A 144179-nucleotide genomic window follows, 5' to 3' on the forward strand; every position below is an offset into this window, starting at 1 on the left:
TATGTACATGTTTGCTCACTAAGTCTCGTCTAATAAATTGTAATACATTGCCATGATTGCATGCTACAATGCAATCCGCTTCAATAGGCATGCGTTAGAGAGTGCATTTTATTATCGTGTTTCGATAAAAATTCGATTATAAAACGGGCTGGAAATGCTCTCTTAAAAAAAAGAAGTTTTATGACATTTAATAAAGTGAGAGTTTACATATTAACCTACGCATAGAAAAACCCCTTAATAAACTAATTATTGTTTTAAGTATAGCTTTATTGAGTATTCGAAAGATCGAGTATTCTGCTATTCCTATGTGCGGGATTCGTTTTTTAAGAAAAAAAATATTATGAAATAAAAAAACCCGAAACCATGCCAACCTTACCATGTACCTAGTTTAACAGCTTTGTAAAAAACCAACGCAATACACGATTTAAGACAATGCTGCAATATCTAGCTATTTACTTCTTTGCCGCAGTGGTAAGTACCTATAGCCCATAGGCAAAGCCAAAAAGGTTGGAATCGTTCGAATACCTGTCTCGCACAACGCTAGTCAAACCTATTTAAAGCAGATCAATGAACTTCGTTTATCTATTGATTATCGGAACATCTGTACATCTTGATTAATATTACCTTTGTATTGCTGTTTGTAAGTTATTTACGACTAGACCTTTAAAACAAGTTTAAAGCTGACACCCTTAATTAAATACAACACGGGCCATTATGAAAGCTATGTTTAGGAAAATGTCGGTTCTCTCGGACGAAACCGCAGGCAGAAGTCAGTAGGTATGTACCAACATAACAAAATGTCAGGATGAACTATTTAGAGTCGCTAATGACTGTAAAAACGACAACTTGAAGACTTTACTTTATTGAAACTATTGAAAGGTTACTTTCAAATAGTTATCCTACTACTATTATAAAGGCGAAAGTTTGTAAGTATGGATGTATGGATGTTTGTTACTCTTTCACGTAAAAACTACTGAATGGATTTGAATGAAACTTTACCACAATATAGCTTATACATCAGAATAACACATAGGCTACAATTTTTGAAGTTTCTAATGTGAGGTCGTAAAAAAACTCATTTTTTGCGCTTACATTGCTAGACTAGACGGGACGAACCTGAAGTCCACGCGAACGAAGTCGACGAGCCTTTATACTTAACTAGCTTTTGTCCGCAAAGCTAGTTAAGTATAAAGGCTCGTTACTACACTAAAGAAGCAAAATTAAAAAAAAAGGTTTAAATATTTTTGTCAGTCACGCGATTCTCTGCCCTTTAATTAAGTTACTGCGATTCTAATATTCCATCTAACTCAATACAACAATATTATAAATTCAAGGTTACAAAACATGTATTATTTGATTAGACACGCAAAATACGTCTCAGAATAATGCGCAAATGTTCTTTCGTCACACGTTTGTGACATATGACGAAATCAATCACAAATCTGATTCCAGACTGAACGGCTGTGTCATCAGAATTCTGATTATGCAATTTTAGTGTCTATTTCCATGCTGTCACATTTGATATTCGTGTAACAGCCATGTTTGTTCCTGTTTCGTAAAACACATCCATATCTTCTTATCAAAGTTCGTTGATATTTAACATAGCTTAGTGATAAACTAGTTAATAAGGGACACTGCAAGTTAAATTTTTACATTCGTAAATATACAACTACCAAAAACTACTACTATTATACAACACACACTATTAACAACTACTATAAAAAATATACACTTACCAAATAAAGATTTTTAGTTCGATGTTTAAATCTTTGGCAATTAGAGCGCGGGCTAAAGCGCGGGAAACCACTTACTCCTTTTAGACTGGCATGTAATATAGCGCAAAGCGTTATTTAGACGAAACGAGAATTAACGTACAAGTTGGTATTCATTGCGGGGTCCTAAACTAGGGTATCCTAACAGAGTGGACGCCGACGGCAATGTACAACAATATAAAACGTTTGTCGGACTGTCTAAATAAGCTTTTAACCTGACCGAAATTCGGGACGACCGCGACGGATCCACAAAGATTATGTTACACTAGATAGTACAAGTGTACACAAGAACAGGTGGCACTCTCTTATCGTACAACGGGTACTACACTGAATGGGTACATATTTATGAATATTCGTGTGTATCTTTAAAAAAAAATACATCTATTAAAAGCGTCAGCGGTATTTCCTATGAAAATATAGTTTTATTCTATAATCTGTGACCATATTACGATAACAGGAAGAATGAAAAACCAGTCTGGACCTGGTTTTGAAATTCCCTATGAGTATAAAATAAAATACTTAACTGAAACCGCTTTTAAAATTACAATGATCCGTGTTTTACCCGCTTCGCTGACGCAGCAACAGATTAGCTTAGACATCGGTCAATCGATACGTTATAGTTTTAAGTTACATGCATCACATTATCAGTAGCAGAGTGACGAAATTATAACCAATGTGCACTCAGTATTGAGGACTAGCGCGCCGCGTTCGCGCGTCTTTTACGCGAGTATAATCTGTTTCTTGAGTTAAAAAAAAAGTTATTTTTAAAATGGCGTGTCCAATGAGGTTAGTTTGGTTTTTGTTTTTTTTTTCTTGTCGTTTGTGTTTGTGTCAAGTTTTTTTTTTTTAATTTGGAGGAGGTTTAGCATTTTTATTTTAAATCAGAAGATAATTAAACGTTTAGTTCCAGTACCGTTAAATGTTATTATTAAACTGTTATCTGAAATGACTTTTAAAAAATTGATTTACTAAATAGCTTCCGATCTTGAAGGTCGCTAAAAGTTATCTCTGAAGGTTCGCAGTTCAAAGCTTTGTGGATCGGATGTAACCAAAACAGGAACTACCCCATTTTGATTGCAATTTAAAATTATTTTTACAATACATTAAAATACACATGGTTGACATAATTATCGACAAATTATTATAATTTATCGTACGCGACATTAAGAAAGTAAATTCAATCATCTTGACTTTAACGAAGTCGGTGCTTAACTTGCTTGCTGCAGGCTAGTATCAATGAGTTAGTTATAAAACAATTTATTTTTTCCAATATTGTGTGACATAAATTGCTAAATATATTATGTTGTAAATATTACACAGTATTTTGGTGTTCGGCACATGTATTATGAACCCATCATAGTTCTAGTTATACGCATGAATATTACATTTCTGTATATGAATTAAACATCAAAAGGCTTTATTTTCGCATAAAATTTATTCAAGAAATAAATAGATTTAATCTTAGATGACTAGATGTTTCTTTTCCAGTCTGTGAGTTCTACAATTAAAATTTGAATTTCAAAATACGATCTGCCGTTAAAAAGTGGCCCGATTGTTAACCATAGGGTTGCGTTTTTTTCATTGAATTGAAGGGAAAGGGTAACCTGCCCTTTTAGTTTAAAGGTTACATAAAATTGTTGTTTAATGATAATGAATACAAAAGCTTGCTACCGCTGCGGGTTAAGCAAAAAATAATTAGTACATACTATAAGTTAATAACGCATTACTTAACTCAGTAAATGAGTAATGGTTATTGCTGTTAAATAGATAGGCAAAACAAATTAAATCGCAATCAGTTGAGCCATAAAATAAGAGAAAATTATCACGTAAGCTTTGGAAATAATTATGAGAGATAGGTAATTATTTCTTTCGTAATTAAGAACCAAAACGGGACCAAAGAGTTTCACTAAAAAAGATGTTTACGCGAAAAATACTTTATAGCTTACCCCTAGTTCCATGATATTAACGTTTGCTGATTATAAAACCGATTCGTTCCATCACATTTAATACGCATTCTTGTATATTTCTTTATTCACATTTCGGATATCGAACCATACTTTACCGCTTCATCAAATAAATAAAAAACTTTACAAAAAAAAATTGAGGACAAGTCTTGACCAGATGATATTATAATATGGCAAGCATGTTCAAGAATTGAGTGATTACTTTTACAATACTTGCGAAAGTAGCTTGCGCCTTATCTCCAGCAAAGAAAAAATAGACATGATCTGATAGTTCATATTTTGAGCATTCTCAATAATGACTGACGTTACTACACTGTTCTACAGCACACCAAAGGCCTCTTTTCCATATTTAAATTTTTCGGTCCGTGTGCCTACCTCAACTTTTTTTACTTTTAAGAAGTTTTTTATTGCTTCGTTCATTTCAAGTTTGCCATTTAACTTGAAATTATTGAAGCAATAAATAATCTAATAAAACATTTTAGTATTACGATAGCACAGTAGAGTTAATATACTACTGTGACGATAGGCACATAATAAAGGCATAATTTTCAAATAACGACAAGCACCAATATTATTATGCAAAATTAATTATTGATTAAAAAATAATATTAAAAACGTGACTAATCAGGTTCTTGGCACTAATTAATTATTAAGCTATTTATATTCATAAAATTAATATCAATATTTATATAATGTTTTTCAAAATACCGTGTTTCTTTTCGATATCATATATATAATAATCCATAATTAATATGATGCTAAATATTTATAAGCAGTCCTGTTGCCTATGTAACTTGGTCATTAGGTTATTAAGGCGAAACTTATCTTTTTGAACCAGCATAACTTGGCCCCTGCCCTAAATACTACACAGTAAAATTGTTAGCAATTTGAGGCCCTAATCTTGCTTGAGGTGTCTTTGAAGGTTTCTAAAAAAAGTGTTTAATATCGCTCGTCGCCAGCGCCCAATTCAGCTATTTGATTAAATTTCAACTCAATAATTAGAAATATATTGACCGTGAATGTTCAGTCGCTTACTGAATTTCCAATTAATTTGTTGGAAAAATGTTTAGGAGAATACGAATAGTGTAATTTTAATCCTATTTCCATTAATTCATCGGCCATTGTTAATAGCGGGATTGGGGCCCTTGCTCATATAGACTCGTTAAATGGTTATAGTTGTGGAATTTCACGGGATAGCACAAAACAAGACGTTGAGATCTCGCTTCTAAAACCGCAAAAACACTACTTTATTACGTGCAGCATGTGCAATATTTGTTTAATGCATTATTAATTTGTCCCATTAAATGTCATGTTCATCATTTTCATAGCCACATCCTTCACCCTACGAAATTAAATGCACTACGGGCTAAAACCATCGATGTCTGTCTTTGGTTGGTGCCATTGATATAGTAAAATAACATATTGATCAATGGTTGGTACCAAAGAATTGTCGAGAATATTCTATCAAAATTATTTGAGTGGTCTCGTTAAAGAAACAGGCCGAGATACTTTCGTAATTATCTAATCATAACATTATTGAATCATTGAATATGTCATAAAAAAGCATTAAAAACATGGGTTTGATTTAATATTATAATTCGATTTCTGGAGTTACAGCATCGCCTTTTAAAATTAGAATGCTGATATTGAGAAAGCAAGATGGCAAACTTCAGCACGTTAAAGCTTTGGATTGCTTCCACAATTGCATTTCTTACTGGACCACTGTATACCGGTTTCGAAAATAACATCCATACATCAAACCGAGACAAGTTCGACTTGTTATAATTTTTGGTAATCACTAAACAAGTTATTCTCGTTCACTGACCACGCTAATTATTGTCAAACACTCGTGCTTGACGCTGTAATGGACGAAATTTCAAAATATTACGAAATGTTTTTAGATGTGGTCAGTGCACTAGAAAGCAGGCTGTAAGTTGAGTTGTTATTATAGATGTTTGGGCTAATAGAAATAGACACAAAAAAGAGTAAGTAAAGATAGACCTTCTCTTTTTGTAGTTTACTCCATTTCTCTAGCTAGAGATATAAAGAGGAGCAGAGCTACTGACAGTTGCAAAAAAACAAAATCCATTTACATTCCAAAGGATTCTTTAACATACAAGCACCCTGTACCCTTCAATTCGTCTGCAATTCCTTCATATCGATATTGTCGTCAACTTTTTTAAAAATATCCGTCAACTATCAAGTTTAAACAGTCTAGGTTATTCTGTAAGCTGCGAAATTAACGCAAGAGCGACATCATTGCTTCAAATGTCATTTTCATTAACATTTTTGACTTCGATGTTGTAGAATCCCGCAAAACTTATACGTGGAGCGCGAACTTTACTAGTTCAAGATCCTATTCCTAACTAGAGCATTTCTCTTCAGATCTGTGATGGACGACAGCATGGCGCAAGAAGGCGACTGCCTTGGCAACGAAGCGGGGATGCTGTACGGAGAGTACCTGATGCTGGACAAGCTTCTGTCAGCGCAGAGGATGCTGAGTGCCCAGTCCTCCAAACCAGTTCACGATGAGCATCTGTTTATAGTCACACATCAGGGTAAGTACAAGTTAACCATTACCCTGTCTCATGATTCAGATAAGAATATTGCTATTGTATCTCTTGGTCGGGTAGCGAATTGTTGGAAAATTTGCGTGGTAAAATGAAAAATACTACCGAGATTGCTTGGTAATACTCAAAATACTTTAATCGCTAACCGTTTTCTAAGTATGTGACCGACAGACTGAAAGACCCCGAACTACGCCATCTGACAGCCGTCTCAGCAGGTGTTTCAATAATCCCACTGACCAATTTTTTACTATACAGAACTTCTACGCTATACATGTACCTAAATAATTCTTGTGTCGCGGGTCCTTCATAAACATTCAAGTCTTATGCACAAAGACACCTAGACTCAGATCAAGCATCTTGACTTGGCAAACATACGGAACACAGCTTTTAAGCATGCTTTGATCAGGATTCAGAATTTAGGTTGCAACTGAAAATCTTAGCCATGTACGTTTCGACACGAAATATCATTAACGATTCCAGAAATTTCAACGGGCGAGAGGATAGAACATAATTCTTCTGTACCTCAGTCATGAACGACCTACTTATGTGCCACTAACTATTAATTAAATAGTATGTCATGATACCGTACATGGTATCATGACGTATCACATATCAAGACATATTCTTCTGAAGCACAACAAGTTCTCAATAGAGGTAGTCAATAAAATCGCTATACTCAATCATTTACCTTAATGTCGTATAGTGTTGTAAATAAATAAAGATTTGCGTCATCTATTATTTATTGTTATGTAGCTGTTTATCAAATAACACACCTCATTGTATTTACATTTTTTTCGCACCTGTTTTCTTCTACTTGTACATGATTAACTTTTTGCTGTGATATTTTTTGTTGTTGTAGGATGGTTTTAATATATTTTTTTTGTTTTTGCTTAACTATCTTGTATGGTTTCTTAACAATTTTTTGGATACGTTTTTGGATACTTCTAAGACTTTCATCGGTCGTAACCTCTTCCATTTTTACTGGTTCTAACAGAGGTTTAACCTACATTGCTTACCTAAAAACAACAAATCTAGAAGCTTGCTTGAGTTGGAGGTAGTTAAAAAATAAGAAGTAGAAATTATTTCCTACTTCTCCTTAAATTTACTATTTCTGATTAATTTAATTGCGGCTTCCAAGTCAGTCAATTGTTTCCCTGGGAAACACCGATTATAAGTGGTATAAGAATTGTAAATAGTAGAATTGGGGCCCTGGGCTGTTTTCCTTGCTTATCATTGTTGGTCCTAGTTTACAGGAGATGAAATGATAGGCATGCCTTGCATGCTTGCCCCAAAAATAAACCTAGCGTCACTTCACAATATTCTTTGCACACTAGGAATGGCTTCTATCTGGTAGTACCAGTCTCCAATAATCCACAAGTTTAGACCGTATAAGTAGTAGGCATGAAAGAAGAAACAGAAGCGATTTCAGCAGAAATAAAATATAGATCACGTTCATAATAATGTACATACTCTTCTTCTTATTTTCATACAAAAGGACGTCTGAAAGGAAAGTAATTTACAATAAGATCTCTCATTTAAGTAAATTAAATAGTCGATTGTAAGAAGTGCTATATCAAGACAATACGACTCCATTTATATTGATAAATGAGAATAATTTATTACTGACGTCAAACACAAGAATGAATGAATCATCGTTAAATAATAATAATTAAACAAATAATTTGACACGTCCGCTGATGTCACAACATACATATTGTGTGAAAATGGATCCCGTTGTCTCACCACCGCCAAATAAGTTCCCGTAAAATTGTAAAAAACTTAAATTCGACATAAAAATAACTATTTTTTTTCCGCATCAGATATTATAATTACTCCTGACCACTAAATAACTCTAAGTCACTCAAACATCCCCCTTATTACCACTATTAGAAAAAACTTTTATTTCTGCTCTTTCACTCATCATTATCATCAGCCTATATTCCCCAATTGCACGCCATCAAGATCTATCTTCGGCTGTTGGCATCCAGCTTGTAAGAACTTACAATTTCTAATTTCAGCATACGAGCTATGGTTCAAGCAGATCATCTTCGAGGTGGACTCCGTGCGATCCTTGTTGGATGTCGAGGGTTTAGACGAGAGTCACACCATGGAAATCCTCAAGAGACTCAACAGAATCGTCCTCATTTTAAAGGTACATATTGTCTTACTTAAGATATTTTAGTAAGTGAATAGCTGTATGGGTGTTCAAGTAGGTTTTAGTAGATTTACATAATCTGATACACAATAAATAGGTTACAAAAGGGACTTAAGACCATAATCCTATCCATTTCCACTGTTGGGGTCGACTTTTAGTCTAACCAGCTGCAGCTAAGAACCAGTGACTGCCAATCTGACATCCTCAACCTAGTTACCTGGGCAACATGATACCCATTAGTAAGACTGGTTGAATGTAACAGTGGCTTATGTTGTAGGTATGTATTTCCTCTATATTTCTAGGAACGAAGAAACTTAACGGAATATTAGTCTTTTCTCAATATTTGGGCTATTACTAAATCCATTTTACAAGCACGTTTCAACAAAAAGCGATTCACCGCATAAAAATTTAGATCAGAAAATCGAGGGCAAAAAAATTATGAACATACAATTCTGTGGCTCCCGTCTTGAAACAAATTCTCATCCATCTATAACTACATACGTAAGACAAGCACCGTCACATTAAATGTTTATGTTTCTGTATCGTTACGCATAACAGATAGTACGGAACCCTGACATCTGACCCTTATACACAACGACACGTATTTTTTTATCATCGAACTGGCTTCGGCTGGCCTGAGCCGTCGGAGGCGAGTTAAATGCGTGCTTTAAAAAATGGACTGTGTATCTGAAGTAGGTACAGACTATGTAAAAAGGCAGTTTAATATGCCATGAATTAAAAAAAAAAATTTCAACTAACTGTACTGCGGGTACAGTTAGTTGAGCTAATTTTACAAATGGATTTTTGTATGTTATTTAAAGTGACAAAAAGTTCATTAGTTTATTCTGATTTTTAATATACCTCTAATTTTTTATTTTATTTTATTTTTTATTTTATTTGGGAAACAAACAGATGTAATATAGTTAATAAAATACATACAAAATAAACAGTACTCAATCCAGAACAGTTTCCACACTAAATTAAAACATTTGCGCCAAATGCGAAACTGAATAAAATTTAAAAAGAATTGCAAACAAATATAAACAATTTAGATAAAAAAAAATAGAAGTTACCTTACATCTACGTATCGAGAAACAATATTAATTACTAGAAGCATGAACCAGACAGTCGTGAACAGATTTTTTAAATTTTCTGAAACAAAAGCAGCCCAAGTTACTCTTTTAAATCGCTATATCAGCTACCTACCTAGTCTCGTCAATTTTTTTTGTAGAAAACTGTTGACATTGAAGCTTTTATTTAGATTTAAGCCAAATAGGGATGATGACTGGGTATAAAAATAAATAATCTCATTAGTCCCTCAGTTAGATACTTGAAAAGTATGAGACACGTATTTTTTCCTTTTCCAGAAAAACTGGAATTGACAAAGATTAACTGCTTTAAAGTTTAGGAGAGGGGGCTTGTGACGTAACGATATGGTAAAATTTATACTCAATCGTTACGTCACGCGTAAGTTTCATTCACTGTAATTTGGTCAATTTATGTTTGCGGGACGAATGAAAAAATACGTATCCATTATTAGACAAAAAACTACAAGACGGAAACTGCAAAAAAAAATTGTCATCATCCCTATTCTGAGATGATTTTAGCTTTGAACAATGTCTTTGCATCTACTGCGGAGGACCGGTGGTGGTGATGTCGAGGTACCTATAATATTTATTATTTGGAAGAAAATTTATTACAATAGGGTGTTACCTAAAATATCGTCTATGAAATTCTTCAAGTAAGCAAGAGCAAGCTTCTGAAAAAAACAAGCAATGATATCTAAGCTGAATCATGTGGGTTAGCTTTATCAGAACCCAGGTTTCGTCACAATATTTTTTTCGCAATATAAAAAACTTACACCATTATTCGAAAATTAACTTTACTCCAATTGACATACGAATTAAAATCATGTAACATATCCAAGTGTTATGAATTTGTTTACATAATTACATCACAGTTGTTGTGCAAATGAATATAATTGATAAACGCAATGTTTATACTTCATAGACAGATAGACAAACTAAAGCACGTGTTTATACATATTTTTGTTTTTGTAAGATTCATATTGAACTTGTTTTCGTGTGGAAAGAAGATCAAATGGATAGAAATATACAGGAATGGATTGGATAGGTCATAAATTGGATGTTGATTAAGAAGCAAACAAAAATTGAGATAACCTTGACCCAATTTCTTGGCGTTCTGGGTAGTACTACAAAAAGGAGAAAATTTTAAAATAGGCAATCTTAATCTTGGTGTCTTTAATACAAACGCATTTGGTTCATTTCAATGAGAGAGAGAGAGATTTTTTTACATTTGTTTTTTTTCGCTTACTCTTTTCAACAGAGTTTTGAGACAAAAAAAGACAAGATTTATTAAATTAAAAAAAAAACAGTGTCTTTCAAATCACGCTGAGACATAAGTGCAGATAGAATTTGACTTTACGGATAACAGAGCACCAATGTGACTTTATAATGTTATATTGACGAATGATAAAAGAAAACATTGTGAGGAAACCTTGATTGCAATTATTCGAATCTGAAATTACCAGAGCACAGTGAGCTAGCATGGTGATCAATGCTCAAAAACTTCCCTATACGGGAACAATCCTATGTCTAACAGTGGTATAAGCTGGCATTATTATTATTAGTCTTAAACATCCCATAATATTAATCCTTAATTCTAATTCTTACACAAGTTTCCTACCAACTGGCAATAATACAGTGGTATTGCCATTGCAGTAATGTATAATCGTGGCCCACTTTACCGGAACCCCCTCATATTGCAACCTGTGGTTGTCGGTCAGGTCCTAAGGTATCACGTATCACCAGCCTGCCTAGAATTTCACTTTTACCTTGATTACACCATTCTTTATGATCCGAAACCTCGTGATCTACTTATGGGACCAGGCACGTGTGCACATGTGCTCACTTTAGTTGTCGTACCGGTTGAATTTTTGCAACTCAATTTTGAGGCACTTCCCCATAAGCTAGCAGGCGAAATTTTCAGGGTAGCTTAAAACTCGATGACAATACAATTTACAACTATAAAATTCATTTTATCCTTTACTAAATGTGTTGGGTATGCATTGTTTTTTTTTTCTATTTCTTTTACTACTATTACCGCACGTCCGACTAGAACTTGCCCATTTGAATTTGTGATTTTTTTGAAGTTTATTCCTGATCACGGAAGGTTTAATATGATCGGGGTCAAACTTGAGCAAATAATTTTGGCATTTTTGAAACAAAAAACAATACTAGAAATCCGCAAAGATAAGTCAGTAATTTAATACAATTATCCGTATTGCCGATACTTTGGCATGACAACACCACTTACTTCAACTATTATTTATTTTAGGTAATTATCATAATAATTATAAATCCGCTGCAGGGAAGATATAATATTAATCATAATTATAAATACCGTTAGAGATTGGCATGAGTTGGCTTTAGAACTATTAATTAAATGTTTCCCATATCTGCAAAAATTTCCTCTACCGACAACGATTATGGAGTCATAGGTAATTATTTTAAATTTCCTAGTATTATCAGCAGGAAAATAAACAGCCTCTCTTAAACAAACAAAGCAGAATTTTGCGGTAGATAAATTATTCTCTGGGTAACTAGGTCAGAAATCACAATATGAGAATGACAGGTAATACGTTATTGATTTGTGGACCTCTGCAATATTATAGAAAGAAGGTAAACTCGAAGCGAGAAGAAAGCAAGGAAGACCAAGTATTCAGTGAGAGAGATGAGATGAAAAATTCAGTGCAGGTCAGAATACTAAATGGAAATAGAAGCGCTGGCCTTGTATAAAGAAAATGGTCGTTACTACATAAAAGGGGTTTTGGTAATGTCCTCATTGACATTCAACTCTTTTGAGGGAGGAAGCTTGTAGTCTCAGACTCTTACTGACTAAACCTGAAAGTAAAACTGCTCGATATTTTGCGGTTTCGATCCGGATGCGATTCTGCTGTTTACTATAATCAATGAATGAATGGAAATTAGATCTAATCGGCACAGACGTTTCAAATTTAATCTTATTACCATTAATTCATCGGCCATTGTAAATAGCAGAATCGGGGCTCAGATACACGTTCTAGACCATTCTTGTATAAGGCTTTCTGAGCAGGCAAATATCTATAATCTAACACAGATCTGTTCCTTCACTTACAGTTGCTGGTGGATCAGGTGATGATCCTGGAGACTATGACTCCCCTAGACTTCATGGACTTCAGGAACTATCTGCGGCCGGCGTCTGGCTTCCAGAGTCTACAGTTCCGTCTTCTAGAAAACAAGGTGAGCTAACATTTTGATGCGAAAACTAGCTTCTGCTGCGGGCTTATGAAGATTTAACTTTTTTGGAATCGATTCGAAAGATTTTTTTATCGGATTAATCGTTTAAAGTTCACGCATATTCATTTCTACTCTGCTCATAATCATAGCGTGATGGTACTTAGGTATGGTGTACAATAAATAGTATTCTATCTATCTATCTATATCCTATGTAAATAGGCTATCTAACAATAAAATATTTTTCCAAATCGGACCAGTGCTCCCCGAGATTAGCGCGTGCCAATCAACAAACTTACTATTGTTTAGGATTCATATGGTAAAGGGGGGTAATAAAATGGAAGAGAAATAGCACTGATGTAGAGATATGCTGATAAAGTAGGAAGAACATGTAGTAAAATTTCTGTTTGATGGTAGGTATCAGGTAAAAATACGTACGACGATACCGGTATTAGCAAAAAATCGAATTAGATGTAATCAAAAAATAACATGTAATGTTTTTTTTGGTTTCTAAATAAAGTAAAGATACGAATAAACAAAATGTTATCCAATTTCAATTCTATGCATTTGAAATTTCCATTTGACGCTAAAGTTTTTACATATAATGCAACTTGACCTGAGTTCAGACCGTGTTAAAATAAGTGTGTATGAGAAAAAAACTCTAGCATTTAATTTCAACAACAAAACACAAGGCGTATTCGATTCTTCACCAATAAATTAAATTCCCATTGGAGCTTTAAACAAGTCCAATAGTTTTTGTCCGAACAGAATTGATTTGCATTGATTTGTCATTGGTATAATTTTCCTAACGACAGTTTATATTCCAGTTTAGACCAGCTGTGACCGGTTGATACTAGTTAAATAATAAACTAGTCATATTGTAACTATAAATATTAATTAAATGATTTATCACTTATCCCTATTAGATCTAGTAGGTCAAAACAACAGGAAGGAAATATAAATTTTAAAACGATGATTTATAAATAATTATTTGATTATTCAATAGTCGATAGTAAATTATTAGTATTCTTATATATTCATATAGTATTCTTAATAAAATCCTACAATTTATAATTGAAAGTAATATAATAATTAATCGTCGTAAGTTTTGTGATAAAACTTGCATGCTTCAATACTTTCCTTCATCATTATCCTAGCATTATCCCAGTTAAGTTGGGGTCGGCTTCCTGTCTAGCATAATGCAGCTAAGTACAAGTGTGTTACAAGGAGCGACTGCAAATCTGACCTCCTCAATCCTTGGCAAAACGATACCCATTAAGTAGTAAGACTGGTTGTCAGTCTTACTAGCTTCTAACTATGCATTACTACTGTCAAAGATGGATAAAAATAGCCGGGACCCACAATGTAACGTGCCTTCCGAAACACGGAAGTGTTTTGTTTAATGAATGTGTATTCATGAATTATTTTCCGGTTCCAGTTAGGTCTGAAGCAAGCCCTGCGCGTCAAATACAACCAGAACTATCAGACTGTGTTCGGTGATGACCCTGAAGCCATGGCGAATTTACAGAAGTAAGTTCATCATAATCCTCAATTTATTACTAAGATAGGTACTTTGATGAACCTTTATCCGGTTTGATGGTCTAGTCAAGTCTAGTGGTAAGTGGCCCTGACTTCTATGCAGCAGGTCCGGGTTTCGATTCCACCCAGAATAAAAGTTGGTGTAATGAATGAGCGTGAGAAATTGTTCTGAGTCTGGGTGTAATTTATCTAAAACAAGTGTGTATTATTGTTCAGTTCGACGCCAATCCGATCGCAGAAGCTTTTTAACAGTCAAACATTTACTTTTAAACTATCAGGGGAGGTCTTTAAAAAGGAACGGAACAGGATCTTAAAAGAAAAAAGAAAGTTGTTCTCAATTCGTCTATATTTTGTTTTTTATTTCGTTTGTTACTTCAGAACTTTAGACTGGATGTTTTTAAATAACTCCCGCATTAAGTATCCTTATGTTGTGTGGAGTTTTACAACAAAATATTCCCATGCACCCAGTTTGGCTCACCAGTTTTTTTATTTGATGTATATAGGTTGTATGTTTTTGTTGTTAAAACAATATTATTATAGATCTGAGCAAGAGCCAGCTCTGCTCGCGCTGATTGAACGCTGGTTGGAGCGCACGCCAGGACTACAGACACACGGTTTCAACTTCTGGGGAAAGTTCCAGGCTGCCGTCAACAAACTTATTAAAGATGATATCGAGGCTGCCATGGTAAGTAATCCAAGCTAATGATTACAGATATCACGATGTGTAGATATGGCGGTAAAAGCCATGGCGTAAAAGGCTTGGGGTAATGGTTACACACTGGCAAGTTCAGCTCTTGCCCGAGATGGAAGAAGAGTTAAAAGGCTTTTACGGAGTAGAAATGGCTAGGAGAAGAAAAAGTACCAGTATAGTCTAAAAGAAGAGAAAGAGAATACATGCGTGAGCTAAAAACACAAAACTGCGTCAGAAATTAAACTGCTTTTGTCAAGTACAATTACCATATATTATATTAATAACTATTTAATATGATCGTAGAAAAATCCCTCACCCATATGTTGGTATTCCTCAGCGCGAGCCGAACGAGTCAGTCCGGCGTCACCGGCTGCAGGACGCGGAGAACCGGCGCGAGATCTACCGCTCCATCTTCGACCCCGCCGTGCACGACGCGCTGCGCTCTCGGGGAGAGAGGAGGTCACTACTCACTCACATAATTATTAAATCACTAAAACCTGTTGTTTTTCACTTAATTCTTGTGTCACTGGACATTTCACAAACATTCAAACTCAGAACAAACATTCGTTGATGACACAAATGCTAGCCCTACACGGGGATCGAAAACGCGACATGTCGCAGTCTCTGAATTGTCTGCTTCCATCATCATCCCTGTCCTCCCAATGCTGGGCATAAGCCCATATCACGGGACTCCCTTTTACGGCCCTGATCCAATATCAAACTAATAAAAATCATAGAACTTACGCAATCATACTCTCATGCCTATGATTGAGTTTACCATATTTACCTATACTTAGTTGGTTCTTCTAGTCATAGGTACTAGTGTACTATAAAATGTAATTGTGTGTATTACGCTGGCAACCCTTATCTTTCTTCTTAACTCATCTCGGCCATTTTTTAGTACATTAGCATATTCAATTTTCATCTCCTAAATACGATAGCAATTTCTAAGACAGTCAATCGTCCTCCTAAGCTTGGTGGAGCTGTAAGACTCACCGAAATTGTGTGGTTTTCGTTTGTTATTATTATTGATCCTGCTTAAAAGGAGTAACAATATGTGTGCTGTCCTATCAAATAAGGTCTAGTAAATATTAGACTTCTTTTCCAATCTAATGTCACTTTATTACGACTTCTTTTTTTTCAGACCCAAAATGTTTCTGTTTCTAATATTCCCCGTTGTTTCCCAGGTTGTCCCACAAGGCCCTGCAAGGCGCCATCATGATCACGTTCTACCGCGACGAGCCTCGCTTCTCGCAGCCACACCAGCTGCTCACACTGCTTATGGACATGGACAGCCTCATCACCAAGTGGCGATGTGAGTATCGTGAATAAGGGAAAATTGAACCTTAATCTTTATGTAATAAGTAAATATTTTTTTATTGGGTAAGAGGAGTTCCATTGTTATGAACCAAGCCACTTTTAAATTGACTTATCGGAGTATACAAAGCTTCCATTCAGTAATAGTGAAAACCTCCTCCGAAATAGAAAGGGAAAGTATTGAACACTTATAACTACCTTAGTTATATGGACTTTCAAAGAGTCAGCGATTCAGGCCTAGAGTTTGTTTCGAAGTTTCTTTTTAGGGTAGTCATATAAGAGTTAAAAAAATGAAGGTGTTATAAGTTTGACTGTGTAGTCATAGCTCGTGAACAAATCGAGCCATTTGTAGTAATTGTGGCTCAAATCATTTAAGCCGTTTAAAAGTCGTGATGTTGAAAAGTCTTTATTGTCAAGTTATTTTCAATATTTGTATAACTTTGAAATGTTGTTGGGGTAAAAGTTTTTAAATGTTATAAAACTTTATCTTCTGTTTGAATATGTTTGTAGACAACCACGTGATCATGGTGCAGCGTATGATCGGCTCCATGCAGCTGGGCACGGGCGGCTCCTCCGGGTACCAGTACCTGCGCTCCACGCTCAGGTGATACATACATACCTACTCTTACGCAAGAATGACACTTAAATGACGTCTAAAAAGTTCATTTTTCCCCGCACTTTCTAAACAAAGAAAATTTTCCAAAACTGGACGGGGATTTGACAAGAAAAATGTTTAGTCCATCACACAGATTACCAGAATCATACGTCAAATTCATACGCTGTAGCTGTTGCTCTACTATGTGTAGAGCAATTTCGTAATATATGATGGAAATGTTTATCTCAAATAGTGCAAAAATACTGTACCTACATATATCTATATCAAATGTAACCTGTATACCTAAAACACTGAGACATACTTTCAATCAAAAATGTTAGTTTAATTAAAGCACTTTTATAGTAATAATTTCCTTCATAAATGAAAAAAGACTTCATAAATGATAATATTCCACAACATTCCAAAAGTGACTGTAGGTATAACAAGAAAATATGTACTTTCCAGTGACCGTTACAAAGTCTTCCTGGACCTATTCAACTTGTCCACTTTCTTGCTCCCACGCTCTCTAATCCCACCGCTGGACGAAGGTATGAAGAAAAGCTTGAACTTAACTTGGGGAGACTCCGTAAAGGAAAATGGCGAAAGCCACCAAAATGGCGAGAAATGTCAGAATGGACAAAATGGCGTCAACGGACTGGAATCATCGTTATAGGGAACGTTTTGATGTTTCAAAGTTTGATTTTTTTAAGTAATAGTTTGATAATTAATTAAAGATTTTTCGTTTATTTCAATAGGCTATACGAAAATATATAATTTGTGCCCATAGATTTAAGTTAGATAATGATTCTCCAGTGTTAATTAGTGAAATAGTTTTAAATAATATTAAAAATGCATGACTATCAATAAAGAAAATAATAATCAGCTGGTATTGATAATAATTATTGATATTGTCAATGTGTTAATTATTATTTTTTTCTAGAACACTAATCAAGCATTTAGTTTCCGAAAATAAACCGAAATTGAAAAATACTTGAATAATTTTAATTGAAATGATTTTCTAAACTAATAAAATGTATATTTAATCATTAAACATTGTATTTTGTCAATGTTGTTGTTAGAAAATAAATAAATGACGTTGTAATAATTTTAAGTGTTTTTGGTTAACTTTAAACAAAAAAAAATCTAAAGAAGGTTAGTATAAGATGATAGTTATAAACACCATTTTAGGCCTACATTTGATTGCAAGGCAAAAAAAAAACTTACCACATTTTTACTAGCATTTTAATATAAATAATATACTTATCAAAATATTGATTTATTTATTTAGTTCAGATGACACTATAAATGCAAACAAAATATAAAAAGTAGATCAGTACCATGTTTATAGTAAATACATATTCTTTTGGTACATAGGTAAGTATTGCACTTTCTGGGTAATTATATTCCGAATGCTGAGGTACATGCAGCAAAGTTGTTAAAAGGGTATCACACCACATTATGTCTTAGACCCATGCCCGAATTCTTATAAGGGAAGACTGCAGAAAGAGAGTCCAGAAAGTGGTCAAAACGATCTTCGCATCATCACCTCTTACTCAAAGTTGTACAGGGGACCAAAAAACATGACAAATTTTAGATAGTTGTTTACAGATCTTTGACAGTCGTTACGGGTGGTCACAAGCTATGAAGTCTGACTAAAAAGTATCCTGTTGCCCAGGTAATTGAGGTCGGATAGGCAGTCGCTTCTTGTGAAACACTGGTACTTCGCATCCGGTTAGAATGGAAGCCGAAGCTGGAAAAAAGCTAGTATGATGACGATATAATAATAGTTTTAAAATCAAAACAGTCAGTTATCAACTTATTTGAAACGCAGGTATTAACATAGGTTTTGACGAGATCTCCTTTTCAATCAAAGTGAAGTACGAAAATGTTATGGGCCATCCTCAACATTTAATAAATTGCAGTGTAGTGTTACCCCTTTAATGCCCCTTTCGAATTATGCTGAAATAACAGTAGGGCCTCCAAATTTATTATTCCTGTTGACTCCAAACTTGTAGACGACGCGGTGTTTGTACACTTCTCCAGGAGTGAGGATCGCGGATGGGAAGTTGGTATGATGGACGGCATCCGGGAACTTTTGGGTTTCGAAGCACAAGGCTCCGTGGCGACGGTAGCCGACACCAGACTTGCCGACGATGGCGTTTTCTTTGGGGCTCGGTAAGGAGTTCCCGGTGTAGAACTGGACTCCTGGCTGGTCGCTGTGCACCTCCATGTAGCGGCCCGAGTCAGGGTGAAGGGCCTTGGCTACGAAGCTCAAAACCTGTAAGTATAAGATACATTTTCAGTATTTGGTATCAAACGTGTTGTCCAATTTTGTTAATAAAGAACACCTTTGCAATTGATTTCTACCTTCACTTTCACACAAAAATCACTGACCTATTGGACGATAGATTATAACCAAGATTAACACATGATAGATTATATCCCGATTAAATTTACGTTCCCGTGTTATCATTCTCAACTTGTAGCGGGCGGAACTGTTGGCAACAGCTAGTTTACTATAATTTATAATATAAAATATTTACAAAAGTTAATATTTCGACTATAACTGGCTACCCACCTCTACCTCAGCTCATCATTAAGGGCTCCGAAACTTGAGTCCGAAACTAAGCAGGCGGAAAGCTTAAAAGTATAAAAAGCTTTTTAAAACACTTCTCACCTCGGTTCCACTGGTGTTAACGCAGTAATTGTCGTCAAACAGGTTCTTTCCGGAGACGATACCTTCACCCACTTGTTTCTCGAGCCTGAAGTCGAATGGCGTCCCTTCCACGTCGGTGAAAGCACCCGTGGGGATTGAGTCTGAATCCGTCTTGGTGATACTACAAATATATTTCGTCAAAGGTATATTCCGTGGTCAATGAAGTCCAATGCTGGGCACAGGCATTAGGTAATGTGTACAAATAACTCATAAAAACTACTTAAAGGCATTAGCAGCATTAACAATGCTCCGAAGCAAGGTGTTTAGTGTTTATCCATTAGGGCCGTATGCCACAGTTTCGAATAATTTTCTAAAGTTACTCATAATGAATTTATGGTTTCCGGCTAAAATGAACTTTATACTCTCGTACACTAAACGCTGAAAGAACACTTTAAGTTCTTAATGCCAAGAAGTGTTTTGTTTCTTATCCTAAAATTGTTTACTAAAGAACACTCCATTTTTGTTAGCTTTGTCCACTTACCGATCAGCATTAATAACGACGCGGTGTTTGTACATCTCCTGCGCCCCGGTGTCGTGACCAGCAAGGTTGAAGTATGAGTGGTTGGTCAGGTTGACCACAGTCTTCTTAGAAGTCGTAGCAATGAATTCCACATGGAAAGTGTGGTCGTTCTTTAGCTCGTAGACCACGCTGGTGACCAGGTCTCCGGGGTAACCTTCCTCCATGTCCTTGGAATAGTAGCTCAGGGTAACTTTGGCTTCACTAACGGTAGCATCCCATACCACCTGCAAAATTGATTATTTGTGCGATTATTAAGCGTGGCCTTGTCAAAAGACTGGGGAATTGGTGTGTTCATTACAAACCTACAAGAATTGTCCATTATCATCATTTTTGAAGACTTAATTATTTTAAGGAGTATTTGCCTCATCACTATCTTTAGAGAATGTGCCACCACGTTTTCAAGTAAGATTATTTCAGATGGAAAAGAAGGCATGCCGCTCTACGCCGTGTATTGAGCTGTCACGCTTCCAAATTATATTACTTCAAGACGTGGTGTTTTGGAGATTACAGACAATTCAAATTAATTCCTACTCTTCTGATCATTTTCCCTTGAAGTAAGAGGGAACACTGCTCATCGCATAACGGTGTCTCGCTTTAACAACACATTGCTAGGACGATACATCTTCATTGTCATATTTCCAGCTATGTACAACTAAACTAACCTTATCAAAACCAATGAGTCCTCCATGCAGATGATGTTTTCCACTATTCTTAGCTAAGGGATAGGTTTTGCCATCGATCTCGAAGCTCGCGTTTCCGATGCGGTTGGCGCATCTGCCCACAGTGGCCCCAAGATACGGAGTGTTCCTGTTCACGTAGCCGTCAAGGTCATCGAATCCGAGGACCACGTCCTTCGTGACGCCAAAACAGTCTGGGACCTAGAATAGGTTTGTAGAGAAATTTAATAGTTTATATTTTTTTTAAAGTGGGAGTTAAATAATTCACAAGTTTTTTCTATCACTTTGAAAATATCGTGGTCGCCTTGCGGTCTTAAGCATGGATTTATATGCACCTCATTACAAGTTTGTGTTCGCTTTATGTTTAGTTATCAAAAAGGATTTTTTGATTCTTTTTTGTAGACAGATTAAAAGATGGATTCATATTTGTTTTAGAACGGTCTACTAAGGAGACTAATGTTGAGGGTCAAATTATAGATTTTGACTTTTTTGGGTTCTAGAATCTCATATAGCCTTCTCTTTCACTCTTACAAGCTATTCATTATCTATCTCTTACCTTAATAGACTGTATGATAGCTCCATAGGAAATGACAGAGACTGTCATGCCGCCCTCTGCGTGCCATGTGAACTTCTGCACTTTCTTCTCATTATGCACACCGAAATCTTCAACAGTTAAGGACACCATGGCTGGAGCTTAAAACAATAAGGAAATTAATGATGTATCGCCATCTTCCTAGTCCTAAACTAGCTTATATAATTATGAGAACCTAGACGACTGATAAACATATTTATGTGTTTTTAACAAACAAATTAAAATGATCGTACTTTTCACTTTTGTCCTGTGTGGGAATCGAACCCACGACTAACAGTATAACTGTCAGGGGTACTAACTACTAGACCAATAGCCGAGTGTCTGAGGCGACGCGGTGACGAGGGACTAAAGCAGTACAGAAGATTAGAAAATACGAATTAAGTGAAATAGAGACAATTTTTTTTATCAAAATTAATCATAATCTTCCTTTGAATAAACTTTTGTTCAAATTAGTTCTTCAAATTCAAATCTACATTTTATGAGTATTGAGTAACTCCACTTACCTAACTTTCTACATAAAAATATGGCATGCAACATCGACATCGATAGACCAAAAATAGTTATAATACATTGACAACGTTATTGGTAGGAGTGTCGGTCCGTTTCGACCCCAAAATGTATCTCGTGAACCGAAATAGTATGACAATTGAAAAGTTCAGAAATGATGTATTTCTGTTGCCGCTATCTTCTTCTTATACATAATATGTATTACATGTAAAAATGAATTGCTGTTCGCTATTCTCGCTAAAACTCGAGAACGGCTGAACCGATTTGGATTATAAGTAAAAGTCCAGGGAAGGTTTAAAAGGTGATAAAATATGGAAATGTTTCAAAAAAATAATTGCGTTTTTGTCTCGAAATATTCGTAGCAGTCCATCGAAGGTTTAAACGATACTAAAATAAGAAAAGTTGCAAAAAGATTATTGTGTTTTTGTCTGCATTGTTATCATCGACTGCTAGGCAGTACGCAGTTCGTCGGGAGAGCTAGTAACAAATAAAAGTGGCAGTGGAGATTTGAAGGTAGGTATGGTCATAATTTTGCTGACTAAACTTTTTTGCTTTTCTTTTTTAGTCTTTTTACAGATACAGAGACCTCATTGAGTCGCATTTTACCGATTTAACTTTTTTCATCACTTTTATTCAAAGCAGTTTTATTTGTTTTAAAACTTATCTACATGTATCGCGCAAAAATTTAAATAAATAAATTATTATGGCATATCATGTATTTACTTAGTTGTGTAATATTTTCGATTATTTATTTATAGCCTTACAATATTACACCAAGTGTTAATAATGTAATTATTATGTAGATGCAGCTTACAATGTAGATCCGATATTACATATTTAAAGCAAAATGTGAGTTATTATTGCCGTTCAAATTATAATAATGTAATATATTGCAAGAGTTTCACAAAATTTATAGAAATTAAATTAGTGTTCTGGACGTGCCGGGGAATTAATCTGGAAGATGGTTGCGGGTGACAGAAAATAGTCAGGCCTATAGATCAGGTATGAAGGATTGCAACGCATTGCCATACATCGACACAAAAACGCGGATGACGTAGCACGGCGGTTCAGGTTTAGTCAGTAAGAGTTTCACACTACCCATTTCCTCCCCCGAGGGAGTGGGTGTCCAGGAGGATTCCGCCGCCTTACCAAAAAAAGGCCTATAGATAGTCTTGAATAATCCACTCAAGACATAATAGGCGTCCCTTTTTTTATGAATTTCTCCTCATATCTCTTGACCTTCGCATCCATCCTATTCCTGCTATCCTTATCATTAAATGACTCCTTCCGCTTTAGGTTGAGCGTTATTAACAGTCTGACAAGACTGTTCATAACTAAAACCCCTGACTATGTACCTTCCTTTGCCCTATGTGTACCGCGGCCGTGTAAGTACCCTTTCGGGCAACCCCACGGGCCTGGCAGGCATCGGCTAATGAGCTCATTTCATTGTCTACCTATCAGGATTTCGCCATCGTAGTATTAGTTATATTTATATAGTATTAGTTATATTTTAATTCCATATACCTAATACTAAATAGATAAGATTTATGAAGAAGGCGACTGTACCAACCGATTATTGGGAATTTATTACAGTAAACACAACATTAATTATTGAAAAAAATGCTGTTAATATTACTTTTACCTTCTCCATGACGGGTAAGGACATTGTTTAAATTCCAAAGAATCTGAATATTGTGATGATGGGTTCAGATGAAAGATACATTTTATTTTCTACTTAGGTATTTGATATATTTATTTTGTTCCACGGACATAAACTCAAGCACACAAAAAAAGTTAGTTCTTCTTAATAGAATATGTCTTTCAAAATCAAAAACACAACAATGAAGACAATTTTTTTTTTAATGATAATATGTACGCTTAAAATAATAACCAAAAATAAAAAAAACAATAGGAAATTAAAATAATGCATCAATTATTAGGTATTTAGTCTAAATAAGTGTACACTTAAACATGTCATTATTATTAAACATCATACTTGAAGAACAATCAACACTTAAAGACAATTTCAGTAAGCAAACAAAACACTAACATCTTCAAACGGACAAGCAAAATTACTTGCAATCAACTGAAAACCCTTATCTGCTTACAAGTATCATTAACTCCATAACCAATTTAAAAGCAAAAACTTATCAAAACATTTAACAAACAATTGCTATCTTTATCAACATGTAATAACTGTAAGAGGACAGATAGTCAAACATAAAAACATAAAATAATAAACTTTACATACCGGTTGATAACGGATCGGCACGTCTGCACTGCTCGGCTGGTAAAAACCGACTGGAGTGAAGTTGGTTGTGAATGTTTATATTGTTGCTGTGTTCGTGGCGTTAAATAGTCGGCCTGTTGGTACGTTGACCACATTTCAAGGTTTGCCTACTTTATTTGAAGAGGTATTTTAGTGCACTTAGACAGGGTTCGTAAACCCTTAATATGAGAGGTGTGGAAGGAGTAAAATGTTCACTTCAAATTTAATCAGTCTTACTTAATTTAAGTATCCGATCCTTGTTATGTGTTTAGCCTTAATAAATTGATATTTAGTTATGTTAAAAAAAAGATATCTTCTTCTGAATTATTATAATTTTATACAAACTCAGCAGACATCACAAGTGGTAATTATTCATTTAACGTATATTTAATATTTTAATCCTTTTTTAATTCTAAGGCTGCGTTTCCACCAGAGATGTGCGAGGACGCGCAGCGAGGGATGTGTTTGTAAAGGAAACAATAAAATCGCTTTATTTGCCTCGTTCAGAACAGCTTGTTGGAAACGGCAGCCTAACGGTTTAACATTCTTACACCACATCAAGCATTGTAACTTGGTCCCTTATACCGCAGACGTTGCCGTGAAGACCTATCCTGACGTAGCCGTGGTCTCCAAAGTCTTCTCCAAACGAGTTCCGAATCAAAAAGTATGGAATATCATCTGTATTATTTTTTGAATATCCTACAATCTGGATCACATGGTTGGATACTCCAGCCCTGGGAACAACAATTAGTATAAATATGATATAATATCATTTTCTTTTACAAAAATTGACTCGCTGCTTGTTTCACGGTGATTTCGCAAACATGCACAATGACATCCAGACTCAAGATAGGCATCCATAGATAACAATGCCTGCCCTACGCAGGGATCGAACTTTGTGCAACAACCTGCTCAGTTAAAAGGACCTGAGGATCACAAAAATGTCAAATAACGTTGTACTTGTCAAAAATTCACGCCGCTCGAGGTCGAGAAGTGCACTGTTTTGCTTTCTCGGTAGCTACCCCTTTGTTTTGGGATGGGAAATCAGGGTAGGGAGCGTCAGACTTCTGTCAATTCATTAAAACGTGCGTGGAACACGAACGCGTCTTACCGCACAAGCCTGGTCCTGATCCACGGTGAGCTAGCTGTAGCTATCTTAGATTTAAATTAAATAGTGGAAATGAGACGGAACCCTCGTGGGTATGGAGGCCCCTCGCTTCCACAACTACATCTAACTTTTAGATGCTGTTGCCCAGATACATTACGCTCCATTACACCAAGATACCAATACGAAAATCTAACAACCAGTCTAACTAAGGCGTATCGTGTTGCCCAGGTAACAGGAGGCAAGATAGGCAGTCACTCCTTGTAAAACACTGGTTCTTAGCTGAATCCGGTTGGACTGGAAACCGACCAAAATATAGTTGGGGAAAGGCTAGGCCGATGATGATGATGACACCAATACACCAATCGAGATTCGAACCTATAGGTAACTCTGTGTACCAATCCGGTCAATGAACTTTACCATGTTATCACTAATATCACTCCACCACAAGTCACCTTGACTTTGGACCCACATTTTTACTGTCATAACTTTATTGTTAAAAAGCCGTTACGCGGTCTACACAGGATGTTTTATTCTAGTTATTATTGTATATCCTGTCAATATATTTATTGTAATTGATAGGAAAATGATAATTTAATGTTTTTTCCTTTTTTTACAGCGTAGGGTCAGTACATGGTATGGTCTACAATATAGATGTAGGATGTACAAGATACAAAATGCGATGTGTGACGACGAAGGAAACTTGTTTACTTGTGAAATGTATCGCTTGGATGATTGTTGTTTATTCAATTTACGAATAGACGGACAATAATTGTATTATATGTATTTAATATTAATAATATTACTTTAAGTCGTGGTTCACAGATCTCAGAAAAATACTTACGAGCAAGATCTCCGAATAATACCGCCTATATAGTTCATCCAATTCCTGGCGTCGACTATAGCTACTAAGGGCCCATGTGTAGCCACTTGACGCACCATTTTTTCTTCGTCCACATGACTGAAATGGTAACAATAAGTGAGGGTAAGGAAAGATATAGTACATGAACAGTTATTTACAAAAACGAACTTTATGACTTCATGAACAAGATCAGAAATACTTTGACTCTCATAATCCCATCTATTGTTCCAGTTAACTTCGGATCGTATGGGATGCCGATCTATTTCAATACAAAATGAATTCTACTGTATAAGTGATAGAGTATTTTTTGGCAAGACTGAAAAATTTCCTTTTCTGTAAAATAGTTTTATATTAATGAGGTCTCACCATTGATATGTAAACTCTTTTATTCGTCGTCCAACAGGGTTAGGAGGCATGACGCAGTGCTGCTCACCAGATAAAGTTAGAGGGTATTCTTCCTCTGTGACTATTTCTACCGGCTTTGACTTCCGGCAGAGGAAATCTAACGCTCGATACACGTTGCCGCCTCTACAACCATCGTTGTAATATGAACAGTCAATCAATTCCTGGAGAAAAAATAATGTTATCTTTTGTTTATTGCACTTCTTTAGTTTTGGAAAAAAAAATTTGTGTTTATTTCCTCGCACTTCCTCATTTTCGGGAAATTAAAATGAGAATTCCTGGTGTCAGGTCTGTTAGGTCTATTAGGGAAGCTAGCCCGATGACGGACGGACGGACAAGCCAACAGAAGTGCAGCGGATCATCAGTAACAGGGTTCCATTTTTTCTTTTGGGTTTCGAAACCCTAAAAGGTTATTTGAGTTCTTAAATATGACAGTTCCAGTTGTGGATGCGAGAAACTTCACACCACACAGTAGTCTCTATTTCTTGTTTAATAACCGACTCCCGCAGGAATTTAATCCTTGTGTCTCGGGGTTTCACAAACTTACAAATCACGTGCACAAAGACACCCAGGCTCGGAACAAGCATTCGTGGATCACACAAATGCTTGTCCTACGCGGATATCGAAACCGCGACACAATGCGGCTTTGTGGCTTGGTGACTTCAACCAACCCCAGCTATCTGAGCAGTAAATAAATAATAAATAAATGCGGACAACATCACATACATTGTTCTGAACCCGAAGTAAGTTGCAAAAGCACTTGTGTTATGGAATTCGGATACAACGAAGGTACCACTACCACAAATACCTTAGACCCGAGACAATGTAGAAATTTTAATTTTAACATGATCCGACCGGGGATCGAACCCGAGACCTCACCGGTACGTACGCCACTCAACCACGGAGGTCGTCAGTCTGATCATATATTACCTGAATACTCCTCCTCTGATGGTCAATCCCCTGTTTAGCAGCCATGGACTCCATCACACCGACGATGCTGAAAGCCCAGCACCCCATGCACAATCTTTGATTCAGGACCGGGAATACAATGCCTTTCTCGCGCCTGAAATTAAAATGGCTAATATTAAATTGAGCTTTGAATCGTCTTTAGTACATTGTCTTTTAATGCGTGGTTGGTTAGTGGTGGAAGGGAAGGGACCAGTAGGACGATTACCGCCGATAAGAGGCTGGAGTATCTCTCTATCTTTCAAACAGCAGTAAGTGCCCATTTATTTACTCTTCCTACCCTCTCTGTCAAAACTTTTAGCTTCAGGTAAAACCTGATTCAATTAAACGCAAGTGTTTTTGGAGAAAAATAAACTTAGACCTTCTCTCCCAAAAAGAGGCCAAGTACTTACCAATCGAAGTAGGAAGGAACATCGTCATCACTATCCCACGTCCTATTGTTACTATACCCGTCTGTATCAACACAAACTTGGTGCTTTTCATAACACGGGCCCACATAAGAAGGCTTCAGTAACATGCGCTCAACAAACTCTTCCTTAGACATGTCAGAGAATTTTGTAAACCCGAAGACAGTGGCGCCCTCTAGGGCATTCAATCTATTTATTTCTTCTAGCGATGCCTGAAATATGTTTGTTTAGAATTAGAATCAAGAACATTTCTGGAACTTGGAAATGCTATGTTGCACTAAAGTAGTTGACATCGTGAAAAGAGCAACGTAACTTCAATTTAATTGGATAGGATACTTAACCAGCCGAGATGACGGTAGATGAAGTTTATGTATAACTGAATGGTAGCCAAGATTTCGGCGAAATCCTAGCCAACCGGGGACAGAAGAAAGACAGAAGATATAAAAAAGTCATATAAACTTTCTAAATTATTCTGAACAACGGGAGAAGAACACATCGCGAGGACACCTGAATTCAAGATTTTGGAATCTGAAATCGCCAGTCAGCAGTCAGCTAGCGTGGTGATTAATGCTTAAACCTTCCCTAGATGGGAAGAGCGCTGTGTCTAGCAGTAGGACGTGTGTAAGATAGCATTCGCCGGTAGACCCGCTACCAAAGAAGTGGTTGACATTGGCAGATATAGCTTTTTATGCACCTTAGCATCTTATGATCCAAATTGTTATTTCTATCTAATATTTAACTATAGTTAGTAAAATTGTGCTTTTTTCATGCTAATGCTTTTGGCAAAGAGAAAATGATATCGTTAAGGAAAACAAAAGGGAAACAAAACCAATTTGATGCTCGTATTTAGATGATTAACATGAAATTATGTCATAACTATTGATATTCATAAATTACAACTTGATAAATCGATAGATAGGTTTTAAATAATAATACATAGACTTGCTAAGTCCAACGCATGTTGGTAATTCAAAATTAAAATAGAATCTAATTCTCTTAATTCTCGCTCACAAAACTGAAAGAACTTCATTTGTTGTCTATAATATTATACTTTAATTAAAAAAGAATGTGATGCCTGTGTGATATGCAACTAAATATACTAAAGATTAAATTATATTACCAGGCTATGAATGTCGCACTTCCGGGCACAGGCCTCTTTCCATATAGAAAAAAAATAAGTATTAATCACCACACTAGCTGACTGCAGGTAGGCGATTTCAGATTCCAATAATTGGTATCCAGGTTCCCTTACCGAGGGCCACTGGTGTCTCAGAATAAAAAAAATACTTGAAAAAAAAGTCTGAATGCTTTGGGATCGAACTTGTAAGCCTAGCATACAAAACAAAACTTCAATTTTTAAGCTAAGACTAAAATAAACTTACCTTAAAGTTCCATAATCTGATGTTATACTCCGACGTACTATAAGACTTATTGAAATTCCTCAAATACCAATTGAATTCCGACTCTATGACATTCGTATAATCATTTAAAAAGCCACTTTTGATCATCACTAACCAGCTTTGGAACCGTAAAGCAACAATTACTATGACAGTTATAAATGCGAAAACAAGAACAGCGCGCTTCATTTTAACGTGTTAAGCGTTCGCTTTACTGAGAATAATGAGTTAATAACAGTCGATCTAAGGAACATTTTTCCTTGTTATTACCCATTTTGTGTTACCTAGTTGCGGAAAAGAGACGGCTTAGTGTTATCTACTGTCGCATTTATTTGCATGACATTTGACAAAAATAAATCTGTTTAGACCATCAAACAGATTCGCAAAAAAATATTAGATATTATTTTTCCTTTTATTTCGTAAACAAATCTCGTGTGACGTGACTTACTAGTATTAGCATAAACACCCCACTACCATAAACTATATAATGAATACAGTTAAGAGCTTCCATTTTTTTTTCTTTTTAATGATGGGATAAATAAAAAATACACATTAATTATTTTTGGAAAACCTGTCGGAGGGACTGGTTAAATTTTTACTGGTAGAGTATTTCTATTGCTAAAACATATAAATAAAGATCGAGGTAAGCAAAGATTGACTTTGATTCAATTTGAGGACGAGAACCCACAAACATTTTTGAAAAGTTTGCATTGCATTGATATAATATATGAAATAAAACATAATTTTAATAATATAAAACAGACTTTATTACTGAGTATTATGGTTTGTTTTAAGGCACAGTCTTGTTTAACATTCAATAATTGTACTTTTTATATTTTATTTAATAATAATAATATTTCGAGGTTTTATCTTAAAAAAACTGTGGTAACACAATTACAAAACAGGCAACACTCAACAATAACATAATTTTCTGGTAACACCAACAGTGTAATAAAAACAAAATAATCTTATTGCAGTTTGATAACAACAGTTTTTTTCTATTAACCAATGGACAGTAAAAACATATTATTAATAATAAATATATAAAAAAATACTAATTTTGCATATATTTACCGGTTTATGCACTAAGCTGGTCCCACATTTGGCACTTAAAAAACTATTACGTATATAACTACTTAAATTGATTAATTGTACTTAATTAAACATATTATTATTGTAAAGGACGAATACACTCGATATCTTACTATAATAATAAATTACCCTGAAATTAATTTGAATACGTACAATATTAGGCACTTTATTACACATAAGAAACTATTTTAAACAAGCATTTTCTTTTTATAACTATTAACAATATCAATTGTTGATTGAAATATTGACATTGTTTTTAAAGAAATTTTCTAGCAAAATACGTTTGTTCATTACGACGTTATTTTCGACATTTATGGTAGCCGTAGTCGATTTACAAATAATCGATAAAAAGTTTTATAACTAAATATGCGATTTGTTTTAGATTCTGTGATTACTTTTCAATAGTGTTAATAATGAATTGATCATGTAACACCGTTTTTAAACAGCCCCTTGTCATGTCTTGAATGCAAGGGGTGAAAAATGTTGCTCGTCCCATAAAAAAATATTATTGACTGATAGCAACTTATTATTGACAATCAACAAATCTTACAGAATTTTGTATGTCGTACTTATCATACGGTATTTGAAAAGTGGTATAGCAAGGACTCAGTCCTCAATTTGGTTGGATACATTTTTACATTTCAGCCTCGAGTCGGTCCAAAATTGGTACTATCAAGACAAATTAATTAAAGTTAAACTTAATTCTCTCGGGAATCATTCTTTAGATTGTACTTCGCGGCTTGAAGATTTATAAAATGAAATATCATGTATCAAATAATGAAAAAATTTGTTATCTTCACTACGAACACATAATAGAGGCTTTATTTCTTTTCAAACGACTTCAAAAAGTGGAGTGTCGAGGAAGGAAGGAGGTTTTCAATCATCGTATTTTTTTTGTTCATTGGCTCAGACCTTCCGACTGGATAACCCAATTTAATTGATTCTTTTATCATTTAAAGTGACATAGCTGTCATTTGGCCCCATAAAATTTATTTCTTTTCTACTTGCTGTACATTATAAAAAAGTACCTTCACAACAGTCCTCCAAAACTATGCACTTATTTCACATCAACTGTAGCAACTTCGTTCGCCAACCCACATATATTCATTCCTATAGCAAGGTGCACATAGCCTGCGTTTCCAAAGTCCTTTCCCCACGAGTTCTTCGCGATGTAGTACGGTACTTCAGCAGATAAGTCGTAGCCGACTAACTCAACTGCGTGGTTTAGTTCTAGAGCTGATCCGCTGGAAATTATTAAATGTGTATTAGGTTGTAGGTTTGGATAATGTGTGAGGAATAATAGATGGTTTTAAATGGAGAAATTTCTTTTTATTTTCGTCCTTTTCTCTAACCGTAAAATGGAAATTGGAATATCCAGATTGCAGTACTATTGCAAGGATTTGAATGTGGTATTTTCATGTTTTTTAATTGTCTGGCTAGCTGCGATAAATCATAAATTATTATTATTATTTATTTATTTTTAACAATACTCTCGCAGTTCGGCAATTTATTCTTGTGCCGCGGGGCGTTCAAAAAACCCTGTCTCAGGACAAGTATTCGCGGGACGCACCAACGCTCTTCCTACGCGGGGATCGAAACTGCGACACGTCGCGCACATTGGGTTTGGAGCAGCGACCTCAACCACTCGACTATCCGTGCAGTGGGATTTCGAACTCAATTATAATTACCTGCAGTGGTACTGTATGACTCCTCCGAGATAGTTCTGCCACGTCAGCGCGTTCACAGCGACCGTCACCGGGCCGTGAGTCGCTAACGCTGTCAAGATCTGTTCTTCAGCACCCACGAAACTGAAAAAAGGAAATATATAAATATGTTTAAAACGAAGACATTCATGTATTGAATAATGTAAGTTTGACACTATCACGAAATATAGTAAAACGAAGTCACTTCCGCTGTCTGTGCCTATATGTGCTTAAATCTTTCAAACTACGCAACAGATTCTGATGTTTGTTTTAGATATGGCTATTAAAGAGGGAATACGTTAAATGTAATAAAAGTATTTTTAAAAATTCTGACAAATTAAAAACATACACTACACGCTCACAAACGCCTTTAAAATGACTAGTCTGAAAAACAACTCTAATTACAGTACATAAGGTTGAAACTCACTTGTCGCACGTGAACGTCTGCACTTCAACTCCAGTGACATTCTTCTTCGCTTTACAGAAGCCGTCGGTCAGGCTGAGCGGGTATTCGGACTCTTTCTCCATCGGCGTTTTGGTTAATGTCAACCAGTCTAGCAGTAAGCAGATGTCGCCACCAGCGCAGCCACTGTTCCCGAGACCGGCGCAGTCTATTACTTCCTAAAAGAAGAAAATAAGAAATTAATTATTTATTAAAAAAAATATTGCGATCTAGGTTGAAAAAGACTGGCGCGGTAAGGAATTAAATGCTTCTATAGCAGACATTTTTAAGTAACGTAAGTAATAGTCTGCTTATACTGTCACACACAACGGTCGTAATTATAATATTCATTTTAAAGACTCTTGATCGCGAAACTGTTAAAAGTTCGCCTGCTTTATCTGGGCAACGGAATTTGCTTATTCGACTTTCGCGCTAAGTCTTCTCCGATGAGTCACCATGTGAGGTCCGAAATGAGACAACGTGTTAATTTAAGATCGAATATAATAATGTAAGAATAATATTGGTTACATTTTTTAAATATCAATACATTTCTGGTTACATAGACTAGTACTAAATAGAATAGATATTAGGGGCATACATCACAGTCAAATTCCCCTAGATTCAATACAAGCATTGATGGATAACACAAATGATTGTCCTACGCGGGTATCAAACCCGTCAACATGTCGCCCTCAATTGGAAACCACTCGGCTATCCGTGCAATGTTTATTTTCAGACAATATTTACTTGGTTGAGACACTTTTTAACGTCACTCGCACTTGGCAGGTACAAAACAATTCATAAAACAAAGTGCGGATACTCTTTAGTAGATTTTATGGAATTGAACCTTTGGTTCATTTACTTGTATAGTGGGTCTATCTTCAGTTTGATAATAATACCCGTTTAAAGATATCCCAGTCCAATGTCTCATTGGAATAAAAAGGAGCCTTTTAATAAAACAATAAAAGTGTTTAAAAAGCTTGGCAACAATAAGCAAACATTTAAGAAAAAAGACAGTTGTTAATCGGATATTGTCAAACAACTGCGGATCAGTCAATGTCAAAGTCAAAGTATCTTTATTCTATTAACTGAGTCTTTATTCCTTATGCTATTGTTCCGAGAAAAAAATATATTATACTAGTGGTCGCGCCGTCTACTAACCGTAAAACAATCAGTGATATAAACCAGACTTATTTTTGGCACCTACTTCTTGCAACCGTCCAAACCTTTCCTGGACCTCCACGAATATTTCAAGACAAAAATAAACCAAGTCGGTTCAGCCGTTTTCGAGTTTTAGCGAGAGTAACGAACAGCAATTCGAATCAATCAATCATAGATTTCAAACTATAATCGATTATTACCAAAACACGTTGTAATAAAGCTACAATCTAGGCAAACAGATATTTAGCCTACCAAATCTCACTCAAACAAGATTTAAATCTAGTGATATAAACTCCTTGCTAGGTTTTGTAATGTGATCATTGATACTTGTAATGCTACACCGTTCAGCTTTCAAATACTACGTTAGACGGGTGTTGACTGTCGATTTGTCGGCGGTAATAGTATAATTGGCTTCCTGCTCTGAATTGGGACTTGGGGCGTTGAGAAAACACTTAGGGTAATCTTCAAATTGGGACGAATACTTTTTGGTGATACAGTTTGTCTTTTACTGCAGGGAATTCTGTATAGAATGAATTGCTATTGATTAGGCCAAATGCGAGAGACGGATAATTTAGATAAAATGTGGAAGATGTTCTCTATATGTATACAATATGTATGGTGCAAAGAGTAGTTCCTTATGGAGTTCCTTGCCGATTCTTCTGCATAAGACTGACATTTTGGAACGAACTAAACTAAAACAACTTAAAGTCACTACTGCAACGTTTGGAAAACGGCCTATTTGAAAAACAACTTTCATTTTGTTTACCTTTAGACAGTTATAGTCTGACATTAGAAAACCCAAACAGAAAAATACAAGAGCTATCTCTCCTTCTACGTATGGAGGCAGTTTTTCTTAAATTCGATTCGAGATCATGCCAGAATGAAGCATGCGATAATGATACTGTAGTTGTAGCTAAGAGAGTGGAAAGGGCCAGAGTGTCGTAAGAACGGCCTCCCACACCCGAATCGCAAGACATTATATTCAAATAAGCCAAAGTAGGGTCAGTTTGGAGGTTCAGGTTACTTTGCCTGATATTTTCGACGACTATTTTAGTTGAGTGTCTGTTGCACTTTTAAACAATTTGGGTATAATACAATAGAGTCCGTAGATGGGTGACCATCTTTGTCATAACGAGTACCTGCGTGTTTTGAACCTTAAATTGTGGGTCCCGGCTGTTATTCGGGGTATACGGGGTAACGTGTTGCCCAGGTAACTGGGTTGAGGAGGTCAGATAGGCAGCCACTCCTTCTAAAACACTGGTACAAAGCTGAGTCCGGTTAGACTGGTAGCCGACCCCAACAACGATGATGATGATGATGACAATAGGATAGTGAATGGAAATGTTACCTGAACACTGAGAGGCACAAGTTTTCCTGTCTTGATAGCCGCCATAGCTTCTATAGTGCCGACAGTACTGAACGCCCAGCATGCACCACACATGCCCTGGTCCTTAACTGGACCGATCACACCTTTGGTTCTCCTGAAATATTAAGATTGTGAAAAACTTGCTGATTGTGATGTATTTGTGGAGTAGTTTCTAAACGTTTGCTTTATTGATAACTGTGCAAATGGCACTCTGGTGCACTGTTAGCTTATCTGCCGGCAATCCTACGTGTTTGATGAGCATGGATTTTCATGTGAGGATTTTATAGTCAGCGTTGTGTTTGGTTCAGACAGATCCGCGCCATTTAGCGTAAATTGTTACCCAAAAAGTTTCTGACGTGAACAACCAATGCCTATCCTCGACTTTTATACGTAATTATACGTACTCCTCCGAAACGGTGTATAAAATTATACGAATAAAATTTTTACCAAATTTTATATGCGAGAATGCGATTCATTAGGTGAGAATCGGCAACTTTCTATTTTTCATAACCCTAAGTGGTAAGGGTTGTCCACCCTTAATATTTTGTCTCCACTGTGATCATCGACTATTAGGCGGTACGTAGTTCGCCTGGACAGCTAGTATCCTCTATCTTTGACCATATTTGTAGCAATTTTAGGCAATAAATATGATGCATAATCATAATCATCCGTCAAGCTTGTATCGCGTAACATTCCCAACCCCCAGACCCTAACTAAATCAAGTAGACTCAATCTAGGACAAAGATAAACAACCAGAGTTATTAATATTCACGCGAAGTCTGGACCAATATTTATTTATTTATTTACTTATATGGATCACCAACAAAGAATACACCTTACATGCTATACAAGAGAAAAAGACGTTACAGAGTTCTTGTGCTTCCTTAATTACAGGTGACCACATCATGCATAATAAGCCTTGTGAGCTTAAATAAAGAAAAAAACGTAGTAACACATACAAAAGATGACAATTAAAATAAAAATTGAATTAAAAACAAACATTTGAAATTAAAAAATATATATATTTATACTGTTGATATGATACGTAAGGAGGTACGTCAATAAGTCAATCAAAAAAATGGTTGACAATCATTTAGATTTAACTTAATTGTTCAGGAAGTATTCTGATGTAATGAATTCTTTCCATGTTAGATAATCCATTTACTAAGGAAGGCTATAGGTTATACATCAACACGCTATCATCAATAGGAGCAGAGCAGTAACGAAATAATTTACAAAGACGGGGATAACTTGCTAGCAAGCTAAAATGACTTTAAAATTAATTCTTAACTACGCGGACTCACTTAAAACCTAGTAAAAAATATAGCTTGATTAATTATATGCATAGAGACAGGTAATATTCTACCTCTTAAATATACAACTAGACAAAACACTCTTTGAAAATCCATTTTTATCTGAGCAATCCAAATTAGGGACCGGTTCCAAACGAGTTATGTTAACCTTCGTTCCGAATCCGTTCGTGTTTATAAAAAACATACATAGACTATTACAGCATATTGTGTAATATTTAGAAGCAACATTTTTGTATATATAAATTACTTGTATAGGGTATTATTGAGAACTAGCTGTTGCCCGCGACTTCGTCCCCGTGGGTAGAAGATAAAGTTATGATTTATACCTGCCCTGTTTTTTTCACATTTCCCATTGTATCTTCGCTCCTATTTAGTAGTCGCAGCGTAATGGATTATAGCCTAAAGCCTTCCTCGATGCATTCATAGACCATTGTCTATTCAACACAAAAATATTTTTTCAATTTGGACCAGCAGTTCCTGAGATTAGTGCGTTCAAACAAAGAAACTCTTCAGCTTTATATATTAGTATAGATATAGATAGGGTGCTTTCTTGAAGAAAGCTATTCATTTCCATAAATAGTGATAAAATTTACAAGTAATAAATTCCGTGATGTATTATAATAATGTACGAGGGTCCATGCCACACGAATACATTAAATATTATTATAAATAAGGTCTGTTTTTTGTATGATCTACGGTAATAACACCTATGATCATTGTTAATGATATATTTTAAGAACAAAAATACAAAAAACTGCTATTATAAGTCAAACTTGTTTTTATGGCGCCAAATGACAGCTATTTCGCGGTAAATGAAATAAGAATCGACAAGTTCTGAGGTAACAAACATAAATAAAATAGATACAAATTCAGAACTTCCACCTTTTGAAGAAGTTGGAAATAGATTTGGATAGCGTATAGGGCATAGCAATAAAATGTCCACTGTTTTTACATTATTTTTAATTCCTCGTGGTTTTAATACATTAAAAGCATTTATTTACAAATGGTAAGTTAGATCAACAATATCATTATTAATGTACCCTAATGAGGCATTGACTTAAACAATAGTTTTGTAACAAATATTTCATGTAATGTCGCAATAGCTCATTAATGTAGATACTCTGAGCCATACGCCGTGATAGCCAAACCGGTTTCTTAAAAAATATTCCGATTTGAATAGATGAGGTCAATATAGTTTTCGTAAGAAAGTTTTATAAAATGAACATCTTGAGATACCTACGTCCGGCATGCAAATGGACAAAATCTCTTGGAATCGCGTTTTTGTATTTCAGGGTTTATTTTCTCCGGGTTTCTTTATCATATTTTCTCTTGTGCTCGTCCGTAGATAGGTAACCATCTTTGTCATAACGAGTTCCTCCGTGTTTCGGGAGGCACGTTAACTTGTGGGCCCCGGCTGTTATTCATACATCTTTGATAATCGTTACAGGTTGTCAGAAGCTTGAAAGTCTGACAACCAGTCTAACCAAGGGGTATTGCGTTGCCCAGGTAACTGGGTTGAGGAGGTCAGATAGGCAGTTGCTCCTTGTAAAACACTGGTACTAAGCTGAATCCGGTTAGACTGGATGCCGACCCCAGCATAGCCTTAGAATAATTAGGACTAGAAAAAAACGGTTCCGTTGCTTACGACTATAGAAATATTTCCGCATGTTCTTTGAAACAAGATGGCTTTCTGTGAAGGTTTTTGAATTTTATTTTAATCATGTGTATATTTTAAAGGACTGTGTAACATTACTAGTTTTGCCGGTTCAGGCCAAAATGAACTATGGGCGGGAACAACTTGCCTATTTAACAAAATATCGAAACTTCCAGAGTGTTACGAATAGAAACCTTCTTTATATTCACTTTTTGTTGAAATAATTGCGCATCATTTGTAAATACAAAAAGTCGTTGTGTGTGTCACAGATATTATTGAGCATTCAGTATTGAAAAATGTAGGGCAACGGCTTCTTATCTCCTTACTTAGGTATAAATTACAAGATACGAGATGCTGTCACTTGACTCCGTTCAAGGGTAAACTTAATTAGTTAAATGGAATTAAATCATTTGAGTATTATGCAAATATGAGGTCGTGGTTACGTGTGCGGTTGGTCCGTGGATCGGTTATATTACCTACATTACCAGCCTATAGATGACCCACTGCTGGGCACAGGCTTTTCCTTATAGGGAAGTTTTGAGCATTGATCACTGCGCTAGCTCACTGCAGGTTGGCGATTTCAGAGTCCAATATTTGGAATCTAAGTTTTCTCATGATGTTAACCTTCACCGTTTTTGTTGGTGACTTAATTACGAAAGTACCTACACATAACTTTTAAAAGCTCATTCGTACTTTACCTGCACACGCCTGCATACTCGGGTATATTATTATATTTAATTTATTCAGCAAAAAACATATTCAATACATTTTTAAATATATATAAAACAACAACAAAAAAAACATCATATATTTAAAAATATAAAAAAAAGTGTCCAACCGGCAACGTCCAAGCTGCCGGTGGTCAGGGCTCCAGAGAGAGGAACCTCCTCACGGTGCGCGCCGCGCCGTGTCCAGAAGTACCGCTCTCTCAATTAAACCCTTGACCCAGACGCCCAACGAGAGCCTCATAAGGTGATTATTATATTTATTATTAGTTGTATCACGTAATTCTATCCTAGTTAAAACATAGAACAATATCTTCTCTTACGAGAAATAGGTAATCAACTTCTGACGTATTTTTTCTATTACTTCATCTTGAGCCTTAACTCGAAGTTATACATATAAAGTAAAATCAAAAATGTTCGTAACAATACTTCGTCTCAAAACTTAAGTGTTTATTGCAGTTAGAACACAAATACGTAGGTACCCTTATCTGTATTAACACTATAATACTTCTACATAATACCTAAGGCTACGTGTCGTTTTGTAGAAAAAAAAAAATGTGGTAACGTGTTTTGTTATTTCGATTTTATACCCAAAGGGAGCAACTTTGTAGTCGAAAATAAAAGTGCCGGTAAAGAGATTTAGGTATTTGCAGATTATGGATCTAGGATATTATTTTACTAGCTTTTCGGCCGCGGCTTCGCCCGCGTCAAGGTCGGTTATATCGCGTTTCCAAGAGATGTCTTCAAAAGTCCGGGATAAAAAGTATCCTATGTTCTTTCTCAAGGTCAACTCTATCTCTGTACCAAATCTCATTAAAATCAGTTCAGTGGTTTAAACATGAAAGCGTAACAGACAGACAGACAGACAGAGTTACTTTCGCATTTATAATATTAGTAGGGATAAGAATACTCTTTTGCTTTCATTTACTCTTATAGCAAAAGGGATCGGCAATCACTCATGGGCGCAGGACACACTTTTTTATGTGCCTTCCGAAACACGAAAGCCGAGATATTTATATCTAAAACATACAAAACATTGACAAATGTGTTGTGTGCCTTGGGATCAAGCTCGAGACCTTGGACTTGGCAGTCTTGCAGTCTTACCCCTAAGCTATCAATGTAAACACTTACCAATCAACTTGCAATGGTATCACTGCCCTCTTTCTTCTTCTAGATCTGTCATGATGCTCATGCCTCCCAGACTGATCGCTCCAGCTCCTACCATACTCTTTAGCTGGCTTATTTATCTTCTCATCGGACAGATGTAACTCTGTAAACTCCGTCTTAGACATGTCTGAGAGCCTTGTCAGACCATACTGGGCTTTGGATTGGTCTAGATTGCCAATCCCACCATTAAGATTTTCAATTTCTCTTACTGATGCCTGTGGAGGTACAATGAAATTACAGTTGGTGTTATGATGGGGGTGGATTAGAGATTTTTTTCTTGATTTGTTTAAGTGTTGATTATGACCTTAATGTTCCAATCTACAAGTGTCAATCTGGGTTTAAAAATAATAAGTTTGTAATCTATAGATTTTTGTGATTTAAATTTCTTCATCTAGTAAAACACTTTAGTGTCCATATTACATTATGTATGTTAAGCCTGCATGACTTATTACAGATAAAGACGAATAAATGCTGCTTAATAGAAGTATAACATCGAACATTTGATTAAGCACTTACATGTAATAACTAATTTGCATCTTTCAAAAAAATTAGTGATCATACCAAAAAAATTCTGTGTAATGTCTTTTATGATGGAACAAACTCAAACTCAATCATATCCATTTAATAATTCGTTTTAAACTTTTCACTCAAACCAGTGATTGATTGATATCATAATTAGGTACCTACCTAATTAAAAAAAATTAAGCACCAATTCAGATTGCGCAATTTTAGTAATAGACATGTCTTATTTATTGTAGAACCATATCAACATAATGCGAATTTATTTGCGCTTCTTATGCAGGCGTAAATAAACTTTTGATATCGTTATAATACAAACAGATAAATCTGTTTACAAAGCGAGTAAGAACTTTTTTACATTTTAGTCGACTTTTATAAAAAAGTTGCGTTGTTTTTTTTAATTAACAAGAAGAGTTGAATCGAAACTTACCACGAAATGTTGGAATCTTGTTTGGTATTCTTCGGGATTGCTGTAATTTTTGTTAAACTTTGAAATGTAATCATCAAACATAGGTTTTAATTCCTCCGTAGACCTTTGCCGGGATAATGTTATTGGTATAGCAACAAATAACAGGCAAAATAATGCGAATCCTAACAACCAATTCCACCATTTCGTCATTTTAACGAAATTTAATTAAACTAAGCACAAACGACAACCACTCCGTAACACGAAACTTTAAAACTGTTTTGTTTGACATTGATATAAAAGTGTTACCATGCCAAATATCGGTGCTACCACAAAAAATATTCACTATTGAAAATGTTTTTCATTAAATATATAATAAGCTTTTGGCTTACTATAATTCCCCATGCACATTATATTAAACTTCAAATTGAACTATTAGCTTGCCCGTCAAAGACCAACAGGCCCGTCAAAGGGAATGCCTATTTGGATATCAATGTGGATACGACGCCTCACTTACAAAATTATTGCTTTATTAATTTATAATCTGACAGCTTAAAATTAAACTCTACCGTTTTTTCTACCCTCCTATCAATTCCTTTCAGATTTGAGTTACCCATTTGAATCATGTTGCTTGCTTTACGTGTTAGTTATTGTGCTATAATAGTAATCTGGACGATGCACGGGGCACTTAATTAATTATTTGGGATCCAAAGAAGTTTAAACCTTTTCTTTTACGGCAGAGTTATCACAGCAAAACGTTACAAATTGTTCTCAATTTAGAATAGCTTTACAGGGGTATCTTATGAATTTTATTGTTTAGGTATCCAATGCTATGGTGCATTTGCCACAACTGTTATCAAGCACGCTACGTTATTTCTGTTCAGTATCTAAAATCAAACCTTAATAAAACAAAACAAATCCTCTAAAACAATTTATTCCATTAATAATTCTTAAAAATACAAAATAGAACATAAAATTACTCGGTTTTTATACTATCAAAGATAACAAATTCCCATTTATGCTCTATGCACGCGCCAACACCAGTCGTCTTGCGTCGGAACACATCTGAATACTTCTTTAGGACGTCGTGAACAGCTGATTGGGTAACACTAGGAGCTAAAGACTTTACATATGACACTAGGTAGTCTAGAGTGGCGCCTAGTGGGTGTACCATGAGGAATGCGGACAGAAGACTGATTAGCTTAGCTTCGGACGCGTTCACTTCTGTGGTTGTGACGTCAGCTGATGGCTGGGTGGTTTTCGCGTTTATTGAGTCTAAAGATAAGTTCGGCATTGGCGGCGGCGGTAGAGGTGGGTAGACCTGGAAAAATAACACAAAATTAGTTTTTAATAAAATTATTGAAACATTTTTGTTTACTTCATTAACAGTTTATGTAGTAGTTTATTTAGGCCAGATTTTTCAATAGTCAAATAACTTTTATCTGAGGAATAAATGTGGCCGTTTGACATATTTTCTATGCAAAAGCTGTCAAAACGGCGATTGAAAAATCGGCCCTTAGTCTCACAGCTATCAGCATATGGCTTCGAGTCTTAACGATGTCTTCTAAATACTTCATTTTGTTTTAATCAAATATACAAAGTGAATATACAACCTGTTGTTTGTTTTGAAGCGCTTGTTGAGCGATAAAATGCGCCTTAAACTTCTCGAATTTCCTCTCGGCATCATCTTTGGCTAAATGAGCTTCATTCTTATAACCCTCCAATTCATAGGTCAGGTTTTCATTTTCAGCCTAAAATAAAAATAAAACAATGTAATTTCTAAATTAAAACTGATTAAGTATTAATCGTTCTAGATTATTAGACTTTTTAATATTTTAACATACAGTGACGGCCTTTAGGATTAATTCACTTTTATTTAGAATGATACGTCTGTGGATTATAACGACAAACACTTATGCAAATAATAATAAATTAAAATTTCAAACGCAATCTTTTACAGGTTTTCCCTTACCCTCAGTTTCTCATACTTCTCCATAGGCACCATATTCTTGCCAGATTTTTCCATTTCTTCTTCATCAAAAATTGCATTGAATTCATCTCTCATGTTTTCTAATTCCTGAAAAATTCTAATCGTTAATTTCAACTTCATGGACTTCAACTCGTTCATCTAAAAAGAAAATTTATTCTTCATATCGCCCCTCCATCTCCTTCGCCTCGCCATCCTAATAGTAAAAAAAAAACAACCTCTCAAAGTATCCCACGTCCAAAACATACAAAAAATTAAAAATGTCTATCAAATGTGAGCATGTGTTGGCTAAGTGCTTATAAGTCTGTTGTCAGTGATGAGTAGCAGATGGCAGCACTCTCTCTGCTTTCGAAGATGCCAGTCAGTCGTAGACAGCTAGCTCGTAGCCAGGATACCCGATGCCGGCGAATCGGGAACCAGTCCAAATAGCAGAAAGCCACCACAGATGATAGGATACAGTGACAGGTTGTTTAATACTTTACCAAAGTAATCACAGATTAGTTGAATCTTTGCTTCCGCCGTCGATTTTGATGGGACCCAAATCCACCAACTCACCAAAATAATTTGTCATTTGTATGATCTAGGTTTTACCAAAACATCCCAACATCTTGTTTGAACTGCAGTGATAACACATCCGATTTTCACGACGTGTTCATCTCAAAATTATTAATATAGTCTATTTTCACACTCCTAAAAAAGAAATTTCTCCATTCGTTTCAGGTTACTCCAAAATACTCGAAATTTCCAGGCAATTTTTTCCAGAAAGGCGGCCAATTAGACCCTCAGTTTCTTTCGTGGTCTACTGCATACCAGCGTCGTTGCGTCAACTCAAATTAATCTCCTTAAATCCTGATCTAAGTAGCTGCCGCGTGTTCTCCGATCTTGACAGACGACTACTTACCTCACCTTACTTCACATTTGATTACTTATCTCATTACAATCCTGTTCACAAACAACGTACCTCTGTCATTTTGAGCCACATCTCGATGTTCCGGCGTTGTTGCTTCGAGAAATGATCAGAGACCCGCTGGTGCTTGGCCGCCGTCAGAATTTTCGCTACCTGTTCGACTGCCGTTGACAAAGACCACTTTTATTAGGACCATGGACGTGTTATATTTTGGGAAAACATTGATTTTGTTTACGTGAAATGTTGTCATAAGAGAATGAGACCTTCGCTCGGCTCCCGCAGAAATTATTATATCCAATGTTTTCATTTTGTTACGCAAAAACGTATAAAACAAAATATAACACGTCAGTAAATACATTAAAAACAAATTGATTAATAAATTGAATGAGATCGTTAGGTGCTTAGTCCGTCCTCTAGGCCTTTTGACGTGACAACGTCTTAAATTAGGTTGCGGCTGGGAGTCACTTATGAAAAAGTGTAACGCCCGATAACGTTACGATGAGTCACCGAATGAGAGAGGCCCGCCGAATGCCTTGCGTCTCTCTCCCACTCAACTATGATCGGTCAGCCGCGCGCGCAGCACTAGAGAATTAGGCGCATTGTAATATTGCAATCGGCGCTTACATGTACAATGTTTTAGTAAACAAAATATATTTCTATAGTTAAAATTTGTGCAATTCTTATTTTCATTCAATTCCTTGTTCCTATTGTGCAATTTAATTATATTCATATCAATAAATATTCTACCGAGAAAAAGACGTTGTCACGTAAAATCTTCGCCCGTAAAACCGACTTTACAGGCAACCATTTTTTGTCGTTAACATTTTACAAAATGTCATCCTGGTTTTATTTGCTGTTAAATGACTTAAAGAACATTTTTTGTTGAGGTGTTGACAAAGGTAGGTATAACTTGTGTAGTAATTTTACCTCAACCAAACCAGTCAGTAACATTCGTCGAAAAAAAAAACCGTAAACAGAAACCATGATTGTTAGGTGGTGTATTAGCACTGTCGTCATTACCTCAGCGGCTAAGCATGACCTCTAAAATGACGTTATATTAAACCAATATGGCGTAATGGTACAAATTTAGTTCGTACCGGGTAACACTGCCTTTCTTGTCTCATTCCACGTTACTGGGACGTCAATCAGTTTTAAGTCTCATGCCGTCTTAATAGCTTATTCTTACTTTAGCTTCAGTTCGTAATCCTGTGTGATAAATGAAGAAACTCCATGCAACTCTGCGTCGATCCCCCTGAGGTCCTGTCCTACCCATATCGCAGTATTGTAGTCGGTATGGCGGAAAATAAAAGGCTAAACGAAGACATAAGTTCAGGTATTCGACGGCAGTAGAAGTCCTTTTTCAGATGATAAGTCGGAGGTTTTGTACAATTACTTCATATAGATCTTTCAAAGAAGTTTTAACAGATTTCGACGAAATTTTATGATACTCACAAGATGAGAAGAGACGATGACGCTCCATTTTCTTTGATGAAATACAGCAAACTCGCCAAACAGTAGCTTTGTAACCTATTTTAATCCTATTTCTCAAAGTTTGTTTTTCCGGGTGTGACTTGGTAACAAATTGAGATGGGAAAGTTAAAATATCTCCGCGCAGATTATGTTCCTCCGTGCACGTAACGATGAAAGTCTGATTCTCGACGAATTTTCATACATACATAGGCTAACAGGCGGCTAAAAGCAGGCTAAATGTCTAGAAGTCTCGTTCCAGCTAAATACTAAACATTTCTACTTACATACAAGATGACTACAACCAGTGACAGCTTCGTAGCTCCCATAACTCGGATGCCGTATTTGCCGCATTACTTAATCGTCTACAAGCTTACCTATTCCGATCGTCCATTTGTCACGTCTGGTCATTTTCTTCATCGCAGTTGAAGTTCACCCCAAGAAAAGTTACGGGTGTCGTGAATGGAACCTCCAAGATCCAAACCTCCTTGGACTGCTATCTTCCTAAATATAACCTATAAATAAACTTACATTGCGCGATTATGTGTCCAAACTTGTCACGGATGCTGTTCCTCAGGGTCTGGTATTCGTCATCAATCTGCATCTTCTCGTTGAAGAGTCTGCGGAGCTGGTTGTTGCTGGCTTGGATTAGAGAGTAGAAAGTGTTGGAGTTCTTCTTGTTGCATTCTCCACGCTCCAGCCAAGCTGCCAGTGTCTGAGGAAAATAGAAATGAAAAGATTCAATTGTGGATATTTCCGTTCTTTAACTTTTTAAACTAGACTTTTTTGGTGCTAGAGAAGAATAAAAGACGATTTTTCAAGTTCTTTCAAATAGTTTAACTGCCAATTTTATTATTGTTTTAATATTAACTGCACGGCTGGCCGAGTCGTTGAGGTCACCACGCCAAATCTATTGTGCGCGTCGTGTCGCAAACATTTGTCCACGAAAGCTTGTTCTAAGTCTGGGTGTCCTTGTGCACGTTATTTATATTATTATGTTTGTAAAACCTCACGAGACACGAGGATATCACAAGGAATATAGAATATAGTATTAATTAATTAGTATATTGAAGTACTCACGGGTGCAGCTTCAGCAAATTCAGTGTCGCTTTTAATTTTCTCTCCGATGGCCACAAGGTTATTTGGATTATACATCTCGATGCGAGGCGGGGTCGGCGAGCGTCTGCGCTTGTTCCTTTCATACTCGTTCTGATCTTCACGATTCTAAAACAATTACCATTATTACAGGCGAAGAATAGGTGGACTTCACTTAACAACGGCAAATAATAAATATAGACTTTAGTACCGAAACAATAAACTACAAATTAGTTTGCACAATTGGTAAGCCGATCTTTTCTACATCCTATACCATTATCTAGCGAATTAGTCGTTTAGCGATCAGCGTGCAAGCCGATTTGTAACTACCTTCTACCATACAATAATGTAAACCATCCAATGCCTAATCTATGCTCATTATGCACAATTAACGCGCAGACAGCTTTTCAGCGCGTTTTAAAAAACCGTGCCTAAGATGATCAAATCAAGGAACGACGTTATGACCCTGTAAATAAAAAAAATAAAGAAACTCACCAAAGCATAATCAATGAACAATGTAGTAGCCTCACTCTCCATCTGATCGTGAAACTTTAACCGCCATCCTGATACGAAGAACGATTGCTCCACACTCTCAACCTTCGCAAACCTGACATGGCAGACTCCTTGCCTATGTAGCTTCACTTCCTCTACATCTCCAAACCTTTGGAATATTTCCATTACAACATCTTCAGTAATACCCATAGGAAGACCTCCCACAAAGATCGTACGGCAACCGAGTGGTCGTTCTCTCCTCGGCGGAGTCGAAGTACCAGGTATAGCAGGGAGCAGCATCCCGTTGGTAATGTAGATGTGCTGGTTAGCCAACTGCATTTGTTGATTCATCATCATGAGGTTTGGCATCATGTTCATACCAGGCATCATATGCTGCATGCTATTCATGTCCATATGCTGGCCCATCATAGGGGTCTGCATGTTTTGGACCATGTTACCATATGGCATCATTGGTCCTCCTAAAGAGAGGAAACTCAGGTCAAACTAATGTGCAATTAAAGTTTGAGTGTGTGTTCATTTTAGATAGGGGTTATAATGGTTGGCTATTTACACAAAAAAATATTCTTCACAGGTAGAGTGCTTAAGATGTGAAGGGAAACTTTAGATAAATGTTTTTAAACAAAGTCTTAATATTATTATTTTTTTAACACTTCTTGTGGCAAGGAATTAAATCCTTGTATAGGGGTGTCACAAACATTCAAGTCACATGCATAAAAAAACTCACGAGTCCTCACAAATCCTACACAGGGATTGCATCTGCGACACATCCATGGTTTTGCTGTTTGCATAGTGACCTCAAGCACTTTGCTATCAAAGGTCAAACTTTGCAATGTGTACACTTGTAGCCACTCATTAAAGAGGAGACTGAGTTATCCCATCTGCTACTACTTGATATGATAAAAAACCTTACCACTAATATATAAATGCTACTAAAATACAATGATCATTGACTCACCGGTCATCATCATATTATTGGGTGCCATCATTGGCTGTTGACTGACTTTGTCATTATTGTCCCACTTAGTGGTCCTTTCTCTGTCACTGCGGTGTCTCTCTCTGTTACTTTGCCTATCTTTGGAGTCACGGTTGCGAGATCTAGAGCGGCGACGTCTACTCTCTGAAATGAATTGCAAATTTTTGGATACAGTTTTGATATACGAGTTTAGAATAATAAAGACCAGAAGGATTTTCTGTTACTATTACCCCAGTATAGAAAGGGCAAAGGAAGTAACAGGGGTGGCTTTTAGTCAGTAAGTCTAACACTCTTTTCCCCTTAACCAAGAGCAGGAGTTATTTGATGATTTTCCAAAAAAAAAAAGTATAGACAAAGTAAGAAATTCAATTGAGAACCTGAATGGATGGAATGCGACTTGACAAATCACATTTAGATTACGAGGATTTTATGTGAACTTGAAACTTGTTAACAATTCCATTCGTACTTTAATACATTATATGCCATTTAAACCTCTATAATTCATCATAACAACCTCGTTCACGGTCCCTGTCACGCGTTTCACGGCGGTCACCCCTGTCGGCCTTGTCCCTGCTCTGCCTTTTCTCTTGGACTTGAGTTTGATTTGCAGCTTCATCAACAGGCGCCATCGCCGTCTCGTTACTTTGAGTTTCAGGGACAACTGGCCCTATAAACTGACCATTAGCTTGCGGTGCTGTACCTAAAGCACCCATTTGCTGCATTTGTATTTGATTCATGTCTCCAACCATGTTAAAAGGCGGGATAATCGCGGGTGGAATCATGCCAGGCATGATTCCGGGCATCGCAATGTTTGTCATCATACCCTGCATGTTGTATTGCTCGTTTCCCCACGAATTCATTGTAATTTATGTAGCAAATTTCTGTAACTGTATGTTAACGTTTCACTTATTTTGTTATCCCGATTACACGTGGATTGGAAGGATATATGGAATGGATATTGCCGATAATAGTAATTTGCAAAACCGTCTGCTGCAGTAGGACACTCAATTGACACTTGACAGAATAACACCAATGTTGCACTCAGCAAAAATGACAGAAAACACAAGGGTTGTCCATAGATATTTTACTTTATTTTGGCCTCTTTTTTAATTTTTAGATCTCATCAGGTTTCACCTTAAATTAAGAATTACTATGAGTTTCGCCTATCAAAGCATCTTTAAAAAATCCATATTGTTTTTACTTCCAAAATATGTTTTTCATATTTGATCTCGAAAATTAATGTTCCCAAGCCCATAACAAAAATTCAATAACTTAGCATTTATAACTATTTTAACTGTCATTACGTGAAAATAGTAGAAAAATTTTGTTGTTTTCATTAGGTACTGTTTCTGATAAATTATCTAAGAAATTTGATGATAAGCATCTCAATTTAGTATTTTCGAGGTGGTAAGTGAGGATTACATAGATATCTTTGATGTGGAGTATACCCGCATAATTCTTATAAGGGATTATTATCTAAGACCGAATATTTTAGCTCCGAAACCATGTCGAAGGATTTTGAAAAGACAACTGAGGTTTTACCATTCACTAAATATGGTTTATCATCAATGGAAGAGTTCAGGAAAGCAGAAGAGGAAGTTCACCACCTCGAATGGTTGAAGAAGGCTGGATTAACAAGCGATGAAGTGAAACTGTATCAAGAGAACGAGGCGGGGCTTCTGGACCAACGGAAGAAGATAGAATCCGGGGTTTTGAAAAATAAATTAGAAGAAATATACAACAAGATTAACAATATGCATAACGAGGGCAAAAGGTAAATAGTATTTACAACCTACTTGTGTTGTAATTTTGCATTGATTTGCTATACTTACAAATACATATGAATTAGTTTATTAGAATTACTGCCTACTTTACTTCTTATAACATATTTTCTCATATTATAAAAAATCTAAACAGATTTTGATACAGTTTTTTTCAAATGTAAATGGTTCTAGAAACTGATTTTCAAAAAATATACTATTTATTGCAGTGATTTTAATAATCAAGAACCGAAACAATCAACTTCAACAATGAATCCAGAAAATCTAATTGAAAGGTTACAACAGAAGCCAATAAATTTCTATCCCGAGGGTCATCCCATGAATGAGCTAAAAGAACTTGAATCAAACTTATTGGGTAACCTGAAAACAGAAATGATTCCTTTGACTAAACGGCGAAAAATACTGCGACGTCTCGAGAGGAAGAAGGAACGGCTCCTGGCGCAGGCTCAACAGAACAGTATTGCTAGTATAAGCGCTTTCCCCAGTACATCAAGAATGGATAGGCCTGGTAGCCTCTGGGATGTACGAGAGACACCGCATAGAAACATACCGCATACAATCACCAGTCGAGACCAAGAAGCACACTGTTCTACCGAAGGTCAACAAGCAATGTATTCAATAAGAGATAATAAAATTGTAAGGATTACCGATCCTGTGCCGAATAACCCAGAAGAACCACTGGCAGAACAGCCTGCGGAGATTCCAGAAGTTGCAGAGATACCAGAACTTGATACTGAAGCTCAACTTCTAGAAGGCACCAAGATGTGTCTTGATGATATCAGAAAAATAGACAGATTTAAAGATTATGAACCTGGGATACCTTCGAAGGTAAGACGAGATGTAGAGATAGAATAGTTTATTAAATATTTCTTCATTTTACTATTGGCCTAATAAGGATTACTCTTTATTCTTATACAAACCGAAAAGTTCAAGTTAGTAATTGTTCTTCCAAAGAACTTGGCTGTGCATGTCATGTAACTCTAAATTTTTAAAGTACAGTATGATTATCTGACCCAACAAATTTCGTGCCTTTGCCGCCGGTCCAGTGCGCTTCTCCGCGAATTTGGTAATTATTGCAATCATCATCATCATCATCATCTCAGCCTATAGCAGTCCACTGTTGGACATAGGCCTCTCCATAATTTCTCCAGCGCGACCGGTTCGTTGCCACCTGCATCCAGTTATTGCAATAATAGAACTTAAAGATGTGGTGGTATGCTTTCAGATTTGCAAACAACTCATGACTTGAATAATCTTGACGCATCATTTGATGACTGAAATTGACTTAAAATGTCAACTGTAAAGTTCTTTAGTGAATCCAATTGTTGTGATATCTCTGGAAAGTTTTAATGTGCAAAGCCGCCACCCCCTAACTATTCGAAAACCCGCCAATCTTTCTGTGTAACATGTTTTTCTTTGTTCAGGTACTGTATTTAAAGAACATAGCTCCGACTGTGAGTCAGGAGCAGTTGTCACTACTGTTCAACCAGTTCGTGCTCGCTAATGGAGGGCCCGTAGACCTGCGGCTGATGACCGGACGAATGAGGGGGCAAGCGTTTGTGGCTTTTCAAAGTAAGTACGGATTTCTTTATGATATTCGAAAATAGACTATAAAACTATCCTTGGAAAATCAGTCGAGATCACGCGAGTATTTCACTAATACATACCCCTTCTCGTCTTCGTATTTTATTAATTGAAGCAGGCTCGCTATTAAATACAAATAATACAATGAAAAAACTCAAACCTCAGACAGGACTCGAACCTGCTATTGCTGGCTATACGCGCCAGTAGCCTTACCAACTAAGCTATCGCGATCACTGACCAAGAATTTGAATTTGTTCATTACTTCGTAACATGTCTTGTTTGTATTTAATTCCAAATATACGTTTCGCAAATCTTTCTGGGTATTAAAAAATAATGCAGATTAAAAGAAAGTTTATTCGTTAGAGTTCTTAATTAGATCTTGGCGAAACAAAAAATATTTTCTTTGTAAAAAATCTTATAGTATGAACATTGTGATTCCTCTGGGAAAATTATTCAAGTCACGTGAGTTTTGTGAACCTATTATAAAAGGTTATTTCTTTATCAGATGACGAGCTAGCCATCCAAGCTCTGGAAGAGATCAATGGCACCATTCTAGGTGGACGGCCAGTCATCGCAGAGTTCGGTAGAAACACGAACAGGATACAGGATGATCACAGATAAGTATATTACAACCGACACCAGTATACAGGGTGTGAGCGTTTAACATTTATCATACCAACAGGTATGGAAGCCTAAAAAGGCATAAATATTTGTGTATTAAAAAATTACACAGTTTTTTTAAAATCGACCAATATATAGGTCATATAGGACTCTTAGGAAATTACAAAAAACTTTCTCGCGAAGTTGGTTTGATTTATTTGAGTCATTACATTACTATTAGTTGACTAAACAGCGAATTATATCGAATTTGAATGGAATAGTTAAAACTGTGGCGTAAAACGTAATAATTATTCACTTTTCTATCATTTTCTGCTTCTTAGCAACACTGAAACAATCATTTATAGTCAGTTTAACTCATCTTTGCGCATACTTCTATGTGTGAGTTACTCCTGTAAATAGGATGTGGACATTACGAATACAGATTCTATTTGTGTGTGTGTCACACATTAAAAGTGATTTTAAACGATCGCTGTCAATGGCACGCCCATAACGCCGCGTGCGCAGCTAAGTTGCAGAAAAAAAATATTGAATTTGCATCACCATGGCAATTCTTTATAGTGTTATATTATTAAGTACAATTTATAGGATACGATGTTTTCACCTTAATTCTTGATGCACAAAAATGTATTCGTAAGTACGGCTGTGCCGATTAGTTAAGTAACTTAATATAAAGATATATTATTATCTTTATTAACCTTTTAACCGCCCGACTTCAGAACAGTTGGCGTGTCCCTAGCGCCCGGCACAGTGAATCGAAAATTAAATACCTAAAAGAAAGAGGGATGTGCAATACTTAACTTTGTGATGTCGATATTTCGTTTTAATAACGACATTTGCATTTGCGAGCGTGGTTAAGTAAAAACTACATCTCACCAAACTAAGTTTGCACCTCGCGTCGTTTACGTCACACTGAGGCTTAGGTACGGGCTGTAAAAAAGGATTCGCTATGACTTTAAAAAAGTAAACAAATGTTTTTTAGATTTTACTTTGCATTTGTTGTTTTTAACATTATATTATACGTAGGTACACGGGTACATGCCGCATTCCAGCGAGGTGTAAACTTAGCTTGGTGGAGATATAGGTACCTACCTACTTGAATACTACTTAGGTACCTTACGAAATTATTCGACATTTTTCGCAAGTCAGTAAAACAAAAAGTGTTTAAAAATTTGAACGATTTATTAATTATTACTTAAACTATTCACAATAAAATCAGTCCAGAGAAGAGTTTGGCGAGTTATACGAACATAAATGTAGGGAACAGCTGATTTTTTTTTCACGATTTTAGGTTTGGTCCCATAGTAAAAGTTGTTCATAATGATGAGTACAACCTCTTAAGAGGTTGTTAATGATTTACCAATAACCCTGTAGATAATTCAACTCATCTGTGCGCGCGGCGCTATGTGTGGGTAAAGTGGTAAGGACACGTTTTGCTCGGACGACGACTGCCGCTTACGCTGCCACACAAATGAAAGCTGTATAAATAAGCGCACGCACACATGGCGCTTCGTGCACAGATGAATTGAACTATCTGTAACGATATTTATCACAATCACAATAATTTGTATCACACTAATTAACAACAAACATAAAAATAAAAATTTTACTTGACAATGTCATTATCAGTTTACCTATTGACTTAGATGTAACGATATATCACAATCACAATAAAATTTGTATAACACTAATTTCAATAAAATCAGTCAAATAATCACAGATATAATTTCTTATTACTAAAATCAGTCTAACAATCAGAGGTAAGATTTTTCAATAATAGTATGATCCGTCGAAAAATTATTTATGCTCGCTATCGACGAGGCGAATTATTGACGAGACCACATTTGTGTAACATTCGATAAACTTATTTTTACGAGTTTCATCGCCAACAAAATAACTGTCCACTAAAATTTTGGCACTTTCTTTGATTGGATTATCAATTTGCTCGTATTGTGTACTTGCATTTGTTGTTTTGACTAAAGTTTGTGTCGCCGTAGATCTATATAAATCTGGCGTACTATCAGAACTTCTTAAATGCGACTGACCCTCATTTAAATAAACCATATACTCGTCGTTGGTCAGCGTTGATGGAAGGTTAACATCTTGGCTACAGTCTATGTCTACTTTATCTTGGCTATAGTCAAAGGGAGCCAAAATTGACTGGCTCTCTTCAAACTTCCCTATAAAACAAATCAAACATGAGTTTTTGTAATGATATCACCATTTACATGCAATACGTTTCGAAGACCACTTACTTTTGGACCCCATCTTGATATTAAAAAATTGTAAAATGTTCACTTGATTTTACAAACGTCGTGCCACTAACAGTCGTCACTGTCGAATACGGAATAATGGATATTGTCGAGTATCGACAACGTCTAGCTGACCATAGACATAATAGACTAAACGCAAAAATAGTGATGTGGGATTACGATACCGATTGTTTTGTAGAATTGTGGTACTCAACAGCACATGGATCTATGCAGAGATAAACTTTGCATTTTTGGCACATAAAACGAGTCTCAGACCGTTTTCTTTTTGCTGCGCACATTTTGCATCGCTGACTTTTGCCGGTTAGTATTCTAACAGGAAAATGCTCTAAGGCACTATTATGTAAAAAACGGTTAGGGTCAAGGACGCCGCGCGAAGTTGACTGTTGAGTTAAAGAACATTGTTTGTATTTTTCTATTATTTGTCTGATAACGTTTAATTGGAAATCAGCTAAACTATAATTTTGTTTATTTTTAATCACTTTAATCAAATAGAATGCATTAAGTAAAAACATGTCAAATATGTGAAACCCAAGCTTTTTATGCCATTTTTTTGATTTTCTTATACAGCCCAATGAGCTAGTCATCATATCAGAAGTGTCAACCGACCCCATATTTTTTGTGTAGTCTACGACACACTGTGGTTTCATTTTGGGTAGCCCAGTTGAGTAGTCTACATTGTCTGATGGTATCATTTTGTCATCGTGCATTGTAGACAACATTAAGACCGGTTTCTTATCTTGCCATTTTAGGGCTAAGAGGGGAGGAGACGAGTAAGCGGCTATTTGTCCACGTTTCAGTTTTTGGAATTTCGGCATCCCTTTCCTATTTGATCTTACGGTACCACATGCATAAGTCGCCCTTTCTTTTAAATATATAAAAAGCTGAGGACTGGAATACCAGTTATCTACATACAACTCTCGGTTGCAAAAATAGTAGTCTTTCAAAAGTTCAGTCACAACTGATCCAGATAAGCCTAAATTTGGTACGGTCTCTATTTCTGTTTCCGATCCACAGTACACTATAAAATCCACGATATAACCGGTTTCGACATCACATAAAACAAATAACTTAATGCCAAATCTATTACGTTTTTTAGGTAAATATTGTTTTATAATTAGACGACCTTTAAAAGGCACAATACTTTCATCAATGCACATTTTTTTACCCGGGATAAATGTTGTTTTGAAAGTTTCACGAGCGTGGTCAATCATCATTTTTATTTTGTGCAATCTCGGTACACTACTTGTCCCTGCAGGTGCTTCACAAAAAGATAACATTGCAAGAATTGAGCAATATCTATTTCGAAACATAGTATTACTGAACACCGTACTATGTAATAACGGGTCTGTAGACCAGTGTTCTTCAATTGTTATTCTTTTGTTTCTAGTGAAAAGCATTGTTACTGCTAGGAAAATGTAAAGGTCGTCAATAGTCACGTCGCGCCATTGTTGCAGTCTTGAATATATTCTGAGATCAGTATGTCTTACGAAGTGTTGATGATATTTATTCGTACAATTGGCTATTTTCTGTAACAAGTCTTTGCTACAAAAATGTTCGAAAAATTCGAATTCAGTGGAGGTATCATCTAATTTGACAGCAGGCGACAGTCCACAAACAAAGTCGTCGAATTCTTCTAATATTGGGGTAGCAATTTGCGTTGTCCAATTAGTGGTTGTGACATTGTTTCCTTGAATCTGAAATAATACAAAAAATAATTGTAGAGTAATAAAAATACATCGGTCTCCAAGGTAGGAAATTTGAATAGCCTACAAAAGCAAAATTAGCAGTGCGATTCAGTGCGGTGTGTGGCAGCGCGGCGGCACGCACAAAATAAACTCTACCTATGTATCTACGAGCGAGTCAGTGCGCCCACACGTGACTCGCGCTCCAACCAATCAGAATCACCGTTCCAGAGTGGCCGCGCGCGCATTCTCATCGCACGGCGCGCTCTCGCCATCTCACTCACTCTAAGTTTAAAATTTCCATTCAGACATCACCACCATACTACACAATAAATTAAAATACATTTATCTAGATATGTAATAAAAAAAATAATTACCTCTACATCAATGTCAAACTCTTCGTCTGATAAAAATTCTTCATTTTCATCGCCTTCTAGAATTCGTATTAACTCTTCAGTAGTCGTCATGATACATTTCTATCATGTACATTTATCGACATACGAACGTAAAACTTCATGCACAAGCACAACACTGATGGAAAATTCCAGAAGTCGGCACTCGTTTATGACGTAAGAAGCGGTCGTCTTTATCCGACCGTAGCGCAGGGCGTACTAACGAAGTAAGTTTCGGAACATGTAGGCTAGGGATGGGAACCATCAATTGAATCGCTGACATTTCATATGTAAATTTACTTAATTTTAAAGGAATTAAATGAAATACTCACAAATATTTGTAAACAAATGTTTTATTAACAATTGCTGTATTTGTTTTAAAGTTAATTAGTCAGTATAACGAGAAATATTTTGATTTATGTTTATTTTTGTATCGGTAAATCTTGGCATATGTCCCGTCCCTCATGTCGGATTTTGTCGTCATGGGCGTTGCACATCAATACAATTTTCTAAAAATAATGTTAGTAATTCATCTAACTTTGGACATTATTTTTAGGACTTCTAATTAAGAGACTAAAGTGTATTAAACTGTAAATGATTACTTAGTTAACTATTTGCCTAATATAAACATATTTTTGATAGAATACAGCGTAATTAAATAAAAAAGCTGATTAAACGAGCAGTGATATTTTGGTCGTAAATATACGACTCTGGCGAAATGGGCCCGAAAATATTTGTCGGATTAATCCGACGTAGGCGGTTAAAAGGTTAAATCTCTATATATTAGGAGTTTGTCGTAAGGTAGTTTGTCATTCGTTTATGTGTAAAATGAATAGACATAAAATGACTATTGGACATGTATGTCACTTGTCCAAAAGGGCTGGTTTAAAATAGAAGCTACAGTTACAGATTTCTCGAACGCTGATCATAACAAAAAATAGTTTTTGCGTCTGAGCGTGTCCTGTCGTATTGATCATTTGATTTGAGACCAGATTTAATATGATCAACCTTCTTGAAACTTGGGTGTGAATGTATATCTACATAAGTATTACTACAATTTAAATATTGTTATAAGTAACATTTTGAATTAATTTATGATTCTAATGCTGTCACATTTCATTGTAAATGACCGGTAAGATTTATATTTAAGTATCTTAGCAAAGAAGAATCATCTTATGATTCCCTTCATATTTAAATATTCTAATTAATAATCTTGAATAAGATATTTTATAAGGATCTTCACTTATGTATTAAGTACTTGACATGTAATTATTTGATGATGGTTTGCTTACACGTATTTTTAGTCCCGCGTCCTTAATCAGAAGCCCGAACGGTAGTGATCTCACGAGGCGAAGACTAAAGAACTCCGATTGGGTCCAAACTGGTCGGGCGATCTCGTGAGTAATCCGTTATAAAATAATAATTAATTATGTATCAAACTCACGAAAGTTATTGTAGTCACATGATATGTGTTTAATTATTGGTATTTTCTTCGTATTTATCTGCATGATATATCTTCGAATATAAGTGTATGCACACAAATAGTAAATAGGTTAAGGCGGTAACAAATTTTAATTATAAGTTAGATTTGTATTAAAATCATTAAAATATGTAAGCTACTGCCGCACTCAGTGCTTAACTTTTACTTAAGTTTAAGACTTACTTAAATACCTTAAGTCGATAAGTAAGCAAACATTCTGAACCAATGAATCTCTTTGTTACAATTAACATCTCTGAGTGCAACAGTTAATTTATAAGTATATTTAATCACATAATTAAGTCTTTTTGGCTCTGTAACTGGGCTGGCACCTTGTGCATTTACTTATAGGGTACAAAGCTCCGTATTCATAGCAAACCTTTTGTTTATACAAGTTTATGTTTTTTTTTAATGTATATGAGAGTCGACGGAAAATGTTCCTGAGTTGGCGGCAGTCAGTGTATGTTGCTGAATTAGGTCCGGCGCGCGTATAACGAACGCAACGAATGTTTTTTTTAAAGTGTCTCGGTCCTGGCGTGATTTAGCGCTGGAAGGGCCATGGCTGCCATACATCGAACGCTCTTTCGAACAGGCTGACTGTGACCGGTCCCCTAACGTGTGAAACTGTGAAAATGCGAGGCGAGCACGTCTTTTTATCCAGATAATATGTACCTTTAATGGTTCTCTAGAATATAGAAGTAATTCTACTATGCGGAGTACTGACAAAACTGTTCAGATAAATTTGGCAACATATTGATGCGAGAGACAAGATTTATGACTTTCAAAAAGTGCTACTTAGTAGCCACATAAATGAATTTTAACAAAAGTTTACTTCAAATACGGGGCTGAAGTCTTTCAGTGCAATATCATGTATTAGAATTTTAAATTTATAAACTAAATCTTAGATGTTCACTGTCAAAGATCATTTTACTGTGTTAAAACACACTCATACATATTTATTACTCATCTTATTTAGATTGTAAGTACGTATGGTATTTGATTGAAATAAAATTTTATTAGATGTCTTAAATTATGTTTTATTTCCCATATTTTTTACAGTTCTCAAATATAGATTAATTTTAATACAAGTATTTTCACCAATTTTATGAATTTAAGCTTAATTATTTTTAAAGACACATTGCTTAATAAAATAATCACTATACCCCTATGAAAGTAAATGTGATTATTAGGCCTATTTATACATGAGTCCGCAGTCTAAACGGAATTCATTTAGAGGCTAAAGTCGTCGTGTATCGGAGCCTTGTGTTGCCCTGTCCGAAGGGCCTAACACATCTAAAACAAACTTAAGTTTTATTCACTACATACCTATTTAGATGATATTTTTACACGAATATAAGAATCGAATCTCGTCTAAATCTATTCTAGATGATTTCACGAATCTTATCGAGTTATATAATGTCTTATAAAATTGAGATTTAAATTTATTCTTACTAGTATCTTATCCTAATACCCTACTTGTTTATGGTGACAATGTTACACTTATTCAAATAGATATATCGGCAATAGTGGTTCATTTGAGACTGTAGATAGCTGGATAAGGCTGCGTTTTCACCAAAGATACGTAGCTAGGGGAATATTCAAGAACCTATAAAAACAAAGGAGTCAAAAGGCTAGATAAATGAAGCGATTCCATTGTTTTCCTTATAATTCTTGCTACGCATAACAGATGGAACCATAGCCTTAGCTCTTGTAGTCTCTTCTAACCCTAAAATAATAACTTTATACCAGTTATATAAACAATAAGGAACCTTAATACTTCGACATAAGGTTGTTAATTAAAATTTACAACACTGGCATACAGTACTTCATTTTATTCTAACTGTAATTTAATTACAAAACTAGGTCTTAAATCAGCAGTCTAATTACCATAGAACCTATTATTCTGAATATAAATCTATAATAATACAATTATTTTGAAATTAAAAATACCAGATGCATTCCCATACCTAGACAGTATATTAAGATAATTATTTACAGCTTATCTTAAACTAATTTTACAGATAACCTGCAACGGATATAAGAATAATAATTCATATATTACTAAACTTGTTGTTTATTATAAGCAGAGCATATATTACAAAGGGTAATGAGGATACATGAGTTTACATATACGAGAAGTTAGTTTTTGTTTTCCGAAGTTTCTAATCTTCAACTGACTACGGGCGAATAAACTCATTCGAGTTTTGTAGAATAGGCACGCGTCAGTTGAGACTGGTTGTTCGGTATAAGATACTTGCATTGCCGTGTTTACGACCTTCCAACCTCAAAAATATTTTATAATATATAATTAAACCTTTTTGCTTGTAAGAAATTTAGTTGAACATTACTAGCTTGGCTTAAACACGATAATGTTGGCGGAATATTGTCTCCAATCTTAATCCTGCAAGTCAGAGTTTAAACAAGCATTAAACTTTGATTTTCACTTAGTAATTAGCACTATTGTTTAAGTCACTTTAATTATCACTATTTTAATTGTCTTTACCAGTGATCGGCCGTATAATGTTAAAACCACGATCACCATTGTGAAGAATGAGCCAGTTCTGAATGTTTTCACATCATTCCTCCGAAGGGTATTAAGAGCTTAGCACAATTTGAACTTGGAAAATAATTGTAAATTTTTGCATGATTTTTCAACTGCCCAATAAGAAGTGTATTCTCGCAGTTTATAAGAGCGACGGGCCACTTTGTATGCCTCATTCTTTTAAGTTTTGACAATCTGCTGTACTTTACAACAATTTCTGCTAGTGTCGCCTAGTGACCACATATGGGTATTCAGTGGGCTTTAAAACTATTTCCGTCTTTCTTATTCAATGGTTGATAGATCTGTTTTTTCGAAAATTGTATCTTATTTAATGTGCTTTGGTATCACATTTACTCATCTCGTCACCTTGCTCATACTTTTCTCTGTCAAGTTTCTCATGTGCTTAACTCCTGATGGTTCTAACATGATTACGGCCGTTGTCCACGTCTAACGGGGACAGTTCACTGGGTGTCCTTCGGCGAGGACTTGCGCCGTCTTTTGACGACGCGTTTTGGTGACGATCATTCACTCTCTTTCTTCGGTTGTGGCTCCTCCTCTGTAAAAGAAACAATTATTGTTAGAAGTTAATTCAATTATATATCAGATGTTTTATGAAAAGCTTTGAAATCTTAATTAACTTTTTAGTGTGGTGGCTTTACACATAAACCAAATGGGTTGTCAAATCAGAATATTGACAGCCTCATACAAGAATGTGTCAGAACAAAACTTTGCCATTAAGATTCATCGTTGTTTAGTGGAACGTAGAGACAAAGCTCTGTTTAAGAACGTCACTCAGCCGCGTCTTGTTCTTTTATCACTTCAATTACAAACTAGTCTCGCTGTTTGCCAGCCAGCTCGCGACTTGTCAGTCCTGCTTGTGTCTAGTGTATATCGGTGTCGGTGCGTGTACGTACGCTTGTCGCTGGCGTGGTGTTGCGGCGCGTGATGGTGCAGATGGTGCGCGGCGTGGTAGTGCTCGGGCTGCGCGCCGCCGTAGTAGGGCACGTGCGCGCCGTAGCCCGCGCCGCCCGGGAACCCGCCCGCGTAGCCGCCGTAGTAGCGCCCGCCGTACGCGCCGCCGTACGCGCCCGCTACACACGCGGGAAATGCTCACGTCATACACAGAATACTCAGCACAATACGTACACGCCTATCACACGATCACAACATACCGTAAAACGGGGTGAATAGAGTTTCAAAGGGTGAATAGTAAAAATTATGTTTGTTTAGGGGAATTTTGCATGAATATATTCTTACATAAAAATGCTTAAACGCAATTACTTTATGAAATGCTCGAGACTTTCACACGTTCAAATTTTAATAAAAACTGTTTCTATACACCCCAAAAAAACCTCTATTCACCCCGTTTCACCGATACTAGAGGTGATGTGGTAAATCAAAAGTTACACTGCATAGGTTTATAAAAGGAGACAAAAATTGGTCACGCTAGACGTGACAAACTGTCGTGACGTGTCTTAACACTTAAAGCTGCAATTGCAACAAACGATTTAACCCACGATTATTTCAGTTGATACGTCTGCGCTATCACGCACTGCTTGTGCCCGAAAGTGTGTGCCGGTGATTAGGTAAGCGAAGTATTCAGTAAGTGAGATTGTGGTTAAGTTTAATGTTTATAAGTGTATCTTACCAGGCGGTGGCGGCGGGGCCCCGTGTGGCGGGCCGGGCAGTGCGGCCGCGCCAGCTGCCGGCGGCATCAGGAGCGCTGTAACATCCACTTATTAGATTTAACGTCGAATCAGGATCCTTAAGGTGTGTCTTACAATAGCATTGTTCTAGCGTCGTCTTTTGGGAACGCGCAAAGTCGTTGGCAGGCTCAAATAACACATTTAATTGATATTAGAACAATCCGACATTTTAACAATGATTGATGACGAAGTTGGGGAAGCCTTAAAGGAGCGTGTACCGTTAAGGACATGAATACAACTATCGACAAACAAATCTAGCAGGCAGACAGTTTGGTTGCGACTCTTGCGACCACATCTAGTCGACAAGGTGGTCTTGAAGACATCAATATTAGCGATAAGACCGCTATTTTACCGTTAATCTGCATGCTAGTTATTTCATTGATTTGATTCTATGATGTGCAATAATGAATATATCCATTCATTTATTAATTTCCAGTGAAACTAAATGGACACACCAATCTAATTTATTAAGTTAACTTATAACATAGTGCGCTAGGCACAAGTAGTATAAACTATGAATACTCACGATGGTGTGGAGGTGATGTGATATGTGTGGGGTGAGCTGCGGGGGGCGCGGCGGGGGCTGCAGCTTCTTTATTCTCCACCTTCGGAACTGGTTTTTCTTCTTTCCTCTCTACTGTGATAAATAATGCGATAATTATTCAGAGTACAGACAAATCACTTCTTATGTAAAAGTATTCAAATATTAATGAATGAGATGTTTTCTTTTCTGTATTTATCTAGAATAATTAAGTAGCATCTTTTATGATATTCTCATGCTGAAATGCTATTAGGGAATTTGTTGTTAGGATTTTTTTCCACAACAAGATCGCTCAAAAGTGGTTGAAAGTGGTAGGGCGAAACTGAAAGCAATTTGATTGCACTTGAACGATGGATTGCAGTTGAAATACGGTCCGTCTGTCTAAATACTTATTTAAACGACTTTTTAATTTGAACAGTTATTAAATTAGTGGTTTCAAGTACAAACCTTCAGCATCATGCCCGTTGTTGACGGGTTCTTCTGGCTCCTTTTCCTTGGCTTCTGGCTCTGTCTTCAGCTCCGTAGTGACCCCGTCAGTCTTCACTTCAGTGGTGGAGACCTTGTCAACTTGTGTCGGCAGGTTGGGACCATTGGTCTCTGGCTTTATTTGAGTTTGATCTTGTTCCATCGGCTGTTGGAGATGAAAAATTCAGTTGAATGTTTGGTGATCAAATGGGATGGATTACGGTAGAGTTTAAAGCATGCAAGATCCTGAGGCTTTGGTTAGGATAGGAGGCAATACAAACACAGGAACCTGGTTTGGTTGTGCCTGGGATGTGTGTGGCAGTGGGTTATTTGTGGTCTTAAAATTGCATTGACATAAAGCCTAGAATTTCCGAGAAAACCAATTGATGATTGACCAAATTAAAAATGTAGATCTATATAGCAGATGCTGCACTAAGCAGAGGCTAGATGTTTTTATAGATGCAGGCAAAAGAGGAGGGTTGTCCTCAACATATTCTCATAGGGACACAACCTGCTCACGAGACATGTGACGAATAGAATTTTACTCTTCAGTGGGCAACTTTAGAAATTATCGGTTGGTAATTCTAGCAGTATAATAGTAGTGACCTCGTCCTTCTTGTCGTGCGCGGCGGGCGGCAGCGGCTGCGTGTTGGCGGGCGCCACGCCGCGCCGCATCTGCTCCATGGCGCGCTCCACCATGCGCGAGAACGTGTCGTCGTCCACCGCCGGCTTGCAGTGCTGCCGACCACAGGTAGATATAGATTACAAAGGGAAATAGCTACCCGTGTCAACAAGTGATGTTTGTATAATCGCTGATAAAATCACGAGTGTATTGAAATAACAATTCAAACTGATGTTACTTGTAGAAAATTAATGTGATTTCCAAATATTTCAAGTTGTATCACATTTCCTATTCTAAACTATAACTCCTGTAAAATTATAAAGTAAAAATCACGGACGTACAAAGAAAAGCCACTATGTTAAAGTAGGACTGGATAGGAGAGACAATATTTGCAGATGACGAATTAAGCTGGACTCCTGTAAACTCCTCGATGAACAAACGAGTCTTAGAATCAAATTCAGTGAAATCATTATAGTAGATGAAATTATAGTGATCTTACCTTTTTAAGTTCTTCCTGGAAAGCCTCGCTGCTCTCAATGAACTTGCGCTTCTTAGCTTCGAACTTCTCTTCGATCTGCTGTAGTTCGTCCTCTAACTTCTTTTGATGCATAGTCAACGACTGCACTTGCTTCTTTAAGATCTAAAATGATGCAAGGAAAATAAATTGCTGAACATTGTTAGCTAACTATGACTTCAGTTATCTGTAGAAGTTATATCTAAGTTAGAAGTAAATTTTATTACAATAAAACATAACTTTAATATTAAAATTATAGGAATGGATTTAGCTAAATCTTCGTACTTGGTTAGTTTATAACGTGGATTAACACGTAGGATAGCTTTTAGTAGTAGTTTTTGGCCGGGTTGAAACTCTAATGACTTCAACCCACGCCGAGGGCACGGCGAGGGGATATAAAAACACCCCGGGCCCCTTCTACTGCCTGAGCTAGAGCCACGGAATCGCTCGCGCATGCTTCAGCGCGACTCTGACCGGCCTATGTCCTGTTGGACTTCTTCTCGAAAGATTGGTTTAAAAGCCAACCCCTCATTCCTCGTAAGAACGGACATGCAGGACGACACGTCCGTCTCCTTCTTGGCCTGTTAGCTGGTCGGATGGCAGGGTGCCCTCCCTGCCATCCGCAGGCCCGACCCTTACGGTGGTCGCAGGTTGTAAGGGTTTTTACCTGCATCCTAGCCGTAGTGACGACAGACCGGACGTCCGGGACCACGGTGTCAGAGAATATCTCGTTGATCAAGCGGTGGTTGCGAAGGTACCGCGCGTACGCCACGTGCTTCACTGATAGACCCTCGTCTTGGTCTGAAAGGTGATTATGGGCATTAAAAGTGGCATAAAGTAATATTGCGAAAACGGGACAGCACACTATTCGGAGTCTCGCGATGCGGTAGGTGAGTGGTAGATAATGCCTATAATCATGCCATTGTGCCATTATTTTCTGTAAAAGTGTAAATAACGAATGAATCCTAAGATTTAATTGATTGGTGATACCAAAACTGGCTCTTGTAATAAGGATTCATGTTGTGCAAAACCTTTAATAAGCTGTTCCACGACTCGTTTGTTATTTCTCAAGAATACTAGTTATGGGCTGTAACTTAATTGTCATCAAACGATCAAGTTAGCCTATCGTGGTCCGCCGATGGACAAAGACGACTTCCATCACGTCCATGTAAATTTGGGCGAATCAAATATATCTAGAAACCTTCTCTAACATAGGAAGATTGGGTAGGAAGATGTCAATCATTGTTTCGTTTTAAGTGTTGATATCAAGATTTATATCAGACATTTTTATGTAACCTAATACCTATCTTCAATGCACTTATGGGAATAAATCTTAATATGGATCAATTAATTTGTCTGCGATAGACTGCTAAACTAATGTAAAATTGCAGTATGATTCATCTTGAAAGATACTATGGGTCACATAACAATTAAAAGTCACAATACTATTCTAATGCCAATTATTTAACAGTCTCGATTGTTAGGAGATACCAAGTTCAGCGAGGCAGGTAATATAACTTACCTTCTTCATCCTCAGCGGGCTGTATATCAATTCTTCTGTCCTGCTGCTGTTGTTCCTTCTGGGAGCTACCCTTCTTACTTGAGCTCTCTTCTTCCAGATTACCTACTACTGACACAAATAGTGTTTCAGAAACCAGTCAACAATAATTACATGTAAAGCGGTATGCGTGAAAGAGACATATAGGTTTGGATGTATGAAAGAGATAGCATGAAGTTGTTTATACCGGTAAAAGCTGTTTGCAGAACGTAGTTTGTAAAGCTTTGGCTAAGATATTGTTTTAAAATTATTCTTACTAGAAAAGCATCACAAAAATTTCGATTGGCAACACTGTATTGATAGAATTGCCAGCGTAAAAAACAGTTATAAAACTTCACAGCGAAATTGCTTAAGAGTTTGCCAGTTTAAAACTATTATTTTTGAAGACAATTGAAAGAGGTTTGCATAGACAATATTCTGCATGCATCCTGTACTACTGTTTCCCTTACCTACAGCTTTATTTTTCGCCGCTATATAGGCTAGATAAGCGGGCGAGTTGTGGTAGGTCTTCAAACTCTTTTCATACTCCAACTGTTGATACCCCGTGCGTGCAATATAAATGACGTGCATGTGGAGGACAAAATTAGCGTTACTTGTGTATGGGTTAGTCACTTAATGAGCGGCTGGTACTGTGTTGACATGTATTGAACTGTTCAATATGCAACAGAGATCTTAGCTTTTATATGTACTGAATTATAGTAATAGTTTTTTAACAGGTTGGTACCTTTTCTGGAGGTAAAGTATTATTTGGTTACTACGTTAAATGTACACGTTGCAAAATTTCCACATTGGGGAAAACACAACGGCCGACTAACGTTGTTCTGTCAACGGTCAACGAAAAATAGACAAATATACTCTATTCTATGTATTTACAGGTCAGATAATTGTGCCGAGGTGATATCAACTTTGCGACAATCGTGAGGTCTTATTACCTTCCCTTGTGAATCAATATCTATACTGCCTCTAAATAAGTCCTCGATAATATGTTACCAATCCTAACATGTCAACACATTACTAAAACCGAGAACAAATAAAACTAACACAAATTCTCCCAGCGGGGTAGGAACGGACCCTGGTTCTTTATCCATGGATATGCATGACCGATGACTACCCGAGTGCGTTTATACAGTGGCTCTAATGGTACTTAGCACTTACATGATGTGTCACACAATGGATACCAATCATTATTGATGTGCGCTTTTGCTGTTTTTGTGATATTTTTATTGGACAACGGCGGTTTGGATTTTTTTTATATCCCTACTAATTCCTACTAATATTATAAATGCGAAAGTAACTATCTTTCTGTCTGTCTGTTACGCTTTCACGTCTGAATCACTGAACTGATTTTAATGAAATTTGCTACAGAGATTAAGTTGACCTTGAGAAAGCACATAGGATAGTTTTTATCCCGGACTTTTGAAGAGTTCTCTTGGAAACGCGATATAACCGACCTCGACGCGGGCGAAAAGCTAGTTATTTTAAATATTCCAGGAATAATTGTAATTTCTTTTAATTTATCAGTTCTTTATAGATGCTTGAATTAATTATTCGTAAAATAACTTTTCGTCTATTCATTTTTATCTAAGCTACTTAATCTAAACGAAAAATAAATCGGAAGAACTTAGTTAAATAATTACGAGAACTAGTTCCGAGTTTTTCACATTCATAAAACATTACAAAACGTGTGTAAAAACATGTATTATTTTATTCGAAGGCCCCATGCGATAAGTACCAACTCCTCATGGGACTTTAGCCACAAATAATGGACAAATACACCAAAACAGCAAGAGCTTAACCTATGGGTCTAGTGCGAGTCTGACTTTTGATATTTCGATCATCGCGGTGACAACGTTTAAATAAGTCTCTTTACTGTAGGCTCTTAACGCGGGTGTGGTGCCATTTCACAAGTTAGACGGCGCAGTCTCGGCGAAGAGGCATCTCGCTTACAAAACGGCAACAGGAGTTTTACAAGAGAATATAACCAATGACCATATCATTAAAAAAAAGAGGCCAGTACTAATGAATTTCAGGCTTGTATTAAGAGAGGTTTCAATAACTTAGAACAAGGCTTGACGGTCACACAAATGCTTGTCCGACCCGGGAGTTCAACCCGCGTCACTTCACGCATAGTGGGTTAGGCGTGGTGTGCATTAGACTATCTGTCAAGTCAAAACACAGTGATGGTCGATATCAAAAGTTCAACTCTCACAAGAACCTTAAACCCCATGTTAAATCAAGGCGTGTCGTGATGGCGTGGATTATACACAAATTTATACCCAATGGGTACGGTATAGGGTTCATTATTGTACCTCTGGTCTTGTGAGCAAGCCACTGTATATAGGCAGGCGACGATTGGTAAGATTTCAACATTTCTATGTACTGCGCCTGAATGGAAAAGTTTTGTCAACTTTGGAGAATATTTTTTAGCAAATTTTATTTACTTCGAAAATTGCTATTTTGCATTTTTTGCCATTGCTACAACCTAGGGTATAACTGATTGATACATATTTATTCTAATTAATATTAAAACAATACAAAGTATTTTTCAGTTACTTTCAAAGATTGTTTAAATTATTATTAACTTATAAGAAGTCTGAAAAGTACTTTGCTGCATTTATGAAATTTAAAACACACAGAAAGACATCTTTACCTTTTCAGCTTCATACTCATCAACATATCCAGCCTTTTCTGTCTCTGGCAGGTCTCTCCACATGCCTCCTATGATCCTGCCTATCTCCCATAGTTTTAGGTCAGGGTGGGCGGCCTTGACGGTGTCCCAAACCCGGCGGGAGTACCTCATGTACGGCATAAGGGGCTTTTCTGGCGGTTTCGGCGGCTTTGGCAAGCCCGCGCCCTGAAATATTGCAATTCTTATTGATTTATTTGTATTGATTTGAGAAGTTGCTTCGCTGAAATGTAAAATCTGTTAGGTAGGCAAGTTTGTTAAGAAAAATTTAGTTATTATAAATGAATTGACCAATGCCTGGCCACGAGACTACTACTATCTGTAGAGCATACACAAAAAATATTACCCAATATACACGACTCACCGCGCCGGCGCCCTTGCCGATCTTCTGCGGCTGAAATCCAGGATGGGAATGTACCGTGGAGACAAAGGGACTGGTCTTATCGTCCTTAGCGGCCTGTCCGGGCGAGCCGGCCACCGCGGCCCCGGCGGCGCGGCGCGCGCCCTCTGCACCGAAACGCTGTTGCTGGGGAGTGTGCGCCCAGCCGCCGTACCCGCCCGGGTGGCCCACCGAGGGACCACCTTGGTATGGCGGGTGGTGGTACTGGTATTGGTTATGGTGCGGCGGCGGTGCATTCATACCGCCTTCAAGCCAAGCAGCGGGGCGGCAATACAATGAAAGAAAAAAACAAAAAGCATAAGGGAATGGGACAGGAGGGGGCGGGGCAAACAAAAGATAATCAAATGCAACAACATCTAAATAATATCAAATCATAATGTTAAGTGGAAGTTATTAGTGTGAGCGAGCAGTACTAGCGAGTTGTATTTAGTAGGCTTAATTAGCATAAAGAATCAAGAATCAAAAGAACAGACTGGTGTGAAACAATGACTTGTGATGTGAAAACGAGAATAAAAATTTGGTGCTATTACAATTTTAAATCCCCACAGAGTACCTATATCCGAAACAGATGAGGGTGTGAGAACAATTTTGAAATAAAGTAATCAGATTGTAGCATTACCTTTCATCATACCGAAACTCATGGGGGGCCCCGCAATCATGTAGTCTGTTTCAACATAACAAAACATGAAACAAAACCAACATAAGAGTAAAATGTAAGTCTAAATGCGCAAAGAACAAATCAAGAGAAAATAAAAAGTATGTTACTAATGCATATACTTTGAAATAAACAAGCATAGAATAGGAGTCATGCTGCCGCGGGACATTACTGCAGTTAGATACCAGCATAACCAACAACAGTTCTGAGCCCTGCTAAGCTTGCATAGGCATAATCAGGTACATGTTATAAGTTAGTATCTAACAACATTCTAAACACAATATTAATTAACATCCAAAGAGAACAGTTTCAATGCTGTAAGTGTTGTTTGGCCAAACTGTAGTCTATGCTTTGCTATACTTAGGTTCTATGAAAAAATGTGTTTGGAATACAAACGCGGATTGCTCTGAGGGCTTGGCATCGACATCGATGTGTTTTGTTTGTAACTGTTTGGCGTCGCCATAACACGAACCCAACCTGTAACAGATTATTACACAGATATTGCTCATCTTTTTAGTATTTCTCCAGTGCAGATGTCAGTTTTACTTTAAACTTCCTAATTTTTCACTTTCATTCACAGAAAGATGGACATCATAATGTGTTTCAAGTGAGACTCTGAAAGGAACCGGTTAGCTATGCTAAACAACACTTATCCTAAGCGTATACACTTATTTTGTAATACTTTGATGTGCCTTACCTATACTTTTAGAATTCAAAGTATCTTATAAGCTGCAATTATCTGAAATTAATAAAATTAATCAGTTTAACCAAGTTAAATACAAGCGTCACTATCCAGCTAGTAGGACGCCATATTTACGTCAGCCATCTTGTCTTTGACATTATTTTGACGTTTAGTGTTGTTCGAAATATGCACACTAAGTTTTAATAATCGACTACATAGAAAAATACGTCTCATGATTTTATAATATTGCTCATAAAGGTTATCTCAAGCGTATTGAGAAAATACAAAACCGAATAGACAGTTTTAACCGGTACCTAAAACGGCATTCGGCTCCTATACATTGTTTAAGGTTAAATAAAATTTTAAGAAAATATTTGTTTAACTTTTTATCCCTATACTTAGGAATCAAATTGTTTTTAAAATAGTATAATAATATATTAGTTACAGTTGCATATTTTTTTTTATATATGGATTTATTGTAGGTATTTATGTTAGGTTTCTTATAAGAAAAACTTCCATGGAAAAGTACCTAAACTGAGCTACAGAACGATCCAGATTAATCAATGCAATACAAACACAAGACATTAGTTAACAGTCGACCTAAATACACGGAAGTTGGCACTATTTTATGCACGATACTTTGTTAGCCGCCAAGTGTACCAGCTGTCTTCGCTGTGCCACTTACCTCCGGGCAAATGTCGATCTATAATTTGATAGCTTGACCGGTTGACATTTGGCGTTCACTTGTAATGCAAGACCTTGTATTATAAAGATGCAATATCTACATTTTATGAGGAATAATTGACGTTTTTTTATCTAAATCCATCTAAATTGTTTTTATCTAAAGTTACATATGGACTGTACCTATATAACTAAAACTGGCAGGGTATTAGTCAGTATTGCAGTACTTTCATATTTTTTTAAAAACTACAACACTAAAAAAGAAAAGTTTTACCCATTCATGATGATTTCGGTGGATAAAGAGACCTTTCTGGATAGGTAATTAATAAGTTGTTACGAGTACGATAGGTTTTCAAGCGGGCCAAGGCTCACCTAAGCCATGCCTAGCCTTGGCCAGGCCCATAGCCTGAGCGACCTCAAAGCCACCTGTGACTTATTTACACCACTTGTAACACAACAAGGCTATCGGAAATTTACTAAGTGTAGGTAACGATTAAGTAATCATTCAGTCTAGTTAATTAGTCAAAGCAATCGTTGCAAAAACGAAAACGGAATATAAGTGCATTTACTTTTTTATCCTTTGTTGGTTTTACTTGATTTTTAATAGAGTACAATTTTCTAGTCTTTAATTGTGCCTGACTGTTTCAACTTAGCAAAATATCATTCAAACAAAGCGAGTTATTTACTTGTATAAGGCATGTTTGTGTGGAATATTTTCTACTATAAACTTTACGATATTTTTAGTAAATTGCTTTTATTATTCCACACAATAATTGGAAATTCAGTACGGAACGGTACACTTAAGGTCAATACAATTAACTTCCAATTATTGTATTGGCAAAATGCTTAAGAGAATATTAATAATTTCAAATTTAATCCAATTGCCATTCATTCATCGGCCATTGTAAATAGCAGAATCGGGGCCCAGAATGTACTCTGTGCAAGCAAAATAACGAATAAAAAAAACATTGACATAAAAAAACCAGAAAGTGATGGCCATACTAAACAATATGATACCTATGTATACAAAAGCGGGGCCGAAGCCACTTGTGAGTACCGATATCAAATATTATCTATTCAATCAACAACTAATGGTCATTGACGCGATTTTGAACACGCAACAACAGAATGAAACGTATGAAGAACTAAGTTTTATTATTATGATAAAAACGGAAATCCAGTATCCTCTAAACATTAAATACTTTTTCGATTAAGCATTGTATCCGTAAATTAATAATGGCCGGATGCTATTTTCCATGTATGGTAATGATAATTTAAAATTTAATTTTGTGGCTACACGTGTGATTACTTTAGATACTTAGATTGTTGCTTTCTCTTTTGCAATAGCTAGTTCAGTAGTATATACTTACTTGCCAATAAGACCAATTTTACAGTTGTTTCTTTAGAATATAAAGACTTGGGGAGCTACTACCACCGCTTAAAATTTAATAAGGTTAAAACATCATTGTTACGAGATAAGGATGAGAGGCTGTCTACTCCCATGACAGTTGTTACGCTTCCAAAATTACAACAGTGGTTTTCTAAGTAGTGAAGTTTTTTTTTAATAATGTCTTTTCCTTGTGTAGCGGGGTGCTTTACAAACATTCAATTCCCATGCACAAAGACACCCAGACTCAGGATAAGCATTCGTGGATCACACAAATGCATGTTCAAGGCGGAGACTGCACACACGTCAAGCTCACGTCGAGCTCTGTGGGTTTGGCTTGCTCACCTTAACCAATCGGCTATGCATGCTTTCATTGATAGAGTGTTCTTTTTATATTTTACCCACCTCAATGGGAAGGGGCAATTGCCCAGCTGTGAGACTTAAACAGGCTGATAGTTATTATTTCCAATAACCGTCAGCTAATGGTTCAGATTAAACTGATATCACAGATACGACTTCATTATTATTATAACCCTGCCAGTCACGGGACTCCAACACGTACAAAAACAATGTACGGAATAACTTCAGTGTTATTTATGATAAGGTAACTAATATGATCGGATAACAAAATAATTATTGAAATATGACACATCATAAAAGTGCAGCACGCACGCTTTGCCGTGATCTCAAATAGGTAAAAAAAGAACGAACACAGAATGTTTGTGTCATCGTGATTTGAATATTTTAAAAGGTTCGACTTCGACTAATTTCAAAATGGTTAAAGAAACGCGTTTACTTTTTAGGCAATTTTAGGTTCAGATAATCTTGATCTCATAAGCGTGAATAGAAAACTTCAAATTGGAAATAACATTTATATTCTACTATCTGTTGCAAACACCTTTCCCTTTTTTAACGAAGTCGGATAAAAGTCCTCAATGGAGTTGTGAGTGCCATAATAATATTAATTGAAGACGTGATGGTAAATACCCTGTCTTCTGCACGAAGGTGTCTTCCAATTATTTTGTAATAAAAACATAAATTCAAAAAGTCATTATTGCGTGACGGGATTTTAACCTACAATCTTTAACTTCGCAGTCCAACGGTCCTACCACTAGGCTACTCACTCCTTGCTGTTACCAGCCGTACCACAAACATAGGTACATCCCAACATCCTTCGGTCTAGTGACTACAACTTTGAGACAACAATTGCCCAAGTTAAACGTGAAATGGAATATGTTTAAGGACAATCTATTGTTTTAAAGGACGTTTCAGCCAAACCTCGATGGAACAATGCGTATTGTCCTCGGGTTAGTATTAAATTACCTTTAGACTAAGTTTGGGTCTTTGTGCTAGGTAATAAGATAATTATATAATTGGAACTGTTTGGATTTCTTTCTGTTCGTTACCTCTTAGTATTTTCTGGTTTGTCAGGAGGATCGAAATCAAAGTGGACTGCACGAATAGCCCAGTACTCCCAGTAGTATAGATCCACGGCCACGCCAAACCTAATATGCGAGTCGTGTCGCGGGTTTGATCGCTGCGTAGGCCAAGAGTCTGGGGGTCTTTGTAACCTGATTGGTTGGACACTCCCCCGTGACACATATATTAACTCTTTAATGTTTAAGACTTGACTAGTTTGTTAAAGCATGTTTTCCAATTAAGGTGCACATCACAAAGTACCAGTGAACGATATTTTATCAGTCCGCTGTACAATTTCTACGATTACATTTCGTATCATAGATATTAACTTTTTCTTATAATGCGGGCTAATCTATGTCAGTCAATGATTTTACATCAATCTGTCTGTCTGACGAATTATTTGTAAACAACGGCAAATATTATCATGCAAGACTAAACTTTGAATGGTCTTTGATCATCTGTATGTTTTGTTTAGTAAATAAAAACTCATGACTATGACTCATACTGGTCTAGCTTGCCAAAATATTTCCTACGCTGAATCGTTCATAGGGTATTGACGGATTTGCCAGGCTTAAGGTAAATTAAGGTTGAACAGACTGCCAGCTGTCTCGGCGATGAAGACTTGTTGAGTGAATAGCGGTCATTGTCACCATGTATACATAAATGTGTGTCTGTATAACAAAGGGAATATTCCTGTGTATAAACAACTAGCTGTTGCCCGCGACTTCGTCCCCGTGGGTAGAAGATATAAGTTATGATTTATACCTGCCCTATTTTTTCACATTTTCCTTAGTATGTTCGCTCCTATTAGTCGCAGCGTGATGGTTTACAGCCTAAAGCCTAGTCCTCGATGAATGGTCTATTTAACACAAAAAGAATTTTTCAATTTGGACCAGTAGTTCCTGAGATTAGCGCGTTCAAACAAACAAACGAACTCTTCAGCTTTATATATTAGTATAGATTAGCGAAAACTCTTACAGGAGCAAATGTATGGACACCGGTCAACTCGCAAAACCAACTGAGCGTGGCGTGTCCTGAGTTCGATCCCCTCGTAGGATGTCACAAACGTGGAAAATATTTGTGTGATTTACGAACGTTTGTTGACTGAGCGTCGTAGACTGGGCGTCTTTGTTGTTGGACTGGATAGTACCAGCAGATTAAGAGAAACACTACACAATACCTACATTATCAATACTTCTTCGCCTAATGAAAAAATCAAAGAACTTGCTTCCAATGCTTCTATTTGGATGTGCAAAACCAATAAATATAATTGGATTTTTGGTGCTCATTAACTGCGCACTGCACACTGCACACTCAGTTGTCCTTTATTTTCAGTTCACAATGTGTATGTATTGGCTAGCAGTTACGACCTGAATTGACACAGTAGCCTACATATCTCGAACAATGTTTTCGATCAATTTCCGGTCATAAAAAATCTATGGGTACTTTTTAGTCTGAGTCATGGGAAAATGAAAGTTAGGGTTGCTAATCATACCTAGGTTTATTTGTTTTTTAATTACGATTGTTGATGAATAGCACTTCTCCGTCTCAAGTTTCTGAAGTATGAATGCTAATGAGTAGATAGGAAAATGTTAAACTATTTTGTACTCTTGCCAAAAGTGTTGCAACCTTTTTGTTGTCATGTAGGTAATCAAATTTTGCGGAAGATTTCAATACTTTATTTGTACTCTATAATGTGAAAAGGTCTTAAATATCGGGTACAGTTCTGGACCCTGTCAGGCACTGCCAATGTATAGGAGATAGAAGAAAAGTGGAGTTAATTTTGAAAATATTTATCCAATGTAAGTAATTAGTCCACGAGCTAGAAATACAACATTGTTGACATGTTTTACTTTCTATTTAATTTAAAAGGTAGAGTCCTATGATACAGGATAGGTATATCCCTGTTATTAGAGAGATTAGTTAGCAATATTTATATGCATGTCTATGTTCACAGATGATTACACAGATGATTCAGCTACGAATAATGGTAGAGCTATACGAAAGCGTAATAATGGAAAATTATCTATTGTGAGTTTTCAGGGTCGTTTTAGAAAATTTAGTAAATTTGCACTGACATATGTACGTAGACTCATCAAACTGAAGGTTACAGATCTATTTTGCGACTGTTCGATGTGACAAACCATGATTTCATAATTGAAAATATGTATGTGTACAGGCTCGTAATTCAGCTTTTCTGTACATTTATTTTCCTCTTTTTTGTGTTTACTTCTTGCTACGGAGGGGAGTAGAAACATGTTTCCTACTCCTCCTGTAAAGGTAAACTTTCAAATAGTTTCATAAATCGTTTCCTTGGGACACACCGAGCTTATGTTTTATTCTTTCTATTCTGTTGTTAATTTTGCTTTTTTTATTATTGTTATATTGGCGAAAGCTAACAGTGAAATGCCAAAAAAACTTTCCCCTTTACTAGTAATCGAACTCTTTTGAAATAATAAAGATAAACATAATATATAAGAATCCACGAAAACCACAAGAAGGGAAGAACTCTATAAAACCATAAAAACATATACGATTTTGGTAGGGATGAAGATGTCTTTTTTGCTTTGTAAATAATGTATGTTTTTCTTTTTATATTGATATACTCGAAGTTTTTGCTTTTTTTCCGTGTTTCGGAAAGCACGTTAAATTCTGGGTCCCGGCTGTTATTCCTACATCTTTGACAGTCGTTACAGGTAGTCGGAAGCTTGAAAAAATCTGACAGCCAGTCTAAGCAAGGGGTGTCGTGTTGCTTAGGTAACTGGGTTGAGGAGGTCAGATAGGCAGTCGCTCCTTGTAAAACACTGGTACTCAGCTGAAACCGGTTGGACTGGTAGCCGACCCCAACATAGTTGGGAAAAAGGCTAGGCCGATGATACTCGAAGTTTTGAAAATGTTAATATTAGTTTAGTTTAGTTTATTGTAAAAATATTATAGAATTCAACAATAAAAAGATTAAACTACGTGAAGTAAATTGTTTCAAGTTTTCTTGCAAATATTCAAAAAGTAATTATTATTATGAAGCCGTTATTGTACGTACGTAGGTATCTACCCGCTGAAAATTGAGACCTCAAATACTGAAAATGTGCGCATGAATAGACGTATTTTTTCCCATTAAAGCGATTAGTCATTAGCAAATTCGGCCTTGTTTTTCTATTCCAACAAAAAGCAGTCGTACCCTGTTTCAGCCAGTTATTACTTCATATTTGTGCTTTGTAACTGAAAACAAACTAATGGATTAATACCGGCAACGAGAACGGTTGACTTTAATTTTTTAATTGACGTTTCTTTTGATGACTGTCGTTTATAGCGAAGCGGTTCTTTAGGTTTTCTAGAATGTTCTAGAAATTTTTCACAAGCGTCTGCATCTTCGGGAGCAAGTGACTTTTTTTCCTAAATTGATCTGCAATAAATACTCTATCGACCTATCTGAATCCTTTAAAAAATGTATGGAACAAAATGAAATGAAAATTAATTTTCATAGATATGGAAAATACAGGAGAATGATCTTGATTCTGACTTAATCATTACTATATTAAATCTGTTTAATGTTTAGGAAAGAAGAAAATATAAAAAATATATAATAATAATTTTCCCATATTTTTTCCTTTTCAATACGATAGTAAGTTGGTAGGCTAATCATCTCTCCGGGAAAAATAAAGTTACCAACTTTCCACAGTATATTTCTTGAAATTTTTCCTCAAGTTGCCCACTTGTTTATTTTGGATTGCGTAAATAAGCACAGATTTAACTGTTATCGATAAATTCTATGTTTAGAATGTAGATTGAGGCCATTTTCCAACAACGGGGTCAAAAAACGTTAGAGGAAAACTTACGAACAAAAATAATTTAGGAGGTTTCGATGTGAATGAAATACCCCGTTTCTCTAGTTACGATATGTGGATGAATTGATCGGTTATGAATGAAAATGAATTACGAACTATGTATAAAAGTAGTTTAGATTTATGCTGGATTCAAAAATGCAAACCTGTTTGTTAAAGACATTAGTTCAATATGTGTTTAAATTGTTTATGTCCGTATTAAAGGCAGATTAACTTCAATATTGTCTCATGTAGAACTTTCTATGGTAGGGATATTATTTTAATTGATTTTATCTACTTCAATGATACCAAATTGTATTATTTGGCCAAAAAGAAAATCCATTTTTTTTGTGTCCTATAGTTCATTCGTAACCTGATGTTCAAACACAACAAAACAACATATTCACTTCAGTATCAAACATTAAATAAATTGTGTAATACTGGCCGATAACAAACATCCAAGCAGGTCAGGTTTTGCTTGTACTCATAATACAATATAATACCAATACTACGTATTAAAACAATATTAATTCACAAATGCTCTTTTGGCATAGTTTCTTATTTACAATGGACTATCGACAACCCCATTAATGCATGCGCCAAACTTACTTGTCTAAAAATACATGAGTAACTATCGCACACAATTGGCCTCAGTCATAAACCCGACTTCGTTGTGGACGCTCGTGCGCTCGATATCAACGTGACGTTCTAAACTTGTGAAATAACAAAATAAAAACATGCTTGTGAAACTCGCATTCCCAACTTTATCGTCTGATTACCCGGACGTCGACATGTTGCGATGCAAAGAGGTTAACAATTTTGCTACCGAATGCATTTTGCCGCGTCGCCCGAAACGCAGTCTCGCGCCTTTGCCAGAGGACAAAGAATGCAGCAACACTGAATTGAAGAAGACCTGCAAAATGGTGCACAGGAGGCGGAAACACAGGAAACAGTGTTTGAAATTACCAGCTTTACCGGAATACGACGAGTGTTGAAAATCTTTTTCCAAGGATGAATGTTTTGATGCCTTTGCCTGCCACGTGCGGTGTTGCCACGCCAGACTGGCCCTTACACACCAAATGGATAGAATAAGTACAAGATATTATGTTTATTTATTTGTGCATTCGACTGTTTGTATGTCGTAATGGTTGCTGTTGATTGATCTTCGATGTCTGTCGGCAAGGAGCGAGAGCCGCCCGTTAGAAAGCGTTTGAAGTGACATGTGATTAATTAAACTAGTCGCACAATTAAATAGGTATCTACAGATAAATTGTAAGTACTTCCTATTAGCAGTGATTTAATTTCTCTATAAGTTTCACATGTTTATCCGGTGTTATTTTGTCGGTGTTTATTATTACGTCGATATAAATGGTGTTCAAGGTTGCCCACTTTCTAATTTTAACTTTTTAAATAATAATTATAAGCATCCTAAAGCTTTTAAGTCTTATTTTCGTCGTAATTAAATGTATAAATTGTACAGATCTGTTTAGAAAAATTTCATCATTCACATTTATAATTTTAATAGCATTTCTATTTGAACTTAATAGTTTTAAATTATAGGCTGTATAAAGAAATTCCTTTGACTTGAAAAAAAAAGTTCACAAAATGGTGGATTTTTCGTGTATACTTGGCGTAAATATTAGTAATTACGTTTTATTATATCTCGAAGTATTAATGGTAATATCATGGCCGCATCGATAAAGTTGAAGGTGAAATGTGTAGACGTGCGTGTTTATTGAGCACACCTATTTTTAGGATTTGTTTACATAATCAATAGAGTAAAACTAATTATTATTATGTAATTCGCCTCAAAACTACTTACCATTACTGTAATTACAAGTTTTGGACAACATTTTAAATGTTATACCTACTTACATTATTAGTGTACTTTCTTGTTTATTGGACTTAGAAAATTTCGAAATAATATTGTATTGAACACAGCCTTCAGTAGACAAAAACTTAGCATATAAGTAATTTCATATCAAATTTAACAAGTAACCAGCGTAATAAGGGATCACTCTATTCAGTTATCATTGATTTCGATATTAGACTGTGACGTCACAATTCACGAATGATAATGTTTTCAAAGCAATTTTCATAATATTATTGTATTTCGCTGCGTCGCGTCGTAATCTTTTAGAAATATTTTCCATGTCTCGATAATCTTTTAATATAGAGATAAGTGTTGTATTAATTGCTAATAATTGGTATTTCTTTCAAAAGAAAAGTTCACAAATGAATTTTAAATGTATTCCTAAGTTTAATTACCTACTGCCTTCAAACAATGATGTGTCTGCAGCATAAATATTTGACAGTTTTATTTTTTTAATTTACTATATTTGTAAATAGAATTTCTGTTCTGCCAATCCTAAATTGAAATGATACCGAAATGTAGAGTTTTCATGAAATGTGAAATTTTAACTAATAAAATAAGAAGTTTGATACATCGGCTATTTACCTTCGTAGTAAATAGATAATAAATATGTATTTACGTGTGTATTTATTTAATTGTAGATACCAGTAGTAATGTTGATCTGTGATATGTAAATAAGTGTCGTTACATATAAGTTTAATCATAAGGTCTCTTTTTAAAATAAAAGTACATTATCAACTATTTTTTTTTGTTTTCTTTTACATCCACCCACTAAAATGCTCCTAAGTAAATCAGAAGATGAGCAAAGTATCCTTTGCCAGTATCGTTCATACTAAATAAGCAATGATTTGCAAAGAAACACAAATATTATTAGATAACTATGTAATCAATCATATTGACACATGGATAAAATGACTAGTTACGCAAGCACTATAAATCCACCTACATATTAAAAACATTCAAGGAGTATCAACAACTTTCTGAGTGATTTCTTTTTTCATTACTATCTAATTATTATCCAATAAATAACGGTAATATATCATAATTGTATAATGAGAACAATATAAGTTGTTTACTTGAGATGCACTGACCACAGTTATCAAGGCAGTTTGATTGATTCCTTTGCTATTGACCATAAATCTAGAGGCGTAATGGCCGCCGAGTCTGACCATGTGACCTTATAGCCTTGTTTTGATGTATTTTAGAAAATTGCGTAATCTTTGCAGGTGTTATAATGCTTATTAGTGTAGCCAGTACCAATTTTAATGAGTACACTTTTTTGTTCTTATTGTTATAAAATTTACACTCTACTTTACCTACCTACCTACTGTACTAAACGAGTCCAAAAATCAGTTCCTATTTTTTCCCCTTTCAATAGACTGAAGAATCGATTAGTAAAATAAAAAGAGATCCTTATCAAAAGTAGTGAATAGTACAATAGGCAGGCGTCTCTATTCTAATAAGAAATTCACTTTCAAGAATTCAATGGGTACCAAAATAAAGACGCGCAGTTAAATCTAAAGCAGTTCCAAGTTCAGTTTAACTAAGCAGTTAATAAACAGGCCGGTTAACGTATGTTTGACCGACATTCCAGTCACAATGACTGAGTTTTAATGTCATGCCGACTTGGATGTCCAAATAGTGCATTGAACTGTGAAATCATAAACAATAACGTTTTACTTCACTATACTAGGTACTTAGGTTTGTTTTCTAAGTACAAACATCGTAATTAATTGCTGGCTGAATGGGCGATGCCGTTGCTGTAATGCTATGCAAACTTTTTTATAGATACAAAATGGACGGCATGTTAATGTTCCATTTTTAGTGGCTGTAATTGTCATTCTGAATGTTTTGTCTTTTATTTATTCGTAATTTTCAATCGTTATTAGATATTCATTGCGGAGAAGTTAGAATTAAGTCTCCAAAAAGTCATTTTTTAATACCGCTGATCTATCTGACATAATTGAAAGTCAATCTAACGCAGTAAATCGTTGATCCGTGTATTTTATAACACAGTAATTTTGTTTACATGTTTTTATGATGTTAAATAACAAAGTAAAGTATCAATTATGTTCGAATGCGGTGACTAGGTGAAAGAGAATTCGTTGCCTTTGGCTATATTGGTGAAAGGGAAACGCCGTGGTTCTGCTGGGTATAAATCCGGTTTGACAAGAGGGTTTTCCCGCATGCAGTTCCTATGGTGTGTAAATTGAAGATGATGTTGATAGAACTCTGATACAAGAGAATAAGTAATATAAAAAGTAAGTATATATTTTTTTTCAAGGAGGTACGTGGCTACTATATTGGGTGTACCTAGGGGAATGATATAAAAAAATAGAAATAAATATTTCTATGTGTATTGGCCCTATACGTGGAAGCTGATGTCTGTAGATTGAGTGTTTTAATGATTGACAAGGAGTACTGTTTAACTTAGTAAATAATTGTTACAGAATAGTGCACTTTCGATAGGTGACAAAAATGCCTTCTGACTAGAAAAATGCATTCTTCAAATCTATAAGAAAACCCACAACATCGCACTATTCCTCGCGTCATTAAAGAGTAATAAATTTCAGCCATTTCCCTTAATACCCATTACATTTCATTTCACATGAAAACAAACAATCTAATTAAGTAGCAGTGGTAATCCTCATTTACGTTTTAACGAGTTTTAAGCTAAACGCCCACATTCTGTTTCTTGGAACGTGACGTCAGCGTGAAACGGAACGCTTTTCCCGCGTATTTCGGTTGTTTTGCTTATCTGTATTAGTGTAATCGAATATTGATATTGTTTCCACGAATTTAGGTGTATATGAACTGTTAATGGTTGGATTTTATTTTATAACGTTTAGGCTTTAAATGAATCAATTGTTATTTTTATTTTCGATTTGACGTTTTCGAGTCATGGTGACTATTGTTATATGCTGTTTCGTGAATGTTTTTCCTGAATTATCTTGTTTTCTAAAAAAGGATGGGGGTTTCCTTTCCTGACAACTCAGTTACGTACCTATTTAGAATAATTTAGATATAAAATTAATGCACATATTATTCGTTTGGATATCCTGAATTATTAATTTGTAGTTACATATTTTCTGACGACCTCCGTGGTCGAGTGGCGTACACACCAGTTTCAAGGTGTCGCTAGCTCTGAGGTCCCGGGTTCGACACCCGGTCGGGTCAATGTAAATAGTCACATTTCTACATTGTCTCGGGTCTGGGTGTTTGTGGTACCTTCGTTGTATCTGAATTCCATAACACAAGTGTTTAAGCAACTTACTTTGGGTTCAGAACAATGTATGTGATGTTGTTCGCATATATATTATTATTTTTTCCCCTTGCAATTTCATAGACTGTTTTTAAAAAACTAAAGAATTTAATCCTTGTGTCAAAGGAAGTTTCACAAACATTCAAGTCGCATGCACAAATACACGCAGACCGAACTCAGAACAAGCATTCATGGATCACACAAACGCTTGTCTTACGCGAGGACATAGCCCGCAACACTTCGCGCAAATGGTGAATTAAACCACTCGGCTATCCGCGCAGAATGCAACGACCATCTTTTTTTCATAAGATTGTCATTTTTTTTTATTGTGTTTGTTACCTGTATAATAATTATATACATTATGACTAACTTAATATTTGATCCTTTTCAAACATGTTTCCATAACGTGGATATAGAAACTGTTTAAATCCTTTCGCAGAATTACTGTTGACGTAATCAACATTTATTATCTACTATGTAACTATATATGTACAACCACAGATACTTAATACCTCAGTACAATGGTATGACTATGAGTAATTCTTGGCGCCAGTACCGATAAGATGGTTTCTTATCACCGGAAAAACAAGGGATATCGAATGGAATATCTGCGTTTATTTATCTAGATTTATAAGTAAGTGGTGTGCAAGATTGTAAAGGAGTAATGGAAATTATGTTTCTCGTTTTTGGTTCATAAATAGAAATAAAAAAATAACTGATTGATCCGTTGAAAGATTAAAAAAAAATGTTGGATTTGTTATTTTTTATTTTGTCGGTTACAGTGGTTCAAATTTTGAAAATCACTGAACAGGACGTTTTTTATTAGCAAGTGATATTTTTAGCAACCATTTTTAGCATACATTTTATCATGTTAAGCTAGTAAGAAGAACTTTTCTGAAAAACATTTGGTAATATTCCAGATAAGTAATATTCCGTACGCACTTGACCTAGAAACGTGTAACAAGGAAAAAATAGTTTTACGACCATGTTTCGTGGAAATTTTTATATGTATACGTTTTAAAGCCAGACTTTTAGAATCAATAAAAATAAATTTAAAGTGTTATCGTTATTTACATATTATTATAGAAGTTGTATTTTAGGGTAATAGAAGAAATCATAACATTATCGCGTAGCATTAGCACGTAGTCATATATTTTTATTTTTTAAACTGCATACTTGGAATGGAGCACATGGAGTCAATATTGCAAGGTTTTAAATTTTTCTGAAAAACTGCATACTTGGATCAAAAACATTTGATTTTGTTAAGGCAAAATGACGGTTTTCCAAAAAAAGGTTTTTTCGTCGGATATTTGCAAGTTATCGGACTTTTCGTCGAAGAAAAAAAGGAGATGAGACAATCAAGCTGAAATCGGGAAACTTTGTTTTGAAAAGACATAAAGCTAGATCTGGGAGGAAAAGGATTTATTATCAACGTTCTTAATTATTCTAAGTAAGCTAAAACAATCGTTAAAATAAATTATAGCTCGAAATTAAATGAAACTGTTGTCACGTTTTTCAGCATTCATCCATGATCTTTCTTTACTATAAAATACCCTTCAGTCAGAAACATTTTAATGATTTTTTAATTGCTATTTACATAAGTTTATAGCCACTTCCTAAGTAGGTCTTCTAATACATCGTGATAATACATATTTATAATTCTTACTAAGACGATAACCTACGTTTTACATTACCTTTTTTCCTACAAGTATTCCTAGAATAGTCGATGTCAAGTGTTTTGTATAATCAGTCATAAGTAAAGGTTTTTGCGTCACTTAAAGCTAACTTAAACATTTCTAAGAATGTAAGTTGACAAATAAGTTTTTCTATAACATTACTTGATGTTTTATATAGGTACCTAGATGTTGTGTTGATATAAACATATGAAAAACTTTAGCGATTGTGATTCATGTGTATTTTATATCAAAGTTTTTATTTTTCGTTTTATTTTACTTGAGTAAAGGTGATTGAGGTGGCTCATGATGAATTGCATTTGGCACCGACACCAAAACGCTGAAGAGGCAGCAAAGCGGTTTAGGTTTAGGAAAGTATAGAAAAGGTAAGCAATTCTGAAGAGTTTTTTTAAATCTTTGATTTAAAAACCTCAGCTTGAAAATAAAACTCGACGGAAAAGTGTGATTGTATTAGTAGTGTACACTTAAACCTAAATTAACTAGGATGGAAAATAAATATAAGGTCAAAACTACTTACATTTTAAAGTCAGTTGTTTTTTTTACTATTTTAATTTTGTCCGAAAGTGTAACACAGTTTAAAACATACTTGAGCATACCCTAAAACAAAAATGCTATCATCATCATCATCATCAGCCTATCGCAGTCCACTGCTGGACATAGGCCTCTCCAAGTGCACGCCACTGAGATCGATTTTCGGCTTCTCGCATCCAGCTCCTGCCAGCTGTCTTGCTAAAAATGCTATGCCTAGTAACAAATTGCGTGATACGAAAAATCAACTTTAATTTCTAGGTCAATGTAATCGCACTTGCAGGTAAAGTCAACCATTGATAACCCTTGGGAACTGTCAGGCTGGAGTATCGAGTGTCTCGATAACAAATCGATTACGAGTGTTATCGATGCCTAGCTCTGTTTCCCACAACACATCGTTCTTTCAAATAACAAAGACGCCATTTTCTACCGTAATCATAAGTCTTACGATTACCTGCTACAGTATAGCCGGTGCAACTTGACATGTCGGGAAATAGCGGAAAATATCGTTGTCTCTGTTTCACACAGCTAACTTGTATACTTTGATCTCGCTCTTACAAACTTTGAGCTCTTTTCTGAAGTGCCAAGTTACTAGGGCCGTTACTGTTAGTAAGGTTGTTGAGATTGTGTAAGAGAGATGCCGCTCTACGATGTCTAGTGCGCTACCGCTTTCACAATTGGAAGTATTTTTAAGACTTTCACAACTAGAAGTTTTTTCCTTTTGGTGGTAGGGCTACAAGTCATGATTGTTTATTGAATCGTTTTCGCGATGTATCTCGTTACGTGCAGTGGGTCACTCTGTCGTTAACCGATAATGTTAGTGTAACGATGAGATATGTATGGGAAGGTGGGGTAAGACGGGGTAGCGAGGTAAGATGGGGACCCTCCAAAAATATATAATACAGTATTAATTGAAAAGTTATTTTGACGCCATCTAGTCGTATTTATCAGTACTTGTTAGAGTCGCAAAAAGTTTGTTCGAAGGAGCGCACGATTCTTCATGGTAAGTACATTTTTAAAATTTGAAGTGGTTTTATCTAATTATTGAAGCATATAAAGTGCATGACTGTTATAATGTATGATAAACATAATGTGTGACATATTTTTTTTGTTAATTTGTATTTATTTTACTATTGTAAACTCATTAATTCATGCCGGTTTCTTTTGATTTATAACCTCTAAAAATTCAATACAACTTTTAAGTCCAGTTTGGGAAAGATGGGACACTTATGTGGGGCAAGACGGGGTAGGTACCCGATCTTATCCGCTGAGTTGTTATTCAGTTTGTATTGAGATTGCATTCAACATTAACTATTTTTTTATAGTACAGTTCCAAAAACAGTAATGTTGTCATTTCCTGATGCTTAAATGGCTACACCGCCGTAAATCATTTAGCAAACTCTCCACCTCCACCAACTGCTTCAACCTCATGTCTCAAGCAGGCAACAGTAAATGATTATATAGATAATGATGCATTCCATCTGGTTAGCCCGAAAAAGTTAATGCCTTATTCGCGATTCGCCGAAAAAAGACCAAGACAAGTTCGAAGAAGGGGAAAAGCAGCTATTATTACTGCTTTTCTATATAATAGAATGAGAGGAAAACTAAAATAGGTAGAAACTAAAACCACATGTAACAAACAAAAAGTAAATGACAAAAATAACAATAAAGAGAACTTGAAAAACCGAAAAAGCGAAAAGGCACAGAAGAAGAAGATACAGAATGTCTATACTGTCGCGGCTTGTATTCCGATTATCATACTTGTATCACTTATCGTACTTGAGGCAAGTGAGCGCATTGTGTCTGTGCAGGAGTGGAAGACAGCGATGACGAAGCTGAACATATCTGCCCGGTTTGTGAAGATGACGGCGCTTAAATAGTCTATACCCCATCTTACCCCAGGGGTATACCCCATCTTACCCTATAGGTGGGGTAAGATGGGGTGATTCAATTATTTTTTAAAAGTTTATATTTTTATGAGAAGAACTTATTTTTTTTTGTTTTGACTGATTGTTATTAAAAGAAGAAAGACTGATTATTTAATTAATAAAAGTTCCTACGTTGTGCAATTAAAAAAGATGGGTTTTATTTATGAAATACCTTAAGGTCCCCGTCTTACCCCACCTTCCCCTATATCGATTATTCGATACGATATCGATATCATGGCAGTGTTTTTGGGATTATTTAGTCGAAATTTAAACTGGCGATAATATGCACTATTCTTTCGAATTTGGATATGTACTTAGTAGTAAATAGATGCCTATTTAAATATTGACGCGGCGACGAGGATGACCACGTATGTGATGGCGCGAAGAACTGGATGCATACCACTAAAAATCGATAGAAGGAGCCGTAGACCGGATAGAGTGGAAAAATCCAAAAGAGGCCTTTACGTAGTACTGTACCAGTACCGGCTAAACCAAAAAAAGGAAAATCGAAAATACATGCAAATAATAATAATAATATTCCACAACTTTCAGAAACATTTGTCGAATGGTCGGAATCGAACCCACGATCTCCGGTATAGCAGTCAGGGTCACTAGCCACTAGACCAACAGGCCCGTCAAAAATACATACTCTCACAATATAGGGGTTAAAACGGGCCATGAGTGGCTTTGCCATGTATCTCCCTAAACATTTATCTTTTTTACAGACATAGGCATATTCACACAGCATGACCTGTTTTTAAGCGACAATCAGCTCATAGCGACAAACATTAAAAAGAAGTAAAACAATATAAATAATACAAATAAAAAGAGTTTATACCTACTGCATAAATAACATCGTATGTTGCTGTTGCCATGTAAACAAGTACTTATCAGGTTTCCCCGCGGTTTATTTGTTACAAAAACATATTTTATCTGTGGTTACTGGTTAATGATCCGGATCGGGAGAACAAAAGGTCATATGACTTGACTACCTACTTTTGAATCTCGAAGCTATAAAATTCTAGGTTGTACCTATTTATTTCATATGTAACTTAATTGAGCTGTGGTATAAATGCCATAATTAAGAATATTCCTTAAACTATAAGGATATGAATAGAGGATCAAGGCGTGTCAATTGTTGTTTAGCAAATACATTAAATTATAGTAGGTTTATTTAATTTCTTGCTTGTGTAGCAATGTTGGGAGTAATATCTACAGGTATTTTTTACCGTATAGTAATCCGTTATTAACCAACCGCTCTGAGTAATAAAAAAGTACAGTACTCCCCCATAGAATACGTTACGAAGACGGAAAATAAAATTTGAGTTACCAAGCATAATGTGTTCCAATAGGAAATTTAAAACAGTCTCCAGAATGAACCAATTCATTTATTGTAATTTTCAATTTGTTCAGGTTTATTTTAAAAACATTATACACATACGAATAACAAAAAACAGCTTAATCTAACAATCAAATCACAAGCCCCTTACTATATGGAAAGGGGAAAAACATTATCAAATTAAAATAATGATGTTACAGTTGATTAAAATTCTACCAAATTACTTCCTCAATACTTTAATAGTACAAAATGGAGTGTTGCCAATTCTCTTCATGTTAAAACAACGCTACACACAATATAAGTCGCAGTAGAATCCGATTTGTTTATGTAACGTGTGAATAAACTATTGAAGGAAGCTGTAAATACGGGTTTATGGATTATAGATTGTTGCATATAATTATAATAGCTGTTGCCCGTGACTCCGTCCGCCTGCGACTTCAGTGTACAGCGGTGGTACCCGTTTTCCCTTCCCATAATCAAAATACCCAAAGACCCTGTCAACTCCAAAAAATGTTGCGTATAAAGTTTGACCCTTGATAACTCTTAAACAACTCTTTTTTCCAGTCAAAAAGTAACCTATGTCCTATCTCAGGCTCTAGACGTACCAAATTTCATAACAATCGGTTCAGTAGTTATGGCGTGAAAGCGCGACAGACGGACAGACAGAGATACTTTCGCATTGATAATACATATTAGTATAAATTACTTTATAGTATTAGTATAAATTTATTTATTGACAGTCGGGCCATACTCACCACGTGGAAGACCTTGCATAGAGAGAATGATGAGCTCGACTCTTACATAAGGCACAGGAAAACTTCTACCTTAGAAAGAGAAAAATAGAAAGAGGAGAGGTAGGCCTTTGCCCAGCATTGATACAACAAGGGTTTTTTGGCATTTCGTAATGCCTTTATTCATCGATTTTCATACCCTACCTACATATCTCGCTATCAAAACCCCAGACCACCTTTCATGCTTAACACTACAGTTAAATTAAAATACCTATGTAATACGTATGAAAACACTAATAAACAGAAAGATCAAAGAGTTTATAACCAGCTAGTCTGAGCTGTAAACACCAAGATGGAACAGCGAACGCTAAAGTTATATGATCATAATATTTACAGATTTGTAGTAAAAACGTGGATATATTCATAAACAAAAGCGATTGTTTTGTCTACAGGTATACACGAATGTTAGGTAAGCAACATGTGTAGTTACGGTTGTTTACAAAAAATGTTTATCTGAAGGTGTGTACATACACTGAGTTTTAGGTAACTTTTAATCGAGTAGAATACGTAATCTCGACACACAAAATATCGATGAATGCTAATACGATGCTACAAAACTGCGATGCACGTTACAGCGAAAGACCGTGTCTGCGAAGCCACTACACTTCGAAGCACGTTACCGCGATAGATCTTCACTGCGATTCTACTGAGCTTGGAAGCACGTATTAATGACGTTAAAAACACCATTCGTTTCTTTTGCATAACTGTATCTGCGGTATGTCAGGTGTTAGTTGTAGGTCTAGATTCCAACGGGATAGTTCGAAAGGGTTTCCACGGTCCCGAAAACGAGGTTCTTAATTTGTCCGTCCATTTTTTATAGTTACCTCAGATCTTCGGACTGGATGAACCGATTTTCTTTGCAAAATCGTGAATTCCAACTCATACTTCATGCCGAACGAATTTTAATTTGTTTTTATATCCTGAATCTAAAAAATACTAATTCATCGTTAAAACGACACCACTAAAAACATTAAAAAGAAAACAAACCAGATTCATTCTGTTTTCAAATATACGTGGAAGTGACGTAAATACAATTTGTAAATACATTCCACAGCTGTGTTTACAAACCGACTCTTTGGGAGACAATGCGACTATTTTTGGCGGAGATCAGAATCAAAATAGCTTTATGGGATGCGTTTAAGAACGTACCGAGAACAGGTTGACTAACGCTGTTGGGTGTTAAGTAGGTAAAAATAATAGTTTCAGCTGTCTTAAGTTTATCAGAATAGGACTTCTTCCGCTTTGGGTTGAGCTGAATTGAATGTCACACTTTCTCTGAGCAACCCTCTTTGCCTTTTACCCTTGTTCCTTTCTTTGCTTTATGTACTGGGAACTACTGGACCTGCAGTAACCTTTTAAGACAAACCCGCTGACCCAGCAGGCATAGACTCTAATCGGCTCTGCTCTTTTCGGTAGTATAGAGACACCACGTAGCTCCCGATCCGCGGAGCATTTCATAGATTATCCGACAAACTGAATAATGCCTTTTATAATCATACAGATATAACGGCAAAATTGTAAAGTAAAGGTATCTTTATACGCAAAGGAGGAACATAGGGCATACAACCCCCTTTTAAAATAACAATAGTTTTTATAAAAGTGGGACAACGCTCTATGTCATGAAGCTTGACGTTTCGCTTCCACCTCTACAACAAGCCCACATTTTAGGATTACCTAATTCAAAATAGCAGGATTTTATGATAAATTAAAAACAAATCGTTATTTTATTATTATTTATTATGTCTTCAAAATAATAATATTTGTGTGTTTGATAAGCATATCATCCAGAAGGCAGATTATGAAAGAATAAAGATTATTTGTATGAATGATTAATGCAAAACTTCCATTGTGGATTAATTTATCAGCGGATATGAATGAGATAATAATACAAACAACATTATCAAGTTTAGATCCGTCTGATACATGGAGTCTTATTAAAGTTGATAATTACTGACGTTACAAGAAATATATCATTCATTTATGACATTTCTAGAAAGAAAAATACTTACTACTAGCTGATCCGGGGGACTTCGTCCTGCCGGGGTGATTTGCAAATCTCCGCTTTTCAGTGCACCACCCAACTGCGTACAAAACAAAAAACATTCAAATCGGTACAGCCACTTCGGAGGAGTTAAGTGACATACACACATACATAACTAAAATATATGCTTAATTTTATTTCTTTGCATTCACAAATATAATCAATGAAATAAACATCAATATGCTGTTTGAGACGAAATTGCTATCCTATTTCTATAGTAAGTTAAGAACCAAGTAAAGAGTCACTCGACACCACGATCTTATTAGAAACTTTTTGGTTAATTATACCACAAATTAACTCTTATCCCGTTGTGAAAGAGAGATATTGCTCTACATAGTGTAATGATCTATCCCACTTCCACAACTCTCACAGTTTATTTACAATTTTACAAACCTATTTACACTAACCACAGTTCAGAAATAAATACTATTCATCAAAGGTTATTCATCATGTTTTTGTCCTGTATAAATATATATTTGTCCTTGAAAATCCCTTTTATGGCGAAAATAAAGTTAAAGATATCCAATTGTTTACGGAGAATTGTTTCCATTGTTGTCCTGAAATTGTGTCCAGACTTGAACAAAACAGAGATAAAAGAAGTACCTTATTGGGTATTTATGTAAATAACATGTGTATGTTTTAAGACTGTTTTTCAAACAAATTTCAAGTTTGTTTTTTAATTTTAATAAAGAGTACTCCGAAAAAAGGTTTTAAATAATATCCATATGCCTAAAACACATTTTTGTATCAGTCCATGACAATTTAAATTCCTAATCAGACAATTTGTAAACTTTCCTCTTTTTGCTGATAACTTGTAGGCATGGAAACGAATTATAATCGTATCTAACTAGAGTATAATCATTTTTATAAACCAATAGTTTTGGAGGCAAATAATGATACAGAAAGGCCAACGTATTTTATCGGCCTCTTAATTGTAATATCAAACTTAATGACTATTTTATGCTTATAAAAATTTCCACAATTTAATTCTGTCTAGACTTTTTTTAGACTTTTGGATCAGCTAATTTTCTTTTTGGACATACCTAGTTGTGTTCCGAACATAAGAAGTGATCCAAAAAGTGTTTTTCTATCAGATCTCAACAACGCACAATATATTTACGTATATTTTTACATTTAATTTCTAGTTTATTATTTTCTTTTAAATTTGTTTTATCATCTATAGCTAAAATATTTACAAACAGTTTTATATTTACATTAAGAGAAAAACATAAAAACAAAAATTAAAATAAGGCAAAGACATAACTTACAAATATATTCCGTCCTTTTCTCACTAGATTTATTAGCAAATAGAAATAAACTCTCATCAATGCAAATATCAAAACATAGTTATTATGCTTAAACACAACGCAACAAAACAATAGACTTCAGATAATTATCTTTAAAGCTGTAAACATACAGGGGTCACGTTGAAACGGGTGTGATTTGGCACGCATGTATACCTATCCTCTGTGATAAGAAACTGTTGTTGATACTATATTCTGTACATTTCGAATTTAATGTTTCGTCTGTGAAAAACTCATGATTTCAGACATTTCAACGCATTGCTTTAGGTTAATATTTACAGAAGGTCTACGGGCACCCTTTTGAAATGAAACTGTGGCAGTCGTGGAAGCAAGACGAAAATTACGTGACAATAACATGTAGAGCGATGTCTCTTTCACAACTGCAATAATACCCCCGTATTATGTAATGGTAGAGTCACTGAGGTCACAACTACCGCGAGGACGCCTAGTATAAAATCTTAGCTCTATACAAGGACATGTACAGAACAGGCTTTCAAAAAAATCGTATTAAAAACTCGTATTTAAAAAAGTCTCGTATTTAAAACAAAACACAATTAGATCACCAAAAATCCCGAGAATACAACAATTAGATATTTCTCCGTCTTACAATTAATTTGCGAGGACTCATATGATTCAGCTATGGACACAAATTACTCAGCCAACGTCACTGGTCCATTAGAAGCAGTTTGATACTGGTGATGGCTGGTACATGTCGACGGAGAGGGGATTTTTTCGCAGTTTAATGAATGTACTAGCATTGATGATTGATGCATCCTCGAATTGTGGGACGCCGTTCGTTTGAGCTACTTTTGTTGATTCCTGACTTCAATACTTGATACAAGTTGTATTTTATTGTAAAATAACTTCATATAATTAATAGATTTAAAAAATCTAAAAATTTAGTTCGGGTAGTGCCTCAAAATTGAGTTACAAAAATCCAACCGGATCGACATACAAAAAAACAAACAAGAAAAGTGAGTGTATAAAAACGTGGGAAATTATAGCTACGAAAAAGTTTCCAAAGTATTCAAAAGATATCTTTTTTATAAAAAATGAAAATAACAAGCCTATTGTTTTTGAACAGTCCCTTAGGTCCTTATACTAAACGAGTAAATTTTGTAGTCATACTCTTAAAAAAATCTATTCATCTAATTTTACGGTATTTTCCAACTCGCGCTTACAATGATTGATGTGCTGAATAATATTACGTTACCTGCTTTTCAGGAATCATCTTACAAATGGAAAATACCAAAATCATTTATTTCAATCTGTTGTCTGTATTTAAACTGTCAATTATAGAAAATAAAACAATTTAACTATAATACCTGCCAATTAGTTTCAATTACTGTCATCACTCATTTTGAGTAAATAGGTTATTTGTAGAATGAATCTATTATTATTTTTATCATTCATTCATTCCGTTCATTCATTCCAAATGCAGTTTTGTTCATTGTGACTAAGATGAGTTCATACTATTCTCAGACTTTTTTGAGTTTCTATAAACTTGTATGTATCATCTTTTCTTAATGTGTGATGCAGGAAATATGACACAGCCCAGTTAACAAGTCTATAACCTACAATAAAATTAGATCACCAAATGATTTTTGCTTATTTAGCAAGTTTCTAACTCGCAAGCGACCTAAATTTACGTGAATTCTAGAATAAAGTCCAAAGGTAAAGAATTGCAGTTTTTACGAATATTAAGAATACTTGCTTATATTACGAATAAGTATTTGCTAATTGAATTTTTTTTCTTCCCACCCCAATTATTTTTATCCTTATTATTTTCAAAATGAAATCGTTTTATCTGATTTTCTTAAATTAGTGAAAAAAGATTTTTCAGATTTCCCATTAATATTCTTATCTGGTAGGGAAACCTAAACGAGACTTGGCTGGGGCACTTCCGTGCCCTCGGATATCTATTGAAAATATAAGTTTTTTGTTTTAAAAAAATGTTTTTTTATTTTTCTCTTCACTATAGGTCTTTTATTTATATAATTGAAATCTTATCGCGAATATCACCTATGTTAGAGACTGGTGCCTGATGTGAGATTTCATAGGAAACCTGTGGTACCAATTAAATACGAAATGTAAATAACTTTTGTCAATCTTTCTAGATAAATAACCAAATATTTAACTGTCGAGTTAAACTGATCGATAACTAGTATTCATATAAGTATATTTTTCAAACTACATTTGTAACTCACGAATCGGACTTGCTAAATAAGGAAAATATTAAAAAATGGTCCATGATCTGACTTCTAAAAATATTTCACAATAATCTCCAATTAGCTACATAATAATAATTTGTAGTTATCGGATTCTATTTTAAGAAACATACTGGTTTTAACAAAGACTAACTATTGACAGACTAAATTCGGGTTTTTGTATCCAAAAATAAACGTGTTAAAATCTGTAGTTAAATATATTTTAAGTAACCCTCACGGTGGAAAATTCTCGACTTGGTAACAAAAATATTATTGCTATAGATTAGAAATAATATTTGCGGCATGTTTTGAAAGAGTTTGTATAAACAATTTTGAAGAATATCCTGTATGCCATTTGCTCTAATCATTCAAGATGGTGGTCGCTTTTTTTTATTTACTATAAAGGAAAATCCCAAAGCCTTGTATCCAAATAAAACACATGTTAGATCTGTGAGTCATGAGATCCTGCCTAGTCCGTCTGTCCGTCTGTCTGCCTGCCGGCAGACAGACGGACAGACGGACCCACGGATTGGTAGTTGGACACATGAACTGACGGGGTGACGGTTAGGGACAGACGGCTGTGCTTCAATAATTGGGTTCCGTTTTTACCCTTTGGGGGTCAGCTGAACTGTAAAAAAGTGAAACAAAATAAAGTGCTGTGTAAAATAAATGCGAAAATAGGTACATGTCAATAGACTCAATGGAAGATCAAGATGCAGTCTATTGTAATCTGAAGCTCATGTTAGAATACAAGCAGATTACACTGGATGGCAACTAGACAGAGCAAATGCAGTCTAGTATAAAACGGGTCACGTCAAAAGAATTGAATCAACAATAACCGACGCAGTCTATGACGCGGTGATCGATCACACTCTCTTTATAATATCGCAAAGTTTCCGCGATAAAACTTGACGTAGATTGTCTGAGAGATTTACGTAATAGAAAACTGTGAAAATTGAGTTTTCATTTGGGGGAACTTATTTTGGGAACTGTATAATATCATAATCACTTAAGGTATGTCAAAGCTACATGCTACTTTATGAGAATTTATTGAAACTCAGTGATGAATTATTGCACTTTGCTAAGCACCGGCGAAAACGCGGGAGACGTTGCACGGCGCCGGCGGTTCAGGTTTAGTCAGTAAGAGTGTGACACTACCTATACATATACTTGCCTCACCAAAAAAAGGGTTACAGTTTAAACAAAGAATAATGTTAAATTATCATTATCATGTCCTCATCGTGCAAGAAACGGAAGACCAGGGACTTTAGTATGCTCTTTCAGACCTTGAGATGTAAATAAAAAACGTACCTGAAGTTGTATAGTACAACTGAATCGGAATACCCCTCAGAGCACTCTTTCTTGCCTTAACCGGGTAGGCATCTACATAATTAGCAATGCTTGGCAAACGAAAATAATATTGCAGAATCGAATACATACAATAAAATATTACTTATAATACAAACAAATCACAGCGCAAGCCCATACCAACTGTACCTAAACCAAACAATATTCTACATAATATTAATGTTTACGTAAATTGTCGTAGGTAAATGATAAGCATCAATGACGTCACTCGCAGTTAACAACGTCACCAGACGGTTTTATTATAGCGTTGAGGTTTTTTTTCTTATCCAGTATTGATGTTGGCGTTATCACTGACGTCGGTTGATAAGACTGTTGTTAGACAGACATCTTTTGTTTTCGATTTGTTTTGATGAAGAAAATATAATATGAAAATTTGTTTTTTGTATTGGATTTTTTTAAGGCTCGTTTGTGATTTTGTTGCGAAACGGTCAGATCTTGCTCGTACATCTTTTTTTGTTTTACCCAGCTACTTCGTCACTAACAATTAGTGCTTATTATAACGGTTTTCAATATTTTATCTATGTATCTCCAATTCCTGCTGCTAACGATAGGTATATCTATCCTTTTCTCCTAGGCTTTTAGGAATCGGTAACTTCTCAAACTTTCATCTTAATGACATAAGACTCTATTTAGACATTAGATTAGACTTCTTTTGACATTATTTGGCTAAAAAAGGTAAAGGCCGTCAGACAGATTTAAAAGAAAGAAAATCTCTTGTGCCGTCACTTACCAGTACACTTTTTTCTGGCAAGTGATGTTATTAGTTAGCGCGTTCATCTTCATCATGTTTAATGAGTTTTATCTTCCCAACTTTAAAAAATCACATAAAACAAAATGTATTCAATTATTGGGAAATCCATCTGACTTCGATTTCGCAATTTCAGACAAATGCGCCATTATCAAGAATTGTCTTTAAATATTCACTCAAATTAACGACAATAACAGCTGTTGCTCTAGCAATAAAGTTGTTTTTCCATCGCCCGACTATTATTTAAAACTCTTAAGTAATCATTACATACCCCACCTGATGTTATAATTAACTAGAATACTAAGAAAGTTATAAATAGTCGCGGATATAAGCAACTCACGTGATGCCTGGCGCCAATGTGTTGGCACCTCTGTCATGAAACATGTGGGCCGCTAACCCGCTTGCTAATGCCAAGATTTTTGATAGGATAGATGGTTCTGTATGTAAAAAAGAAATAGTTTTTACAACTCTGAGAAAAAGAAAACAATTCAATTAGAAGTGGGTGTTTAACCAACCCTATTTGAATGTATGTATTCGCATAAGATCATAGTGATCATTGGTAAATCTATACTTCTATACTCTATACTAATATATAAAGCTGAAGAGTTTGTTTGTTTGTTTGTTTGAACGCGCTAATCTCAGGAACTACTGGTCCAAATTGAAAAATTCTTTTTGTGTTGAATAGACCATTAATCGAGGAAGGCTTTAGGCTATAAACCATCACGCTGCGACTAATAGGAGCGAAGATACAATGGAAAATGTAAAAAAAACAGGACGGGTAGAAATCATAACTTATATCTTCTTCTACCCACGGGAACGAAGTCGCGGGCAACAGCTAGTCGTTACATAAAATCGACGTTTTATTTTGCATGAGTTATCGCTTGCAGTATTGTAAGGATGCTAACGATATCAAACACCTTATTTTTTTTTATAAACCTTTATTATGGCCTAATAAATAAATTCATTTAGACGCAATTAAAAAAAATCATAAAAACTCATTTCAGTCAAAAGAAAACATGTGAGCTCAAGAGAAAATAGAATATGACATTTATAAATGCACACAAGGTCAAAGCCATGATTTTTAACCAATTTATCCTCATTAATAGAACATAAAGTATACCATTTGATCATATTTTCAAGCATATTCTTTGATTATATCCTTATTATTGTTATAATTAAAGAAAAAAACATCCTCATGTAGTTTATCCTGTCACGTTTCCATTTATGGGCAAACGTGTAGTATGTGACAAACAAAATAAATATGTTTTATGTACATGATATGTAATTAATACCACATATTAAGGTGCATTCAGTTTTAACAGGCCCGCTTTAACAGTTTCACTTATCTATACTTCTATACTAATATATAAAGCTGAAGAGTTTGTTTGTTTGTTTGAACGCGCTAATCTCAAGAACTACTGGTCCAAATTGAAAAATTCTTTTTGGTGTTGGATAGACCATTCATCGAGGAAGGCTTTAGGCTATAAACCATCACGCTGCGACTAATAGGAGCGAAGATACAATGTAAAATATGAAAAAAACAGGAGGGTATCATAACTTATATCTTCTACCCACGGGGACGAAGTCGCGTGCAACAGCTAGTAAATAATAATGATATAATATTTTTAGATAGTATAACTATTATGAACGCTATGATCGTATTAATTAGTGCGGGAGTCGTTTAAAGAACAATACTAAAATTATTCTGTATACATTCTAAATATAAAATTACATATTAAAACAGTTGCTGGAATTTAGACCTGCAACTATGTGCATAATAATTCAATCTTTGAAACCCTAGTTCACATAAATACTTAGACCTTTGTTTAGTCCTAGCTACCGCATTAGGTTAAGTAACCTGTAATGGTAGATTAGTGTGATAATTAAATAAATAAATAAATAAAATAATAAATATACTTTTCATTCCATTTAGTTCCATTCCATTTTTATCAAATTTAGTTGTTTAGTTAAAATTTTCATTATACTATATTAACGAAACCAAACTGAAGATAGTTTCCATTTATGTAATTTATAAATATTTTATTATCATTATACACGGTGATTTTTTAGTCGGCTTACAAAAGAAGCCCAGCTCATGTATCCGACGTAAAATACCCCTAGGCGCGATTTTTTTTTTATCATCAACTAAGATATTAGGTACGAAGAAAAATGAAACAAGAGAAATCTAAAATATACTCTTAAAAATGATAAAAACGCCGCCGCCCGCGCCCCTCACCATTGTTACAAGGCTCGGACCGCGCTCGCAACAGAGCTGTGTTTCTAAAAAACTACGAATTGCATCATAATATTGAATAAAAATAGCATTTTAAATTTATTCAAATCTCATAAAAAGCATTTTTTTTATCATGAACGTGTTCTAGTCATTGGATACATGAACTGGGCTGCTTTTGTAAGACGACTAAAAAATCACGGTGTATTATAGAGATGTTTCATCCATACCTTCGTTTTTTCCTTCAATTAATACCCTTAAACCCTTTGTTTTACCCAAGTATCCCTAAAACACTTTCCCAGTTATATTATACCATACTTGTCTTCTATCGCTCAACGTATTCTCCTTTTACATCCAAAATTACATGCTATCAAGCAAAATAAATCCGATCTTTCTTGCGTCAATTCTTGTAATTTATTTTACCAGTTAATAAAATCCTGACACTACTGGGTCGAGTTTACAAACATTCGATCTGTGTTATCAAAACATGCGTCTGGAATTATCATGTGGAAATGTTGGATTTAGAAGGTAGAAGTAATGTTTTTTTAAGTGGTATTGGTTTTTTCCTGGTTTCAGTTACTTGATTCTCGTAATGTCGCTAGTCGGAAATAGTAGCAAATCTAGGCTATATATATTTATGCTGATAAGAAAGTTAGTTGAGTGTTTAAAAAGTACCCAAAAGTAATTTTAAGAATACAAAAGAAAATATCGTTTCTTTCCTTCTGAGCCTAGGTCCTATTTAGTTTATAAAAACTAATGTCAAACTGACAGATTTAATCAGTTTGTTCCCAAATTGGTGGGTTTCACAATTATTCAAGTAACATGGAGAAGTACAACCCATCTCAGTACAAGCATTCGTGGATCTTATCCTACGCGATGATCGAACCAACGAAACGAGAAGCACAGTGGATTTTTTCGTACATATTTACCTTAACCATTCGGCCATTCAAATCAAACAAAATAAAAATGCTTTATTTCTATTAGAAACTTTTAACTGCGCGTTAACCGTTTTGGGTCTTTGTGTATTCATAATTATAAATTAGTTCAATCTTTTAGAATTAGATGCACTGCATGTATGATTCAGATTGAAACTCTTACCTACATAGACCAACACTGTTCTGAGTAAATTCCACGTTAGTTCTATAATAATTACTTTTCTGTTATTAATAGTGATGGGGCTAGCCCGGGGTCTGCTCACCTCGTGCTATTAATTTGTCACTAGCAGGGAAAGTGGGTGAACGAAAGTAGACTTATCAGACTCCAAGATTGTGTAGATCAAGTTGAGCATGTGCGTTTGAGCAAGTGTGTAGTTAAAATTAAGTATTTAATGGTTCATCACATGCTTAGCTGTTGTTCCAGGCTTCGCCCACCTGAGTGACGGTTATAGCGGCAAGAAGTCGCTTAAAAAAATTATAGATTAAAAAATCTTAAATCCCACGTTTTTTAAATCCCATCCCATCCCATCTTAAATCCCATTAAAATTTTATCGAAATCGGTCCAGCCGTTTTTATAGTTGAAAATTGCATTGTCATCGGGTTTGAAGCTACCCTGAAAATATCAGCCGGCTAGCTTATCAGGAAGTGCCTCAAAATTGAGTTACAAAAATCCAACCGGAACGACAAACAAACACGAATGTGAGTGTATGAAAACGTGGGAAATTATAGAAGAATAGAATAGAATATTCTTTATTGCACATCACTTAAGTACAGGATTGGACAAATAAGTACAAATAAATAGTTACGTAATGCCAAAATGGGCGGTCTTAACATTTCTCGTTCGTGACACTTCTTTAACAGTGAAGTTGAAAATCATAACAATCTTAAAGTCCAACTTCATTCAGTTTCTGCTTTCAAACCGTATTTTACTGAAGAAAGTTGGCGTACGTGAGCTCTCGACAGGTAGTTTGCCTGTATTTACATTAAACCGGAAACTTAGATAAATGGTTTAATGTATAATAATGTTTGCGTAAAGTTTACTGCTTGTATTGAATGTTTACATAAGTATTTACGTAGTTTACACTTTTGCCCACACCTCCGAATGATGTCAGGGTTTCTGTATATCACCTCTGTTCTGCGTATATTAAGAATATTGAAAGTAAATGGTATGTGAATATTATTTTTAATTAATAATTGATTATCAATTACTCAAAGATGGTACAGTCTTTTTAAAATATCAAATTCACAAAATAATAATAAGGTGCATACAAATTAGTTTTTTTTTAAAGAAAGAGACGGAATATTATGTTATATTCGTCAGTCAATACATAGCATGGTAGGTAACCCTTTCAGACAATCTGCGGGTCTTAGACCCTGTAATCCCAATCCAAGAAAGGACACTGAATAAACTTATATGTAGATCTTTATATCTATCGAAAGATTACAGAAGATTAATGTACATGTTAAGTCTGTAAAAGATTACAAAAGTTTAGATGACGAACCAAAACAAATATTGGCGTCTGCAGACAGGTTGCAAAATTCGAATATTTCAGTCTTGAAACATGTTTTTAAATATTTGTTTTTTACTTGTAATGTTTACGTAAACATCCGTTCAGTTTTCAGTTGACATATATCTTTAGATGACTCACGAAGGTCGTTTGTAAATGTTTGTGTTGAGTGCAATAGTTATGAGAGCTAAACATATTAGACCGTGGATAAGTGATAATTTAACGAGGGTTAGCGCATATCTAAAACCTTTAATGTATGAAATCATATTCCCATTTGAGAAGTCATGTGACTTTATCTTGTTATTTCACTCCCACAGTAAGTCATAGCGAGTTCCTCCGTGTTTCGGAAGGCTCGTTAAATTGTGGGTCCCGGCTGTTATTGCTACATCTTTGACAGTCGTTACAGGTAGTCAGAAGCTTGAAAGTCTGACAACCAGTCTAACCAAGGGGTATCAGTCTAACCAAGGGGTATCGTGTTGCCCGGTTACCTGGGTTGTGGAGGTCAGATAGTCGCTCCTTGTAAAACACTGGTACTCATCTGAATCCGGTTAGACTAGAAGCCGACCCCAACATAGTTGGGCAAAGGCTAGGCCGATGATGATGTGGCAAAGACGCCAATCCTCAGGAGAAGTATTCGTGGATCACTCAAACGCTTATCATACGCGAGGATCAAACCGAACCGATCGGCTTTGTTTCTACAAAGACCCTTATCTGAAGTGCTTGGATCTATTATCGCAGTTAGGTAAAAGTATCAGAGACTTTCGTTGCCTAATTTATGGGCCTAAACTTTAGGCTCGTCAGCTCGGTCGCTGCGTTTTGTTTTTTTGTGAACATTCTATTTTCTTTACAGATGTCGGAAATTTGACTATCGTTGGATTCACTGTAAAAATGCAGGAAAATATATTAATTAAATTACATATTATTATGTCAGTGTTTTGGTAGTTTGACTAATTAAAAAAATAAATCTTTTCATACCATCAGTAGCCTTGGTATTCATTGCAATTTAGTCCTTACTATTTCGTTCAAGCACATCAATGTTTCAGTTACTATAAGAGAATATTGTATATCGACAACTTGTAGATATACATATAACATAGTCTGTGGACAAGAGGGACGTTCTATATCAATGCGTTTTATAACTCTGTTGTTTCCCCCATTAACCTATTTCTTCATTAGGCATGTAAGTTGAGGGGGAGTTTTATAGGCGTTGTACCGAGTAGTGTAAACAAATGAAAGATAGATATGAGAATATGTTTATATGAACGTTACGATTTTAAAAGTGTTTCTTGATGGTTTTTTTCATGGGAATAACAGTTTGCGACTCAATTAGATTAACTAGTTATGTAATCTAATGTGTCTTAGGCGCCTATTTTGGTATAGAAGAAAATACAACAAATATTTATCAAAGTTTCAGAAGGCCAATTAGAGCTGATGTCTGTCAAGCCAGCGGGATTGTCCGAAAGAGTTACAGCGATAACAAGGGCAAATGAAGGAACGTGGGTGGGTTTAGTGGTCAGTAAAAGTCTGACACTCCATTCCCCTCAATCGAAAGCGGGATCACAATTGTTTGCGACGAAGGTGGTGTGACGATCTAGTCCAATACGCGGGGCGCACGTGGCCGGAACTTGCACAGAATATAGAGGTGTGGAAGAGTAAGGGTTAGGCCTTTGCCCAGCAGTGGGATCAAAAGCAGGCTATATAAAAAAAACAATTGTTTTATAAATCGATAACGTATATAACACACGTACTATAATAGTATCTAACAAATAAAAACCAGTTAATTGCGAGTCGGAATCGCGACACTAAGGTTTACAGATAAAATTTATCCTTTACCTTTAGTTTTCCCATTAAATAACGAAAAAAATCCTTACGACTCGTTGAGGAAATATTTCTACTAGAATTTATTGCTATAGAGGCAACAGAAATGCTTCATCTAGACTAGCTATCAAGACGGCTAGTCTTGATAGCTAGTCCATAGTAAATGAAAAATAGTTTTGTGACATTGACAACCCTTTTTTATTAAGGGAATCCTCATGGACACCAGCTCCCTCGGGGCAGAGAACGGGTAGTGTCAGACTCTTACTGACTAAACCTGAACCGTGCTACGTCATCCGCGTTTTTGTGTCAGTTTATGGCAATGCGTTGCAATCCTTCATACAAAGACAGTGACAGAGTCTCAGTAATAGGGATTCGTGATAATCCCTTGGAAAAGAATACAAAAAATACCAAATTATAACCTGTATAATACTGGGTAACATATTCAACATGTTTCAATACCCACGTGACTCAGTATCACGTGTCTCCTAATGTTTATAAATCGAGTTAGATTACTGTTTCGTTTCGTAGTACAATCGATATTTGATAAACAGTTGAGTATCAGTTGTTGGTGACTGCCTCGTGGAGGTTCAGATAAGGTGGGCTTTGGAACTGGGGCTGGTGTGAGAGGGGTTTTAAAAGCCAATCATGAAATGTTTGTAGACATGTAATAATAGTTGGTTATATCTGAGGGTATTCTGTAATCCTTTTTTTAACCGTTAAAGTGGTTTTATTTGCAGAATAAATAAGTTTTTAGGTTATAAATTAACTCAGCCTTACGATGTCCACTGCTGGACATAGGCCTCTCTTAAGATGTACCTCAAAACCTATCCCTCTGTCTTCCGCACTTATCTAGCCTGCTAGCTGTTTTAGGTGTAGACGTAATGTGTCCAAATGCAAACTTTAACGAAGAAGTATAGGTTAGTTTCAGAATTGTCAAGACTCTAGACACCTAACCTTCAAAAATCACTGATTTTAACCCATACGTCACTAAGAGACCTATTTCCACATATAACTCAATTTTTCCATCATTCCCTCTAATAGAAACATCACTTGTCTTGTTCTTGTAACCTTATAACTCCTTGGACATTACATATTAATGTCTGACCGATAGAATTCAAGATACCCATCGATTTGTCCTACATAACTCAATCAGGCTAGCTTCTGACACAGCGAGGACTCGTCAATTATGTATTGTAATTGCTTTCACCTACTTTTGTGCGGCCTTGTGTCATAGGGAATAGATGTCAATCTTGCTTATCAGCTGTTGACCTTGCATTACTAAATGTTGTATGAGAAGATCATCGTAACTTGGTGAACATAAGTCATCTGAATTGCGTTATAACAATAATTTGATCTAGAAATGTGCAATTTGATTTGATTATACACGAATTTGACTCGCGTCAGCTCAAGACTAAGGGCTCCTTGGGGAAAATTAAAAAATATTTTATGATTCTAAACATGTCCTTCAAAATCGGTCGTCCAAAAATACTTTTTTTTCGTCCTTTACCACATTACCTTATTTCCTTCAGGAGTCCCAAGCGTCACGCGTATATTAAAATTGTTCGTATCCAAGTATACAATTTTCGCGTTTACAAAATCTCCATTTTCAAACGTTTACATTCCACACTTATATATCTCTGCTTTTCTCATCTGCTTATTATATGTCAACTTCATCTAATTGATCGCAAACTTAAGCAAATCAATACCAATTTGCACGTAACTTGTCTCAGTAACAAAAAATCCTTCACATTTCTAACTTCTATCAGCAGTATTATCTAAGAGGGTTTGTGTTGCACAATCCTGTAATCTCGATCATCCTTATCTAGATGATTCGCAATCTCTCACACCAAAATAGCGTGCTCCTTATTTGGTTTATCTCATATTAGTGCTGGTTCCACTTCAGCCTGTCTTGTAGGGTGACTGATAGCAATGATTTTGATCTTCTAAGACGTAGGCTTAAACAAGATTGGCTCTTGTGATGTTTGTTCTGCGACGAAATTAATAAGAGCTTGATGGATTGAGATTCTGGATTCGATTACAGCTGTTGTATGGAGATTCTTGTCTATTGTGGTTATGATCTGCGTTTGATATTGTCTTTTTATATTTAAGTCTCTATTAAGTGTGCCTTGTTGATACAATTTAGTGTCACTTATTTGAAACCTCTCTATTTGGTTTCGTAAAGTCAATTGTGAGCATGAGTACCATTACAATATTAAATACTTCTTTATTACTTTTAATAAAAGATACACCCATCCATATTTTCTTTGATCTACAACCTTTCGTCTGTGTAAGCTGTAACTAATTTTTCACAGAACTATACGAGACTTTTAGATCCTTCAACCAAAGCACTACATCCAAAAACGTACGAAACACAATGGAATTTAAAAAGCTTCACAGAACAATCCTCTTCACATCATACAAAATAATCAGCGTGAATTGCATAAATCAAATGTCAGCATCACATGGTGTAAGATCAATGTGTCGAATCAAAATCATATAAGATAAATTCCGATCAATCATTGACAGTTAAACGGCGAGACTCATTGCTTTAGTCATATGACAATGTATAGGAATTTGAACTATACCAATAGATTAGTGAGGCCCAGAACAGAGAATCGTGGAAGAATTTCGCCTTTGCCCAGCAGTGGGACACAGTAGGCTAGATAAAATAGATTGGTGAAGTGAAAGATATCGTCAGCTGACACTTCATTTTATGAACCCACTTTGATGATTAAAAGATTAATAATTCCAAATTCAATTGTTTGAATCAGGTTGCAAAGTAGTTCGTTGAACATTGACATCATTAATTGATTGTGTCTTAGTTTAGTTAGTTGTGCTTTCAGAATTCTGACATGAGAAATCAAAATGAGTTAATACTAATTACAGATTTGAAAAGCGGGCGATACTACACATTGATAGATTAAGCATTTATAATTAATTTAATATTCACAATCTTAAAGGAAAAATTAGATTGAATTGCAATAAATCTTCATCTATATTAAGTTATAAGCTTACAGAAAGTCATATAATAATTTATTTCATCGTTTTCATGCTATCATTATTTTCATCGCCAGACATCACTCGAAATTCTAAGTATAAGAATTTACGTCAGGCACTAATCTCGATACCGAATTGTGACGTAAATTCCGTTTTTGGAACCTTAAAACGGAAAGCTATCGGTTTCCATAACATTTATGACCAGATAAGTATCGATACAGGTTTGACGAACTCACTACTGAAACTTTACCAAGACGAATGGTCAGTTTTGTCGATAACTTGAAATACTGCCTCATACATTGCATGCTTTAACTTTATCGTGAAGGAGAACTTTCGTTGCAAGCAAGCAATGGACACGGTAAAATAATTTTGGTATCTTTAGTTTGAGGTTATTGTGGAAAATGCTCGTAATCTCAGAAGATTTACTGTTTATTTGAGTACCATTTACTACTACGGATGGTTTTGAGTAATATGGCTCTGATATCGGAAGTTGTTGGATTTCATGGAGATTTAATATAAATGAAGGATTGTTTTCTAACAATAACACTCATGGTTTAATTCATAGATCGGTGTGAATTACGGCTATAATTTACAATGAATACACTTGTCTTTTAAGTGCAAAATGGGAATGTGTTTTTGAGAACGAAAGTTTGATGGTAGATGACCTAGTTCTTAATAATAGACATGTTATACTAAAGAAACTAAACAGTGCAGTAAATGCCATCTAACGACTGCTGGATAAACAAAACAACTTGATTAAAACACCTAAATAACTTCAAACAGGCTCACCTAAAAATCTGATCGAAAATAAATCACGAAATCAAAAATAAAGAAACATGACAGATATAGGAGATGAGAGATTACACATATTACGTCAAGGCGTTCTAGTTAGCAATGGGAATAGAGCAGTCCGGTGAAACAGGGGAATGAACCTACAGTTGTTCAAGGATAAGAAGCGAGTAAAGGGTATTTTGGTATTGGATGCTAAAGACCGTTTCCACTTGAGGGGAATTTAGATGCAGCGGTATGGAAATAGGATCCAGATTAGCTTGTTAATGGGTGTTTTTTGTGCATTGTCTTTTGTTTCCAGAAAGTAAGTTCAATCGTGTCCGGGCAAGCGTTTGTGGGATCCATGAATGCTTGTCCTGAGTGTGGGTGTCTTCGAGTATGTGACTTGAATGTTTGTTAAATCCCCCACGGCACAAGAGTAAAATGTCTTGCAAGAGTGGGTTTTAAAGAAAAAAAAAATACGGGTACTAGGTACCTAAAAGTGCCTACGCAAAAAGTACCAACTCCTGAACCAACAACACTACGTTATATCTTTGACTTTGTTAAAAATCTGAGATTTATCTAATCTGAAAATTAGCTTTGAAATGCCAAATGTTATTAAGATTCTACATCATTGATCAAATAACTCAATATCCTTGCCTGAAGGAAAACTCAAAACCATTAACAGTTGCCAGATCTACTGGAGATGTCTATACTTCGTCGAAATGTTCAAGAGCAATGCAATTGGCATCTATTGCCAATGTATTATCAAAAGCACGGAATTGCTGAGCAATAACGTTATTTGAAGGTTTATTACGAATGTTTGTTATTTGTACTGCGTTTCCTTGAATTTGCGATGCATTTGGTGTCGATGCCTGAATAGATAGGTTTGTTTAGTCATCTATGATGTGCGAATTTGGTATGTAGATTAATGGATTTTCAAACGTTCAATTTTAAGTTGGGTGACTTGATTCTTTTACCCTTGGTAAAGTATATTTATGAGATGATGAGATATCATTATCAGATTATAGTTTATGGTAATTATCACAAACAGAATTAGTTGTCACACTTGTCACAGTACATTCAGTACCATTTTTACAGCTGAAGTTTGATCTTCTTCATTTTGTGTTGTGACAGACATAACTTAAGTTTCTGAGGTCAAAAATGGCAAAACTAACGATAGAAATATTAACCTAAATTATATGAACTAGAAGTTATGCTCTACATCTTGTTGATTAGATAGATTTCAAAATGAGGATGAATGCTATCCCACGACAGAATGATGTTCTACCACCAATAACTTTTAGACCACTTTTCACAGTATTTGGTACTTTTTGCAAATAAAAGAGCCGCTCCCGGTAAGTCTAAAGCCCACATAACTGCACGAGAGTAAAGCCCTCTCCCGCTGACGTCAGCAGCTTTATTTAGTGCGCACACGCATGTAATTTGGGTTACACCACTCATGTTCCTTGTTTATAACAACGACCTGTAGCGCGTGTGATATAATAGATGCGATAGAACTAATTGGGGATAATACATTATTATATTGTATTTTAGTTTTTACAGACTTTAACAGTCACGCGTCCGACTCGCGACCCTATCAGTTCTGTACAAATAGATAAATGGATAGAATATTCTTTATTGAAGTACAGGATTGTTTTTATCTACAAATACATAGTGACATGTTGCCACAATGGGCAGTTTTGTCGCTAAAAGCGATATTTTACAGATAGCCAAATAAGCTTTACTAAAACAAGTTTGCAAAAGAAATTGATCGTCGATATTTTTTTTCCTTTTTTTGTTGTTGTTATATTATAGTGGCAACATAAATATATCATCTTTAAAATAACAACTGTCTATCACGGATCATGAGACAGACGTACTGACAGACGGACATTCATAGGTTTCCGTTTTATCATTTCGGTACGTAGGTACCCCAAAAAAGACGAGACAAGCAAGGGAAAGTTACATCATTCAAAAATATTAGACACGCATTTTTGCTATTTTCTGAACAACAAGAATTGACAGGGATAAAACGTAAATACTATAAAAAGCTTTTAAGTTTAGGAGAGGGGGCTAGTGACGTAACGGTTTCGTAAAATTTATATAAAACCATGACGTCTCGTGCAAGTTCCATTTCTTGGAATTTGATAAATTCATATGTCTCGGCAAACGTAGGGCAGGATCTCTTCAGGCACGGTGGAGTGATGATTTGCGCAGGATGGCAGGAGCTGGATGCATGCAGCTGAGGATAGATCTCGATGGCGTGCAATTGGGGAGGCCTATGTCCAGCTGTGGAAGAATATGGGCTGATAATGATGATGATGATGTTTTAAATTCCAAGAAGAAAGTGACAATAGACTGAAATGTCATCACACTTTTTTATATATATACATATCTATACTAATATTATAAAGCTGAAGAGTTTGTTTGTTTGTTTGTTTGTTCGCGCTAATCTCAGGAACTACTGGTTCGATTTAAAAAAAATATTTTTGTGTTGAATAGACCATTTATCAAGGAGGGCTATAGGCGGTAGCGACTATAGGCTAATAGGAGCGAAGATGCAATGGAAAATTTAGAAAAAATGGGGAAAATTGGACACGTGGACGAAGTCGCGGGAAATAGTAAGTAAATAAAACGAACTAAGAGTGAGTTTGTGATGAACAAAACCTTTTAATAAATAAAATGTAATTGATGAACAACAAATTGTACGAAAATTAAACAAAACCTATTTCTTTAATTGCATTACAAAGCTATTACTGAAGTATTAACAGACTTATTTAAAAAAAAAAAATAGAAAACGTAAAAGCAATTAAAAAAAAACGCATTCATTCTTAAGTATTATAACGTTATTAATTTGTTTATATAGTATTTAGGATTCTTACATATAAAATCGATTATATTCGTATCCCTTTTCTTTCACGGGTTAACTTCATGAGAAGACCCGGTCCTTTTTAAAGGCGTGAACGGGGACACAAGTCCCACGGGCAGAAGCCTTCTTGAGAACTTTAATCTACAATGTGATGGGGCATCTACTAGGGATAATTCACATCCGCTCTATGGGAGAACAGACATGAAGAATCCAAAGTAGATGAAAAACTATTGCAATATATATGTAAAAACAATAAGGATATATGAGACATGTTATGTGGACCAGTTCCCTAGATAATATATCGATTATATTATTATTAATAATGTATTTTAAATATAAACACTCAAAACACCTCAGAATAATACAAAAATATTAATATTATTTTCAGTAGTTTCCAGCAATACCAAGTAACCAGCAAAAAGACAATTGAACCCGAGGTTTCCGATACCGGGAATCGAACCCGAGCCTCCTGGGTGAGAGCCAGGTATCCTAGCCACTAGACCATATCGGATTGTGCCTAGTATATCAAAATACTGAAATATATTATTAAATCTAGATCCATCTATAGGAATTGGTGGAATAAAAAATTAGTTTGCCAGAGTCGCGTAGAGCATGTGCGAGCGATATGGTCTAGCTTGGGCAATTGAATGAGCCTGGGGTATTTTATTCTATGCGAGTCCAACACAACACCTAGCCATGCCCGTGTTGAAAATTGTAGTCATTAGCGTTTTCACGTTTGAAAAAACTGTAAGTAACATACATGGTGTAGACAAAATTGAAGAACTGTGTTCATTGACGAAAACCGCAGCAAAATCAATAGCAGATCTAAACAACACAGACAGATCCAGCCACAGTTAAAACAACATCCTTTTGACGTCATACAGCTTTTAGTATCCATCCCCCCTAACCATAAACTCTTAAACCAGGACATCGTGTGCAAGCGAAATAGAACTTTATATACAGTAGAGCTCCATCCTGCTTTCACAACGGCTTCAGTCTTACGTTTAGAGTTCATAATACACTGTAACTGGGTTACGTCCATTTGGGTTATCACCTATTTTCGCGAAGATTTTCATGTAACCCCCTTTCCTTCGCGTTAACAACGTCATAAAATTAAAGATGTCGGATTTTTACGTAATGTTTTCGTTGTGTAAGTTTATTGATACGTTTTAAAGGTTGATACTGTTGATGTTCTTTTTATTGTTGTTGTGATGGTTTGAGGATTGAGGGCAGTGTGAGATCCAGGAAGGGATTTTTGGTATTTTTTTTTTTGGTTTTGCTTGTACAGTGTAGTGCTTTGAATTGATTTCGATGTGTGTGAGCGTATAAGTAAAATTTATCAAGCGTTGACGTTATATTTTCTGAACACGTCTTTAGGAATACCAAAACTATGAAACTCATCATCATCGGCCTAACCTTTTCCCAACTATGTTGGGGTCGGCTACCAGTCCAACCGGTTTCAGCTGAGTACCAGTGTTTTACAAGGAGCGACTGCCTATCTGACCTCCTCAACCCAGTTACCTGGGCAACACGACACCCCTTGGTTAGCCTGGCTGTCAGACTTTTTCAAGCTTCTGACTACCTGTAACGACTGTCAAAGATGTAGGAATAATAGCCGGGACCCACAATTTAACCTGCCTTCCAAAACACGGAGGAACTCGCTATGACAAAGATGGTCACCCATCTATAGGACATGTAAAAGTGATGAAATATCCTATTTGCAGAATAAATGATTTCATTTCATTTCATTTCATTTCTACGGACCAACCGCGTCAAGCATAGCTTGACCTGTGATCGCATCACTTATGCGGTTATAGCACAGCCACGAGCTCCTCTATGAAACTATGGAAACAATTATTATTAGTACTACTGATGCGTCGGTAAGTTTGTTGACTAACATTAAACTTAAATAGATACATTTTAGTCTTTTGCGCTACGAGAACCTAGTTATTTATTTTAAGTAGGAAAGAAGACATTTTTTTTAAGTTTTAGACTGTAGCCAGCAGTGGGAGAAAACAAAATCAATGTCTGCCAGGCGGGACAGATTGGGATTCCGTTGTCACCATAGATCGATCGGTGCGATAGCTCTAACTCTAACCCTGGTTTATCATGCGTCTATACACAACACACGAATATTATGTTCTCAAAAACGTCAATACTGATCAAAGTTAGTCTCCTGCGTCAGATATACGTCACGAAGAACATTGGGACATGGCGAAATGATAACATCCTGTATAATATTTAAGAACACTATTCTGTACACAAAGGGATAAATTAAGGTAGTCTGTAAAGCAAGCCAAATTCAAATATTCCTCTTAAGAGTATTTATGCCTATTTTAGTCATAAGAGCTATTAGGTAATTAAAATAATCCAAGGGTCAAGAAATATTTTCATTTTAATACAGTTCCTTTTGCAAAATAACTATCAAAGGCAATAAAACTCATATATAATGAAATATCATATAAAACTCACATAAAACTCATATATAACTTGAAACCCTGTAACTCTATCATAAGCAGATCTCATTCTCAGACCCTATAATTTCGTAATTGCCTCTACTCTACAATTTTCTTAATCATTTTTTCTATATTTCAAGTTGACCGATTTCCAGGTACCTTCAAAACGTTACAATATTCTAGACTCTAGGTGCACGGTTTCAAAGTGGCATTCTTATGGAGAAGAACCGGCTAGAAACTCCAAAGTGCCAAAGCATTTGGACCAAAGAGGTTACGACGCATAACGTCGATTTAAATTAACATACATGACACTTCTTAAACAATCTCGTCCCACTTTTGATTTCATTATAATTAGTTCTTATCAATAATAATTGGTATCAACTGACTCCAGTTACATCCAGACATAAGCTGAACTCTTCAAATCCGCTTATAACCGCATGAAACTGGTTGTAAATTGCTATAAAGTATGTAATTATTTGATACAACTGCTTGAGACGTTGTTAATAAAAATAAATTTATTTCGATTATTAGTCTAGGTATGTTTTAAAGAAACTTTGTCTTATGTAATTTAAAAAGATACATTTTTACTTAAAAAATAATTTGGTTAATATATTTATCTCATTCTTAGTACATATGAAATTGATTATTTTGTTCTAGCAACATCAGAGACTATAACTATAACTGTGTCACTATCTCAGTTCATGAGAAATAGCCTAGTGACAGACAGACAACAAAGTCCTGTTCTGTTCCCTTCGGTTACGAACCTTTAAAAAACGACTCCCTTCTTAACGAAACAATAGTTTTAGAAAAAAATAATCACACTCACAAATACACCCAGGCGTAAAGCCATCGTCTACCACACAAATTTACGATGACATATAAAAACTTTTACGTCCTTACCAACGTAATTATCTACGTACATACTTCTTTTAATAAGTGACGCGATGCCTGACGTGTTATCATTGCCAGGGTTAGGTACAGTTATCAATAGATGTTTGCTAATATTAGTTCGCTGCGTTTTCCTTTCACTCTCGACGTTGGAAAACAACTTTCCGCTGATTTGAATGTATGCATATTGGTATTGGTCGTTTAAATCGAGTTCTATATGTTGTAGAATTTCGGTCTTTAAAATTAGAGGTATTTTCAAACGAAAAAGGAAGGAGGTTCTTAATTCATCTGCATTTTGTTGCGTTCTAATGTTTGTTACCCCTGAATTTTGGACTAGATGAACTTATTTTGTTGATAGCTGTCATTTGGTCCGGTAAAAAAATATCCGGTTTGGCTAAGTAGTTCCATATTTGAATCGGTATGTTTATGATGCTATGTAAAACGTACGTAAATTCGCATTTCAAAGAAAGTATTGTCCATTGTAACGTAATTATGATTCGATTTTTATTTTATTTTTGCTGTTTAGATGTTCATTAAAATTCACTCCTGGAGTGTATAAGTCGAATAGGATCTTCGCAAGCTAGTCTGATGGAGATTCTTCTTGCTCGGGAACAAGTGTAGTTATTTTTAAATTTGGTTGAAGCAAATACTACAATCTGGTGAATTAGTCAATTATGTAGACTGGATGTTCAGAGCTGTAAAGAAAAAAAAAAGTTATAATAGATCATAATAATTATGTTCACGCTGTAAAATTTATTTTTAACTTCCAAGGATAGCACTTCTATACATACATAAACACCGAGTAATAATTGCTTCTCATTAATTTCAAACAGTTTTGTATGTATGTTACTAATTCATACAAACATTGGCTTTGTATTATGGACTATGAAGCCAAGTCTACCATTTTTAGGAAGCTTGCCAAAGTTCATTGATACATAAATGTTACAATACGCCTTATTTGACATTTAAAACATTTAAAGTGGTAACTGTCTGGGACATCCCACATTTCGTTTTTGAATATGTTACAAACAATTTAACAGCTGTATAACATTTTAGAATTACTGCTTAAAGTGTTTGCTTGGATGGATGTTTGTTTACGCAAAAACCACTGAACAATTTGGACGAAATTTGGTACACAGTTAGTTTATTACCTAGATTAACAAGTAGGAATAGTTAGCTTTTATCCATATTTTATGTTCCCGTGGGATCATTTCCAGTTTGGAGCTGGCTTAGGCCCTGAAACTAGTTTAAGAATAGTTTTATTTAAGTCAAGTAGCTTAAGAATTCGTCTCTTAATTACACACATAAAGACGAGCCGATTCCGATTCACTACGTAACAAAGCTGGACAAAGATCTCCCATAGCGTCCTGAGCCAAACTTGGCTTCATTTAAATTTCGTGCATCTGTACTAGATGCCTCTGTCACGGCCCAATCCTTATTTCGCCTGACTATTCTATTTGAAGTTTACTAACAAAAGATTTATGCCCTGGCATTACAGATGAGCAAATCTAGAATTAATAGAATCACATTAAAGGTTGGCAAACCCTGTCGCGACCGTTCTCAACACTCACACGGTCCACGTGACGAGAACACGTGGTGTTTCATAAAAATAAAACAAAACATTCTCAGCTGTCACGTCACTGAATAATACTAATGTCACGTGAACAAAAAAATCGCATTAGTTGCGTACAATGTGTATAGAATATTGTAGTTATTTTGAAATACAGGGAGCTTACCGCCGTTTCTTAAAGTAGGTAATATATGGTGGGTGTGGAAAAGAGATGAAAATCAACGCCATGTATTGCGCTGTCAAACATCTTCAGCCGTAATAATAAATAATAACTACGTCTTAAAATATAAAGTAATATATTGGCAGGTGTATAAAAGAGGTACCGCTCTACGCCCCGTATTGCTCTATCACTCTTCTGACACCTTAATAATAATACCTTAGGAGGTGTTGTTAGACCCTCAGTTTAATTAATTGACAAATCAACCTATCACGCATGGGAGAAAACTTGAAAGCGTGTAACATGAGATTTATCATTCATCAGACGTTTAATCGAATTTCCTTTAAGAAAATTCTACTACCCTCCTCTTCTACCTTCTAGAAACTGGATTCTACTCAAATTTTGATCCTGCATTATCTAAGACTAGCTGTTGCCCGCAACTTCGTCCCCGTGGGTAGAAGATATAAGTTATGATTTAGGTATACCTGCCCGGTTTTTTTCACATTATCCATTGTATCCTAGCTCCTATTAGTCGCAGCGTGATGGTATATAGCCTAAAACCTTCCTCGATGAATGGTCTATTCAACACAAAAATATTTTTTCAATTTGTTCCAGTAGTTCCTGAGATTAGCGCGTTCAAACAAACACTCTTCAGCTTTATATATTAGTGTATAGATCAGAATCCATGAAGGATTTCTATACTAGTCTAAATTATTACTACGAAACCCAAACAGCAGATTTAACCAGCCAAGCACGTAGACATTATTATGAAGTATAATGTATATCCGAGTAATTTAGGCATGAGTTAGTGCATCAGGAAGAATACTAAATATATTTAACACTGTTTGTAACGACATAACATCCGGTTGAATTTAAGATTGGTACACATGATGCAATTTTATTTTAAAAATAAATCATTGCTTTCTCGTCATGTCTGTTTGCTTCTAAATATTTAATCAAGGTTTTTTTGTTTCGGGTAAATTATAATTGGTTTATGATACAATAAAAATATCTAGGACTTTTTCATTTAATAGAGGCGTATATTTCATAAAGATTTTCCCAAAATTACTCATTTGTTGACTTGGGTATTTCAAACATAATTTTGTTTTGTCGAGCGCCCATAAATGCCTTGTAAAGATTAGGATGAGATTAAATATTTGTCGTTGTACTAAAATTACAGGTAAATGAGAAATGTGATGAAATAGAGATCGTCGAATATTTGAGACTTATACGAATAATAATTTTGTTAGTATGTCACAACGTATTGCAATAGCACAATTAAAAGAGATTTAATACTATCTAATTAAGTTGTAATTATCTCATTCGACATTGACTAGCATTGTTAGTGTCAATTTAATTATCCAAGAAAAAAGGAACATAATAATATGTACCGTCTCTTTCTAAAATTTTAAACATGGATGAATTCATACTTTAGCCAGATAGCAGGCAACCTGCGTTAGATGCTGACAACGACTGGGAAACCGGTGAAGGACTCTGAGGAGTACTTTGGTGTAGGCCTATGTCCAGCCGAGGGCTGTAGCAGCCTGTTAATGATGTTCATTTGCTCCCTAAAAGCAGAAAATCTTTAAAACAACGGATTAAATCCACGATAGCAATACTTGCTTCATACCTCCACTTAACCATAGTAGATGAGTGAAACCAAAAACCTCAGCTTATTATGTACACAAGGTCTACAAAAAACAAAAGAGAGATGCCACCAGTGTGTCCTACGCCTTAATTAAGGAAATATTGAACAAGTGTTTAACAACAATGTATGCGCCGAGAATAGTTTATCTTTCGTGTGTCCTCGGCTTATGATAATTGTGAGCTATATGGGGCGAAGCACAGTGGCGTATTTAGAGTTAGAAAAAATGGGTTTTCGTTTGATTTTACAAAAGGTTTTTGTACGCTGACGTTATATTATTAGCGATGCGATTACCCACTAATGTCAGTTGTAATTGTTAAACTTTCCAGAAATCAGGTAATATGTTTCGGATGCAGTTACATTGTTATTTGACGTAAATATAACTAGTTGAGAAAAGCAAAAACTGATATTACTGACAGAAAACATTCAAACAACAGGCTGGACAAGTGAGCACCTTTCTTCAAATCTAGCCCACTGTTAGAAACTTATCGAACTCAAACAAGTGACTAAGCATGCACAAACCCTTCTTCAATTCTAGATTACTTCTAACTTTTTGACATTCTTATACCAACAGCTACAAAAGAATCCAAAAGGTATTAAGTTTAACAAAACACTGACTCACCAGTCGTGAGAAAGAGCAAAACAAAAGACAATCCAACGCCGTCCCTGCATTTGGTCACGATGGAGTTCTAAATATGTGACCATGTTAAAAATAGTCGCCATTGGCTAGCAGCACGTGCTAGCCAAAACCGATTATTATAATATTGTTGTTGTTTACACGGATACAAGTTGATAATAACTGTACCTCCTTTGTAATTTGTAAGACGCAAAATGTTACAGGTAGTTATAATATTGTATGGTGATGTTTTGTAACAAGTAATTAATTACTCAAATGTATCTTTACTTTACTGGTCGGGTAATGTACCACTTTTTTAAACTTTTCGTCTTTCATGATGTGGAAAAGGATAATCGATTTTTTGGGATCCAGCTTTCCTCACAAAGTTCCTTCACCGGCCGTCAGAAAGAGTTAACAAATTAAGTAGGTATATAAAACTAAAATAAAGTCGCTTTGCACTAACTAGTTCCTTCTAGTTTCTAATTTTCTATGTTTAATGTTGCTACTGTTGCTTAAATGTCTTTATAATGTATGCATCCTAAAAGAGCGTATTTTCCAAACCACCATTCTGGTTTAAAACTAATTTTCGAAGACCTGAAAAATTGTTCTACTTAGTATCCGGATTTTTCGCACAATAAGTATACTATCTGATAAACATGACAATTAATGAATACCCAATAGGTATCACAGTAAACTATGACTCAATACAATATAAATTTTATCTTTAATTCAATAGAGGTAACTACAGGAAAACTTAAAGAAAAGTGTTTTAATTCGAATTAATAACAGATAATGGAAATCCCGGGTTCAATATTAATTGGTTTTGCTTATCATTTACATAGAACTGTTAATATTATCAGACATATCCTGATTACACGATTGGTGATAAAACACTTGTTTTTATTTTGTTAGTAATTATATATTTATAGATATTTGTAAAATGATTCAGGTGTACAGAATGTACAGATAAGTCTGAATTGCACAATTAAGTAGAATCTTAAATGGTTATCCGTATTTAAGTATTGTAAAGGTAAAAGATAATTTTGTCAGGTGACTGTATGACTTTTCTGTCTTTTATCTTTTACACTAACGCAGGTTTACCGGGGAATCTTGTTTAATAAATTCAGAAGTCCTTAAAAGGCTATGGCATAAAACTGTCTATATTCTACGACAGTGCCGAAATTACCCCACGTACAGGAAGCAGTAGCAAAAGTTTTATATGAATTAAGTAAAAAAAGAAAATAAACAAAAATGCTTGCAAATAGAATGGCTTAATGAACCTCCTCTTTTCGTATCCTGTGCATAAAAAAGCGTTGAGTATAGATTAACAAAAATGAACACTTTTTAAACTTTTATGCCAAAGAGGATTAGTTGAACAAAAATTTTAATACGGTATTTATGAGTCTTACTTTCATATCTTTTCATATGCGAGCTACATCCGAAAACCCAGCCTATATACTTTTTTAATCCTCGACATATCTTTTTTCATTTCAAAGTTGGACGTTTTATTCGTTTTGCTTTACTTTTTAAGAGACCTGGCAATATTTCATTGTTTTTTTTTATGAATGGCTGCAAAAATAAAGTAGGTAATTATAATCAAAATAAATGGAAACTGTTTTAACAAGCTTCTGGTGCACCGACTAAACAGAGGTACTGAATTAAGACTAGGCTTTTTTTTGAAATTATATGGAAACTGATTTCAGCTTGAAGTAACCTGTCAGATCTTCACAGCCCTTTTTACTAGGTGGAACTGTGTGTCAAAGTTATACTGACTGCTAACGTTTTTTTACAAAAAAAAAACGGTCCAAAAACAGCGTTTTGCAATTGATATTAAAGAGTTACATGAAGTGAGGTTTTGAGACTGTAATACTTTAAAACCATGTTTTATTAAATTGTTTTCAAAAATTAAATAGCTGCCAAAATTATGTTTGACCCCTTTGGGTAGCATTTTCTCAAAACTGTCCATCATGATTTAAAAAAAAAACACTTCACTTAAGCCAACGGGGAATAAATTAATGAATACATCATGCTGCGCCCTATATTAAACAAAATGACCATTTAAATAAATTATTCATTCGACGAATTTCGTTACAGTCCCAAAGCTCACTTCCCCGTAAAGAATAAAGTAATGAATGGGGTAATTACTTACTACGTTAATATTTTTCTATGAAACTGCGTAATTTTTCCAGACGTGTCTATAACAGTTGCCTTGACCTACTCTGATAGCATCATCTATTATTGCGTAGAACTCAAGTGGGAATAAACATGGCCGCTTCGTTTGAATTTCGATTTAGTTTTTTATTGTTTTTTTTGGCGTTCGAAAAGTTTGGGATTTTCCGTCGTTTGTTGTTTTTTGTTTTTATTTTAAGACACTATCATTCATTTTTGCATTATCATGTTTCAAAATGACTCTACTTTAAAAAAAACTACTTACAGCCCGTGATAAAGGAATTCAATTCGTTAGTCTGGGAGTCGCAAAAAAACTTATTTTTTCAATACATTAGTGAGAAATATAATAAAAGCATTACCTACAACAAAAAATATTTTTGCTTAATATGTAATGAGCTAAATGTGTTTTTCATTGCTAATAACAGTTACTTTAAATGTTTATAGCTCCATTCTTTCATAATTATAATTATAGCAACACTAAAACCATAAACATTTTATTATTTTCCCATTATCTAGTGCATAATTTCGTGGTTAATATTTTTCTAGGTCAGGGCTTTTTCAATTTCGATCATAGCTGTCAAATATCATATTGTGTAAAGTACGATTATGACAGCAGTGTTCTATTATTAGGTATTTTTAAAGGATGAAACTAACTTTAAAACCTATGTAACGTCCCCGCGCTCTGTGCATCTATCCGTCACACCCGAAGCTTTACGAGATACAGCGGCGGTTGAAATCTTTGCAGGTGATATAGAAGTCTCCCGTTAAATAAACTTGCTCTTTTCGCGAGTCCAATATAGGTATATATAGTTGCATAGGTTTCATCTTTTCAAACGCTATCGACCGAATCGTTTATTTCATAGTTTATCTGTCTCGCTCACGCTATAATTTATATCTTAAAATAAAATACATTATCTAGTTTTAATCATGAAGCACATTCATGTGTTGTCCATTTAATTTAGTGTTATTAGATAGACTATAATTGTTAATAGGTACTACAGAGATTTATTTATATCATTCTATAAATTTAACCTTCTGAATTCCTCTTTTAAATTACCTTGTTTGTGTCCTTATCAAGAAAGAAAGAAATTACTTCTTGCAAGTTAGTATACTTTTGACGAAAGAAGAAGAAAAGTTTGTCCACTTTTCTTCCTGTATAGATTTTCTTCTTTGTTGTGTGCTTTTTAATTGCATTGTGTATATAAAAAGGCATTAACTAAACACTTATAATGTTAACGTGTTAAAAATAACATGATTCGATCTCACGCAGTCCTCATATTTCATCCAAAAGATTTATATGCATACAACATCATCATGATCAAAAATACTTTACATTTGTACTACAGTACATAGTAAATTAGTGTGTATCACGCGGTTTATTTACCGGTAGTAGTAAATAAGGAGATCGTCTTCACGCCGAGCGCCTACGAGGGCTGGCAGAGAGCCAGGTGTTCCCAGAAAGCTGGGATGACGGAGTATACACTAGGGTTGGCGGGATATGGAAATATTAATAATTTTTAAATTACTATTATTTTTCAGCTGTCATTTGCCATTTTTTGGTCAGGAATGCTTATGGACACCCCTCTCCTCGCGAGAAGGAACCTGAAACACCGAGCAGCATTTCCCATTTTTTAATTTATTTACTGTCCAAATACAAGAACTTTACTAGAAAAAAAAATTGTTATTCACGACCCGACCACGGGGAGATTTGATGGAATGTCGGTTATCATCCAGAAAACTTATGCCCGTTGTAATTCCAGCTTTCCATATACAAATTTGATCACAATCATTTTTTTTGATGGACTAGTTTTTGTCCGGATTCTGGACTACTTAGTTTTTGTTCTCGCATTTGTGTCACAAACAAACAAACAACGAATCAGGTCATTTCACATTAACCTTAAAATAAATGAACCGACAAAAACCAACAAAAAGATCAGGAACACATTATTTAACGAAATTACTTGACAACCCTGAGCGATCTGTTTAATTTTTTTCCCCTCTTTTTCTCACATTCACAACTGCGCAGTATCTGAGTGAAAGGGAAGATAGGACAGAATTATCAGGGTTTTTATAAATAGTGATGAAGCGAGGGCGTGTCGTCTGTCTGTCATGGGAACGGCAGAGATTTGGCACCAGCTACTGTGACGTCATAAGCCGTATTAACTGGACATTGAGACTGGTTTGAAGTTTTGAGCTTCGATTCTGTATGTATGGTACTCTATATTAATGCTGCAGATGCTGTAGTAGACATATTCGTATGTAATTCTATTTTGAAACGGTGATCTTCGTGGGCAGGCGATATATCTTGAGGAAGAAGGTCTTATTTAGTTTCATCATTTTTTGAATGGATCACGTTGCGGATATGAGGATTTGGATTTCGATACGTTTTCATCAGAACTTTGATATAGTTTGGAATACCATCAGCTGATGATTGAGCATTTTCTTATGTATTTTTGCTATGTGACGTTGGAACACGATTCTTTGTGGTTTCTTAGGTTTACGCGAATGTTAGACATTGAAATGAAACTACTTTTACGGATTTTATAGCGGTTTGATTTTAGTTCCCGACGTTTCGACAAGGGCAGACTCCGACGAGAAGACATAAAATCCGTAAAAGTAGTTTCATTTCAACACGATTCTTTTTGGAAAAATATTTTCTATCATTATTTTGTTACAATAACCAGAGAGTATTACATAATTCTGACTTCTTCCATTTCCTATTTCTTATATTAATGTGATTGCGGTTTTTAATACAGACAAAAGTCCGAAAGGCCGTTACGGCCGCCCCGGTACACCAAGGCCAAAGAGATACGTTAAATAAAAGATAAGGGAAGGAACATGGGAGAGTTGGTCAGTAAAAGTCTTACAATCCCTTCCATTCAACTCAAAGGTTGAGGAGTCATTTGTTGATTTCCTATCCAGAAAAAGAAATAAATAAATAAATGCGGACAACATCACATACATTGTTCTGAACCCAAAGTAAGTTGCTGAAGCACTTGTGTTATGGAATTCAGATACAACGAAGGTACCACAAACACCCAGACCCGAGACAATGTAGAAATGTGAATTTTTACATTGACCCGACCGGGGATCGAACCCGGGACCTCAGAGCTAGCGACACCTTGAAACCGGTGCGTATGCCACTCGACCACGGAGGTCGTCAAAAAAAGAAATACCATCTATAAAAGTGAATTATTCGTTTCTCATGATCTTTGATTGATGTCTAGACGAAATGTTTACGATTGACTCGCCATTACTTGGTTTTTGCGCGATTTACGACTGTTCAAGGAAACTCATGTTCTTCCTTATTTACAAAACAATACTGACCTCCATTTTGATGTTATGTATTTCTTGCTAACACTTAGAATCAAAAATAACATAATTTATTCTAACAATTTTGCAATTTTATCTGTTTTTTTTATTGGTACTAAACTTTAGACAGAAATGTAGCATTTTATTATGTTTTCCTACTAAAGATGTTTGGAGATATACTTAATGTGTTTTTGGATACAAATAGTAAGGGTTCAATCCCCTCTGGATATAATGTGGTGTAAATATACTTTTAATTAAACAAGACATATAATTTCATATTCAGCTTCGTTATATTTTTTAAACACTCAGACTAATTTTAAAAAGACCGGATTGAAAGAGACAGAGACTCGTGTTTTGTTTCGTCATTTCGTGTCAGATAGATTTCAGAAAATTATACGTAGATTAGAGACCTGTCCTACTAATATTATAAATGAGAAATTTTGTAAGTATGTTTGACACTGTTTCACGCAAAAGCCACCCGAAGGATTTGACACATGGTCATTATAACCTAAATTAAAATTACATACGATAGGATATACTTACATACGACACAATTTTATCCGTATATTATGTACCTGCCCGTGACATCTTTTTCGAATTGCAGCGGGTGCAGCCACGGGCAAAAGCTAGTTCAAAATTAAAAACAACTCCATCACCTTAAATCCATATATTCCTCTGTCTAATCCGTCAGCTATTTCATTAACTGTTATTATAAACACTTCGTCACTATGAATCAGCTTTTTGTATTCTTGACGCGTCGAAGGTGATTGAGGCAAAGGGTCATGATAATACTTGTAATTTAGACGATCGGTGCGTAATGTTCATGTACATGTGGTACGTGTGTTTAATGGATGTTAAATGATGAAAGTGTTGTTTGTTTTGGTACTTTTGCATTTAGTACCATATTTTGGACTGTGGTTTATGTTTCTTCGGGATTCGGGATCTTTGTTTTCTTCATGGTCTTGTTTCCACTTTCAAGGCTCCGTACCATTTCCTGTATGTTTCCGTCATCAAGCTGTATCACGTGACCCACAACGAACGCATCATCATTTCCCTGTTCTTATCCCAATTATTTTATTTGGGGTCGGCGCAACATGTCTTACGTTTCCATACCTTTCTATCTGTCGTCTTTTACGCAATCCACCCATTGTTTTTTTGGTCGTCTTCTTCCCCTTATATCCAGTACCCATATATCCAGCCTGAAATTTTCCCAATTTTTCAGATTATGCTTTCTTCTGCCGCCGTAATATGCCCGTGACAAATTAATTTAATGCCAACCGATCTGTTTAAACTTCGGCCTAATTGTATGCAACCATCGTGCGTCGCAATTCCGACTCGACTAATAAAAACTTAAGGATTACTTCAGTAGTTTGCCTAACTATTTGGTGAAACACTTATACCACTCCAACAAGACGAATATATAAAATTATGCTGGTTGAGAAGGTCATTTCCACACTCTTTAAAAGTCTATACTACTTTTTTGCGGAACGCAAAACCCGATAACCATTTGATCTTTCTTTTTTTATCTAGCCCACATTTGTAACCCGCTTCTGGGCTAAAGCCTCACCTAAAAACATCTACACTTCTGTGTCCACAGCCCCATGGAACCTGCATACATAGATAGATACGCCACAAACTTTCGAAATTGATTCATCAGCTTCGTTCCAAAAAGGCTGACTTACTGACCTTTTACAACAAATCATTTTCCGACCAGTATTTTCCGGTTAACCAAATAGCAAACAAGAATTGGTTTTAGTAGACAATGACTAACCTACTTGTAATTCAATAGCCTTCGTAACAAGCGCTTAAATAGATAACTGTTGAATATTAACTATGTCCTGTTATGTAAGCGATATTATTTATGGCTAGCCATAGTCTAGGTAAATAAGAAGGATAAGGATTCTTCGAGAGTAGAATATCTCATGCGTGTTGTTCTCTTTCATATTCTACTGGAATACCTCTGCTTTGTGATAGGGAGCTAGATTTGCAGAATTCTCATCTGCCCAGTATTAGGGCTGATATGGTGTTGGCCAGATTTTTCGGATTTACTCTGGCCTACCTACTCTTTAGTCGAAAAGTCTGATCCTGGTCCCGTGGACGCTTTTTTAAAGGAACGGGTAATGAAGAAACCTCTTCTAATGAAGTTAACCCGAGAATGAAAAAAAAACACATATCACTTGTAACTATTCTTAAAGAAGGAGATGATTGTTTTCAACCACAAATAACAAGTGAAGATTAACGGCATTGTCGCAAACAGCATGAATGATAATGTATGGATGGATTATGGAAATTCTGCCAGAGCAGTGGGAATGTACGAATGGGTTACTGGGTCCCCGTACACGAAGGGCAAAGGAAGGTACATAGATGGAGAAGACTGATATTCCTATCCGCTCAATCCAAAGCGAAGGAGCCATTTGTTGTTTTAACACCCGGAAGAAGAGGTTTCTATCTGATCGCGTATATTTTGTTCTTTGCTTTCATATTTTATTGTCTGCTTTTTTTTTATTTATTAGTGATGGCCAACGCTGTACTATTTTTTTATGAAATAAAAAATAAACAGTGTCTTAAATGAGTTGATACCGTTAGTGTTGTGTCACAGTACAGAGCACACTTGTACTTTTGTAGCTTTTCCTATGGCATGATAATACATTTTCGAACAATGTCCGCCTGACCGCGTCTATGGGGAAACTCGGTGCGGTTCAAAGTAGATAGCTTGGAATTAAAATGTTTTGCATTGCACAGTCGACATCAAAAGTAGATGATCAAAATTCAATGCTAATGAACGGAGTTCGCGTCAGAGCTGTGTGTAAGTATGTAAACTGAAGTACCAGTTGCATTAGTAACAGCCTTTTTTTAACCCGGGGAAATCCTCATTCACTTCCTTCGCCCTGGGGAAGGCGGGGAGGTGTGCCGGACACTTACCGGCTAAAACCACCGGAGTGCTTCACCCTTCCCTTGTACCCTTCCCTTGTGTATCAGCCCAGTACAACCGAGAAAAAGGGTTTTGACACGAATTCCGTTAATTATCATTGTATTTCTGATTTTGATCACGTACTTTTGCTTTTAACTGTACTAGCTTATTGTCTACTAGTTTTATCTCTTGGAAGTTTCCATCCATAGAAGGAAGGAAGACTTTGTCTTGTACTAGTAAAGGTTTTTTTGAGGAAGAAGTTTGCATAATAAGACTTTTGAATTATTCAATACTGGTGGCAATAGGTAGCTTAATTGTTAAGGAAAATGTTGAGGAGAGGTTTAGATTAGACAAGTGTGAATCATAGATAAATATTTTTAATGATATCGAATGGTGACGCTTCGATATCGATAGACGGTCTATTGATAGTATTTGTCTATTCTTTAATTGACGGAATTATTGAGTTTTAAGGTCGGTGCGGCATTAGGCAGTATCACAAGATTCAAATCACGATGGGTCAAATTATTTTAAATAAATAAATAAATTCTTTATTCACTAGTTTTACAATTTCTAAGGTCTTGCAGGTTTTTAAACACTAATGATACACAAGAATGACGAGAAATGAATTGTTAGTGATCTCTGATATTGCACTGGAGTCAGAGTAAGTGGTAGCAGTGAATACGAGTATTTCTATATTATTTTCGAAACGTTATTTTGTCAGTATTAATTATGATTACGGTTGTGACATCAAGTGAAATTAGCTCTGGATAAGATTGTTTTTTTTTTTTAAGAATTACCTAATATCAAACTAATACATTTAACATACAACATAAAATTCGTATCTATGTGTGTTTGCGTGCATGTTTAATTGTTGCCTCTTCATCTCGATTACATTTGGTATGGTTGCAGCTAATACCTTGGAATAACACATAATTTATTAAGCTACTTTTATTCTGATTAATTCAAGGAGAGTAATATTTTTGCAGCTCTATACCCTGGTTGGCGAAGCCTGGAGCAAGAGCTAGAATTCAGTATTCGTGTAAACAGAACGTAATAATATATTGTTAACGAAACCTCCTTTTCAAAGTGAAACCTCCTTCAAGATCCTTAGTGAAACCTCTTTCGAACCTGGGATTTGACAAGCAGTCCGCTATAAAAGACGGAGCGCTTTTAGCAACGCTCTCTCTCCGGTGTCAGCTGGCTTCGCTGGAACATCTCCGTGACCTTCGTTGTATTTATTCAGCATAGCAGCCATATTGTTATTTCGATAATTGCCATTCATACCTATTCCTTTGCAGTAATTAGAGTTTGATGTATTAACTTTAAGTTATCTTTGTAATGATTGGGTTTAATTGTTTGTGACGTAACCGTGCTTGCTTTTTAAAAACCTGTCCTCACTTCTGGTTTTTAAGAATATTATTACTGTTACAATGCACATAAACTGTTTATTCAAAAGATAGGTTAATCCATAGAACATTCTTCAGAACCATTTAATCCATTATCATGTTAACAAACAAAAAAATTAGGTCATTCAAGAAGCGAGATTGTCCGACGGCATGATAAAGCGATGCATCGCATGCGTTTTATTTGTAGCTGTGCTCTTATCAGGCTTAATCAGTAATAAACAGACGGAAAGAATAAACAACAGTAAATATGTTTGATGGCGATTGCATCATGTTGTTTGGTTGTTTTTTTGTCCCAGAAATCTATATTGAAACATGTTTCTGGTGTTAATTGTACTACATTCTTACAAATAAATGTTTCTTTCTTTCTTTCTTTCAGATTATTTGAAAGTCTTTTCTGTTGATGAAGGAGCTGATGAAGTATTTTAATTCATGAATTTCATGTTACAATTGGTTTCATAAAAAAAAGTTGTTTGTCAAGAGTGTGTGTATCTTTTAATAACATACATTTTATCGCTTGATTTGTTTGTTTTTTATGCCTTCTTTGTATAAAAACATCGGTTTATTTACAAGGGGTTATATTCAGACCTTCATATTGTAATCTGAAATCGTCTGTGGTGATCAATGCTTAAACCTTACCTGTATGGGAGGATGTCTGTGCCCAACTGTTTAACATTTATACGCTGGTGGCTGGTATTATAATAATATATTATTAATATTTCTTCAGGATCCTAGTTTCTTGGAAAATATTTAAATATATTTAAGAAAAAATTTATAACAAACTTGTTTTGACATCTACATGACTCCAAACCCAAATAATCTCACAATTCTTAAAAATCTAGTTATCCCATTATTTACGACTATCATAAAAACACTTATAATAAGCAAAAAAACACAAAAAAGTTAAAAACTGGAACACACATATTAACACACGCATTATACTGTCAATAGCAAACTTAAGATTTCAATGGATCAACGAAATTTTTTGACGGCTCGTAAATCAGGAGTTAGATCAAAGGCACCCTTGGGTTCTGATTTTAATGCTCCTGACTTCGTTTAACTTGGCAGAGGTCCAAGAGTGCATGTTGTGCAGACATGGTGTCTGCGCGATGATGTCAAAGACCGTATAAATAACATTAGCCTCTTTCTGGTATTGAAGTCAGCATGATTTGATTGAAGAGTAAAATAGGTAGGTCAGTTTTGGAGATACTAAAGTCTAGATTTGATTATATCGGGGGAAAATAATGTGCCGGGGAGACAATGAAAAAACAGCTCTAAAAGAGCAACATAATAATAGACTTAATGAGGAAATATATTATACTATCAGCCAGGCCCTTCCCGAAATCCTAATTCTCTTAGTTGATTTATTAGGAGTATGTTATTTTGAAGTATTTAATCTTTTGGTGTCATCCATAAACCAACACCAAGACATTATCGTATAAAATATTCTAATAAAATAATGGTAAATATTGTAAAATTATAGAGAGAGATCATTGTTAGACCGCTATATGCGTGTCTCTTAAAAGGGTGAACCGATTTTGATATGGTTTTACTAAGTCGGGGTTTTTTTTGATATCTGATTGAGTTCATCAACTTTTGTTGACAATCGGTATCTGTAACACTTAGGCATAAAACAGGGAGTGCTACTCATATGATTAATATGGAAAACATTTCAATAGTCATCGCTCGAGCATCGCTGATACGGTATCAATGATAACACTGTTTTTAATACAAAATGTTGTAGGCAGATGGATTTTGATAGGAACATGCTTAACAGACATGAATAATATGCATTTACACTTGAAACTGCATGAAATAATGTTTTATGAGAACTATAGATTTATTTCTATAGAGATCTTGTAGACAAACTACTTTATTTTAATATCTTTTATATTGATAAGATTGGTTTAATGTATGATGATTATTATATTTCGTTAAAAATGTCGCTTATGGGAGAGAGTGGAAGAGGAGTGGGAAGGCCTTTACCCCGCAGAGGGAAATTTCAGACGAAAGACATAATCATGTGATGATGTCACATGATTTTTTTACTTATGTCGATATCATACTACCTCTTAAACGTTTTTTTAGCAGTTCTTCAAATGGTAACTCAAACCGATATGTTGTTACATATGTGTTCTAATATACATTAACTGTACGCCAGGGTATCAAACTACGATTTATAAAATTCATACATTGTTTCTAACTCTCACCTGCGTATTTAAAAACAATGATGCTGTGTATCATTTGAGATAAATTAAAATACTGACACATCACACTTTAGAATACTCTGAAGTACTATATTTCCAATCAATCACTTTTAATTAACAATCATTAATTTTATTTAGACTATTATTAATTACTATTATATTATCAATGAGATCATAGTGTTTATCGAAATATTTAAGTGATATAATGATTAAAATAGTCGTAAATCTCGAGTGGTTTTGTCTAACAATACTGATAAGTGTAAGATGGATGAATAATGGATGAATTTATAACTATGTATATAGTGATGACACAATAGATTTGATACAAAATTTTCATAAAATCTGGAGTTGAAAAGTAAAAAAGACATGAATTATTGAACAAATAGTTTCTCTTCACGTGACTTGTGTAACCAAACAAACAAACACCACAGATAGTAATTTATACTCATTTTAACTCATTTATGTCTTGCTGGACAATAGTTTCTGATACGGTACTTTATTATAATGATCTTTAACTAAAAAACCAGAAGAATTCCTTTATAAAAACTCATACAAAAATATTAACAATTTTTCAAAATTAAACATAAATGTGCCAAATTTAAAACTTTAATTTTAAAACAAGTTTAATTAAAAAAAATCTGACAACCTTATCACAAAAAAAATAGACAGTAATCTATCTCCAATCGCAGCATTACTGACATTCCAAGTGTTCCAAAATCAAAAAACTCAGTTAAAACACGCTACATGCATACGAAGAAAAAAAACCTAAAATTAACTGTCAAAAACCAAGGCTGTGCCCAACCAATGAGGTCGCATCAATAAGGTTGTTACACCAAGACATTGGGTCCAGAAATACTCCTGTCTTGTGAGACAGCTCGGCGACGACCGGCCTTACGACAGATGTTTTTTTTAATTTTTCTTGACGTCACACCGTGCTATTTATTCTCGTACCAATGTTTGTAGATGTGTCAACTGTTTTATAGTAATGCTCGATGATTTTAATCTGCTTTTACTGTCAACCGTTAAATAAACTTTATTTAGGACGACGTTGTTTTTTTCAATTTAGAATAATTCCAAGTTTTTTTTTATCTGCTAGTTGCGGTTAACGTCTTGTCTGAGCTTTACAGACATTTTCTAAATATTGTCTTGATCTTGGATTTTTTAAAAGACTCTTGTGACGTAAGATATTTAACTCACATGGACTAAGGACACCCAGACTCAGGACGTTTCGTATTTCGTATTTCGTATCGGTACTACGTCGTAATTTCGAATTCGTTATTTCTGCCTAAAATCACAAGATAAGCTATTCAATTTGATTGCAAATTCAGAATCCGAAACTCATTGATAACGAAATCAAACGTTCTATTATACACACAGATAGGTACTTTACTTATCCACAGACAACTAAGGATACATAATATATAACAATGTTCATTGAAATGTACACGAATGCACTTGAGTTGCTACAGGCGGTGTGACGTCATCGATCCTGTCCCGCGCATGCGCTGAAAGCTGGAGCAGACGGTGTGCAACAGAAACCTGGGGAACTATAAATTTATATAGAAAAAGAGAGTGTGGGAGGGAGATAGCTCTCTATATCGTGTATCGCGATCTCTCGTGTCCACAATTGTCTTTTTAGAGGTAAAGATAGTGGTGGTCGATTTATTATCTGCAGGTAGGTAGTTGTAGTTTGGTTGAATGGTTGTTTAGTCTGGTTTAATGAAGTGTCTTTGAATATATAGCTAGGTTACGTCAATCTTTCCGAACGAATTGTTTCATAAAAATGAACTGAAATAGCAAAAAATAGTTTGGTTGCGAGTAGAAAACTCTTTTTGTCATAATATCGAAAAATTTAAGAAAATAGAAGTAGGAATAGTCATGCATTTGAGCAGTAGTAAATTAATTTAAGAGACCCATTTCCCAATTGGATTGTTTTAGCCTAATTATCCGGAGTCCCAGTGTCGAGAATACTCTCGTACTTTACTGTAGTTTCATAAATTCACAGCTAAATAACTGACCTGGTTTCAGAGATGGCACATAAAACGCAAAGCCAGGCTTACACTCCTCCAACGGGAAAATGAAGAGGTTAATGTCTTTCGCGAGAAAAAAATAGCTTACCGCGAAGTCAAAATAATGAAAATAGGTCAAGTGCGTACTGAGTTAAAAAGTCCGTGAAACTGAACTGTCTCAATGTTTGTAAACAATGTAGTTTATAGCTTTTCCCTTGCGGATTCCCTGAATCCAAATTAAATATCATTTGATTTTCCTGTTCAGTTTAGATAAATAAACTTAATGTGCAAGAAAGTCGAGGTAAACATGATTATGATCTAATTAAGCACGTCTTGAGATGTTTACAAATATTATTTCACGTTTTCCAATGTTAAATTATTTCCAACGTTGTTGTTAGGAAATGCTTGTTTTTAAATGAAATGTGGCCTGTGTTACGAGTCATTACTGTGCTTTTTTAGTTTGGTTTATGAAAAGGAATCTTTATGGATACCAATCTTAAGAAGGCAACGGGTAGAACCAGACTGCAAGGGTAGGCAAGTAGTTTCTGTCACTCTTCTTTTCCTTTTTTACACATAACAAGTCTTACTGACGAAACCTGAACCACCGTGCAACGTCTTCCGTATTTAGTCGGTGCGTGCCAATCTATAGTAATTTATCACGCACATAACCCATTACGACTGCTGTTTGCCTCCAAAAGTATGAATATAATAGGTCTAGTTGGAACGAAGACAAATTCCCCCTATCTTTGACATTCTTATATAAGTATCTAAAAATAAACAACACTAAGAAATCTACTCAGATATATTACGAGATTTATCAACTGACCACTCACTCTATGACTAATTTAAAAAAGCTATTACACTGTAAGTATCTACGAAATTAAAATAAAAACCAATAACCATCAGGAAATGTTTATAAAAACATCGATTCTTGGCAGCGAGTGCTGGTCATTTGTAAATATTGTTGACATGTGAACACTATGTTATGTCAATTATCTAATAATAATTATAATAGCTGTATCCAAATTAGAGATTTTTAATCTTGTATTAAATGGGAAGACAGCGTGCTGTGACTAGAAGTTTGTTGCGCCGTTTTTTCTCCATAACTAGATCACTTGAAGCGGTAACACGTGAGCGAATCAGGGTGCTCTCCAATGGCAAAATGAACTTTTGAAAAGTGCTACCTGCTGCTAGATTATAATAATTTAAACAAATACTTTTTGGATCTTTATATAGTTGTATTTTTTTAATTTGAATTTAGATTTGTTTCTGATCTTCCAGTTTGCCTCCAAAGAATTTTTATCAACTCAGGTCTTTTGCTGTTTGACACTTACCTAGCTAAACAAAAACCTTGAATCCAATAATTCTCTTTGCAAATAAATGCTGGTTTCAATTTTCAGTGTCTGTAAATAAGTATTGCCTTGACGAAACTGACGTAAAGGAAATAAGGAAAAATGACGTTGACGTCACATCAAGCCTTGTGAAAAACTTGCTGCATAACAGCTTGTAATGTCAGAAGGAAAAACGAGTTTGGAACTTGGATAGAAAGAGGGGTCTGATACTCCATTGTGTAAGTAAGATGCCGCTCTACACACTAAACTCTCTTTCTTTTTTACCACCGTGATAAGCGTAATTTGAGATGTGGTGGACCTTCAGGACTCAGGCAAAGGATGAGAATAAATGTGACTGGACGTAGGGACATCAACAGTTTTTAACAAAAACAAAAATGGAGATATTTTGAAATTAAGTGCTAAATGGTAGGAGTTTAAGGAGCTCCTGGCTTACAGAAGTGACAATGATAGGTAGTGGGCTTGATACAAAAAAGAGGATGTAGGGAGAGGAGGGAATAGATTTGATGATTCGTCATCAAACTTTTTACAAGATTATTTAGGTACAGAAAATTTAATACCTCTTTAAAAAAATCTAAGTAATTTAATGTATAAGATATATAGTTATTTGAGAAAAGATCTAGAACATTCGACGAGTAGACGAAAACACTAAATAAGATCCGTGGAGACAGCGTGGCACCTACGTGGACCACTAAATTATATTTACGATTTCATACGAATCGGCCATCAAAATGTTTAAAAATAAAATTACTGACATATATTTCATTTGATGGTGACAGTTATCACGAAAAATAAAATTAGATAATACTAGTTGTGATTCACGACTGTTCATGGACGCTGTTCTTTCATAAAACTCTAGACTTTTTTCTAGATTATTTGACTTTTTCTTATATCATCCCCTCTATGCAAGAGGCATTAAAACCCGCTTTTATTAAATGTATGGAGATGACAAGTCTATGTGACGTTATCAAACAAAATGTCACTTTCATGCTTTAAAAGTTTTCTAATGACGTTTTAGACCGATTGCTGTCATGTCACTTAACAAGCGGCCAAGCGTGCTTGCTGTTAAAGTTTTCAGCATTTCATTAAGTCTCCTAATGAAATTTAATCACCATCACCAATCACCAGGATGCAACATAACTTAGATAACTTATCATCAAGCAGTAATAAGAAAGCATACAAACCAACAAAATGTCGCTTTTACATTAATGAGATTGTCCTAAATCCAAACACTCATTTTTTTTGTGGATTATAAAACATAATTTCCTCGAAGTTGACTCGAATGTTTTTTAGGTCATCGCTTCACAAAATTCGGGGAAAAGTGAACGTTCATTGTGACGTAACACTAACAAGAATCACAGCTTTTTGCACGTAAATGTCGCCGTAAATTTTAACGTAATCAACGTTTTTAAATTTATTCGCGTTGTAAGTAATTTTTTGACTTTCGTTTGAAAATTGTGATGGAAATTGTGGTTGTAGGTTAAGATTTGTAAGTGCTGATTTAGTGAGTACAATTCCACAAAGTTTCTATTGTATACGGTACATAATAATTATATAATAAATATTAATTATTATTTATTTTAAAACACACGCATATTCATCTGTATCGTATTCGCGTGAGTAGTCTAGGGCAAACGATTTCATTATTAAGGGCAGTTATTTAATAAAAAAATACAAATTAACTATAATTTTAATTTAAGATTGACACCAAATCTCTCACCTTCATAGGATCATTGCTCTCATCTATAATAAATATTGCGAGTGGGTTTTAAAATTACATTTATTTCAGTCCACCGTTTTGAACTTGACGAATCAAGATTCAGGGATTTTTCGATTTATTTTCAGATAGTAACAGATATTTGGGAATTTTACATAACCGTGTCTAACGATGTGTATTTAAAGAGATATATAAATAATATATATTGATCGTTATTCGTTTGAGGCATGCGAAGTATATCTTTGAAGTTTTTGAATGTAGGTGTTTATGAATGATAATAGCTTTGATTATTATTTAAGTGCGTCGTTAATGTGATCAGACTTTTCCCAATTATTATGGTGGTATTAGATATTTATGTCTTGCATAAAAGACTTGGTAACTGGATACGTACTATCTCTATGTATAAAAATGAATCCCTATGTCCCCTGGTCACGGCATCACGCGTGAACGGCTGGACTGGTGTCACAATTCCTTTTTGTTTTAAGTTCAAAGAAAAAATATGAAAAATTAGAAAAATTAACAATACTTAATCACCATATTAAGTAATCCTGACTTTGGTCACGATAGTGATTTGTTGGATCCATCTCCGCCCCAAATAGTATAAAGGCACCGGGAACGGGACCAACGTATTCACGCGGTTGAAACCGCGAGGGACAGCTAGCAAAAAAATAAGCACAATATTTAATACAAATAAAGTGTTTTCTCGGTACAAAAATTAAATTTGTTTATACGGGAATTGTTTAAAACAACGGTTGATTAAACTAACCGGCTACATGTTATCAGATTACTAGTCATGCCTACTTTTTCATACAATTTAAATAATAACTTAGTAACATAATCAGTGCAGCGGTTGAAGTTTTCCATTACGTATGCTTATTCAGAATTATATTGCATTACAATGAGATTAATATGGAATTGTTTTTAATAGTGTATCAAATTACTGCTTGAGTAAGATGTGATATAGGTTTATATTAAGCATATCTGGAATGTTATATGTGTATAAATTCGAAAAAAATATATTTTTTTTTTTCAGCCATTACTTTCCCACTGCAGGGCAAAGGCGTCCCTTAGATTCTTCCACTCTGTCCGGTCTATTGCTTTTGCCATCCACTGTTTGTGGTACGCATCCAGTTCGTCGCACCATCTCATTCGAGGCCGTCCTCCTCGCCGTTTTATGTTTGATGGAATGGTCCCACGGGAACTTAAAATCGGGATAAAAACGGGATTATATCTATTAATTCTGGTTATAAACTATCTGTGTGCCAAGTTTTATCTTCTAACAAAGGGCTTTGGACCTGCGGTGGGATTTTCTCAGGATGGTATTAATGTAGTATCCTTCTTCGTAATGAAAAATTCAAAAGCAATCCACAAAAGCCTTCCTTTAGAACTCCGAACCTGAAAGCGGAGCGAAGCTGAGGAGCAGAGGAACTGGAAGAAAATTAGCCATGAAGATAGCATAAAGTATCCGCTGCATTCCAGTGATATTCCTTTTTCATTATTGCTTGTCAGCAGACCAGAAAGAGGTACATCAGCTGTTTATGGACTTAAGCAGTACCCGAGTTAACCACAGCCAAGTCGCTACTTTTTTAGTTGGGTACTCTCCGCTTTATTGGTAATTCAGCCTTAAGTGCTCACAGGTAAGCGTTGATCACACTATGAAACGGTCAAAAACTTTACAAATATTTAATTCTCTAATTAAACTATATGCACAGATTAAATAAGCATATTAAACCAATAAAACCGCATGATTTCTACACTATTATTGAACTTAGTTCGATTTCTTACGCAGTAATAATGATCTACCAATAGATTAGTGATCGGACGTCAAATAATACGTCAACCATACGGAAAGAAACGCGTCATGCTTACCTAAATATGTACGCATCTATGTCTAAGTATTAATTACTATTTACATGTTATCGCCCGTACTGTATGTATTAAGATCACTAATGAAAATCGAAATTTGATTTTCTTTAATTTATTCTAATTAGGCTACTAAGTAGCACTTTTTGAATGTCAAATTACAAAAGACGGCACCAAGATTCGCCCACCTTTCACCGCTTCCGATGCGAGCGAAAAAATGGCGCAAAAAACTTCACAGCAGCACGCTGTCTTTCCGTTTACAATGTAATATACATAAGTCTTAACAAACTCAGGGGACTAATAGCCTGTATGAAGGATTGCAGCGCATTGCAATTATAAACCGACACAAAAACGCGAATGACGTAGCACGGCGTTTCAAGTCTAGTCAGTAAGAGTCTGACTTTAAGCATTGCCTTCCCCGAGGGTGTAGCCAAGGTGTCCATCAGGATTCCCCCGCCTTACCAAAAAAAAAAGACAGCCTCTTATAGTCAGTTCAGTCCAGACAATATTCACCGGATCAGCTAAAAGAAAAGATAGCCACGTTCTTTCTTACAAGAAGCGAGGTGATTTTGTTTTACACCTACCTTACGAGAAGTCCAGCAAGACAAAGAAGAATGCCAATAGGACAAGGTCAGAGTTGAGCAGAGCATGCGGGAGCGATCCCGTCGGTTTGGTTCAGGCAGTCGAAGACATTCAGAGTGTTTTTAGTCGGCAAGAATAAGACATATCCACACGACGTGCCCTCGTGTGGGTTGAAATCACTAGCGTTTCATCCGAAAACAATTTTTTCGAGAAAACAAAAGTTTAAACAGATCTCCCTCTTCCCCTTTCTGTTTACCCCAAAGCCAACCAATCTTTACTCTATTGTATTCTAATCAGATTTTAATGAAAGGTTATTAAACCTCTCCTCACCTTGAACAGTACGATATGCTCGTAACATACCTACCGACTAAGGTCACAGGGTCATTGATAAGTCGCGGCTTACGTACTGACCGACAGACAATTGACCAACATATGATAATACATTTATTTCTGTATTTCAATTTGAAATTAACAGTTTACAGGGAATTAAATAATACGGGAATTTGAATTGATCGTTTTGACATCATAGGGTAATTTAATTCTGTTGTTCATTAAAAATTACTTAACATTATAAAATAGACGAAATTGTTTTTTTTTTGCTGCATGCGCTCATCTCAGGAACTACAGGTTGGCCGTCGCAAAAAGTGTGGTTTTAAAAACTAGACGTGTCTTTCTGTATGTTTGTGACATCATAACTCCCGAACGGATAAAATGAAATGAAGTACTTAATTTATTCTGCAAATAGGATAGGCTTTATCACTTTTGCATGTAATTTTTGAAGCTAGATGGAGTCGAAAAGTAAAGGTTAGTTATGAGCAAGTGTTTTTAGACATTTTTGATAATAATCGTACTTCGTTTGATAGTCCGATTACCGGGGAAGTTTCTGGCTTAACGTCTAAAAGAAGCTGGACTTTTTTTGGTAACTCGGTTCAAATCGACCCTTATCTAGTCTGAACTCATGGGACAAAGTACACAATCCATCTCCAACTTCCAATTTTTTATCCCTATCCTTCTAGAATTGACACAACGACAATTGTACAAACCTACACAATTTAAAATAACAATAAACCTATCAAAGCAATAAAGTGACGATTTTTAATTGAGCACGTAGATTACATAACAGTATGTAACCTCGCGCATGCGCAGTGACGACGGGCGTCGTGACAAGTGCAACGTAAGTCGACACCGGAACCGATGAATTATAAATCACAGAAGTACCATTTGGACTTGTTTGCTGTGAATGTGAATTGAACATAAAATTACTCATGTAGATTATATCACTTATTATAAATGCGAAAGTATATCTGTCGGTTTGTCTCCCTTTCACGCCAAACGTACTGAATCGATTGTAATAAAATTTGGTACACAGATAGTCTAAAGCCTGATAAAGGACATAGGCTACTTTTTAACGGGAAAAAGGGTTGTACGGGGGGGGGGTGGTAATGCGGCTGGTCAAGACTACATTTTTTATCCAGACACACGTACAAACGAAACGGAACGTACACAGCAGGTGTAAACGCAGGACACGCGGAGTCGCAGGCAACAGCTGGTTGTAGCTAAGCTTTAACTGCTTAAGTCGATCGATCACAGATTGAGCTACAGTCGACACGGTCGGTCCGTGGATGGGTGACCATTTTTCTCATAACGAGTTCGTTTTTAGAAGGCACGTTATATTGTGGTTCCCGGCTGATATCAAAAATCTTGATTAATTATTTAGAGTACACTTAGTCTTAACAAATAAATAAAAAACCCATATACTTCTGCATATACCTATCTAGTGGGCCCTATTAAAATTGTATTAACAGCTGAATGCATTAATCGTGTCAAAATCGGAAAAGTTACGTAACAACACGAGGTGCGTTGTCGTCAGCGTTATGTTAGCGCGTGCATGCTAACTAGAGCTGCGCAGGAGTCGAATTACGGTAGCGCGTGTGGAGTTTATAGGTCTACGGTATTGGACTGTGGACTTTGTTATAATTTTGACATAATCATGTCATTTATGACGCGTTTGTACGTCAATACAAATCGTGTTTAGGAAGATTTTGATGAGTCTGGAAGAGGACCGTAGCGCTGCGCAGCAGTGGGAGGACAAAAAGGCTGTGGATGATGAAGATGATAGGAGAAATATGAATCTCCGACTGAATTCGAACCAGCTACTCTATTTTCAACCCTCAATCAAAGAGAACTACAACGTTTCGATAACATATTGGTACATATAACGAGGACTCACAAGTCCAGTTGTAATTCTGTTAAATACAAAGAGAAAATAAAATCATAAACATCATCATCTCCGGCCTATTCCTTTTCTAAGTTGGGGTTGGTTTCTCAGCAAATTGGTCTTACCAAAGATTACCAGCTAGACTGGTATAACTAGTTTATTTATTTGGATTTCCAACAAGAGAAACAAATTCCGCCCATATTTACAACTATACAACTAGTTTTTTTAAACAACTTCTGTTCTTCTTCTTTCTTTATTTAACTCCTACCCTACATATATGTAACTAGCTGTTGCCCGCGACTTCGTCCGCGTGGTTAGAAGACATAAGTTATGATTTATACCTGCCCTGTTTTTTCCACCTTTTCCATGGTATCTTGGCTCCTATTAGTCGCAGCGTGATGGTTTATAGCCAAAAGCCTTCCTCGATGAATGGACTATTCAACACAAAAAGATTTTTTCAATTTGGACCAGTAGTTCCTGATATTAGCGCGTTCAAACAAACAAACAAACTCTTCAGCTTTATATATTAGTATAGATGTTACGTCTTTATCTATAACTATAACGGTGGTAACTGTTCACTATTTACATATTTGAGTGTTACACGCGTAGAGATCCAAGTTAAATCAATTATTCGCTATTGCAACACTGGTGCGTCATTGAGGTGCGTGCTATTGCGACCGATTCGACACCGTACGTTCTGCGCATGCGTGCTCGAACACACGTGCTAAATATGTTAACATCCTTATTTGTTTTTTTCTGATTATATCCAAATAGTAAGGTGACTTGGACGGATTGTTTGTTCATTTTCTTTTGATTTATTGTAGGCATTTTTTTGCGATTTTCTTCAGTCTGTTATTTCGATTTTATTTATAGGAATGATGGTAATAATACCAGTCTATATATCGCCTATTGCAAGGCAAAGGAAATCTCCAAAAAAGTGAGAGACTGAAAGTTTTATCATCATAACTTTATTTACCAACTCAATTAAGTAACTTTTAATGATTGGGTGCAATTTACAATCATCAACAATCTCGTGGTCAGTTTTCAGTTTAATGTTTTCAGTTACCTGGAAGGACCACCACCACCAGCCATTGGGGGCAATAAAACATTTATTAGACAAGGAATTGAAAACTGTCCAAAAACTCAGAGAGAACGAGATTTATATTCATATCCAGTACTTTAAAGAGGCCAATAACATTAGAAAACTGATATCTTTGAACATCTATCACCCATAAAGGTCTCCATGAGTCAGACAGCCCACAATGATAAGAATCTGTCGCCAAATTACCGCTACATTTGGTTGCTAATTGTAGATTCAAAGCACAGGTGACAACGGGCATACACACTAGACGAATTTTAATTGTTTTTGAGTGTATGTGATAGTTTCCACTCTTTGAAAAGTGGGGTCATTAGTTACTTGTGCTGGTGACATGTCTATTGGCAAAAAATATAATAGTAGTCGTTTGTTTTATATATAGAAACGAATTTCTGTTCGTTAGTCTCGCTAAGACTCGAGAACAGCTGAACTGATTTGGCTTATTTTAGTCTTGAAATATTTGTGAAGGTCCAGGGAAGGTTTAAACGGTGAGAAACAGCAGTAGTTTTTAATCAAAATGTTCGGATATCAGTGCCAACACAGATCTACTCACTGCTCCCTAATAGGAGATATGAAACTCATTTTCATGTGACTGGATTTTTGTTAAAAATGGATCATTCCCTAGCATAAGATCGGTACTTTAGTTTATTTAAACGCGTTGTAAAAGACAATACATAAAACAACTTGTCTATCACCAAACTCTCTCAAGGACTTCAGCAGTTGCACCACAATACGCCAGCCAGTTTAATTGTTCGGGCACATTTCCAAATTAGTACTAAGTACGCACTCTCAAATAAACTTTAATTATATTCGAAACTAAAAATAACTGAAACGTACATTATTTGCAATTCAACCAGGGCCATTCAATGTACAGGTTATTGCTACCAAAATAGTACATACGCACTTACATAGGAAAGAAGATTTTAATATATATTTTTATTTAAGCGACTTTTTTTAATTCTTGAAAATAAAATCGGTTAAGTGCGAGTCGAACTTACAATACAGAGCGACTGCCTATCTGACGTTCTCAACCCAGTTACCTGGACAACACGATACCCCTCAGTAAGACTGGTTGTCAGACTTTCAAGCTTCTAAGTTCCCGTAACAACTGTCAAAGATGTACAAATAACAATCAGAACCCACATATTACCATGCCTTCCGAAACACAGACAAACATGGACAACACACACACACACACACACACATACATATGTCACGGTCTGGACGTATCAAGCATAGTTTAACCAATGATCGAAGAACTACTGCAGAGGTAGTTCAACCACAGCTTCCAAATTAAACCCACGTAATAACCGAGTAACTCCGTATAAAACTACTAGTATGATATGCTAGCACGTGGAATAATTCACGGTTTGATTCACCTTCGGAGCCTCGTGTACGTTACGTTACGTCGAGATAAACGTTCACAATGGCAATATTGAAGCAATCACTTGTTCACCTATTCGATTACGTCGTTTTATAGAATTGACGACCCGAAACAATAGGCAGGAATTTTCCATTTTTGTAAACGTCGTTTTGAGTTTTATTGTTAGCGATCAAGTGCGCGTTACTGACTGGTAGACGAATTGACCTTATGGCATCATAATTAGGGTCCTATATTTTAACCCTTTTAGGCATGGACATTTTTTTGCCCGGATGGGAAATACTATTACTGGCTAAAAACCACCTATGTTCCTTCCTTTGCCCTTTTAGTAACTGGCCGCGCTAACTCCCTACCAATTTGGCTTTCACGTAGAATTTTGAGAGATGAAAAATACATCGTTTATTATTGATTGATAAACGTTTAAATTACATTAGCTTATGCAATAGTACCACTTCCACACAATCTGAAAGAGAATAATCATTAAAATAATCAAATTGTAGATTTAATAATCTAAATATTGGTAATAATAAAACAATCCAGACCCTCAGTCATCAGTCCATTTGAGTCAAACCAATGAACGTAGTGAACAAACACTGTCACCATTCATTCATGAGTCGACATGCAGATAGGAATCGTCATAAAGGTCGAAATGTTATCACAACTAATATTTCAATATCATTCATTATTTATAAACGTCGCAATATATTACGTAGAGATTCTCGTATGACATCAAATAAAATATCGTGTAATAGTAGTTGTTTTTTTTAATTAAAAACATCTGTTAAATACGAGCGAATAATATAGCGGTGAAGGAAAACATCGTGAGGAAACCAGGATTCCCAATATCTGAATCTGAAATCGCCAGCCCGCGGTGAGCTAGCGTCATGATCAAGGCCCTTCGCCTTCCCTATTCGCCTGTGCTCAGCCCATGTAGCCTAAACCCATATGACCTACATAGGCTGGTGTTATTATAGTCAAATACCAATCGGACCCGAGACGTTGAGGGTTCCCAACCTAAAATTAGGCTAAGGACTACACAAATACTACAAATCTGCGAAACGCTAGATAAATTCATTTAAGCGTAACACCTGAAAAACACAAGAAAACATTTTCTTTTCTTATAAATTGCTTTGCACTACCTTATGTTTTCTCTTTAAGAGAATTTGTAATTCTTTTGAGAAATAAATAACTTTAACCGTGTAATAATGTTGAATGGAAGTCGTAAAGAACACTTTACATAATCTTACAGGACCTTAAATAAACTTACAATACCACTAAACGACCTCCAATAATTCCAGCATTAACTGTTGAACGATAATTATCAGAACAAAACATATTCTTATCACTCAACCACACTGAAACAACCTTCAACTAATTACGAAGTTGCATCACACGTTGCATAATAATGTACCTTAGTATATTGGAATCTGTTCAAATCCCACGTTATAATGACTAAAAGGTGAATTCACCGTAATTTAAGGAGGACTGAAAACCTAGTTTACTGATCGAGATTAAATAAAAAAGAAATTGAAACGGTGTTTTTAGTGGTGTATTTCTAACAGTGGAATGAAATATTGATGGTCAAATATCAAAGCTGAAATGTTAAGTTATATATGACGCTACTAAAGGCTTTTTACTTTATATACACACTGTATTTGTTACCTTAAATATTGCAGCGACTTATAGTAATTTAAATTATTAAAATTATCTCTGCATAAACTGACGTCAGTTTTTGGCTAAAACTAAGCAATCGATTATAATCGAGATCAACTTCAACTGATCGCGATCAATATTAACCGTTATATCGATCATAATCTAAGAAATACACGTGATGGTAATACCAAACGTGATCATTGTTCTATTGTTAACCTAGTTTTTGTATCACCTATAACGCAGTAAGGGGAAGACCGAGATTCCCACTTTCCCAATTAAGTGTTCAGTAAACGAATGGGAAAGTACGGTGTTATAAGAAACAGTTGACAGCTGACAAAGTAATTTATTAGATTCTAAATAAACTTATCGTGTATACAAACAATTGCACTTTCATTGTTGCTGGGAGCTTATACATGTTGTAGCGAGATAAGGTTGAAATCATATTTTTTAAGTCTCGCTAAATACTATTACTAGGCTTATAAATATGAATTATTTAACATTTTGGCTATCCGAATTAGTGTCTTGTTTTGATTTTTAACATTTTGTCATAAATTAATAACGTAAAATAATTATTATTCTATTTTAGCTATAAAGAAGTAACATTTGGGATTTTTAGCTGTGCTTCTCCATAGGAATGAAATTCAGAAACCGTGCACCTGAAAGTGTCTGAATATAGACTACTAGAATAAAAAACTGTAGATTTTCATTCTGGTATCCAAGTATCCACATTGTTTTCCTCAGCAATTCATTTAGAAAAAAAAATGAGTGCGATTTTGATAACGTATATTTTTAGCCATTGTAATTCACACTCACTGTTGTCAATATTTACAAACTGGAATTGCTATTAGAATATTAAATAATGTGGAACTAATATTTATCTCAGTAACATTTCATGTTATTCAGGAAAACACTCCATCGCAACATGTGTATCTCGGTTTAATGCGGATATCGTTTGGTTAGCCATATTTTTGTGGTTTTCCCGGTTTCGTACTATTTTCCCATTCCAAGTTGTTCCTACTATAGCAATAGTTATTAAATGATGCATCGTTTAACTCACGCGTATTTATCAGGATTAGAAGTCTAGTTTCGGACCCAACCTTAATTTAAAACCTTAATCATGAGCTGACGCGTCGGGTTCCAAACGCACCCCGCCGCGTTAATAACTAAGTATTTCATTTTTATAGTAACGTCATGTCATGTCAATGATTCGTTAGAAATTCGTTTTAATAGGTAGTATGGAAACAATTGACGAAAACTCAGCTGTCGAGTAGCTTATTAAACGATTTCAAAAAGCATAAGAGGTGTTCTCATTTTACCCGGTACTTTTGAGAAATCGGTCTCTATTAACGTATTATTTTTTTCAATTTGGGGACACTGTCTTTTGATCCCGTAAAAATATGAAGTAAACTTTTTTATTTTTTTTAACGACTCCCAAAATAAGGAAAGAACAAGAATGAATGGAAAATGACAAG

General features: G+C 35.5%; 8 protein-coding genes and 1 non-coding gene across 14 annotated transcripts; 2 read left to right on the forward strand and 7 right to left on the reverse strand.

The window, feature by feature from the left end:
* Window positions 1-2381: 2381 nt before the first annotated feature.
* On the forward strand, window positions 2382-17886 carry LOC113499804 (tryptophan 2,3-dioxygenase). 2 transcript variants are annotated; one of them, XM_026880328.1, is made up of 10 exons: window positions 2382-2558; window positions 6122-6294; window positions 8325-8458; window positions 12640-12762; window positions 14195-14286; window positions 14836-14980; window positions 15324-15445; window positions 16174-16301; window positions 16814-16907; window positions 17364-17886. In XM_026880328.1, the coding sequence occupies exons 1-10, from the start codon at window positions 2542-2544 to the stop codon at window positions 17569-17571; spliced, it is 1236 nt and encodes a 411-aa protein (XP_026736129.1). In that variant the 5' UTR covers window positions 2382-2541; the 3' UTR covers window positions 17572-17886. The 2 variants fall into 2 exon arrangements, with proteins under 2 accessions (XP_026736129.1, XP_026736130.1); XM_026880329.1 differs by lacking the exon at window positions 2382-2558 and adding an exon at window positions 2819-2998.
* A 275-nt stretch (window positions 17887-18161) lies between these two features.
* On the reverse strand, window positions 18162-24242 carry LOC113500021 (aldose 1-epimerase). The gene is made up of 6 exons (XM_026880667.1): window positions 24162-24242; window positions 21368-21504; window positions 20797-21012; window positions 20096-20358; window positions 19576-19735; window positions 18162-19176 (listed from the first exon to the last, which is right to left on the reverse strand). The coding sequence occupies exons 2-6, from the start codon at window positions 21494-21496 to the stop codon at window positions 18853-18855; spliced, it is 1092 nt and encodes a 363-aa protein (XP_026736468.1). The 5' UTR covers window positions 21497-21504; window positions 24162-24242; the 3' UTR covers window positions 18162-18852.
* Window positions 24243-24382: 140 nt separating this feature from the next.
* LOC113500022 (cathepsin O-like) lies at window positions 24383-29765 on the reverse strand. Its single transcript, XM_026880668.1, has 6 exons — window positions 29304-29765; window positions 27907-28133; window positions 27479-27611; window positions 26513-26712; window positions 26129-26245; window positions 24383-24913 (listed from the first exon to the last, which is right to left on the reverse strand). Exons 1-6 carry the CDS (start codon window positions 29505-29507, stop codon window positions 24727-24729), a joined length of 1068 nt encoding a protein of 355 aa, XP_026736469.1. The 5' UTR covers window positions 29508-29765; the 3' UTR covers window positions 24383-24726.
* A 608-nt stretch (window positions 29766-30373) lies between these two features.
* On the reverse strand, window positions 30374-41293 carry LOC113500148 (cathepsin O-like). The gene is made up of 6 exons (XM_026880846.1): window positions 40891-41293; window positions 39906-40156; window positions 35065-35197; window positions 32541-32734; window positions 32099-32218; window positions 30374-31654 (listed from the first exon to the last, which is right to left on the reverse strand). The coding sequence occupies exons 1-6, from the start codon at window positions 41077-41079 to the stop codon at window positions 31468-31470; spliced, it is 1074 nt and encodes a 357-aa protein (XP_026736647.1). The 5' UTR covers window positions 41080-41293; the 3' UTR covers window positions 30374-31467.
* A 491-nt stretch (window positions 41294-41784) lies between these two features.
* LOC113500355 (ecto-NOX disulfide-thiol exchanger 2-like) lies at window positions 41785-48928 on the reverse strand. Its single transcript, XM_026881119.1, has 9 exons — window positions 48323-48928; window positions 47791-47952; window positions 46818-47293; window positions 46308-46451; window positions 45759-45942; window positions 43815-43921; window positions 42839-42943; window positions 42480-42617; window positions 41785-42187 (listed from the first exon to the last, which is right to left on the reverse strand). Exons 1-9 carry the CDS (start codon window positions 48666-48668, stop codon window positions 41843-41845), a joined length of 2007 nt encoding a protein of 668 aa, XP_026736920.1. The 5' UTR covers window positions 48669-48928; the 3' UTR covers window positions 41785-41842.
* Window positions 48929-49151: 223 nt separating this feature from the next.
* Window positions 49152-52861, forward strand: LOC113500357 (RNA-binding protein 41-like). The gene is made up of 5 exons (XM_026881121.1): window positions 49152-49215; window positions 49304-49582; window positions 49799-50417; window positions 51014-51161; window positions 51679-52861. The coding sequence occupies exons 2-5, from the start codon at window positions 49314-49316 to the stop codon at window positions 51792-51794; spliced, it is 1152 nt and encodes a 383-aa protein (XP_026736922.1). The 5' UTR covers window positions 49152-49215; window positions 49304-49313; the 3' UTR covers window positions 51795-52861.
* A 91-nt stretch (window positions 52862-52952) lies between these two features.
* Window positions 52953-56237, reverse strand: LOC113500356 (piggyBac transposable element-derived protein 4-like). 2 transcript variants are annotated; one of them, XR_003401185.1, is made up of 3 exons: window positions 56124-56237; window positions 54047-55758; window positions 52953-53971 (listed from the first exon to the last, which is right to left on the reverse strand). XR_003401185.1 is itself a non-coding variant. In XM_026881120.1 (2 exons), exons 1-2 carry the CDS (start codon window positions 56211-56213, stop codon window positions 54220-54222), a joined length of 1629 nt encoding a protein of 542 aa, XP_026736921.1. In that variant the 5' UTR covers window positions 56214-56237; the 3' UTR covers window positions 52953-54219. The 2 variants fall into 2 exon arrangements, 1 of the variants encoding a protein (XP_026736921.1); XM_026881120.1 differs by having other exon boundaries at window positions 52953-55758.
* A 3436-nt stretch (window positions 56238-59673) lies between these two features.
* LOC113500358 (SWI/SNF-related matrix-associated actin-dependent regulator of chromatin subfamily E member 1-like) lies at window positions 59674-70139 on the reverse strand. Of its 4 annotated transcripts, none has more exons than XM_026881123.1 (15): window positions 70002-70139; window positions 69701-69781; window positions 69269-69313; window positions 68614-68894; window positions 68214-68417; window positions 66013-66094; window positions 65528-65632; window positions 64673-64806; window positions 63991-64131; window positions 63476-63607; window positions 62852-63035; window positions 62390-62497; window positions 61806-61880; window positions 61072-61248; window positions 59674-60713 (listed from the first exon to the last, which is right to left on the reverse strand). In XM_026881123.1, the coding sequence occupies exons 2-15, from the start codon at window positions 69765-69767 to the stop codon at window positions 60679-60681; spliced, it is 1770 nt and encodes a 589-aa protein (XP_026736924.1). In that variant the 5' UTR covers window positions 69768-69781; window positions 70002-70139; the 3' UTR covers window positions 59674-60678. The 4 variants fall into 4 exon arrangements, with proteins under 4 accessions (XP_026736924.1, XP_026736926.1, XP_026736923.1 ...); XM_026881125.1 differs by having other exon boundaries at window positions 62390-62500; window positions 68614-68756; window positions 70002-70138; XM_026881122.1 differs by having other exon boundaries at window positions 62390-62500; window positions 70002-70138.
* Window positions 70140-109944: 39805 nt separating this feature from the next.
* Trnae-cuc lies at window positions 109945-110016 on the reverse strand. Its single transcript has one exon. It is a non-coding gene; the product is annotated as a tRNA-Glu (tRNA).
* Between the last annotated feature and the right edge of the window lie 34163 nt (window positions 110017-144179).

The sequence above is a fragment of the Trichoplusia ni genome, chromosome 13 (genome assembly GCF_003590095.1).
Source record: "Trichoplusia ni isolate ovarian cell line Hi5 chromosome 13, tn1, whole genome shotgun sequence".
Classification (NCBI taxonomy): domain Eukaryota; kingdom Metazoa; phylum Arthropoda; class Insecta; order Lepidoptera; family Noctuidae; genus Trichoplusia; species Trichoplusia ni.

Coding starts and splice junctions, on each gene's coding strand:
- LOC113499804 (XM_026880328.1), top strand. Junction 15,446..16,173: donor CGCTCTCGGGGAGAGAGGAG/GTCACTACTCAC, acceptor GTTGTTTCCCAG/GTTGTCCCACAAGGCCCTGC. Junction 16,302..16,813: donor CCTCATCACCAAGTGGCGAT/GTGAGTATCGTG, acceptor ATATGTTTGTAG/ACAACCACGTGATCATGGTG.
- LOC113500021 (XM_026880667.1), bottom strand. CDS start 21,496: ATGGTGTCCTTAACTGTTGAAGATTTCGGTGTGCATAATGAGAAGAAA. Junction 21,013..21,367: donor CTATCATACAGTCTATTAAG/GTAAGAGATAGA, acceptor AACCTATTCTAG/GTCCCAGACTGTTTTGGCGT. Junction 19,177..19,575: donor TTAACACCAGTGGAACCGAG/GTGAGAAGTGTT, acceptor TTATACTTACAG/GTTTTGAGCTTCGTAGCCAA.
- LOC113500022 (XM_026880668.1), bottom strand. CDS start 29,507: ATGAAGCGCGCTGTTCTTGTTTTCGCATTTATAACTGTCATAGTAATT. Junction 26,713..27,478: donor ATCAGAGGAGGAGTATTCAG/GTAATATATGAT, acceptor TTTTTTCTCCAG/GAATTGATTGACTGTTCATA. Junction 26,246..26,512: donor AAAGAGTTTACATATCAATG/GTGAGACCTCAT, acceptor TTACCATTTCAG/TCATGTGGACGAAGAAAAAA.
- LOC113500148 (XM_026880846.1), bottom strand. CDS start 41,079: ATGACGAAATGGTGGAATTGGTTGTTAGGATTCGCATTATTTTGCCTG. Junction 35,198..39,905: donor ATACCATTGCAAGTTGATTG/GTAAGTGTTTAC, acceptor TTAATATTTCAG/GAGAACCAAAGGTGTGATCG. Junction 32,735..35,064: donor TTGTGCCTCTCAGTGTTCAG/GTAACATTTCCA, acceptor TTCTTCTTTTAG/GAAGTAATAGACTGCGCCGG.
- LOC113500355 (XM_026881119.1), bottom strand. CDS start 48,668: ATGAATTCGTGGGGAAACGAGCAATACAACATGCAGGGTATGATGACA. Junction 46,452..46,817: donor TGTTCATTGATTATGCTTTG/GTGAGTTTCTTT, acceptor TAATTGTTTTAG/AATCGTGAAGATCAGAACGA. Junction 45,943..46,307: donor AATTTGCTGAAGCTGCACCC/GTGAGTACTTCA, acceptor TATTTTCCTCAG/ACACTGGCAGCTTGGCTGGA.
- LOC113500357 (XM_026881121.1), top strand. CDS start 49,314: ATGTCGAAGGATTTTGAAAAGACAACTGAGGTTTTACCATTCACTAAA. Junction 50,418..51,013: donor AACCTGGGATACCTTCGAAG/GTAAGACGAGAT, acceptor TTCTTTGTTCAG/GTACTGTATTTAAAGAACAT. Junction 51,162..51,678: donor AGCGTTTGTGGCTTTTCAAA/GTAAGTACGGAT, acceptor TTTCTTTATCAG/ATGACGAGCTAGCCATCCAA.
- LOC113500356 (XM_026881120.1), bottom strand. CDS start 56,213: ATGACGACTACTGAAGAGTTAATACGAATTCTAGAAGGCGATGAAAAT. Junction 55,759..56,123: donor AGTTTGACATTGATGTAGAG/GTAATTATTTTT, acceptor GTATTATTTCAG/ATTCAAGGAAACAATGTCAC.
- LOC113500358 (XM_026881122.1), bottom strand. CDS start 69,767: ATGGCGACGCCAAACAGTTACAAACAAAACACATCGATGTCGATGCCA. Junction 64,807..65,527: donor GCCCGCTGAGGATGAAGAAG/GTAAGTTATATT, acceptor ATCACCTTTCAG/ACCAAGACGAGGGTCTATCA. Junction 63,036..63,475: donor CGCACGACAAGAAGGACGAG/GTCACTACTATT, acceptor CATCTCCAACAG/CCGATGGAACAAGATCAAAC.